This window comes from Nyctibius grandis, chromosome 8 (assembly GCF_013368605.1).
Source record: "Nyctibius grandis isolate bNycGra1 chromosome 8, bNycGra1.pri, whole genome shotgun sequence".
Classification (NCBI taxonomy): domain Eukaryota; kingdom Metazoa; phylum Chordata; class Aves; order Nyctibiiformes; family Nyctibiidae; genus Nyctibius; species Nyctibius grandis.
In genome coordinates, this window is record NC_090665.1 from 19,290,876 (window position 1) to 19,434,459 (window position 143,584).

Sequence of the window (143,584 nt, forward strand, 5' to 3'; positions counted from 1 at the left end):
AAAGTAACCAGCATCATCTCAACATTACAAGAAAGTTCATTCAGTGTTGATGAACACCTGATGGCAACTTTATTTCAACAGGAATATGGTGTAGAAAAAATTGGATAAAGCCAAAAGGCAGGAGGTTCTACATTCCCCAGGTGAACAACTCCACCACCTATTTAGCTACTTTAATAAATAATCAGAATCAATGTGATAATAAAATTGGATATCAGGAAAAGTTCTTCACCGAAAGGGTTATCAAGCATTGGAACAGGCTGCCCGGGGAAGTGGTGGAATCACCATTCCTGGAGGTATTTAAAAGATGAGTAGATGCGGTGCTTAGGGACATGGTGGACTTGGTAGTGTTAGGTTAATGGTTGGACTCGATGATCTTAAAGGTCCTTTCCAACCAAAATGATTCTGTGATTCTAAAATTTCTGCTGCCCTTCGTATGACTAAGGTAAGTGCTAAATCAGATTATAAAGACAGTGTTTTTACATAATTAAAGATTTGTTGCCACCTTCAAGATACACTTCAATGAAAAGGGCCAGACTTCTTGTGCTGACAGGCAGCAACATGACATTTAGTTGAAAATATTCTGTATGGATTAGCAGGCACCTGAGCAAATTCCACTATTATTTAGTAACATCATCAATATCTAAAATCAGAGGACTGTTAGGACCTCAGAAAAAAAAAAACAAAACAGTAAAGGGTTGCTTTGGATAATGCTGAGCTCTTCTCTGCACAGGGTAAGTTATTTTAAGGGCCTTCATACCTCCTCGTGTTGTTGTGGTTGGTGTAACATGCATTTAAGGCTGCTGCAATGCACAGACGTGAACTTTCAACAAGGGCAACCATTCTTCTGCACAAGTACCATTACTTCAGTGCTGGACTAACAGAGGATACGTAAGATACGTATGTGCGATAGCTGAGATGACCCAGTTAAGCAATAGGGCGGCTAACTCTTCCTATATTAATCTGTCCTTCTCCACTCGCCTGTCTTCCTTCTGGCTTTGACCCACCTAGACTTAACATTATAAGCACTTAATGAACCTCTAAATTAGTTCCTTGTGTAAGCTCAAAGGCTAATTTTTAGTGAAACTTCATGTTATACATTATGTATGGAAATAGAAAATTTGCACTGAAAAAATAGTAATTGTCGCCACCTTGGACAGTCACAGAACAGACCTCAGACCTGAGGGGAGGAGCTACGGGTGAATTTCTATATAGCAGATATCCCCACTGGGTCATAAATCCGCACAAAAAGAAGGCACAGACTGGAAATTCAGCTTTTAGTGATAAAGTTAGAACTAGCAATGTACTTACACTAGTGTGTTGTAGCTCTAAGCTCACAGTGTAAAATAAAGCTACTTGACGTGAGAATTGAGATCACTTGGTAGGAGAGTAATTTTATTTTTTGTTGAGCATAATGTGCTGGATTGAACAGCTATGAAGGGCGAGTCAGCGCTTTTCAGACTTTGAGATAAAAAATGTGCATTAGTAGCAACTTGGATGAAGAGAAGGCAAGAGGCTGGTGGTCCAGGGCTGCCCTAAGCACAAGGCCAGTATCAGAGGAAGAACAAAAGCAGTAATTAGAGAAGTTAATCTACAATCTGCAGTAATGGATATAGTAAAAGTTGTTCTTTTTCTTCTTTCTGGAAAGAAGAAACGCAAGTTCCTCAAAAATAGTTTGTAGGGAAAGTTTTGATTTTTGAAAACAGCACTAAATTTGTTGAAAAGTACTCTTGTAACATTTTCAAAATGAAAACTCTGTGTTTCCGTACAAATTTACTTTTTACTTTAGTTTTGCAAACTGTTTTTATAAGAGTCAAAACTAAACATTTTCAAATGACTTCATCTTAACTGCCACAGAATGGAAAAGAAAAACATATTAACACAAGAGGTTGTCCTCATTTGGCAAAGGAAGTACTTAGGAGGAGAAATAAGATTGAAATCATATTGAAACAATGTGGATGCCATATTCTTCATATTAACAAATGGCAATCTTTCCCTTCTCATCTCATCTTTGTTTCATCTGCATTTTAGCTATACTGTAATTTTGAAAAGGACTGGTTTGTATTGCATAGTCATGTTGCAATCATTGTTTATTGTGTTGCTGTTATATAATATCTTCTCTAGGTGTATATACTTAATTCTGATCAGGAGATTAAAAAACATGTTGTGGATGAACATGCACAGTCCCAATGGGAAGCGGTTGTAACAAACTCAAAGAGGCAGAAACGGTGAAATTACTTTTACAGAAGGTAAACTAGTTCAGAGAAGGTATGTTGCTCCTGTGCCCTGAGGGCACGTGCTGCACAGAGGCACCTGTAGGAAAACACTAATGATAGAGGTAAGTGGAGCTGGATGCAAAATGTACATCACAAGATGCTCTGGTATTCAGAGCCCAGTTTAAGAGTCACCTAAAAGAAATGCTCTTCCTGGCTATGCCACGTACTTCCTCCGCGGGATCTTGAGCAAGGCATGTTTTGACCCAGATATCAATTTCATCCACTAACTTTTCAGTTAGTCCCCTGGTGACTGGGACCTACATTTTTTTCTGACTGACCAGCCTAACTTTCGGAGTTACTGTGCAGCTACCAACTTACAGAACCTGACACTTTCAAAACATTCTTCCCTTTTACAGCAACTGCCTTTTCCTGAATGACCTACATTTAACTCTGCGCTCCTGTAAGCATTGCCTCAGGTGGCACCCTCATTTCTCAGGCATGCACAGCGATGAAAACACAGCACATAAATAAATAAAAATGCCTTGCATCACGCCATCCTGCGAGCCTCCACGGAGGGGCACGCCTGCCGCTGACGTGACTCAGAAGGCAGAACTGGCAGCCGGGAGACTTCAAAGGGTGAGGAATAGGAAAAGGCACAAACCGCCTTTCCTATTTTAGCTGTGCGTGGCGAGGTCCATGCCAGCAGTCAGCACACGGGGCAGGTGCTGTCCCGCCGGGGACAGGCCTAGGGCCATGCCCTGCTCTCCACAGGCCGGCGGCGCTGCAGCAGCGCTCAGGCCACGCTCACACCTCCCTGTGTGGGTGCCAAAACCTGCACTTTAACCCTAATGAAACACCTGTCACAAGCACAGGAGGTGGGATATCCACGGGTGGGGAATTGCTAAAGAAACCCCACAAACACCCCGGTACTCCCACCCCCGCCGCCCGCCCCCCCCGGCCCCCGGACGTGCCGCCCGCTCGGCTTCGCCCCGCCCCGCCTCCCAGCAGCGTCGCTCTCCGCCAATCAGCGCTGCCCTTTCCTCCCGCGCGCCTTCCCTGCCCACCGGCCATCTCGCGAGAGCTGCGTAAGTCTCGCGAGCGCGTCGGGGCCCCCCCTCACCCCCCGCAGGCGGTGCTTCGCCCCCGCCCGCCGCCGCGGCTGGATCTGTCTCTCCCTGGCTGGGCGGTGGGAAGGGAAGGGAAGGGAGAGGAGAAGGGGGGGCGCTCGGCCCTGCGCACTGAGCGATGTTTGTCCGCCATCGCGGCGGAGGAGGAGGGTGAAGGAAGCGCCGCCGCTGGAGCGAGGGGCCTGCACCGCCCCCTCGTCGCCGCCTCCCCCGCCGCTCCCCTCCTCGGCCCGGCCCGGCCCGGCTCAGCCCGGCCCTCCCACCCTCCGCGCAGCCCCGGGGGCCGCAGCCCGGAGTGAAGGTCGCCAGCGGCCTCCCCTGCCCGGCCCCCGGCCCCGCTCCCGGGGTCTGCTACCCCGCCGCGCGTCCCCCGGCCCCTCCGGACGGGAGGCGCCGCCGCCGCCGGGCCCGAAGATGTCGAACCTGAGCAAGGGGACGGGCAGCCGGAAGGACACCAAGATGCGGATCCGAGCCTTCCCTGTGAGTACCGGGCCTAGGCCGGGCTGAGCGGCCGCGCCAGGCCCCGGCCTCCGCTTGCCCGCAGGCCCCGCGGCCTCGCCGCCCTGTCAGCCGTGCCGTGTGCCCGGGGCCGCGGGCCGGCGAGCCGGGCCGGCCCCGGTCTGCGGCGGCCTCGGAGGGGGCCGCGAGCGGTGCAGGGTAAGCTGTCAGGCGGCGTCGGGCACCCCCCGTGCGAGTTGCGGGTGGGGGGAAGGTGCGGGAGCTGCGTCTCGGGGGAGCAGAGCTACCTGCCGCGCGGCTGGGGGGAGGCGGAGGAGCTGGTCCCCGCGATTATCCTCTCCCTCATCAGTCAAGCAAATCAATTATGAAAATACGCGTACGGCATGGGGGGGGGGGGCTGGTTTCTTTGTTTTCAAGGAAAAGGCCTCAGAGAAGGAGCCGAAGGTTGTACGCCTGCATCAACAAAATTAGTTAACCCCGGAAGGGGGGGAGTATTTACTTCTGGAGAGTTTCCTCTTGGTGAATTTGTTTCACTCTCCTCGCTGTAAAAGAGACTATAAGTCGTATGATTATAAGATTTAGGTGGCAAAATGCCAGCTGGTCAGATGTTACTATAACACAGGTAACTTTCATGCATGTTCGGTAGAGGCATGAGCATGCCATCCCTTTGAGTTACAGAGGGGAATGAGCCAGTTTATTAATTTATACTGCCATAAAGCTTGCTGTGTTTTGACGGTTGATTCAATTAAAGCTTACAACAGAATAACAACTACAGTACTATTAATGGTGTTGAGGAACGGGAGAAGTAGAAAAGCTTCAGTCTGCTAGAGGATTGCCAGGAAGTGCGTGTGTGTTCACTGGTGTATACGTTAAAAAGAAGGTACTTAGTTGAGTCACTGGCTTTTAAGGTTTAGCGTAACTTTTTGATGCTGTCTGATCCCAGTAGGCAGTAGAATAGAACTAATGCGCCTTGCCTTTATAGAGAAACTGGACGTACCTGTTTATCTTATTTCACTGGCAAGGAATATATCAATATATTTGCTTCGTCAAAACTCTTGCTGATGAAATTAGAGAATTCTTTACATTCTCAGCAGCGGGCTTAATCATAGCAGTCCGATTTATACTGTTTTCCCTTTACGCTTTCCTCTACTTTTGATCATTGACAGTTGCATTTAGTGGTAGAAGTCAAAAGAAAGTAACGGGCTGTGAAATTATGAATTTTAGCTGATGAAAGGTTTTTTATCTCCCAATTGCACTTATTTCTTTAAACAGCCCTTTTCAAGAACGTAATTTTTGTTAGGAGATGTTGGATGATAGGAATAAAGAAAAAGACTTACTGCAACGTGGCCAGGGCTTTACTATCAAGTAGTGGGAAAACCTGTACAAAAATAAACCGTGACAAAAACAATATGTCTGTTTTATATAGCAGTCTTTTAATTTGATAAACAGGTTTACGTGTTTCAACTGTGAATATGTAGATAAGGGTCAGCCAACAAAGGTAGACTTAACAATGGGATAAACTTAAGGTTGTGTTTTACTTTTTTCACCACTTTTGTAAATGAGCATATGAAATTAGGTTGGGGGGTGAAGAATGCTTGTACAGAGCCCTGCTCTTACATGAAGTTAAACATTGTCATCACATTTTTTCTTCTGAAATTGTTTTTGCTAGCATTATCTTTCTTTTCAGTTGCTTAAAGAACGTCTAGGTTAAAAGTTTAAAAAAAAAAAATCTTCTCCCTCAAATAATCAAATAAGTAAATATTCATCAAGGCCTACAGATCTTAAATGTTTGGTGACAGCTGTTCACAGTAATTTTTCAGGTGTTCCCTTCAATAGTTTTTCTTTTCTAAGACACTGTTGACAATTCTGTTGATAAAGCATTTATAGAAAAGAAGCAGGTACTTGGTTGAGAGATTTGGAGGAGTTTCTCTTTCGTAATTGCAGAAGGGAATAGCCGTAGTTCATGTAAAAATGTTAACGCCGATTTTGTGGAGGCCTAAGTGGTTGTATAGCTTTGGTCCTGCGAATAGTGCCAGTGATTGCAGTGGGATTATTCATGTCAATGAGGTTGCATTTGTGTGTGGGATAGAATCTATATTTAGAAAGTGTACGATTTGTACTTCAGCTACTGATCTTCACTCTTTTATCTCAATCTGGTGGTTCTGCTCTTCAGTTCTGAATTAAGAGTGTTTCCAGAGATGACTTTGTAGGCTGCTTCGATTTGTCGTCTTATTGATCATCTTTCCTCAGCAGGTCTACCTGTTTTAGATTAGTTTGCTTCTTGCATGGAGGTAACTATTTGCAATTTTATTAAACTAGAAGTAGCCAAATTGGAGAGGTGAGGTTCCTGGAACATAGCAATATTATGGTAACTCCCTCCATGTAGGTTCTGTCTCTTTAATATTTTCTATTTTTCATAATATTATTGATATTTCTGTTATTGTTATATTTTACAGTAGCTAAAGGAAAGGAGAAATAGTAATTTGCAAAATATTACTACTGCAAAGTTTTCTTTTTCTACCTTACTAGCAATTAAGTAGAAATTGACCAAAACATTTGAAAACCACCAGTGTTGTACTTAGACATCTTGATGTTTTGGAATTAGTTTTATTCGAGATTCCTTCTTTATTATTTCTTGTAATTGATGGCAGATTATCTGTCATCCCAAGTGTTCGTTAATATTTGCTAGCTCCTGGTCTGTGTTCTGATGTGCTTTTTCTTACCTCAGGGGCAATGGCTTTGAGTACGTGGTGTACTGTTTTGCTGAAGTGGGTTGTGGAGTAATCAAAAGTAGTTGAGGAAAATAATTTTCTATACATTTAACGAATTTTTCTGTTCACAATAGAAGAAATGCATTTCTCTTCCTAATTTAAAAACTAACTTACTAAAAAGAAGTTTATGGTGTTCTCTTGTTGCGCTTGTGTTAAAGACAGTGATTATTTTTGCGTCAGAAGTAGTCTGGATGAGGATGCATTCTTTTTTGAGACTTCAGACTTGGGCATTTTTTTTAAATCTAGAAAGAATAATAGAAATTTTCAATGAAAGATTAGTGTATATTCAGTAGAGCAAACAGATGAGGTTAAGCTTGTGCAGTTAAGTAACCTTATGTACCACCATAGAAGACTTCCATTGTGCTATTTTCAATAACAGGTTATGGTACTTCTAACACCTTCATAACGTATGGCTGTTCTATATTTGTGTAAGGTCTATCCAGATAGCGTTCCGAGTAGCGTTAAGAGTTAAAGCGAGAGATGGAATAGGGTAAGAGGGCTTTTGAGTGAGTGTAGGTTCTTTTTTCTTCAGCAGTCTTTAAGCTTTATTGTTTCAAATCCATACACACTGCAACAAATAGGATTATGTTGTGATTGGACACGAAAAATAACAAAGTAATTTCTGAAATATAGAGTAATTGTCAGTGATATAAGTTGGATATAATTTGTAAATATTTTTTTTAATTTGAAGGAGTGCAGTAGTATTTTTGCTGAATACACAGTATGTGCATTATGTGAAAATGCAGGCTTGATACTTCTACAAAACATGAATTGATTGCACCTGTTTTGGAGATGTGTTTGGGGTTGTTTTCTTCCCTTCCCTGGTTTAGTTCAAAGTACTCTCAGGGTCTCAAACTGTCTCTCATTGCTTAACTCTCAGTGAGACCGTTACTGCTGGCTAAAGGAATACTTTAAAAGCTCTCAAACAAGCTTGCAGCAAATCTAATTTTAAGATTATTTAGTTGATCTCTGAAAAGTGGTGCCAAAGAATGCTAGATTTGCACTTTAAACTTTTGGAGAGATGTGGTGTCTATAACAGATGTAGCATATATAAATTATGTTTCCTGCAAGTGTATTTCAGTTGTTTTGCTCTGACTGTTTAGCTAGTGGAAAATAGTAGCCTTAAATGTGTTTTGATGGAAAAGTTGTACAAAATAAAAAATGGACATTTCCTACAGAAATAAACAGCGTGTGAGAATTCAGAAAGCATTTTGGGAATTCGTTTTCAAAATATATAGAAGTAGCATTAAGTTGCGTTGAATGAACTTTGTTGCAAGAACTCATCCTTCTCTCAATGCACTATGTCAGTTGTCACCATAAAATCAGTTGGACAGATCTTTCTGAAAACCAGCATGACCTGATGTAGATTACTGGGTTTGATTGTTACAGTTGGGTGGGTTTTTTGAGTGCTTTTGATCGTTTTCATTTCCTGCAGAGCTATCTTTCCTCTCTAGAGCAAGGCTACAAAATAGTGTTTTGCCAGTTCTCAGAACTATTCCGTTAGATCAGTATTATATGGTTACATTATGAATTCTGGAAAGCATTTAGAGAGATGCTACACATGCACTTGTGATAGAATGAGTCTTTCAAGTGTATACGTCTGTGTATGTGTGTGTATATATATATAAAAATAAAAATAGTTTCACTTTGTGAAACTTGTGCCCAAGAAAATTCTCATTTCGTCCAGCCTTGTGCAAAAAGGCAGACAGCCTCTTTCAAACCTGTTTATCGGTTTATGTTACTTCTTCCTCAGAGAAAGTTCTGTAAAGTTAGAAATAAATGGCTTCAACTGTTCCATGAGAAAGCGTTAAGACTCATATTTTCATTGCCACTGCTCCTTTCTCCTCAGATCTAACAGCCACTTGTTTCAGGCTTTGTGTAGGCAGAAGGCTTATTTTTTTTTTCCTCAGGGAATCCTGGGGAATTGATGATGCAAGTTGAGATGAGGTTTGTTAAACTTATGTTTCAACCTATAATGTGTAGATCTATCATTTCAAGAAGTTAATGTAAATGTTGGGTCTTACTCGAGCATCTTACAGCAGATAGACCATAGAAAACATGTTGATCTGTGGTTAAATTTTTAAGTGTTCAGATTACGTAAGCAATTCATGTATTTCTGCTTTGGTTTATAACCCTTAGAGCATGCGTGCTGTACTGGTGAGTGAATGGAGATGTATGGAGGATGGGATGAGGGTAGAATTGGAGGATGGTGTACTGCAGGGTTTTTCAGCTCATTAAAATAACGTAAACCCACTGCGTGCTGCAGGACCACCTAGTTAACCTAATGTTTTACATGGTTGGCTTTGTGAATCTTGATTGCTTTATATTCTCAAACATATTCATAAGAGCATCTTAGCTATTAACCCATATAGCATATACAGTGGTAATAAGGTCATGTTCACAACTAAAATTTTAGTAGGTTTGAAACCTAGAAATAAAACAGACCAGAAAACTAAAACACTGTTTATCTTATTTAAAGAAAAAAAGATGATGTTTTAGTGTAAATTACAGAAAAATACAAAAATACTTGCTGTTTACTGGACAGTTAATCTTATGAAGGCCTTTCAGTTTTCACAGATGTTTTTTTGTTTTTTAATGAAATACTATGAGCAGACTGAATGCCCTAACACTACATTTAGAATTTTTAAGAGATGATAACACTAATTCCAGGGTAGACTTTGAGTAGTTGTAGGTGGTTTTTTGTTTGGTTGGTTTTTTTAACACACTGTACATATTATCTTTTAGTTGTGGTCTAGCCTAATTTCATTAGAATTCCCGAGTTCTGTATATGTTCAGGCTTCAGTTGCAAGTTTTCTTTTTTTTTTTCTTGTTAGTTGGGTCTTAAGTTCTGAGCAATCATCATTCCAGTTGGTTTGAGTAAGTGCCTCTGCATGGTGTTGGAAAGATCATTGCTGTTTATGAATCTTGCCTGTATTTTAAATTTGCTTAATTTTCGTGTAAGAGTATAAAGTAACACCACTAGCATTCTGTTAAGATTTTTATACTGGCTAATTCAATCTGAGTTTTTTCAAGTGGCTTGGTAGGTTTCTCCACCCCTTCATTCTTGTGTTGTACAGTAGAGCATTATTAAACAGGATTTACTATTTTTCCCTGGTAGTGGTAGGTACAAGGGCTTTATGAGAGTTGCTGTAAAACTGATAAAGAGTTTTTTTGTATTCTACATGAAGAGTTATAATAATAGTAAGTAACATAAAAACATAAGTTTTTTCCAGAAAAAAAATATTACAATTTTTCAAAATGTTTCTTTTTTTAACCTCTTCTGGGGAGGTGTACATGACATAAGTGGCAGCATTTCTCGGAATTTCAAATATGTATTCTGTAGTCTTTGGCTTTGATCTGTAGGGCAGGTAGTTTTAGTGCAGGTGCTTTTAAATTTTCATCACCACAACTGATTTGCAGTGTCTGATAATCTCTCTGTAAGTGGTGAAAGCATTTTGTGATAGACCAGGACAGATTTGCTTAAGATAGTTTGATTGAGTCCATTCATAAAATGTACAGTGATTCTGTTAGAGTCTAAGATAGGTTCTTGACCTTGTGCATGTGATTACTGGATGTCATCTTTGGTTTCTACTAGCTATACATGTGGAAACACAAGTCTTGAGAAGAAGTGAGCTCGTATTTCTCATTCTGAGTCAGTTTTTGTGGAAACAAGAAGTAGGAAAGTACTGTAGTAGAAAACTACAGTATGGCCAGGCATACTTTTAATCATATGATTATTTCATTTTTCTGAAGTTCAGTTAAAGCCAGTACAATTTTTAAATCACTGATGGTTTTTTTTGTGGAGGTGCAAGTACTGGCATATTAGCAGAAGCAGATACTGTTAGATGACTTAACAAAAGAACTTCCATATCGACATTTTTAAGGTACACATTTTAGGGAAGGAAAAAAGTCCGTTTAATACCAGAGTACAGCAAAGAGAACAAACGGTAATAAACATCTACATTTGGATGGTGCTTGCTATGGAGTTGCCTAGATTCTTTAATTAGTTGTGCATAAAATTAGTGTTTGAGGGCTGAAACTTGTATTGCTTGTAGTTTAAATAAGGTATAATAGTATACAAAATGTATGCAGATAACTTGTTTTATTTGTTTATGGTTATGGATGAGGTGCATTTGTGGAAATGACGATTTTTGATTTAATACTAATGAGAATAAACATAAATGAAGGCAGTAATAATTTAAATTATACATGTGAACGATATAAAATTAAACTAGCTTATTTCGTCAAAAATTCGTAACAATCATTTCTTACACTACATGCAGTCTGAGTACAGGCTGTGCATGTCTGCTTCTTACATTTTATAAGTAAAGAATCTTTATTGAAATACTTTTTTTACTTTCACACTACTTTTGTTTTTAAAGTGTTGGTAGCATCTGAGTGGGCCTATTTTTTGATATTATATACATGGATATAATTTCCATGGGTAGCTCTGGATTTGTTTTTCTGTTGTACCCATGTCAGCATTAGTCTCGCTATTCCAGACACTGCTGATTTGTGCATCCAATCATGGTGTATGCACTATATGGTGCAAAAATCCCCCAGAGAAAGGTTATTGTCAACATGCAGCAGTATTGATTATCCGTAAATGTAAAGTGATTTATTAAGTGTATCTTCCTTCCCTTACCTGAAGTAAGCTGAGGAAAAAAAAACTATCCTCTGTTGGCCTCTATGATAAAATTTTATCTTATATTTACTATAAAAGTTCTCGAATTGGTACGCTGTTATCATTATGAAGGAGGAGCTGTCATCAAGCCCCGAAAGCCTCTAAAGGCCCTTCTGCTCTCCCCTCCCCTTTCTTCCTTTATCCCTCTCAAATTGTTCATTGTGTACCTTGTTTTGAAATGGCTGCAGGAAATGTGTCTACAATGTGTATAAATTGGTGTGTATTTCACAGATTTCCTCTTTAAATTTTTGAACAATTGTAAAATATTGAACTACTTGTAGGTTAATTGGGAAAAAACCAAGAAATAATTCTTGTGGGATTTGCATTAAAGTTGAGTGGGCAAGGAATGGGCCATTTGTGGTTCAGGGAAGCTTTCTGAATCCAGGTCATCGAGGCTGAGAAGTTAATGAACTAATAATGGATTTTTTCACTTGGAGAGATGATACCCCTGAGGAGACTCGGTGCCTTCCACAGAAGGTACGGATGTGCAGAACAGCATTGCTCTTTCCCCTGGCAGTTCTTAACTGGGATTGAGGCACGCAGCATCTCCATTGTGCTTTAAAGTAATTAAAAAGTTAATATTATACAAGTCATCAAAACGAAAATTTGCCAAAAAAAACCCCATGAATTTGCCTTTATTAATGCTGGTTATTTCTACTTTGTAGTGTTGTGATGATGGTCTTAAAACTAATAGAAGTACAATCACATACTGAATCAAAGTTTTAAACCATTTTGACTTAGGTTAAAAAAAAAAAGAAATATTTCTGTTGGTTTAGAGTTAAGAGTGATACGAGTAGCAGGCTGGGGTGTCATAGTGCTGCTTCTGCAGACAGGGACACTTGTCCGTTATGGCAGTTTCAAGACAACCTGCTGCACGTTACATGGAATTTTGCAGCCCTGCACCTGGCTTTTAAAAGGAGATTAGGAGAGTCAGGGACCTAAATCCCATTGGAATTTGAGAGTTCCAGCAATTTTTAATCTTTGCTAGTAAATCTTGTTAGGTTGTAGGTAAACAACTTTCTGCTCTTAAGTCTTTAGTAAATTGGAAGTAATTCCAGTGGAAGAGGAATGAGCCACCTTCCTTCTACTGCAGCCTAAGAGCCTGCACATGGCCGACTGTCATCCCAAGTAAGCTGCTTTGAGGAAATTTGCAGTCAAACTTAACTTTGTGGTAGTTTGCTCATAGTCACATAGTCCTCAGATTTTGAAAAGCGTGTCCTTGGCTGTTCTAAGATTTGATTGCAGTGGAATGCGAAATGAATGAAATATTTATCATCTGGCCCTTGTTTGTAAATGGGGAAAGGCATGCCCAGTAGTTTATAAAATTTTGTGCTGCTGTTTCCACTGTCTGTCGTTTCACCTTTGACAAGAGCCTGTTTGACAGCTACAGACACACAGCTGAGCTCCTGAAGTGCAGAAATACCTGTCTCTCCCCACTCCTTCTAGACCTCCAGGATCCTGCTGACAGATGAGAGGAATGATCCACTCCCAGAAATTTGGCTCTTCTTCTTTCCATTTCTGCTGTTCTAATTAGGTTCAAATATTTTTGTTTAACACCAACTTTGTTTAAGATAGAAACCTTAAAGCTATTGTATTTCTTTCAGGAACATATCTCCTGCTGTTACACAAGCCTTTCAGAATTTTTTTTTTGCATAACTTTAATTTGAGGAAACTTGTTTTAGGATTGCTACTTTTGAAGCAAGTCAAGAAGACCCTGAACTTCTCCTTAGTCTTCAAAATATTGATATTAATTTTTATTTTTTTGGGCAGGAGAGAGGAAGTAGGCAGATTTTTGGTGTCAAAGCTTTGTATTCATTCCTCTGTTTCACTCAGAATGGATTTTTTGAGTTAAGCAGTCCTGACCTGATATATTCTTTTTCCCCACAGGTGTCATTTGCACCTTAAGTAAACAATACAACTACTGACATAAACCAAAAACTTATTTCGTATCTGAAAATACTTCTGTTACCTTGCAAAGTTAGACATGAAAGATCAGACTTCTTGAAGTGTAAACTTAGATCTACACTTCAGCTCTAACAGTTTCCAAATTAGTAAGAGAAATTTCAGAAGTATAGACAATTCTTCCTTACTATTGTTAGGTTGAAGCGTTCTGAGGAAAAAAGTAGTTTCATTATAGGTGTTTTGTAATCCTCCTCCATTTTCAGGCACTATAGTAATGAGCGCTGTAGAAATGTCATTGAATGTTTTTAAAAGAACCTTGGTTAATAATACAGGCAATGACGCTGTTTTGGCTGTATAAGCACTTCCATTCTATAGCAGTGACAACTGTCTTTTGAACTAGAACTTCCTATATTTAGCCTCTTACCAATTCAGTTCTTCTCGAAGCTTGAACAAAACCGGTTAATTGTTATCTTTTAAATACAACTTTATTTTTAAAACAAGTTTCATAACTTGATGGCAGGTGGGCAGAAGCTTGCACCGTGGCAAGGGGAGATTTACTCATTTACAGGTAATGCCTTTTGGCATTTGAAAAGGCACTTATTTGTCTGCACATCCTGGGGGGGGCAAGGGGAAGAAGGTTACTTAAAAACTTAAATTTCTGAATTTTTAATTAAATACTGTTCTGCTATTCTCTTTGGGCAAAGCATGTAATTCTAGGATAAAGTCCATAGTATAATTAGTAGCATCTTTGAAAGTTTATGTTGAAAATATGTTAATTTTGGTCTGTTTTCTTTGTTTTTCTCCAGTATTCAACCCTGCTGGAGGACGACATCGCTCAGTCCTTGCTGACTAAAGCATATGTGTATTTCAAGGGCTTTGGGTCTTGTGGAAAATAAATAGTAAGACAGATGAGTGTATAAGAGGCAGAGTTAAGCTATGTATGAGTGATCTTAGATACGGTATTCACTAACTTTGATTATTCTATGTTGTTACTTAACTTACTGACGTAGTTTTTATAGAACCTTAAAGACTGGTCTGTGTGAATCCATATATACCAATAAGTGAATGAAAAATAAGGCTGGTGAGCTATCATTCATTTTTTATTACCCCACTCAGACAAGTAATATTCTGCTTTTATCTGTATTAATGAGGGTGACTGTTTGAAGGTGCATTTTGTAAGTTGAGCATCATAGATTGCAAATTGAACCCATAAGCTGATTTTTAGACAGTATGTAACATAGTTTGTGGACTGCCCTTAACGGACCTGCAGGAGAGGGAAAAGATAGGTAAGTCTTGTCCATGGACTTAAATGTGTTGTACACGAGTCCGCATCTCTGAAAGAAAAATTGAAAGAATTGGCAAATTGGAGAGTCTCAGCGGTATTAGAGAGTAGTGAATACACATGGACCTTGTTTTGAATGGAATAGGTACTGTTACATACTATGCTTCTGCTATTTCCTGCTGACTAAATATGTTGTCTTTTACAGTTGGGATATGCTTTTATGAAAGACTGTTGACCTTAGTCTTTGTGTATATGATGCATTCTTATAGTTGCTCAGTAGTAGTTACAGGCACTTAGTATGACTTAGTGTTGGGAAAGTGTGCAAGGTCTGTAAATGGAAAGATGTCCATATTCACAGGATCAGCACTGTGTAATTTTGTGTTTCAGTTTATATTTAGTTACCTGCCTCTCCAGATTGTCTCCATTGTTCTTGCATTTTTCTTAAAGAAATGAAACAAAAAGTTTCCAATTGTCTTTTGCCTTGTGTTTGTTCAGTAACTGATGGCTGCTCAAATTTATATAGTTCATAGTCACAGTTCAGATGAAAAAGGTTTTTGGGAGGAGTTGTATTTCTCATTTTTTGCCCTTTCCTCCAGGATATTATGTTCCACAGATTTGCAAGGCTGAAGCTGAGGAGGGGCATTTGGGATAAATGAAGAAATTGTATTAAAAGTTGAAATATAGAATAACTGAGGTATGTTGGCAGTTCAGGATTAGTCTCATTCTTCTGAATCTGTTCCTAAAATATGAAATAGAAATGAATCTCTCATCTTTCTTTAAATTTGTTCAGTCTCCTAAACATGTCAAAACTGTTGCTGCAGTATGACATTTTCTGTTAAAGACTTGTTTTAAACTTTTCATATAGAGTATAAAATTGCTATTGTGTGGTGAAGCTCCTGTCAGGTCTACCTATAATGCAGACAAATGCACCTTTTGAGAGGAGGAGCAGATCTTTTTTCCTGGGCTTTAGGTTTACTAGAAAAAGAAGGTCTTGGAGGATATTACAGTTTGCTGTAAAGCTTATCAAAACCAACCAACCAAACCCCTTCCTCTTCGAGCCCCCATCCCAAAGCAGCGCTTATTTTGTGATGAGACCGGCAGTGCTCTGAGACAAAGCCTTGGAGGTAGACCGAATCTGTCAGTCATTATGTAGGAGGTACGACTTCATCTTTTAAGGAACAATCACTTTTTAATCTACTTACCTGTTCTGCTCCATGCTGGCAGAATAGCTTTTCATTGCTGCAGAACCCATTTAAGCCACGTGGAGAAGGGATTTTGCCTAAAATCCTGCAGCTCTTGGGTGTTTCAGTTGACAGAGGATGCCCCTTTTTGACTTAATTGTGCATTCTGCTTGCTTCTGCTGAGTAAAGCCTGGCAGAGTGGGGAGGAGAGGTGGATATTGCAATTCTTGCATTTCTGCTACTGACTATTGTCGTGGAGCCCTGCCTATTCTACAGAGGCTCGAGCCTTTTTGGATGTCAGACTAGAGTTGATTTTTCTTTTGGACTTTATGGGATTACTCTTAGCACTGGTTACTCAGCTCATTTTCTGAGCCTGGAATGGAGCACGGTGCAAGCCATGAATATTCCTTGTAGGAGGAATCTGGAGAAGTTTAGTGTAGAGATTGCCCACCCAAACAAGGGTAAGGCTTGAATGTCAAGGGATGAGTGAAGAACAAAACACAGATATTAAGAATTGTCACTATTTAATGTTGTACATGATAACTGGCAGATGCCATAAGCAAACTATAGGCATAGATTTCCCACCACCACACACACCCTTTGAGGGAGTATAATAGCATAGTAGGCATTTCCTGACACTCCTAGATGTGGATAATACTGGATCGTCATCTCCAGTTGTTGTTATAGGTCACCTAGGAGCAAAAGCCTAGTTATTAGGACCAGTTTTGGTAGCACATTGCTATGACTTCCCTGTGACACTTCCAGCAGATGGCCAAAGTGGAGTAGTAGCCCAGATGCAGGAGAACAGAAGTAGGTCAGGGTGCCCCTTACTTTCTTCATGCTCCTTCTCTTAGCTTCCAGTCATGTTTTTTGGTGTGTAACAGTCAACCTGTTCAGGTAACACTATTGAGGAATTTTGTGCTTGGTGTTTTTAGTTGTTCAAAGATCAGTTGTTTTTATTTGTGAGCATGTGTTACGGTGTTGTTAGGTTCTTAATATACTCATGTTTCTTAGGCAATGAGGTGTAGCCAATGTATCCTCTTCCAGATATGCTCATCACTACACAGTGACGAAAACTTCAAAATTGAGAGAAGTGTGAATATTGAGTTCTCCATTTGGCATTAGTAGGATTACATTTCATCTGCTCTGTAGTTGAAGCATGTGTAGTTCAGTATCTTAATATGCCGTTTTTCAGAGATATTCTTGGAGCAAACACTAGACAATATATCTCTGTCACTGTAAATTCTTGCCTTTTAAATTAACAATATTGGAAGGGTTTATAAAAATTCAGGTAGTGATTAGGTTCTGAGGAAGGAAATGTGCTGCTCTTGCCCTTTTCTGGATAACCTCAGCCAAGCTTCATGCGGAATGAAGGATCCAGGCTAAGGATGCTGAGTTATTGTGTAACAGACTGTTTAATACCACCTTGATGAATTCCCTCTCTTGAAATGGAAGTGAAGACTACTAATTTTGACAGCCTCCCTTGCCTCTTGGACTGTGGGTCAGGATCCCTATGGCGGCAGTTTTAGATGGCGGCAGTTTTAGATGGCGGCAGTTTTAGATGGCGGCAGTTTTAGATGGCGGCAGTTTTAGATGGCGGCAGTTTTAGATGGCGGCAGTCAGCCTCTGCTCATTTTGTCTGCTGAGGGATAGGAAACAGGGGAGTGTGAACAGGCTGCAATTACTAGGTGCAAATGTTTACTCCCAGAGCTGCTAACTAACTTTAATTGTTGGTATCTACTCACTTCCTTCAAGGTAGAGAGTGTAAACACTTGCATTCTGTAATTTCAATCGGTTCTCACTCCAGTGCTCTGTGGTGTTAGACCTAAAGGATGTCATGGAAAGGAATGAGGCAGGTGATGGTTGTGGTTTTTTGAGAAACATTACTCTGCAGTCATCATTTCCAAATTGATCTGTTTCACCTGGTAGTGTGTAGAATCCTGATAAAAAGAAAAGTTGAGTAGTAATGTTTGAGACTTTTTTTAAAGTAAAAATGTCCTGCAAGTGTGTTTGCAGTCTGTTAAAACTTCAGAGAATTAACAATGGCCTGTTTGGTCTGAGAGATTTGTGAGAACTTTATAGAACTTGACTAGAAACAACTTCTGCAGGAAAAATGAGAAGCTGTGTCTAGTCACTAGTCTTGTGAGTACTAGTACATGTGCCTCCTGTTGCTGCTGGTTGGTAAACCTCTGTGGATATTCCTACTGAGATTCTGTAGGACATCTATTACCTCTTCTTCACTTCTTTCTTAACCACCTCTGTTTAAGAAGACTAAGTAGCTACTTAGAGTAAAAGTAAGCTGGTATAAACTGTCGAGAATTCAGCAGGTTCTTAACAGTTTAGTCCTGTAACTGCCTTTCCTTACAATTCACAGCACTTCAAGCATGGTTGTATAAGAGGAACAAGTTCTGTAGTGTTAAGGGCAAAATGACCAGCTGAGAACAATATGAAATGAAGTTGCATTCAAAAGAAAGAGTGTTGTAAAAGCTAAATTGTATAGAATAAAAATTACACCCCAAAGCATTTATTTCTATGCAAAGTAATCTGGATTTCCAGCAGTACATCTGCTTGATGTTCTGCGTGAATCTGGGAGTTTTAGTGTTGCTCGGACTGTAGTTGGTATAAACTAGGGAACAAATGGCTGGTTCTCCTGGTGACCACAAGCGTGTTGTTGCTCACCCTTGTTATCCTGCAGTGCACTTCAGCTGGAAGACTGGTACTGGCAGTTTTCATAGGTTGCACTTACTCAGAGCGCCCTGTTTTTATGGCCGCCTCGGTGTACAGCTGTAATGTGTATCACCAAACCACAGAATGGTGAGGTTGGAAGGCACATTTGGAGGTCATCTTGTCCAACTGCCCTGCTCAAGCAGGGTCACCTAGAGCTGGTTGCTCAGGACCATATCCGGATGGCTTTTTGAATATCTCCAAGGATGGAGACTCTACAACCTCTCTGGGCAGCCTGTGCCAGTGCTTGGTCACCCTCAGTAAAAAAAGTTTTCCTGATGTTCAGATGGAATCTCCTGTGTTTTAGTTTGTGCCCATTGCCATTGGTGCTCTCACTGGGCACCACTGAAAAGAGCCTGGCTACCTCTTCTGTACACCGTCCCTTTAGGTATTTATATATATTGTTTTGATCCCCCTGAGGCTTCTCTAAGCTAAACAGACCTCACTCTCTCAGCATTTCCTCATATGAGAGGTGCCCCAGTCAGTTATCTTAGTGGCCCTTGTATCTCTTATACTGGGAATCCCAGAGCTGGATACAGTATTTCATACATGTCTCACCAGTGCTGTGTAGAGCCCTCGACCTGCTGGCAACATTCCTCCAAATGCAGCCCAGGATACCATTAACCTTCTTTGCCTCAAGGGCCCATTGGCTCATCATCAACTTGATGTCCACCAAGAGCCCCAGGTTCTTTTCTGCCAAGCTGCTTTCCAGCCAGTTGGCCCCAGCATGTATTAATGCATGGGGCTGTTCCTCTCCAGAGACAGGATGTTGCACTTCCCTTTGAACTACATAACTAAAAGGGAGATGATAATACTTTGTATGAATTTATGTTAATACCAAAAGTACTGCAGTTTAGCTGTTTGCCCCTTTTGATTTGAGGAATGCTGATGAAGTTATCCAAAGAGGTGATGTCTGTAGTGTTAGCTTTTAGGAGGGAGACACTGAGAAGTATATCCAGGGCTGTTACTAGCTTTATCTGCTGGTGTCATGCTCTTCAGGTGACAATGGCAATAGATTGCTGACGGTGATTGTTTATTCGGTCTTTGAGATTTCAATAGGATAGACAAACATTATTGAAGAAAGGGCTTGCATGTATCTGATCCTACACTGTGGCCCTACTGTGGAATAAAGGACCTTGTGAGTCCTTAGCAGACTTTTTTTTTGTGGAACAATTGCACTTTCATGTACACTGATATTTTAGTCTGATTTCCTCAAGATGTACTTCTGCTACACTTTGAGTTCAGATGTTTGTGTTCAAGTTGCATCTTTGAATCATTAGCATTTGGGCAGCGGTTTGTGGAAGTTTTCCAACTAGCGGCTTCTTATAAACAGCTCTCTCCTGCCAGTTACAGACTTGATCTCTCTCCCATTCCCCAAGAAAGGTAATGTTCAGATAAACTGGAGTACATTAACAGGTTTCCTCTCTTTGGACACTGGCTTCTTACTATCTTGGTGAATCAGGGTGTAAACACTACTGAAATGACTGGCATTTTGCTTCCAAAAGCTTTTATGAACCTGTGTGGTTTTTTTTTCAAAACACCAGCAGAAGCAGTAATCTAGCTTCTGCTTAAATCTGCAAGAATAGAGGGCACAAGCAAGGAAACTATTACAACTTTGGAGTTCACTTTTAAAATATAACCATTAGAAGAAATCTGGGAATGAGCACAGAAAAACATTTGGGCTCTGATCCTGTATTTGTATTTGTGGAAGTGGATCACTTACAGGCTTTGTTGTTGATAGGGATCTAGAGAGTTGCATAAGTCTTTGCTGTTGAGTCAGATGAGGGGATTAGGATCACAATTCTTTAATAGTGTTTTAGAGATGCTTTTGTACAGAATTCTGAAGGGTGCCAAAATGTTCTGGTAGTATCACAAACTTATTTATTGCTTAGTTGATTTTTTTTTTTAAAATCTGCGTACAAGCCTGACTTAAGGAAGGGGGATAAAAAGAGATGAACCTGTGAGTTAAATAATCCAAGGGTAGATTTAATCACTGCAATTCTTACATAACTTTGAGGATAATGATACAGGAAGACCTCTTCTGTTCAAAAGCTCAACAGCTTTTCAACAGTAGAGAGGAAATAACAAATTTTTGCTGAAGCTTTACTACAGTGACTTACTCTGCAATAGAGTGGAGTTATTTAAAGTATTAAGAGTCTTAGCTTTGTTAGAAAATACTGCTGCAAACAAGCTAGCTACGCTAGATCTTTTTTCGAAGACAGTGCTCTTCTAACTTGGTATCCTAGAATTTTAGCAAACCTGTTCCCACAAAACTTCACAGATCTTAATCTAAAGTAAGTCAGTAGCAGAATAGGAAGCTGCACTGAGAAGCAGAGTCCTTCATGCTTATTCTTAAAACATAATAAGTTTGTAATGCTATTTCAGACATTTCTATATATTTATCCTGTGGAGATGTGTACTCCTTATAATTACCTTTTATGGATCTTTCTCGTGCTTCCAGAGCAGCTCGTGATGTGTCAGTTGTTCAGTGGCAGAAGGCTTTGTGTTCATGTTTGTATTCAGTAAGTTTGGAGCAAATAGTGTTACAATCATTCCTTCATTTTTTTTTTAGAGCATTTGAATTAAAAATAGAAGAATTAAACAGTTCACTTTTAGCTTTTTCTGAACAGATCTGAGTTATTAGATGTACTACTTACCTGTGACATGCAGAAATGTTTACTGGCTGACAACTCAGAAACAGCAATGCTGTAATACCTCTTCAAACTAGCTGCTGGTGATTTGCCTGTTTTATACAGATCATACTTTTTTTTTTAAATACGGTGAGCAATTAAATTGCAGTTGAGATAAAAAGGTTGTCATGTTGGCTGGGAGATTTTTGATTAGCAAGGGGAGAAAATGACATTGGGAAGTGTTGATTTGAGTGCTTTGAAAACAAAACCTTTTTTTTTTTTTAAAAAGGAAAACTGAAAAGCTTTTACTTGGATTGCCGTCTGCAATTCTAAATGGTTGCCTTCATTATCAGTACTTGTAAAATTGCTTGTTCAGGAAGGCTTTAGAAAATAATTTCCCTGAAGAGGCACCAATGTAGCAAATGCAAATTAAAAAGAAAATAACTGACCTTTCAATATTATACATAGCAGAATAAGCAAAAAGTGGTGGTGGTGGGGACACAACATTCCACCATTTCTCTTGTTACTTTGAGGTTTTGGTTTTGGGAGATAGGGAGCTTAGATTTTTTGAATGTGTTTGACTGTTTTGTTTTAGATATACAATGACATCTCTCAAGTTTGGGGTACATACAGATTAGTAGGCTAGTGGATCTGGTATCAGGAGAGTGGAGAAAGTTACCTTTGCATTGGTAAAGCACAACTGTAAACTGGTTCACACTAAGCACTAGATAGTAGAGGACAAAAGTTGGTTTGCTATTATATTGAGACTATTTCTTATGAGAGTTTCTCTCTTCCTCTGAATTTTTCTTTATTGCTGTAGTTTTTATTTGGTGTATTTACTGAAGTATATAGCATCTGAATAACAGACGAAGTGGATGCATATTCTGCTCAGTGCTTGATGCGTATCCTGTAGCAAGTTATTTAACCATATTTGTGCAATGGAAATATGTTCAATACAGGTGTTTAATTTTGGACATTTGTGAGGTTTTTCAGCAACACTTGTAAATATTTAAATTGTAGGCATAATATTGTAGGCACGTAATTCTTTGATGATTAGTACGTTGCTGTAAATAAAGAATACCTGGTCAGCTCAAGCAGATGACTAAGTAAGTTTGCTAGCTCTGTGTCAGACATTATTGTCATTTATTGTACAAGTTGATTTGGGGTCTGGTCAAGCAGATCAGTGTTGCAGTACGATTTATGAGGTGCCAAGTAGCATGTTAGTATGGGAGGAAAGTTAACTGACTATCATTGTTAACACTGTGGAGGAAGAGTAGGGAAGAGACTCATGTCCACGATTACCTGCCTTCCCACCTGCACAGGCTCTGGAGTTGGGTTCTGTGGATTTGCAGCTCTGAAGGAGAAAAGCATTAAACTTCTACAAATTGTAATTTTCGTAACTATTTCTTAAAATCCCTGCTAGTTTCATAAATACTGTTTTTCTTTTGATAAAGTTTGAGAAACCTTATGATAATGGAATCAACAAAATGTGGTAGAAGCAATTACTGCTCCTGGAGTTACAACTTCTAAAGATAACTTTTTGTAGTGATCTTTCTTGATTCTGAACAATAATGTATTGTTTTATTTTTGCAGATGACTATGGATGAGAAATATGTGAACAGCATTTGGGATCTCCTAAAAAATGCAATCCAAGAGATCCAGCGTAAGAACAATAGTGGTCTCAGTTTTGAGGAGCTGTATAGGAATGCATATACAATGGTGTTGCATAAACATGGTGAAAAGCTCTACACTGGACTAAGAGAAGTGGTCACTGAGCATCTAATAAACAAGGTATGTCATTTTATGGATTAAAATTGAAGTGTCTTTTATGAAAGAATTCTGAATAGTTATTTAAATGACCAAAAAATCTAACTTTATTATGTTACCTTGTGTTGAAATCATATTGCTACCCTCAAAAATGGTAGCTTAGAGCTAGCATCAAGCTTAAATGCCTTCATATTCCAGTTACTGTTTGTTGTAAGTTACTGATGGAGGGCAGACCGTAGGAAGCATTCGAGAGTGTGTAACAGGAAACAACTTCAGCTGAAGCGTAACTATTGAGAGCTGGGAATTTTAAAAAAAAAGGTTTGTGGCCTTTTGGTGGTATTTTGTGACTTTCTCAGAATAAATCTTGGTTTGTTTTCCATTCAGTTTTTCATCTGTGGAACAAAATAAATACCAGTCTAACAACCTGTTTGTTATGGGCTAATGAACTAATTCACAAGTTAATGAAAGAATTGTTCTAGGATTACACTATTTAAAGAGGCGGTAGGCAATATACGAAACATCAGCTAAGCAACAACAAAAGTCCTGAGTAGTCTGCATTCTATCATTTCAGCCTTTTCACAACCATGTAATTCGATTAAAATGACATGCAGAAACTTCTTGTTTCTGAAGATGTATCATCTGAGAAAAGGGCTCTTCATATTTCGTGTTAAACCATAGCACCACCTCTTCAGTCTTTGTGAGGAAAGTTTAGGGTTGATTAATAAGTACGTAATTGAAAAAAAGTTAAAACTCACTTTTTATGAGTCCAGATAATATTTAGTGGTAATAGGATCCTAAGTCTAGGGAAGATGCCTTACTCCTTGCGGTAACGTCCATAGCTGCCTATCTTTGAAAAGACACGCGTGTCCAGTTTGATCCCATATGCTGGTTGTGGGTACAGATGGAGTATCAGATTTTTGTCCAGTTATTACAACATTTGAAAAGGAAAGTCGTACACCATCATGCGTCTTGGATGATTACTTCTGGCTGAATTACACAGAGTGGATGGGAAGTTTATATCTAAATAATGCATAATGCTTGGGGAGCTTTTTGTGCATTCTAACTGGAGTTACTGCTGTGGCAGAGAAGTGTGTTGTTTCTTTTATAAAATCTTAAATTTCAAAGCCGTGCTCCAGACAAGTGTAGTCTAAAACCGCTTTGAATATGGGGCTTTTTTACTGTTTTACTTCATATAGGAAACATCCTATATGAAGTGGCTAAATGATTTATGGCTCTATTCTATAATTGTAGCATATTTGTGGCTCTCAAACATTTCTATTTTCATAATCTGTGCATTCATGATCTGTACTAGTCTTACAAAATGTGGCAAATGGCTGAGGCTTTTTGTGCCTTGTTCTTGTATAATTGCCTATGGTTACAGTCTATACTTAATAGTAATCATGACACTAAACTTTTCTTCTTCCTAGATTTTAGTTTCTCCTGGTTTAATTTGAGGAAGTCTTGTCTTTGTTCCTAGCTATTGTGCATATTAAAAATTATACATATGCAAAATCAATTATTCTGAAGTGCTGATTGTGGCAAATTGACAAAAGAGCAGAAGACCCTCTGAGTTTTTACTGTCACTGCAGTGGCTGAGAGGGTTGCACAGATACCAGTGTAGAGAAATGCCTTTCTGACACTTAATGCTATTGTATCTGATGCTTAAAAAGAATATCTTCTCCAATGATCTAGTGTTCTCATCTTTACTGTGATTGATCAAATTATATCTATGTTTATGGGTAACATAAAAATAGATGACCCAGAGTTTTTTAAATAAAAGGCTAACTACTGAGTTTTAGTAATTAAATGCTGTGAAGTTAAAAAGGCTAAATTGTTCAGATCTCTGGTGATGCCGTCCTATAAATTCAATAATCCCAGGAAAAGATTAAAAAAAGAAAATGTGACTTCTGTCAAAAAGTTCTGAACAATAAAGACAACTTTCTGTAGGTTCAAAGCAATTCCTTATACTTTTTGGTGGTTTGCTTAAGGATGTCATGTTGAGGCAGTTATAGATGGAAGTATAGAAAAAATAGTGCATTGTTTATTAAGAATAGGATCAGTTCTGTAACGGCATCTTGTGATTGTGCCATTAGTACTTGTTGTAAGATAGATAAAAAGAAGTTTTTGTTTAACCTCATACTTTATGTAACAGAAATTTTAGAGGAATGTTGTATTTTCACTGTCTCTGTTGAAGAGCAGTTCTCTGTTAAATGTTAAGTCACTAATTAATGATAAATGCTCTCATCACAAGTCTTTGTAAACTTCTATTCAGAGAATCAATGGTGGATGCTAGAGTTCAGAAGAGGGAGATTTTGCCGACTGAAATGCTGTTCATGAAATCTGTTAACTATTATGAAAATGAAAATGTGCAGGAATGAATAGATTTTAGTGAAGGACTACACTCAGATCAGGGAGTGCTTCTGAACAGCCAAACCCCAATTTTGAATTGCTGGAATCCTTGAAAAAGAGTTGCCATTTGCTGTCCACATCTGCTGGTTATCTTTCTACAAAACAGTTGTGTTCCTGTAGTATTCCAGTCATGCTGGATAATAAAGAATAGATGAAGAGACTAAGTAGAGGCAGTGTATTTGTTCGGATGATTTTACAATTAGTTTTCAAGCTTGGAAAGCATAAGTTTTTATTTTTGCTGTGGGCTATTAAGGGCTGTATTTACGCTTTGTGCTTATTTAGTTGCTAAATGAAAGTTGTGCTTACTGAGCATTTTTATTAGAAGGACCAAACCTTTAAAGAAGAAAATTATTTAACTTCTCAACAAGAAAACATAATATTGTGTACTCTCTTTACAGCCTGTTTAATTGTAAACAAAATTATACGTGCAAACATGGACAGTACAAGACATGAGCATGCAAGCAAGTTACTATAAAGTGTGCTTGGTTTTGAACTTGCAGACCCTAACGGCTTGTAGTTACAGTCACCAGGTTCTGGCTGCTTGATGGAGGCAGTGGTAAGCCAGGTAGCTTACTCTGCATCATTGGCAGGAGTCAGCTATCTTGAACTACCTTGTTTTTACTACAGGGTAAGGACATGCTAAAGCTTGTCTTTGCCTCTATACTGACATGATTATTAAAGTATAGTACACGTAGAATTGAATTTAAAAATACTGTTGTATAAAAAGTACTGAAACCTTTCATCTGTATTCAAGCATTTAATTCTTGTGCATCTGGTACTTCATTGATTTTTCCCTTTCTTCTTGTTCAGAAGTCTTGTAGCTTGATGTGGATGTGCTTCCTTCACACTTCTGAGCCTAGTCTGTTACTTCTTCACACAAATGTAAAATTGTTTTTAAAAAACAAACACACAAAGCTCTTTAAACTATTTGATAAGCAACATCACTTGTGGTAGAATAAAAAAATCTTGAAGTTCAAAAGTTTGCAGGATAATATTTTTAAAGTTTCTTCCATTTTTATGAACACTTCATAGTCTAGTGAAATCTAAACCCATGACATGCAACATGTCATATATATTCTGTAAATTGTGTGTGTGTGACAAAGGAATTGATTGATTTGTTGGCCAAGCCCAATACAGTTTTGTTGGTTTTTCTGTGCAGTGTACGTCAGAGATTCAGAGATGTAAAGGACTGTCCTAAACTTAAGTGGGCTGAAACATACTGGTTTGGGGAGATACTAGAGCGTTACTGAAAAGGAAGAGGTGCTTGGGATATTCTCATGTCCTATAAGATTTCTTGACCTTACAAACATTTCTGTTACTGTCTGTTGCTGGCATACCAGAATGCCTTACGACATGGTGGTCTTTGCTGATATAACTGGTGGAGTTCGGTAGCGCCAGTGCATACTATTTCAGAATAATAATAAAGGCAGGCATGCAAGACAGCCGTTGGTAAGGGGGGTACAGAGCCAGTCATTGTGGCAGTGTTGTTAAGTGCAGCAGGAATTGTAGGGGGTGCTGGTGCAGAAGGTATGGGGTGAAGGAAGCTTGTCTACTCTGGGGCTTATAAAGGTATGTCTAGGATCCTTGGCAAGCTTTAAAATTTGCTGTTGTGGTGTTGCAGAGAGAAGGGGAGAGAGAAGATAGGAATCTCCTACAGGGAGTTAGAAATTCTTTCCATGACATCTGTGAAATAGGAAGGAATGACATGGGGAGTCGTTTAGGAGACAAATAAATTAGTGAGCATTAGGGTGTACTGTAAGCCTGACTGACAATGTATGAAGTGTTATCTGCCTTTACCTTTCTTTAATGATGTTTTAAGATGATTTTGTGCAAGTGTGCAATTATATGGAGGGCAAAAGGATGTGAGGGAATTGCCAGAAAGTAAATGCAATTCAGAATCATCAGTATTCTTCAGTGTTTTTTTTCCTTTCAGCAAAAGGGATAGCAGCTGCAGGGATGAACAGACACATTTCTGGTAAAGTCATAGTTAATCTGTTAACTTAGTTGGTCCTCTTAGGATTTTAGAGTACTATCTTTTGGACTACTTGGACTTTTGTAGAAGATGAAGAAACTCCATAATAAAATTTCTGAGACCTTGAGGTCTTAGTTGAGAAAGTGCTGTTCTGTACTGCTGCTCCCCACGGAAGGTTCTGGCTGTCCTTACAGTAGTGGAAATTACATAATTGAACTATTGGTGCTGCTGCGTCAGGCCAGGCACTGTAAGAGAGAAAATACTAGGCCATAAGTCTGCTTTGTGTAGGAGAGTTATTTAAAGATATTGAAAGCTTATGCCAACAAACTATTCCTAAGAGATTGGCGGGGGAGGGTGCTATATTTCTTTAAGAGCTATATCCAGTGTAAAATACAGTTGAGCCTGAAGTTATATACAAGATTTCATTCTTGCAAATATAAGAAGACCTTACGTAGATGATGAAGCTGCTGATTTATTTTTGAGACTGTATATGGACAGTCCAATTTAAGCTGGATATGCCTGCCAATTTACTGCATAACTGCAAAGAGTGTCATAGAAATCACTACAAGCTCAGCTAATTGAAAGTAACATTCTGCTGATAAAAATCTTTGAGATTGAAATTTTCTGAAGGCTTTGGAAGAGCAGCAGCTGTCTCTGAAGGGCTTCCTTCTCTACAGAAGAGTGTGGATATCTGGGTTTCTTTACTACAAGTCATTTCTTCCACCAAAGTGATTTGACTCTGTACCTTTGCATGGCTAAGATGTTCGGTGCATTATTGTAGTTTTCCTGTAATATTGTATTCATGGCCCGTACAAGGAATGTGTTCAACACTTAACTAACTAGATGGCTGTTGTAAGCGATAATTTCATTGGCTTTTGTAGCAACTAAAAGAACGGCTTCCCAAACCTGTCTGCAGCTTAAAATAAACCTAGGAGAGTGTCATTGAGAAGCCTCACAGAGAGACTCTTAGAGTAGTTTTGTTGTACAGCACCCATTCCTGGATTTAAAACACATTTCCAGAAAGCCACATGGCATGCTGCATGGAGCAGAAGTGGCACAGATCCGAGCGCTCCCATGTCTGCTTGGAAGCAAGCCGTCATTGCTACCTGGTGGCAAGCACTCCCTTTGGCTACCAGCTGGTGTGTGATTTGGCACTGGCTGGTCTAGTAGGATTATTGCAATAGATGTGTGTAATTACAAAGCCACACTGCCTCTGTGTTGTTATAAAAAATAAAAACCTTTGATCCTTGAAGAGTTCTCTGATGGCCTTGTACACTTGGGTAAAATTGATCTATCCCTACCCTGGTTATCTGTGCTTGTAAACTAATCATGCTTTTAGTTTTGCTTTGGTAAATTTTACTAGTGTGGGTGATCTACCAAATAATGTTTCCAGTGTTTTTCCATATTGACTAAAGAAGTGAAAGCAACCATGTCATGTTTGTTTCTTTTGTTCTGGGAGATTCTGTGTACTCTTTACAAGTAGGGCTGGTGAAGTCTTAATGCATATTTGCATTTTAGCTGAAAACTACATAGATTGGATGACAACAGGACACACATTAGGGAGACCAGAGGGTAAATGATGATCACTATCAGAAAGAATGAGGCAGCTAAGCAGTGCTGGTTTGTGACTTAAAACTGCATATTGTGTTTTCCAAAAGCAAGGAGGAAAGGCCTTGCCCAGGTTTAGGGAGTAGGTGTTTGAAGATTTCTGAAAGCTTTGAACAACCTGCAAGCATTCCTATATTACCTAGATTCAATAACAAGGTGAATATTATGGGGTAAGTTTCCACAGCTTCTCAAGAAGAGAACGCTGTGTTCGTATGATATGTCATGCTGTGTTTCTGGTTTGCTCATCTAAGTTTATGGAGTGTATGTAGTAGTGTGGCAGACTGAAGTTTTTGTTATGCTGGTTTTGCCTAATAACTTCATAAAGCTTAAATGGCAGAATGAAGTCTGTCAGGTGGTTGCATCTGATGTTGGTGCAGCTTGTGGCTGCTTGTCATGTGTGTTTTGTTTTCCTGTTTGAATTCTTTATACTGAGATTTACACTATCACACAAGTACAAATGCAAATCTATAAATGTAAAAATGCGCTCTGGTTACAACAGAGGGCAGAATGTATTCTGCATGTTATGGCAAAAGTCTATTCACATGTTTTGTTAACTCTGGAATAATTTTTTTACATTCTGTCAGGTTTCTCTTTTACATGAGTTTAAAGCTTAGCACTGTAGTGTATGCCTACTTCATGAAAATCAAAATACAAAACTGGTTGTTCTTTTTTATTAGTGGGGAGTTAGTAGTGTCAAAAAGAAATAAAGCCTGAAGTCGATGGGACAAATGAATCAATGAGCAAATATGTTTGTGAAAACTATGATGACTTTCTTTTGTTTCCTGGAGTCTTGTTGTTGGCGATTATGAACTATTAGTATAAGAGTCTGGTCTTTACAAGTGATTGTTTCCTTTCAGAACTGTTGTTTGCTGTAACTTTATGCTATCTCAGCATGTCTTTCTAAATGTCATCATGGGCTATTTTGCACCTGTACTTGTTCCTGTTTGTAACATTTACCAGTACTACCCAATATTCTGAAATTACTTGTGATAGTAACGTTAACGTTAATTGAAACACTATAGCATAGGAAATTAAACCTTTAAGGAGTTATAAAAAATATTTTTAGCATTTGAGATTTCAGGTATTCCTTTGGAATTTTAATATCTATGTTTATTTTGTTGCTCTTGTTTTTAGCCTGATTTTTCTTACTTGTGTGAAGTCTTTATTTTTACACAGAAGTGAAATACAAGGTAGGGATGGTCAATACCCAGGAAAAGCGAGAACTCGTTCATAATATTCAAGTTCATAGAACAGCAAGAATTTTTTTTTTTGAAGCAGAGCTTGTTAAGATTTAAATGATGCAGGAGAAACTGACTTGGGTTTATGACAATATATTATTTCTCTACTTCAGGTGCGAGAAGATGTGTTAAACTCCTTGAATAACAACTTTCTACAAACACTAAACCAAGCATGGAACGATCATCAAACAGCGATGGTGATGATTAGAGACATTCTGATGTATATGGTGGGTATTCTGCTTTTTTACACATTTAACTTAATGCAGTAAATTGTCTTTTGACAAATGTAAACAAATGAGCTGGAGGGGTAAAAAGGCATGGTGTGCTTACCAGTCTTCTTCCTAAGACTACTGTCTGTCCCTTGTTTTGCATTCCCTGTGTGCATGCAAGACTATTATGGGTGTGTGACAAATTATAATTGGATTCTTCTTTCAGGTTATCTCATTATCACTTGAAAAATGCATCTGAAAAGTGGTTGAATTTTGCAAAATTCTTAAAAAGTAAGCTCATCAGACCCATGCTGGCAGGTTATAGATGTTACTTGCATGTTTTAGTTCATGTGGTAGTGGTTTCTTGCTGTGGAAGGCATGATGGTATAAAGCCTCCTCAGACTTCCAGTGTAGTTGTTTTTTAAGCTGAAGGGTTTGAAGAGGATATCTTTGCTTAGGTACAGTCTGTATGCTTGAACGTTAAATTCTAATTGAATCGTTTGCTGTTCATATAGAGCTTGGGTACAAGATTAAGCAGTGAACATAGATGAGAATGTGATCTTTGGTTGCATGGTTGTCATTTTAAAAGAAAAAAGAAAAGCATGCATTCCTTACCTGATAGCTAACAGAAAAGGCCTTTTTTGAAGAGAGCTGGCCTTACATTTTTGTCTGGATTGTGCTATGCTTTAGGTAGTTAGTGTATGTTTAAATTCCCAGAATGGTGGGCGTGCTCTGAGGATGCGGGAGAGTGTGATTTGCGTAGCTTCTAGCCAAATGCTTTAACTTCAGAAGGAAAAGAAATGTTGAAACACTGTGGGGTTTTTTACGTAAAATATTTTTTTTTTTTCCAAAATATCGTACCGAAGATAGTACTTTATGCAGTATTCGACAGTGAAGAACAGATAATGGTAATGCTTTTGGTTTTTTGTTAAAAAAAGATGATGAACTGAGATTGTACTCTTATCTGCTGAACAGCGGGAGTTAAGATCTTATCTTGTACCTGTTAAAGATCTCATGCTATGAAATTGAACCTGTTTGTATTAGCTGTGAAGAAACCGTACTTGGTTAATAAGCTACTAAAAGTTAAAGAATTTGGAGTAATTACTGTAGCCACAAAGCTGAATTTTTTATTATTTTTTAAAAAGTAATTTAGTGACTTTCATGTTGTGGGATTTATGAGGGGGGTGGGGTGGTTTTGGGTTTTGTTTGTTTGTTTAAGATGGGAAAAGACCACATATTTAAAGATAGAAGTCTGGATAAAATGCCTTCAGTAACACTTAATGATCTGTGTGTTATCTTGCCAAAAGGAAGACTGAGAGGTTATTTTGAAGATGTACTGTCTTTGCCATGAGAAATCCTGGAATCTCTAATCTGTTTGTGAAGGACAAATACAAATCAATTGCTGCTAGTTGCATCTGGGCAAATTCAAGAATAGTTAACAAATAGAACATTCTACCAAAGCTGGTGATGAATTTTCAGAAACAGTAGAAGGTACAATCCAGAGCTTTCTAGGGGAGCAGCTGTTGTGTTTTAGCCAAATACTGTGTATTATTTCAGTACAGGAGGTGCTGGATGCTCCAAGGTCCATAGGTGGTCAGAGTGGATAATGCAATGTTAATCTGCTTCTCTTAAATTCGTTAAATCTTTGATCCCTCAAACAGTGTCAGAGAAAGCTGGCTTATCAGCTATTCCTGTTTTAGTGTATTGACCGGTATATTGAGGACCAAGAAGTCCACTCTTTGAGGAAGGGTTGCATGCTTCAGTTACAACTTTTGGGGGGAGATGAGAGCTGTTTCCTCAGTGTTTTTTGTGCTCAGGAGAGCAGTGCCTTGACTTCTGTTTGAAGCTTGCGCGTGCTGTTAGAACAGCCAGCCAGCCTTCTCTTTTCTACCAAAATTTCAGACAATGGAGACCTGCAGCATTCCTACAAGTGCAAATTGGACTTCATTGGGTTATATTTTAGATTCAGAAAAGAATAATAAACAAATAAACTCGAATACCTCTGGAATGTAAAGTCTTTCATGTGCTGTTTGACAGTTCCTAATTATTTCAAATGAGTGTTCAGTTGAGGTCTCCACCTGACTAATTATTTGCCTCCCATAGGCTTTTTTCCTTGTACCAAAATGAGACACAAAGAAACAGAAAAGACACATCTAGAATAAAATATATTTGTAGATAATAGTAAAAATATAATAAATTTCTCTTTCAAAATCCTTATTTATACTTGTCAAACTTGAGGACCACTGATGTCTGTTAATCATAAAAACCATGTTACATTATAGATGTTTGTAAATTTAAACTTTATTAGATAGAACTATCTAATGCAAGGAGCTGATACAATGGGCAGAGTCCCTCCTTTTCTTTGACTTGGAGGGGCATAAGACAAATTGTCATTAGAAAATACATGCTTTGATTACAAATTAAAGTATAAGCTATGGTTTAAAATGGGACTAGTCTCAAAGATTTGCAGTTTCACCTTTGTCCCTGGGATGTCCTGTTGAGTGAAACATAATTCTGCTCATTGGAAAGAGTCTAAGAGCAGGAAGCTTCTAGTCTTGAGTATGTTTCAAGAAATTCATAAAATAAGAAATGATTTGTTCTTTTATGATGTTGAGTCTGAGTGAAATGTAGTTTTGTAGTGATATGCTTGTGTCAGAAGTAGTTTATACCTTTTTATTCAAGCACAGCTAATATAATTTACATTAAAAATATTTTTAATCTTAAAAAAAAACACCACTGTATAAACTCAGTCACTAGGCATTGTTAATTGATATGCTTGTGTTCCACCGGGAGAGGTATATGCAATTATAATATGTTTATAAATAAAGGATAACCCGATCCTTCTCTTATTTTGTAGGCTATCCCAATTACTTACCTATCAGTTTCAGGAAATGTACCTATTGGTACCCAACAAGCCACAGTCTGACATCAGTGGAAGTAAAACATCTAACATCATCTTGAATTCTAATCTTACTGTCTTAAATTCTTGCTTTAGCCTGGTGATTGTACATCTTAAACTAAACTATATCTGTTTTAATGCCATGTTTGTTTTCCAGACTACTTTCACCTATTAGCTCCCATATGATCTGAGTCAAAACAAACACCTCTCCAACCCACCTTAATCTCTTTCCTCTGTTTAATTTTGCCACTTCTAAAATAAAACTTAATTCACATAGATCTTTTTTAGAAAAGTGTGTATTTTGGACAATGGGATTTGTGCATTGTTATGATACTTAATGGCTAGAATACTTGCTGTTTGAGGTTTATGGCAGGATTTCGTTTTACGTGCAGAACCTCTTCCACAAGACACTCATAAAGTTTGCCTTATAGTTGCTTTTTAAAAAAGTGTATTACCTTGTCTCTTGTGTCGTGGTTGCTATCTGGAAAAGTCTGCTTGATTTCAGGTCTGTTGTATAATGTAGTTTTAGTGTGAGGTTTTGCAACCTGAAATTGCACAAAACAGGCAAATCTAACTTCCTGGGATATTCCAGTTTCCACAATTGAATTTCAAGTTTACATAGTTCCACTGTATTTTGTAGTGTATGTGCACTAGCTCTCCTCCTTTTGTTTTCCGTGTTTAGGCTACAGTAATCAGTGCCAGAATAATGTAATGCTCTCTGTAAATTCATGGCACTGTCTGCAGCAAGCAGTGAAGTACCAAAGCAGTGAAGTCATGTCCTAAGTAGCGTCTTCACTAAGTCAAGTCATGTACTAAGACATGTTGAAGTAGTGAAGTAATGTACTGCATTTGGGCATATCTGAAATTCAGTCTCACGTCTGCAGCGTAGGTATGCGTACCTACAATAGTTTTTATTTAGCTACTGTACATGAGAGCAGCAGTGCAGGTGCAGTTATTCAGTCTTCTCTTCAGGCACATGAGCGTGAGTATTCTTGGAACATCTTACGGAAACGGGCCTGATCTGGATTCTGAGGTGTCCCTTCTTCACTACTTGTGCTTGCTAAATTTAAAGCAATTTCAGGTACGCAAGCGCAGCGGTCACACCCCTGGCTGCGTTATAGGCATATGGGTAGTGCCAGTTAAACACTGTCAGAAGTGAACAATTACTCTTGCGAATACAGCTCTGTATTTTGCAGAGGGCAGAGCATTCCCTTCTCATCTGTGTGGTGCACAAAGACAGTGTCTTGATTTTGGTCAGCTCTGACAGTTCGGCTGTGTGAGTTTTGACCTCGGGGCATATGACTGTCATTGTTCATGGCTTATGCACAAGGTAGTAAGGAGAAGTGTTGTTTTTATTTTCAGAACTAGGATCAAAGACACTTGCTATATATATACACAACGGTGTCTGAAGGCTACATCATTCAGGTAGTGCGTCCATGCAGAGATGGGCAAAATGTGCCTGGTGATGTTTTACAGTAGGTAACTTGCTTTAGTTGAGATCAGAATTATTCTGCAGTGTAAGCAGCGTTGTAGTTTATGAATAATTGCTGTTTGAAACTCCACCCTTGTCTCCTGAGAGTTACTCTTACCTTTAAGCACCTGCTGGTTCTCCCTGTGGGAAGTGATTGCTGTTCAGTAGCATGTAGCCTTGTCAGTCAAATCTGTTCCCAAATGGGGCTTCCTGTCTCTCAGAATTTTTTTTAGGTTGGGAGAGCTTCCAGTAAACAGCAAAAGTGATCTGTTACCGAGGGTAAGCACATCAGCAGTATCAGGAGCGTTGATGCTGCTGCTCTAATTTGGGTATTGGAGAGTGATCTGGCTTGCTAAAGAGGCATTGCTGTTACACTGAGAAGAGTTTCTAGTGCAGTTGCAATTTCATTTCCTAATAGCAGTGTTTAGCACTGCCACAGCAGGAGCTATGCAGATGAGTCATGATCATGGCTTTAATCCATTTTGATACCCTGCTGCCTGTGCTTCAGAGGCCTGAATATTCTTTGGAAATAATATATATATTCTTTTCTCCTCAAGTTATATAGTATCTTAGACACTGCTTTTTAGTTTTCTCTTTCATCTCTTTGAAAGTGTATTTTAAACTTGTCTTACTTTAGAATCACATTTATTTCTGTTCTTGATGCAAGTATGTAAATAAGGGAGCGAAATAAATAGCCCTGTTTCTAAATAGCAGAAAAAAAGAGTAACATATTCCAAAGATCCAGACCACCATGTGTCACTAAACTGACTTGATGAGACCAATTAGTAAACTTTTTGCTTTGAGTCATAGCTGAACTTGCTTCACGAGCCACCGAGTAGGGATATGGTCTAGGCAATCCTGCTCCGGCAGGGGGATTGGACTAGATGATCTTTCGAGGTCCCTTCCAATCCCTAACATTCTGTGATTCAGTGATATCTGACCCATTACCATCTTGTTTTTTCATTTAAATTAAGTGCTGCCTGTCTGAAGGGGGTGAGTGGGAAATCATTCATGAATTGTGGAATCTGGTGTTCGCTTTCCTCTGGTCATCAAGTGGCACTCTGGCATATAATTAGCATAGGAATAATTTTGCCATGTAAATTCAGCTGTTAAAATACTACAGGGTGTGCTGTCTGTTCCTTCTAATTTTTTCTAATTGAGGAATTTATATTAACTTATAATTTTGTAATCTTTTTTCCATAGTCTGAAGGATGATTTTTTTTTTTTTAAATAGTTTAGTTTTCTAGGTGTTTGAGTAACTTTACACTTGAGTTCTGAGTGTGGTAAAGCACTTCAAGTAATTGATGGAACCAGTGGAGAAGCTAATCTTTATACTCAATTTCAAACATTGACCTTCATCCTTTATAGAATTTGATTTTTTTTTTTTTTTTTTAATTTTGTTACAGCTATGTAAATTCTCAGGAAACCTTATTACAATCAAATTTGTGAGTGGGTACAAAACACTTAACTTTTTCTTATATCATCATCCTGAGGCTTAAATGGTAGTAAAGCAGTATTTTTAGTAGTTACCCAAACTATTGCATTAGAGGAATGGATTATGCCCAGACAGAAATGAAAAAAAAAAATCATTGCTTATCTCAGAAATAGTTTGTAAAAACTCACAAGTTTTGTATTCGTAATGTTGTTTTAAGTGGTCTTGCCTGGTACAGCACTACTGGATATTAAGTGAATACACTCATTTTCTGTCTGCTAGTAACTTGATTAATAGTCTTCCTTTTCTAGAGAGTTGGTAAGTTGGGAGAGAGGAATAGAAAAGGGGAGACATTTTTGGAGCATTTCTGCGGGTAGCAGTAAGAAACTCTGGGTGTCTGCTTAGCAATGTCTCAGTCAACTCTGTATGATGGTGTTTGGGCTACACGGACTTGGAACGCTGTTCTGAGGATCGACCTCGATTTGTAAATGTAGGTAGTATAGGGCTAGTGGATAGTTGAGGAGCTTGATCCTTCCTATAGACTGAGATTATGTATGGAGGTAGAATTTAAACCCATATTGAAACATAAAAATTATTCTTTCTTCTCTCCCCCTTCTTTTCTCTTTTTGCGAGGTGTGTGTATGTGTGTGATTTTAATGAAACATAACAAGGCTTCAAGATACTTGATCAAGTTGAATGAAAGTGAATTTTTTTGGGGGGGGAGTCAACAGAAATCTTCTGTACAATTTTGCAGTAACAATCTATACACTTTTTGATTGGAACTATTCTCATTTTAGCTTTACTTTTTCTTCTGTTCATCTAATGATGCTATTTCAGGAAATTTCACTGAATATTGAGGAGGAACTGTCTGCCTAAAAGGAGTGGTAGGAAGATGTGTGGGAGAAGGGGAAAAATTATTTTTTCTTAAAAGAACAAAAAGGGGTGAATGGAAAGGGTTTGAGTAGATAAGTAAAACCTCTTTCAGATTGTGCCATGAATTTTGTCAGCATTTGGAGATTCCTCTGCCCCCAAACTAAAAAGTAGCAAGGCTGTAGATTTGTTCTGGCATGCTTTAGTCATAAATGCTGTGCTTACAGTCTTAAGCAAAGGAGACTTTCTATGTAAATGGAATTTTGGGAAATGGGACTGATTTTGAATTTTGAGGGTATTCTTAATTTCTTTTTATGAAGAAAGAAGATTAATTTGATTATTTCTGTACAGTGGCAATACGACCAATTTCTTGCAGTTTTGAATAGCATGAGTGTACTGAATTTAAAAATTTATTGCTGTGTATGCCTTCGTTGTAGGACCGTGTATATGTGCAACAAAATAATGTGGAGAATGTCTACAATTTGGGCTTGATTATTTTTCGAGATCAAGTTGTGCGCTATGGCTGTATTAGAGATCACCTGCGGCAAACTCTGCTGGATATGATTGCAAGAGAAAGGAAAGGAGAAGTTGTAGACAGGTAAGATGTTTGTAAGTGACTGTCTTTTGTTGTAAATAATACCTGTCAATTTTTAAGAGTGAATGAAGAACGTACACAAATAAATCATTACTTAAGGCCACAATTCTGATCACAAGTAAAATTTCTAAATAATCTGGAATAACATATTTCTTTGTACATTAAGGTTTAGCATAATGGTAAATGGGGAAGCTCATTAATATATTTTTAATATTGTGGTTTTTATTAAAACTTGTTGAATCCCTCCATTACTGGCTTGTGCAAGAGCATTTGGTTGTTTCGACAATTTTCTGCCTCTTGCCAGCCTGTATCTCCTCTGTACTGAGAAGTTGTTTAATTTTCTTGTACCTTTTTTTAATTTTTATTTTTGAAGTTTTCCTTTTTAATTCTATTTCGCTTCCTCATGTTTTGATCCATCTGTTTCTTGGTAGTTCAGTTGCATCTCTGAGCTTCTAAATCTGTTCCTCGTGTTCTCCGGCCAGTTTAGTGGATGTGGAGTGGAGTTTTGTGCCACACAGTGCGGATACTGCAGCTGAAGTAACTTCAAATTTGCAAGTTTTCTTGTGCTTCTCCAGTTTCAGAGCAGCTGTTGGGTGTGGAGATATGTAAACTCCATGCTACTTTGGCTGCAGTTCTGTGACTGAGATTGCCCAACACACAATTTATGAAGAGAAAAATGCTCCCTGGCAACAGCTGTGTATTGTCCCCTACTGCCAGAAAGTGGAATTTTTTCCTGGATGCAGTTCTGTTGTTTTCACATTTTATTGATGTGATTCTATGCCTAACCAAATGCTTAACTAGCTGATACATTTTTGGTTTGTGTATGTTTTGTTGTTGTTGTTGTTGTTTTTTAAAACAACAAAAAACAACCAACCAAAACCCCCAAACTTTTCACAGCAACTTCCATCTGTGCAGTTGGTTTGAACTGCTGAATTCTAACCTACATGTGCAGTTTTCATTTTTCTTTGAAGTAGTATTTTCAGTTATTTTCTTTTGTGTTGAAATATATTCTTAATAGTTTTCTGAGTTAGTAGAACTTAAGACCTGCTTCCCTATCATTGTATTTAAAATATTTAATAAACATTGTCAGCTCCTTAGTTTAGAACAAAACCAATCAGTCTTGCTCTTGTTATCTTCTTGAAAACATGTCATGTACCAAACAGATTTAGGATGGATTTTCTATTACTATATTTTTTAATTTTATATTTTATTTTTATTCACTATATTTTATTTTATTTAAGTTAATATTATGTTCTGAGTTGTTATTCTGCTATGTACTCTGTCTTACAAGCATGCAGATTTCTCAAGTTGTTAACAACTTACTTTTTGGCAGAGGCGCAATAAGAAATGCTTGCCAGATGTTAATGATTCTAGGTCTTGAAGGAAGATCAGTCTATGAAGAAGACTTTGAGGCTCCGTTTTTGGAGATGTCTGCAGAATTTTTTCAGGTACAGCAATGTTGTAATATCATATTTGGAATGTTGTTATAACTGCCTGGAATTGTGAGAATTGATGGTATTTTGAGTAATTGCTGCTTATTTGATGAGTATGTTCATCTCTATTAAATGAAATCAGAAAAGAAATTACTTTGTGGAAAAAGTAACACAAATATTACAGAATTACCATAATATGAGTGCAGCTTTGAGCTGTGGGTGCCAATAACATGTAAAGTAATCATCATGCTAATCTTGTATCTGCTTTGGGCTATTTCATGCAACTTAGTCTGTCCCTGCATTGCAGCCACAGTCTTTTTGAAATACGAGTAGCATGAAAGGTTCAAACTGTTTCAGGCTGGGAATGGAGAGGGGAGACTACCTGACAAACTGCCTTTGAGGAAGCTTTGTTTCCTTCATAGTTTCTACATTTGTGAGTTATTTTTTGTAATAAAATGAACTGAGTCAAGGAATTAAGTGTATCCAAGTGGCTATCCAGTTGTTGACCAGCCACTGAATAACACATCTTAAATATTTCCTGAGGTTTTTTGTGAGATAGTTTCAGGGAAAAAAACAGTTGAATGGTTGTTGAGTGTGATCATACTCATCTATTGTTGGAAATTGATAGAAATTGTAAAAGCATGTTAAAAGATATCTAGATTAGATAATTTGTCAATCTCCCAATTCCTACGCAGGGTTGACTGTCTGTCATATCCTCTGATCTCCAAACTTCTTTGAAAATCAGAAGCATATGTTGCACAACCGTTTAAAAGTCATTGTATTCTGTTTTTCATTGGTGCTACATAAAATTAAGAAAAAGAATTCCTTTCCTTGACATTTTATTTCTTAGCTCTGCCTTAAAAAAAAAAAAAAAAAAGTCTTTCCTCCAAAAGACTGTGCTAACCAGTATGGATAAAAACAGTTTGACGAGAAATAATATGCTCAGCATTGTCACAGATGAGAACCGTTTATCCTCACAACTCATAAATATGCCATAAACTGGTATTTGAAAGGAATTTTTGCCTCTTCCCTCTCCCCATCCTTCTGTTTTCTTTGATCTGTGACTAAAACTCTAGTTGGTAACTGGAAACTAGGTTGGCTTAGGTTGTTTTAGTATGAAAAATACCATGTTCATATTGCGTGTACCCCCTTATGTATGCAACACAATTAGCATAATGGCACCTTTATTTTGTGTTAAGCATGTATGTAAGTCTTGGGGTATAATCTCATTTGTTGGACATGCTGGGTTTGATTTGAAATTGCTTATAAATGCTGATGTGAAATAACTAGTACATTTCCTTTTTCCCCTTTAAAAAGAAGTTTAAAGTATTAATTTGTGTTAATCACAGATGGAAAGTCAGAAATTTTTAGCTGAAAACAGTGCTTCTGTATATATAAAGAAAGTAGAAGCTAGAATTAATGAAGAAATAGAACGGGTGATGCATTGTCTGGATAAATCAACAGAAGAACCAATTGTGAAAGTTGTTGAAAGGGAGCTTATTTCCAAGCATATGAAAACTATAGTGGAAATGGAGAACTCTGGGCTAGTTCATATGCTGAAAAACGGGAAGACAGAAGGTAAGACTGCGTCATATGTGAGACAGAAATGCTTACGATACTGCTTATTGTTTTTAAACATAGGATAAGTCAAGCTTAACGTTTGTGTTCCTGTGTAATTGCAAAAACACTTCGGTGGCTCTGTTTTGCAAACATCTGAGAATATTACTTCAGACACTTTTAGAGGGCTCTTAAAACAGAGCCCATATCTGTAACTTCTTTCTGTTTAGTACTAGATACAGGCACTTGCTTGGTAAGCCAAGTATCTCTTAAGAAAAGTACAAACCTACTGTAGTCGTCTTTATTACCTGTTTTCTATGACCCATCTTATTACTTTCATTCCTCTAGTATGTAGCCGTCAAAATGCATCGAAGTTTTTTTGGCCCACAGGCAGTTATTTTAAAAGCGCTAGTGTAAATGACATATTAAATAGAAGTATCGCAGGACCAATTCTTGGGAGGAGGGCTTTGTTGCAGAAAAAAAATTGGCTGTTCTTAAAGAATAAGCAGCAGGTTATCAAAGTGGTTGTAAAAGAAGAGCTTGGCTTGATTTGGTTTTCCCTAATAGAGGTTAATGTGGGACAGAACGACTGAATGAAAGTTACTATGGAAAGAAATGGAACATAAGTTTCTAAAGCAGCATAATGAAGAGAGTGATTATAGTATCCATATTTAGAAATCGGTGCTCATGCTAAAGCCGTGAGAATGGGGAACAGACTTGCTGCTTGATGACCTTTGTTCGTAAAGCAGCTTCACAATTACTAGGTGATAGTCAGAGTGACAAAGTGAGCAAATTTCTTAGCTGGAAGAAAAGAGAATTACTGTATTGAAAAGGGAAGTGATGATACTATACTTAACATTTCTTCTTTAATATCCAGTTAAGATAGCCTTCAGGCTGAGGGTACAAGGATATTGAAGGGTATTTGTAGATACAGGAATTATTTTAACTTTTATAGGCTTGGTTTGATTTAGTTAAATACTAGAGAGGAAATAACTTGCTGCATTGTGAAGATAGGATTTCACATAAATGTACAAGGATGGATTGCTCTTTTGGAAAGCCATATTTAACCTAAGCCACTTCTCATGATTTTGGATGGATGAAACAAAGTAGTCTGAAATTGTATGGCTTACTTTAAGACAAATATGAATTAAACTCCAATTTTTACCAGTTTTTGCTTTTAATATAGAAACAAGCATCTCAGTGTTGTCCTATTTGCTTTAACTTAGGTTTTTCATTTAACAGTATTTGATTTTTGGGATGATAATCTTGGAAGCTACATTCTTAAATACCACTGGAAAACATAATCTTACTGAAGCTTGAAGTGCACTACTGTTAGTGCAAGCATCAACTTTTACTGGCCTGGGGATCAGCAGTAGCATTCCATGCTATAGACAACCTAGAATAATTGAATACAATCTTTGTTACTAATTTTGTGCCCGCTGCACTCCGCATGTTGTCAGAGGTAAAGGAAAGGCGACATCAGAAGATTCTAGTGCCTGAACAGTTCCAGGATGCTTTTTGTGGCTCAAGTGGCTTAACTTTTACGGTTGCCTTTTGATGTGAGATGAATGAGTTACAGTAGTATAACAGACAGAGGGTATCCTGTATAATATCTCATTCTTGCTTCCAGACCTCGCTTGCATGTACAAGTTGTTTAGCCGTGTGCCAAATGGTCTGAAGACAATGTGCGAGTGCATGAGCTCATACCTGAGAGAGCAAGGCAAAGCACTAGTCTCTGAAGAGGGAGAAGGAAAGAATCCAGTTGACTACATTCAGGTAGTTAAATATTTTAACTTGCTTTTATTCCATCTTTCCCACGTTCCCCAGAGTAGCAGTTAACTACATGATTGATAAGGTATACCTTAATATTGATTCAAAAGGGATTATTATTAATAAGCTATATTTATAATCTTGTTTAAAATATACATTGTCTAAAAATTCAGACCTGTTTAGAACTCTTCTTTTCCCTAAGTTGCTTGAAAAGTGCATGCTTGGTTTTTGTTCTTTGGTAGCTGCTTTTATTAAACAACATATTCAGGCTTATTATCTAACTGCTGGGAACTTTTTTGATTATTGTAAATGATATTTGCCTCCAGATTGAGTTGTACATCTGCTGGCAAATAGCTTTATAGTGTCTATTTTGTTTAGTTTTAAGTAATGTTAGCTATCAATGTTTGAGACAAAAAATCACATGACAGTATTTCATGGCAAGATAACTATGAGGGGTGAACGTGTTATAAATCATAACAAATTACTTGCTTCATTCTTGGTCTGCCTGAGAAACAGAACACTTCTGCATTAAGACGTAAGTGTTCTTTCTTGTTCTCAATCTCTTACTAGGAAGTAATGAGTACCGTTCATTTATCAAGATCACAAAATATGCTTCAGGAGTGTTTGTCATCTTTTCTCTCCCATTGTCTCTGAGAAGATGGCTTTAAATTTACACATAAAATCTTTAGAGTTCATTGAACTTTAAGGAAATGTTTTTATAGATGGAAGATGTTTTATACTTAATGTGAAAGTGTGTATTCACTAAACATTAAGGTGTTTTTTAATGTGTAGTTGAAGTCCTCATGTCTGGTCTTTATGAGAAACATTTAATGGTGTCTGTCTGTTATAATCTCTGCTGTTTTGTTTGAAATCAATAACTTTGCTAGAACTGGTTACTATTAGAAGAAGCCATTTGAGTATAAAAACATTTTTGATTGGATTATCAATTTTCTGGCAATGCTGAAGCAAACTTCTTACCAAGCTTGGACAAGAATCACCTCTCCAAGGATAGTTAAAAAAAAAGGAGAATGCTCTTTGAAATTTATTAGGTTTAGTGATTAAGGGCTGTTATGTTTTTTGTGGTGGTATGATTTAAAAAAAAGGGGGGGGGCGGGAAATGATGTGGAAAAAAAGTGTCTGGATTACTTTGAAGTAATTTTCACTCCTTTTAAATCCTGATGGACCTAAAGGGGTATCATAAAAAAATTAACTCAGAAAGAGTTAACAAATTAATTATAAAGATGCTATCGCTGTTTCTTGCTGCAAAGGTGAATAACATAATGAAGCTGAGGAAGACTTAACAGCCATACTGCATGTGCTTTGGCAGTCCTCATCCTCGCAGCCCGTTAGTATGTACCCCAACCATCTCATGAAGGTATCCTAGGGAAGGGATTGGTACTTGATTACCACTAAACCCCAAAACAGGTTTATCCTCCACTTCCATTGGCACGATGGAAGAAGAGAAAAATACCTGTGAATTGAGAAACTACCTCACTCTTCTCGTCTCAGCTATGTTCATCTGAATCTTCCAAGGACTTCAATAGCAGTTAGACAACAGACAAGGGAGATGCATTATACCATCAAGAAAAAAACTTCAGCATAGTCCAGCACTGCTTCTGCAACATGACATCACCAAACCCTGAGCATAATTGGCGAGATGATTGCAAAAGCATTGCCAGGGGATTGGATTTAAAACTTCTTAGAATAATTTGAAGGGATGTTGAAATGCTTTTGTGATTTAAGGTACTAACAGTTTCTCCTGTTTAACACCAGGTTGTTCAGATGGTGTACTCCTGGAGAGGAGGCATAAGCTAACCTTGGTAAACAGAGAGATAGTGGGATTTACTTTGAATTTAAAATGTCTAATACGCATTAATTAGACTGTCTAAAGACCATTCCTTTAAGTGAGATGGTGAGTCCCTAAGAAACATTACTACTTCTTTGAGTAATTCTTGAATGGCTTCTTTAAGTAACCACATAAAATAATTTCTTTAGAAACCAAGGACTTAAAGATCATTTAACACTGAACAGTTTTTGTGGGCAGTTGTTATCCATGATAAATTTAACTCTCAGTTGAAATTTTCTCACTCCCCCCCTCGCCCCAGTGCTGTCTTAGTTATGTCTAAACCCTGTGCGTATCATATATACTTAGAAAGGTGATCAGATGATTTTAAGATGCTTCCCCCTTCTGCACTCAGTTGTTTTAACTCTGCGTGAAGATGATGCAAACCCTAAAAATGGTGTTAAGAATCTGATGATTTAGCTCAGAGGAAGTGGTTCAGTTCAGGCCTGTGAACTTCACACTGTGTAACTGGAGAGCTACTGGTTATATCTAACTTTCGTATGTTCACAGTGACTCTTAAAGATCAGTAAGAAACATGCGGCTAAATAATGTAGAACATGTTTCTGGATTGAAATCCAAGGGGGAAAAAACCTAACAAGATTAGGCCTGTTGTTGCAGTGAGCTTTCTCCTCAAACTTGTTTAGTAACTCTAGGGATGCAGTTAATGGGTGCTTAGCCTCATCTTTCCCATAACCTGTACTTATGATAGTGTTATTTGAAATAGAAAAGGCTTAACAAGTACAACAAATACCTCTTTTAAGTTGTCGATTTAAAATACAGTGATTAGAAACTTTCTTAGTCTTTGACTAGCCTATTACAGCAAAGTGCACCAGTATTTGACAACAATATTTTAGCCAGTTTATCTGAAAATTGCTTCTAGAAGAGATTTATGGCAGCTATAGGTATTTAAAAGTGGAAATAAAATTTCAGATACTTTCTAACAATGCCAGACATCGAGAGCTTTGCAGACTCTCCGACTGTAGATGTGGTCTTTTCTACGACTTCATCTGTTATCACTGTTTTACAGCTTACAACTTCAAATTGGTGAAAATGTTTTTGCCTTTTTTTAAAGGGTTTACTGGATTTGAAGAGTAGATTTGACCGCTTTCTTCAAGAATCTTTCAATAATGATCGACTCTTCAAACAGACTATTGCGGGTGACTTTGAGTACTTCCTCAACCTCAACTCTAGGTCTCCAGAGTACCTCTCATTATTTATTGATGATAAGCTGAAAAAGGGAGTCAAGGGAGTAAGTATAAATTAAATTAAAAGGTCATGCTCTCTACTGTGTAAACTTGGATGAAATTAAACTAGGCTGCTTTTCTAAGGATTATTTTCATATTAAGATAAATGGCAATACTGCTGTAAAAAATGTATATGTAACACATCTGAGCTCATGACACTTTAGATATAAACTTACAGAAATATAAGGCACAAGGAGATCTAGATGTTGTGTGGCTTCTCCCCCATCTCTGAAGAAGTATACCTAGATTACTCTGGCAGATAACCTAATTTTTTTTTGAGGGGGTGTAGTAGATTCTGCAGCTCCCTTCCTTCAAAACCTTAAATATAATTTCCTTAAATATATTTTAGTTTGGCAGTTATTCTCAATATCTAGTAATTTCTTTTGAAAATTAACTCACTTGGGTAGGGGAAACAGTTTGTCTTTGCTTCTTTTCACTGCTTTTACATATCAGAGGACGATTACCATATCTGTCTCTTCTAGCTTAAGTACAACTGTTTCCTTTAGTCTTACCTCATAGCTTCTTTCATGACATTTTTTGAGGTGTAGCACCTGGAAGTGGACAGGATGGTTAGCTGAGGTTTCAGTGGCTCTGAATAAAGCTGAATATTATTGCATGCATCTTATGGTTTGGGAATCAAGTAGTAAATTCTATTTATTTATAAACTAAGTAATCATTTTATTTGTTGTGGCACCATACAGGCTTTGCAAAATAAGTCTTAATGTTTAAAAGCTTTCATTCCAAGCTAATTTGTCACACTCCTAATACTGGTTTCCATCTGTATTTTTTTTTTTTAAACACCTTAAAAACTTATCCAGGAACTTTTACTATATTTATACAGGTATTCTACCTATCCATCATCTCCCTTCTCCCTAACAATTTCTTTTCCCTCTGTTTTCGATCTATTTATTTCTCCGCTCTGTTCGGTTTGTGCACTGTTCTTTTGGTTCTATCTTTAAGATGTTGGACCAGTTTTGTTGGCTTCTTTGTAGGCTACTGTTAGACCATCTGCTTGCTGTGAATTACTTAAAGTATTTAGGTTGTATAAGACACTTATGCTGCAAGGTTAAAACCAGCAAATTATTTCTTTTACAGCTAACAGAGCAAGAAGTAGAAACTATATTGGATAAGGCAATGGTTTTATTTAGGTTTATGCAAGAGAAAGATGTTTTTGAACGCTATTACAAGCAGCACTTGGCAAGAAGACTTCTCACAAACAAGAGTGTTTCAGATGACTCTGAGAAAAATATGATATCTAAATTAAAGGTAAGACAGTATCTACATACTTTTTACTTGATTTTTTCATAAATATGGTTTCTTCTGTTTTTACATAAGGGGTATATAGATAACATACATCTTGATTGCTGTTAAATACAGATTTGATTTTAAAGCCCCAACAAAATATGAAGGGCTTTTCTGAATAATTTTGTGGAAATAAAAGAAAGGAAATACTGGCAAGCACCTGTGATGAGAGAGCAGTCTTGAAAACAAAACTTTTTTTTTTTTTTTTTTTTCTCAAAATTTGTTAAGACTTTCCAAATAAGAGGACAACTCCTGTTATCTAGTGACTGGATTTGAAGACAAGACTCTGTTTTATCATAGACTTTATTCACAGCAGAACTTTTAATTGCATGTGTTATTTTTTAGTTGCCTCCATCTGCAGACTGGTGATAATGTTCAATTTCTTTTTGATTAAGTAGTTGGAGATAGATTGAAATAGAAGATCTTCATATCAGTGTCCCGAAACACGTTTTCCTTAGTCGGTTCAGTTTACTGATTAAATAGGCCGAGAGATGGAGAAGAAAGTAAAGGCTAAAGGTGAATAGTCCTTGAAGGAAGTTCTAATGCAGCTTCTTCCTAAGTGACATGATAAATGGCTAGGGAACTTCCCAACCAGAGTGATTTGATCCTAATATCAAACTTTACTGATCCTCGTTTTTGACCTTCATACTCTGTCAGTGGGCGAATCCTGTTTGCCTCAGACTTCTCCAGATTATCAGTATTAATTCCAATTTATCAGTATTAATTTCTTCCCAGTTACCTCTCCACCTCTTCTAGCCTGATCAATTTAGAAGGCACAGGGCATACGTTTGCAAGATGAGTCAGTGGACCAGAACTGCCCTCTTTTGTCACAGATTTGCAGAGTATTAGGATGCTGAAGCTAGCACGCTTGCCTTTACCGTGTATGTCAAAGTATGTGTTAGAAATAGGCACAAAGTCCTGTACGTGCAACTGAAATGCGTGTGTTTGTGCACAAGTATCTATATATGCACGTCGCTAATTCCCAAAAGGTCTAGCAATCTCACTTGGTAATCTGCAGTAAGCCTTTAAAATTACACACTCTTAGGACAATGGGTTCTTTTTCTGATACAAATAAAGTTTCTTTCCCTTTACAGTATCATGCTAAAAAGCAGGTGAAAGTGTATGCCTTGCTCTGATAAGCTTTCACAGATTTTTTTTTTTTTTTTTTTTTTTTAAGATGAGATAGGAAGCTAAAAAGAAATCAAAAAGACAATAATGGAGAAAAGAGAAGGAAAGCAAGTTTTGATATGTGTAGGGTTAGATCCTTGTATGGAATATAAAACTTTTCTAAGTTCTGCAGGTATTGCAAATGGGAATCCTAGTAACAAAATGTACGGAAATACCGTTTTTATGAGATTTATAAACTAACTCTTAGTCTTGCAGTTCACATACCAGAAGCTCTGTTTTCATAGTGCTGGCACAACAAGTTATTTTGTGTATTTTTAGACTGAATGTGGATGTCAGTTCACGTCTAAACTGGAAGGAATGTTCAGGGACATGAGCATCTCAAACACAACGATGGATGAGTTCAGGCAACATCTTCAGGCAACCGGGGTAAGAGCATGGGGGTCTGAGTACATGTCCTTTTACTTCAGCGCAAACCATAGACCTCTGTCAAGGCTTGTGGGTTTTAACTGGTTAGTTATACCTGTGTGGACAGAAGGATTTTGTTAGCACGCTAAAATGATGTTACTGTGTTTCTTATCTTACAAACTTAGTGTTTCCGGAAATACGGAAGTCAGTTTGAAGCTCGATCCACAGCTCGAGTAGCGCCAATTTTATTCCGTACAATTCTGTTTTAACTCTTGTATCCGCATCCCTCTGAAAGGGCCCTGCAGCAGGCGCCCGGGTGCTGCCCAGCGCTGCTCCGCACCTCTTCCCGCTGGCGGCCGGCAGGGGGCGGCCGGCGGCCACCTTCCCTGCCCGCCTTCCCTGCCCGCCTTCCCTGCCCGCCTTCCCTGCCCGCCTTCCCTGCCCGCCTTCCCTGCCCAGCTGTGCCTGCCCAGCTGTGCCTGCCCAGCTGTACCTGCCTTCCCCCGCCAGCTGTGCCTGCCTAGCTGTGCCCCCCCAGCTGTGCCCACCGCCCCTGCCCACCTGTGCCCGCACTCCGAGGGCCTGCCACACGCTCTCATGTGCGTTTCCAAAACGCCGTGTCACCAGCAGAGTCTTCCCTTTCTCATTTTTTAAAGATCATCTTTGTTGCAACCCATAGTTTATTCTAACAGCAAGAAAAATATTGTATGCTGCAGGTATTTGGAAAACGTACCAGCTCATCTTTAACTTTCCTGACGCAGTTGATGCCTTTACTAAAAGCAGAACTGCCATTTTATTCAAATTGCTAAATATGGACTTAATTGTTCAATCAGGAAGTGTTACACCTTGTTGTAAAAGTGGACTTCTGGATTATTGCATAATGGAGAGATCACTTCTGTTTTGAGATACCAGTTTGCTTGCTCTAAACGCTTTTTTTTCTATACTGATACTTAGTAGCGCTTAATAATAAATAATAAGCAGCCAAGTAGTTTCCTGTCTGCAGACAAGTAAGTCTGTATATCAAGCATGTTTGAATCAGTTTCAGAAATCTGAATGCCAGGAATATGTTCATGGATGTACTCTGGTGTCCCTGTTGTGCAAGGAGATCTGAAATCTTTGCTGTCTTGAAGCAGCGAGCTGAAATCTTCCTCATCAGCATACTGTGAATCATCATGAGTGAAAGAACAGGATGTTCTCAAAGTGGTTTCACAAAAGGTTGTAGAGGATATGGATAGATATAAAGGTGTTTGTGGACAGGCAGCTTTACTACTGCTTTTTTTCTTTAGAGACTGATCAAGTTTTCCTTCTAGAATGCTTGAAATACTAATTTCAAGAAAAACTTGTTAGAGTATTCCCATTTTCTAGGTAGCATGCAGGACTTCTACATGGCATTTTTTTTGTGTTAAAGATTCATGTACTTTACGTGACAGTTTTACATTAAGTGAGTTAAATGATGTCTAGCTTGTTTTTAGATATGTACAGCTAATAAGATGAATTTAAAATGTTAACAGATACTCTGCTTTGCCTTATTTGAAAATTCATCTTTTTCTTGGCAAGAGACCAGCAAGTGCACCTGATGGTTGCCTTTTGCTCAGCCTAATCATGGCCTTTTAATGAAATTTCTGGAGTACTTATTTATGATGGAAGTGTATGTATTTCTATTAGTGTCAATAATATATGAGAAGAAATACAAACGGGAAGATTTTGGGGTTTTTATGTTACTGTTAACTTCCTGGTGATGCTGTGTTTTAGATTAAATAGTCCATTCTACTCCTTTTTAAACACTTTGTGTGCCTTGAATATGTATGGTGCCTCCTAGACGAGTGAGGCATCTGCTCTTTAAATAATCCTACCTGCAAAGTCTCCTGGTGGATCCTATATCCTGAGATACAGGTGGTGCCAAGGACTGTATAAATGATTGGTTTGCTATCAGTAAGTGGAAGGCTCAGCACTAGGCAATGTCCAAGCTAATAGCTTGTGAGTAATTTCTACAGCTGCAATCCTGAAACTTCTGTTTGTTGGAGTTCTGTAAAGGTTAGATCACTTCAAGGCACCTTCCATTAGTTCATACCATTTTTATGCTGAAAAGACATCTTGTGGAATAAAGTGCTTCCAAAACTTGTTTCAAGTCGCAGACTGCTTAGTGCTCTGTATAATGTATCATGTGAGGCATTCTAAATTAATGCTGTGTTCTGGTCTGGCTAAGACCAAAAAAATTTGGGAAACGGTCGCCATCTCAACTAAGATGTTTCAGTTCCAGATAAAGATATTTTCTGTATCTTTCTGTCTGCATTGATGGCCTTTCCCTACACTTTGGCTGGAGGGAGAAAACTGTTGAAGTTTTTTTTTTTTTTTTTAGGTGATTCACAGGTTAACTAGTGTCTAAATGGCTGTTTGAATTTTTCTTGTGGGCCTCATGACATTGGTGATATGAAATCAGAAGCATGGCAGTAATGTTGGCTACAGAACAACCTTTATATGGGTCTTTACATACTTTTGCAAATTGTTCCTCTTAAACCTTAATGAAATTCCATCAAAGGGATTTTGTATGAGTAGCCTGTCACCGGTCTGTCTAGTTTTCAGAAGTTTCCTAGGCACAAGTTTGTTGATGCACACAGGCATTCCACACGCACAATACAAAATGAATGGAAATGCTACTCTGCTATTTAATAATGGAAGTTTCTGAGTTCATATGACAGTTTTTGACCTTCTAAAATATAATGTGCTCTATTTCTACGTAGTAGGTTTATAACAAGTTGGATATAGAATGCTTTGTTTTTTCTTGTCTGTAATGTGTGTTCTTTGAAAGTATTAGTTACACCTCCTAGAGCTGAAAGTAGTCAGTTTTAAGTTTAATACTATTCAGTTTAGCTGAGATACCTAGTGAGGATTATGCCTCGCTGGTAGCCAGATGTTTACCACCTACTAACAGAACTACTTTATAGATCAGCACTTCAGTTGTAGAATGTTTCCGAACCAGTGCTGAATACTTATGGTAATGGCTGTCTTTAGGGAAAGTGGCTAGGTTGTGTGTGTAAAAGTGAGTGAGTGTTTACATTGCAGTCCAGCGGTAAATCGCAGGGAAAGCTCACTATGGTTTAACATTAGATATTCAGTATTTACTCTCTGCTTCCAGAGAATAAATTTATAAACAGTTATTTTGAAACTGATACATTTAGCAACCTGGCTTTACTGTATGTCATCAAAAACCTGTTTAGAAAGAATCGTTGCGTGTGTTGAGTTCACAGCCATTTAATGCTTGGTTAAGAATTTATTTTGTTAAATTCTGTACACTCTTAAATGCCAGAGGGGAATAATGTGGAGCGTTTTTGCTGTACTATATACTCTGATAGTGATGAATTCATTTGTCTGGCCTTGTAAAAATGTTTATAGGTATATGTCTGTTTTTTTCTTAGTCTGTGAAAATTCTATACATTCTACACTGATATAGAAAAATGGTGAAATGTGATCCTGTTTTAAAATAGTGGATCTTTTCTTCCAATTGTCCTTAGGTCTCATTAGGTGGTGTTGATCTTACAGTGCGGGTCCTCACAACAGGTTACTGGCCTACTCAGTCAGCCACACCAAAGTGCAACATCCCTCCAGCTCCCAGACATGCTTTTGAAATATTTAGAAGGTATGTATTAAAGCAGATTTTTAGGTAGAGGTTTTAAGAAGAAACTTTCTAAACTTAACTTACAGATATGTTTTACCAGTAGAGTTAAAGACATGCTAGCATACTGCTGCTCTTCAGCTCATGCAAAAATTAGAGGATGCAATAGTCACATTATGTGGCTTGAGTTTTTGGGACCTTTTAATTAGAATTCTAATGATGTTTTGAAAAAGCAAAAGTTAGAAATTTCTTAGTGTCCTTAATGGCTGTGAAAAGTCTATGTAGCTGTTTAAAACAATTTCCTCTTAGATACAAAATGTGAACTATGTATTAAGTTTTTGATTCAACTATATTACAGATTTTATTTAGCCAAACACAGTGGGCGACAGCTGACACTCCAGCATCATATGGGTTCTGCAGATCTCAATGCCACTTTCTATGGGCCTGTTAAAAAGGTAAAGTATCAAGATTATGAAAATATTGTATCATTTTTTAAAAGTAAGCAAATGCACATTTGTAATAACTTCAGAATTTTGTAAAATAAAAGCTTACCCATTGATAATGTAAGAATAAGGAAAATATGCCTTCCATCAGCTTTATGGTCTGATTCTTACTTTGTAGCGGTTTTATTTTGACTTTTTTCCCCTCCCTAAATCTAATTTGAATGCATAGAAAAGTAGTAATGTTGATCTTGAAGGGACCTCAGTGTTTGAGTGTTTTGGGTTTTTTTTGACTGTGAATCAGTCAAAAGTGAAATGAAACTTGTTTCTCTTTAGAGTAACTTTTGTTAATGTGAAAAAGTGTTGTTAAGCCAAGTTTAGCCTGCTTTTCATATGCAGAGTGCTAGCAATGTAGACAACATTTTTTCAAACATGAGAATCTTAGTAGAGTTTCTAGCAGTACAATGCTTAATGGTTATGTATACAAGAAAATAATTTGCTAGTGATTTAGACCAGTTCTAAAATGCTAAGCTAGAGGTAATAATGGCATGATGCTTGGGAACATAGAAGGCAATGCAAAATGAAAATGGAATTTTTCTAACACAAGATATTAATAATGTGCATTTGTACGGATGTTAAAATTGTATTACTATGGGATAAATACTTTGATAATTTTAAAGAGAAGAGTGAGAAAACTGGAGGATGGGCAAGTAATGGAACAGGGGCCAGAGTGGTGGTAGAGCCTCCGTCCTTGGAGATGCTTGGTATTTGTCTGGACGCAGCCCTGAGCATCCTGCTCTAGATGGCCTGGCTTTGAGTGGTGGCTGGACTGTGGGACCTACAGAGGTGCCTCCAACCTCAGTCACCCTGTGATTCTAAGACAGCTAAGACAGAAAGCATATGCTATTCTATCACTTGTGTAGACTGATCTCCTAGGTAATTATTTCATCATATAACTTTCATTTTACCAAGGTAAAATGTTTTGCAGTGGAGAATAATCTAATAGTAGTTTTGTAATTTTAAAATAGGAAGATGGCTCAGAGGTTGGCGTAGGAGGTGCCCAAGTAACTGGCTCAAATACACGGAAGCACATATTGCAAGTCTCCACTTTCCAGATGACGATATTGATGCTTTTTAACAACAGAGAAAAATATACATTTGAGGTAAGCATTGTGGTTTTCCCACCTTATTTAAATAACTGTTTTAGGCACTTTCTTGTCCTCTTGAATAGACCTTTAAACATCAGATGCCTCATTCTATTTGAGTGTGGATCAGGCCAATAAATAACAGGAAGCAGGTCATTAGCAGTGCACCTGGGGAGCAGTCCTAGGGAAGGAAATGATTTGGGAACAGAAGTTTTCAGAAATGTTGAAGAGTTGTGAGTGTGGCTATTCCTAGTCCATAGAGCTGTAGAAAAGCTGAAGTTGGAATGCAGCAGGTGGCTCCATTTGCTCGTTTTATCTTTGAGAAACTGGATTTACAGGCCAAAGGGTGGAGAAGGGTTTGTATCCTGGCTTCTTAAAAACTGAAGTTCTTAAATTGGCAGTCTGGAGTGAGCTGTAGGATGAATCGGAGAACTTTCATCCCTTCTCTAATCTGGTGAGCCAGAAAGGACAATGAAGGTCCGGATAGATCCTTAACAAGGAGAGTAGAGGGGCATTGCTGGGAAAGGTTTAAGTGGTCAGCTGATAGACGATGATGAAGAAGCCTTTGGGAGTGGAGGGGGATCCTGTGCTGTGAGGTTTGAGCATTGCATTGTTAATGTCAATTAAAAGTTTTGTTTTGGACATTATCTTCTGTTTGAGAGAGAATTGGCAGCCCTGAAAAGTAATATGGGTGCAGTTTGAAACGGAGCAGTTTTCCAGGTTTTCTCATCTACTTTTGACTGTGCTATGCATAGTAATCATTTGCCTTTTTATTTGGACTTTGTTTTCAGCTTATTTGGCATACTTCTAGCCTGTTAGTAAAGAATGTTTCTTTGAAACGGTCTCAGTTGGGATTAAGGAAGGCAGGGTTTGATAAGAGGCTCTTAATAAACTACTCATAGTTCAAAAAAAAAGATTATTTTAGAACACAGCAAGTCCTGCGTGTTGTGAAATCCATTGCAGGAGCATTACAGCTTTGAGTACTTCTCTGCAGAATACTTGAACGGGAAAGAAAAGAAAGAGGAGGACTTAACAGCTCAATTTTTTCTTGAAGTTGGTATTGAAACTGGGCTGGTGGCTACCTTATTCCACAAACTTGTAGGCTTTATTAGTAGTAGAGCCTCACCCATATGTGAATAAATAATACTTGGTAGAGCAGTGAAAAATATAATCTTTAATATGTGCTCTAAATTAGTTTATTTTACTAAGACCTGACAATAAATATGTCCATGTGCTTTTAGTTGTGTATGTTTTGTTTATTTCTGGTTTGGGAGTTCTTAAACTCTTACTTTGTGTCCCACTGTAACTAAAACATTAAGAGGGCATATTTGTTTTGTTTGGTTTCTTTGGTGAAGTGTGTGGGAGTTGTCTTAAGTCCAGCCAGGAGAGCTTATGAAAACTTAAGAGTAGAATGAATTTTATCTTTGTTCATTGATTATTGAATACTATGATTAATTGCTGAGTGCTGGGCAACTGTTACTTTTCTGTCATACTAAATTAGTGCTTTTAATGCAACATAGCATGAGAGATGACTTGTGGTGTATGCTTGTGTAAGCATCAAACTGTCTGACATACAAGTGTTTCTGCAGATTCACAGCTGAACAGATTAATTTGAAGTTGCCTTCACAGTTGAACAGACTTTGCTGGTTTGTTTTGGCTTCAGTGTGATTAATTGCAAACTTGACAAGATCTTCACAATAACCCTAATAGCCATTAAGCCATATGATTGAGAGAAAAATGGGATAATGATGATGCAAAAATTATGCATAAGATGCTACAGAAACTTAAAGGATTATTGCATAGCAAAATTCCTTCTCAAAAATATATGAATATTGTATATATACAGCAACATCTTATTTATGTATGCAAAAGAACTGGTGGCCATATAGGTCTAGGTTAATGCTACTTGAATCTAAGAGGAAGGATCTTCATGCAAGCCTTCAAAGAATGCTAATTTTTTCAAAGAATTCAATTTCTTCTAATCAAGTCTCATCTCTTTTAGTTTACGGTACATCTCAGTGTTTTAAAAGGTGAAATGCACAATTTTTTAATGATGACTTCAAAAATAAGAGGAAAGTTTTTGGTTCTTTCTTTAGATTTAACGAACAAGAAATACAACTGCGACTGTAGTAGAAGTAAAGTTGTTGAGTAATTCCACAAAAATGAAAGATTAGAACTTAAAACTGGCTTACCTGCTTTCTCTTTTGCTGATTTCTGCTTTGGAAGATATATAAGTTGAAGTCTGTAAATAAAAATAAAAACCTTTCTTTTTTATTTTTTTTGTCTTTTCCACAAAATGACATAATATTTTTCCTCCAAATTTCCTTCTGCACATTTTCCTTCTAAAAAACTTTTTTCTTGTGTAGAACTGGGCAGAGGCAGTTCCATGCCTAGAATCATCCCTTTTGTAGCCTCCAGACAGAGCTCTTCTGCTAGTATTTTTAGAACTAAGACTGTGTAATCAGTACCGCTCTTGTGCACGACTCTAGTGTGGTCTTTAAAATAAGGCATTTTTGGAGATGGGGAAACACGTACACATTTTTCACTGTTACATCAAATGTCTCTATAAAAATATATTTAGAAAAATTTTGTGCTACAGGCTGAAGGAAAAAGAGAGCACAGGAACATCTGTTATCTCCATTTACATTCATAGCTACACTTTTTTATCCAGCTTGAAGTTTTTGCCTTCTTCTGAGGCAGCATATTGCTGTGCAGTTCTTTCTGTGGTTCTTATTTTAATGCTAGCTTATAAATTCTGAAACCCAAATGGTTCACATACGTTAGTGGCTGAATTGGAATGCTACATAGTGAGATAAAATCAACACAGAAATACATAGTAGTGAGTGTAAGGATGTTTAGCATCAAAAAACCTCAAATTCTACTTTAAATTCTTGTTTCACTTCCATCAAAAGCAGAGTATATGTATTTGCTTGTAGAAGTGATTTAGTTTTGAAAGGATTAATTTTAGATGTTGATCACAAATCAAAGTTTGGGAACCTGCATGTCACAGGTGTTACATCATTAATAAGCTGGATTTGGTTTGTAGCCTCGAGGCTTTACATTTACCTAAGTCCTAAAATCTAAATGTCACCTTCCTTTAGTTTGTTAAATTTATGCTGATCAGTCAGACTTTTTGGGACCATGTAAAGGATTATAGTGTTTTGGGGGTTTTTTTAGTACTACTTTGTGCTGGATCTGGAAAAAAATGCATGAAGGTGACAATTGTGTTTTAAATAAAGCAACAAATGAAGAAATAGTAACTTTCTGTGAGATGCTTGGGAAGAGGCATTTTGATACTAGCAAATAGTTAAAATATGTGGATACATGTCACTTCTTTCAAATACTGTTAATATTTCTGAATGCGTTATGCTAAGAATACTCTTAAGAAAGCTTTATTATTTCCCAATCATCCATAAGCAGTAGGTATCAAAAATTCTGAAATTTTTAAATTTTAGACTTACTGACTTTTTTTATATTTACTTCATTCAAATGAATTTGAACTCGTGTCAAAAACACAATTTCACATTATTTCCCATCAAGTAAACACTGTGCATGTAATGTTGGGTCTATAGTTGAAAAGTAAGGCATGATCTGTCTGTGCCTTGGCATCACAGAGACCTGGTAGTGAGATGTGTATGAGATGCACTGTAATTAATGACAGAGTCCGAGTAGAGGCCAGTACCTCAAAATTATCTTTATTGCATGTTGTCAGTGGCAAACGATCGCAGAAGAGTGGCATTTTTTTCTGGTTTGATTTTAAAAAACTTGAGTACAGTGAAGAAATAACATCATTTAATAGAACTTAGTTGTATGCTGAAGTTTGATTTTTCTGGTCACTGTTAAAAGAACTTTTAACAAGTTCTTTGTAGTTCTTTAAAGATCTCAGCATTTGATCACTGGGAGTTGTTACTGCTGCTTTTAGACTGAAGGTCATCAGTCTGCGTGCCATGAGCATTAGGAATTTATGGGGACAGTGGAAGAGCCTGATAGTGCTCTTGGAAGCAAAGGTGGGAAAGCTGGGAAAGTGACAGCTTTTGTGGACAGTTACATGTCTGTGAGGTTTGTTTTTTCTATTTAGTAGTTTAATCTTTAGCTGCTAGAGGTCCCTCAAGAGTCTGAATGGGAATGTGAAATCAGGGATGTCTGCAGTTTCCTCAAACTAGAAAAAGGAAGAAAATAGTGATAAGGCTAAAATGAACTTCTAATGAATGGGAGCTCAGTAAACAAGTTAGGTTTGAGGAAGCAGTAGTAGTTAGCCTACTCCTAGAGCATGTTAAGACATCATTCTGCATCCCTTATAATTTGTTTACTAACTCGTCATTGCTGGTGACTTATCTAACATACGGCTCTCCGCTGAACTCTTAAGAATACTGACAGAGGTGCAACAGGTTATGTACACGTTTTTACAAACATTCATCTTCAGAGTTCATACATTTGCTACACTGTGAGGGGTTTTTTTGTATTTCACCTGGAGAAGTCCTAGCCAAGGGCATCTGGGCCGTAAATAGATTGTTTCAGGTTATTCAGAAAGGAGGTGTAATTAATCTAGAGTATTTCTGTGTTATGGTGAAAGTAGACCTTGTTTGCTTGCATTTGTAAAGATGTTATTTTCAACAGTGCTGCTGAATGCAAAAGCATTTACACAGTTCTTCGTCAGGAATGCTCAGGAACATCGTGGTTGTTTCCCATCACTGAGTGAGTTAGGTTTGATTTCACTCTGTTCAGCGAATGTTGGAGACAGTGAACAAATCCTTTCAGCCTTCTCAAAAATTACAGTGAAATGAAACAACTGGTTATTCTTCCTTCTGTTTTCAGCTCATGGTGACTATTTACATGACAGAATTCACTGTGTGTGCATTGACTCGGGTGGATCGTTTTGTATAGTATATATTGAGACATTGCTACTGAATGAATTCTAACCTTTCAAGCCTCACAACGGTCACAGTAGTAGTATTTTGCATTCCCGAAGGTGGACATTTTAAGCAATCAGTGCTGCTGTTTGCAAAACATGATATTTACTTCTGTTATAGCCATGAACTAATTAAGATATTTTTCTTTAGGAAATTCAACAAGAAACCGATATCCCCGAAAGAGAACTGGTTAGAGCCCTACAGTCCCTTGCATGTGGCAAACCAACGCAACGTGTTCTCACAAAAGAGCCTAAATCAAAAGAAATAGAAAATGGTCATATATTTACAGTGAATGATCAGTTCACATCTAAACTACACAGAGTCAAGATTCAGACGGGTAAGTGAGCTTTTTATTCTACTGTCTTGCAGTCCATAAACTGCCTTAAAATGTCAAATTATCTTTTGCAGGATTGATGTCCATACATGTAAAAGGAAGAGAGGAGTAAATTTGTTTTGTTGATGATTGGTTGTATCAAAATGAATATTTACATACTGAGGAAAGAGTGGAAGTCATAGTTAAGCTTTTTACTGTACAAAATTTGTAATTATCTCTTAAAAGGAAATGTTGGAAAAGAAATAAAATACAAATTAGATAATAAAATTAAAAATATGCTACTGATTGATTCAGAAATAGGAAAATTGCCTCGTAAGTTGCTGTACTGCTGTGAATTGAGTGATGTTTTTAGCCCATGATACAACAGCCATTTTCAAGTGCCAAGTAGCTATAATATTTCTGAGCAGTGATTTGGGTTTAACGAATAAGAGAAGCTGATCGGTACAATACCAGTTCATTAGCTCATTAAAGCACTGGTTTGTGTTATGCATAAGTAATGTTAGTACCTTTTGTCTAGAAAACTCTCCAGAAATAATTTTTGAGATGTAGCATTGCTGTGGATACACTTCATAGAGTGTTTTGGAAGATTAGTTCTTAGTTTTAGTACATCTAAAAATACTTTCTGACTTTGCAGATCTCAGTACATAAAATATACAGCACCATTGGCAGCGTTTTAAGTGTAACACTGGTAATTCACGTTGTTTGTTGCATGTAATATAACTTGTTGGGCTTCTGTGCAGCACGCTGTGTCCAGGGATGTAAGCGTGTAAAACCCAGTAGTACCTACACACATTACATTGTATGTATCCCTCTGCATAAGCGATAGCTACGCTGACTTCATGCACACGCGGAGTGCTGTGGTGTCGACACATTTGCCATGTCTGGAGAATTTTTACGGTGAGCAGGAGCACAGCAGCCAAATGAGGATGTTGAGAACCTTCTAATCAGGGCCCAAGTCACTTCTGTGGCATAATTAAAGTAAATTCCGTGACAACTGTTCAAGCTTTAGTCGAATTCTGCTTTTTCATTTCCACTCCACAAATGTCTGTGAATGGGGAATATGATTTGGGGTTCAGGATGGTGTTAGAGCAAATTTGATACTTGTGGTTTTATGTTTGTGTCTTACACAGAAGACTTGTGTGTATCTCTCTAAAACTGAAAAATACTTGAGGCTTTTGAGTGAAGAAGGGCAAGGGGGAAAGTGGTATAGCAGTGTGGGAGGAGGGCTTGGTTATAATGATGCTTGGGTGAAAGGGTAAGAAGAGCTGGACATAAGGGCAGAAATAAAGCGTAAATAGAAGAGGAGAACAGAATACAAATAACATAATTGAGTTGGAGAGAATAAAGTTGGACTATTTCTTCTGACTGATGAACTTCTAAAGTATTTAACTAGTTTGTGAAGTAAATTTTCAATCCTTTTTCTATTTTAGCTAATGGATTATTTGCTATATTAGAGAGAAAAATATTTAATGGGAGCGTGGAGGTTGGTGGTGCCTGTAAGCAGATTTGAGTACTGTTCAAATTTTAACATAGCAGTAATTAACAGATTGTTACCTTGTCAGTTGCTGTCAAAATATGCCAGAAAGTGTTAATATATTCTTGTGGCTGCTTTTCTTGAAAAAAAATCAAGTTTGAGAATGTCAAAACCCAGGAAAATATAACTTGATGTCTCGATGAAATAAATAGTGACGCTAACACTTAGACAATGAAATTAATTCTAATTTTGCTAACATACTTTACATTCTCTTTTTTTTTTTTTTTTCTTTAAGTTGCTGCCAAACAAGGAGAATCTGATCCAGAAAGGAAAGAAACAAGGCAGAAAGTAGATGATGACAGAAAACATGAGATAGAAGCTGCTATAGTTCGGATAATGAAATCTAGGAAGAAGATGCAACACAGTGTGCTAGTAGCAGAGGTATACTTGTACACAGTTTTGATATGGGCTTGGGATTTTTTTTTCTTTTCCTATTAATTTCTGAAAGTTACATAGCGCTCACTACCATGATTCTGAAAGGCTTTTGAGGGATGCTGTATTTAATCCATCCTTTTTTTTCTCCCTATGTATCTGAAGACATCTAAATACTTACCCTTCAGTTTAGGATGTACTCATGGGTCTAACTAATTTTTCTTCCTCGTTTTAGTGCTATTTTGATGTTATCAAGTTCCTTGAAATAACAGTTGGCAACAAAAACCACTATACTTAACATTATTTTCTGCTTTGATCTTGATAGTGACTGTTGGGTCCAGATTTGAGCTCTTAGCAGAGAGAGAGTCCTGCAGCTCTTAACTTCTAAGTTCTGACACCTTCAGGAATAGTACGCATTTGCCACTCTTGAACTCCCTTAGGGCTGTGAAATTGAGAGGATTGTCAGGCTGTGACCATGCCTCTCTAGAGGGCCAGTACTTGCAATAGTACCCAAAAATGAGCAAGCAACTGATGGTGGGGGGGGAAACTGTCAGAAGTTTGCAGACTGCTGTTTGTGCTTCATGGTGGTAGCCAGCCCTGTCTAAATATATTTTTCTGGTTATTTTAGTCAGGATACTTAATGATCTTACTTGCCCTGTCATCTTATATGATTGGTTTTGGTCTTACATTTTAGGTAACCCAGCAGCTGAAGGCCCGATTCTTACCAAGTCCAGTTGTTATTAAAAAACGTATTGAAGGACTTATTGAGAGAGAATATTTGGCACGAACACCTGAGGATCGCAAAGTATACACTTACGTAGCATAAAATGCGTTCAGAAAATTTGATTTATTCTTGGACTGTACTCTTCGCATGAACTGGGAAGTTCTTTTAAATCGTTAATATTAAGACGACCATCTCTTCTATTAAATTACAATACATGTTCTAGACCATTCAGATCAAGCCTTTTACTCCTTTTGAGAGTTTTCAACATCAGTTGATTGAGCTTCAGGCTTTTCAACGTTATCCCTGTAGAGATCATCCTTACAATTCTTCGGGAAAATGTGAATGTGCCGCGTTTGTTTTCAATACTGTATGAAAACAGAAAAATAAAAACAAATTTAGAAAATACAGCTCATTTAAAAAAAAATAAAATTGTTGGAATTTCATTTCCCCAGATCTTCAGTGTTGATGTAAATGTGTTTCTGTAGTGTTGCTTAGCACTTCGCGCATTGTATAAGTTGGGTTTAAAAGAAACCACAACTGGTAAGGCAAAATTCCCAGTGATATTGCTCTGCTTCAGATGTTTCTTTAATTAGCCATGTTTAATTTAAATATTTGGTAATTTTTTGAAGACCCAAGAAGACAACTTGAGCATGTTTTACTCTTTCAGCTGCACTCACTGTTCCAACAACACAAATCAGGAACTTCTCGGGGCTCAGAAAAGACCGTAATAATTTTGGCTTTCCCTTCTGTAATCTGAGTTCTTCTAAATTAAACTCTATATTGATTAGGTTTGTTCTGGATTCTTTATAGGAAAAAGGAAAATATTTTAGTGTGTATAAACTGTATAATAATTTTTGCTGTTGTACTCACTGCTGATGGTGGATTGTACAGGGCAATGTTTTTATTTCACTAAATGTAGACAAAATAAATTTAAAATAAATGGATTTAGTGTACACAACTAATACAAGTGTGTTAGAGTACAGGGTTGACAATCTTTTGGAACTAAATTCTGTCCCCTGGGGAAACGTACTGGCATTATATTTTGTTAATAAACATCGTAGATGGGTCTGTAGCCCCAGGGCTTCCCATCATAAGTGCATATTTCAGGAGATTAAAGTGAAGCCAGCGTGCACTATTTGTTTCTAAAAATGCATTTTAAACATGCAATAAAAATTGTTACTGTGATGAAATTTTTAGTTCTTACACTGGAACTTTTTTCTTCTTATCAGTATGCTGCAAAAATAGATGAAAAATTGCAGTTTAGTGGCATCATTATTCTCATAGTTAGAAGTTGTTTGAAGTGTGCATTGTACTGCAGAGTTTTTATTAAACAGTATTTCTGACATTCCAGTGCGCACATTACATGGTTTCTCTGCCATAGCTATTTTCCTGTTTTAATGCAAACCAGTATTTTTTTCCTTGGTTCACATTGCTTTCATCCATAGATATTGAAAAATACAGTTGGGATGGGCTTCCCAATGTGTTGAGCTGGAGCTGAAACAAAGAGGAAAAACTTGGTTGTAGAGTGTTAAGATACTGCCAGAGCATTTCTTGGTTAGCTGTATTAAACAAATACGTGGTGGTGCTGTAACGTAGCAATGTGATTGGAGAGTAGTTTTCATAATGTGTCCTCAGTTTCACCCCTCTCCAGCCTGTTAAGATACAAATCCTGGCTATATTTCCTCTAAAGAGAAGGACTGGAATTGGGGTGATATTTTAGCTTGACTATTCTGAAGCTTTTTTTAAGCAGCTTTACTTAAGTTTACTGCACATCCCCAACCCACACACATATGAGATTAGCTTTTAAGTCATCAGAGAGAAGGTGGCTGAGGGAATTGCCTGCTGTTGTTCATCAATAATTTAGCTCCAAAAGAAAACAGCTAGGCCATCGGCTGTTCTGAAAATGTGTTTGCTGACGGTTATTAAAACACCTGTGTGTCTCTGTACAGTATATGCAAAACTTCAATAGAAATGTAATCATCGTTTAGCCACAGAACAATACCAAATACAGGCTGGATGAGAGTCTGGGTTTGGATTGTGTCTTAAGTCATCAGAAACATCTTCCTCAAAATGTAACTCACTCTTCCATGTATGAAGGTATTCTGTTATGTGTATCTTATTCTTTTAATAGCATGAACGTTGTGATAATGGCTTGTTAATGTTTTCCCATGTGCTTTTCAGGGAGAAATGCGTTCACGTCTCTCTTCCCTGTGAAGATTATAGTGTTGCTTTCCGTGACCGGAGGACTTTGTCCTTAGCGTTGCGATTGTACTTTTGCTGCTGCCTACCTCTGGTGGCTTTTGGAAGTGCTGAGCCTGAATGTTACATGAGTGACTGTATAATGATGTGCTTAAGGGTGGTTTTTTACAAGCTGTGGGGGCAAGAGTGTTTGCTGAAAGAATAACAGGTGGTGATGTCTATCTTCAGTAACAAATACTAAGAGTACAGTTTCAATTTTACATGTAATAGAATTTTGAACACACTAATTATTCAGGAAGGGATGTCTGGAAATGTGCCCTTTACAATTGAACGACGAGTTCATGATACTGAGGATTTAAAGATGGAGAACATGAAAACTCCGGTCAGAGAGAACAAGACATCACTGTGACTCTGCTTAAGGTGAGTTTGATGCTCATGCCTTTATGCTGTTTTATGCCGTTTGTGTACATTAGTGAGGTTTCTTTTCCAGTCCATAGTAGAATTCTGCTGTGCCTTATCTAATTTCATTTTTGCTTCCTTTCTTAATTTCCACTTAAAATTCCTTTGTAATTTTGTTAAAATCTCATCAGTAGGACTGTAGTTACATGTATGAGTGTAATTATTAGTAAGTTTGGTTTCTTTGCATTAATGTGCAGTTCAATGCAGTAACAAGACATAATAAACATGGAGTTCAATTCTTTAGAAGTTTTAATTTTAAAAGTCGGTTTTGAGCTTTATTTGAAGATACATAGACATGTGCTTTCCTTGTAGACAAGTTTGTTTTAAAGGGTCAAGAGTACACTGCATTTACCATCATAACAAATAGGATTATCCTATAGATCCCTGATTTAGTTCTTGCTCTTTTCAATGTTGCTACCTTTGCAGCTTTGATTTGCTCTTTTTTTCTCCTAGAATTAATCGGTACAATTTCCCGATTTGCTACAGAGCAAATGAACGTTAAGCATGTCTGCAAAGCAGACCGAGTCTTGGATGCCAAGTTACTCCTGAATGAAATGTCTCTCCTCACCCCCTTTCCTAAAGACAAACTTTGCCCTGTTGACCCTAAAGCCTTCAATGTAATACTGGCTGTTCTTGTTATCTTTGCTCATGGAGAATTGGCAGCTGCCATAAGATTTACTTTTCTGGACCTGTAAAAACAGAATCATTGTGCTAAATATTGTGGATGACTGAAGTATTTTTATTCATGTGTATTGTAATCAAATTGTATACTACCTGATACGTGCTGCGTGTATATATATATATGGTATTAGAGCCTGTCATGATGCATGGTTTGGGGGATAAGCTTGCACAGAAATGAGATTCCCATTTTGTCAAAGGTAGCAAAAACTGGAACTGCTTGTGGACTCCAGTTGTGTGTTCAAAATTGGCCAGAACCTTTATAGCTCAATCTAAAACTCTTTAACTCTTGCTTTGTTCAGCATGGTGGTTAGAGGCGAGGGTGGGCTCTGGTCATGAGCTCCCAGTTCCTCGGAGCCCCTGTGGATTAGAGCGAGGATTTGACAGACTAGAACTAGGCTCACAGTAGTGTGTAGAGCTGGTAAGAGGTGTCGTGTTGTGTTTAATTTCTGTTAATATTCATTTTAATATCTTGGATAGCAAATGAAATGACTGATGTGCTCAGTTTGAAGAATGTGTTTAATGGCTCCTTTGTCTCCTGGAATGCCATGTGTGAAGTTTGTAAAATGCAGAGCTTTATATATATCCAACTGTGAAAGCTGGATAAAAGAATGAGAGAATAATTTACCTAACTCTCTGTCCTTCAGTACGTAGGGAAATGTTCATAGAGTGTGCCTACAAACTGGATTGAATATTCTGAGTCTTTCAGCTGCCTTTATCCATGTTTTCACTCTGTATCTGGCATGGCAGAAGTGAATGTTAACATAAAAATGTAAAGATGCTGTTTTAAATGAAAATAGTGGCACACCTTGAACGAACGGCTGTGATAAGCAGGCAGCGCACAGCAGCACCCGCATCAGCGCAGCCTGGCTTACATTTTGTGGGCATGGAGGGCTCCCCAGATGTGCCATGGCTCATACATTTGGTGTAACCTTACTGACAGGACCAGACCACTCACTGAAGGAGGGTGCTGCTGTGTCAGCATTAGTACGTGCCAAGTTTGTAAAACAGCTTCACTTCCGTCAGGGCCTTGCTCTTTTTGTCATTTCTCCTCCAAAACTGGAACTGCCAGCCGTCCACCTGCACAGGGCGTCTCAGGCAGCTCTCCTTTTTTATCCCCTTTTTTCGCCTCTCTCTTTTCCTTGCCGTGCCTGAAACTCTGTCAAACATCCAGGAACATCTTCGACAAGCTGCTCCTGCACTTTCTGACTTGAAACTGTTAAGAATGTGCTTTGGAATAGCATGGCTGGGGGCAGGAAAAGCAACTGTGCTTCCTGTTTAGCGTGGCAGGTGTAAGGATGAGGCAAACGAGGACTGAGTTACATACACAATGTGAGGTGATTAAGCAGTGTTAGGTCTGTAAATTGAATCTGAAGGTCATGAGTTTTCAATCTAGTCCTGGGACATCTTTTTAAGTTTACAATGCCAGATTTTATTTCCTGAATATGTTTCTTACAAGCTGAAAAAATTTCAGCACTTTCAAAGGCCACAGAAAGTGTGTGGATTAGTTGGCAGTGATAAATATATTTGTTATGCTTATTTGTTATCTACTTATTTATTTTCCCTTCTATCTAGTGTAACCACCTCTTGGATAAGTGCTACAGATTTGGGGTAACGGATGAGATGTAGCATGTACTGCGAGTCTTGTGCATTGTGAACTTGGAGTGGCTTTTAAGGAAATGAATAGGAAAACACTAGCAAACCCTGCCTAGACTGAAATCCTGGTGTCTTGAGCTCTGTTGCTGCAGCAATTGGTCTGCACTTATGTGATATGACAGCGCTTGGGCTCACTGGTAATAGCCTTCGTAAGGAAACAGGTATTATGGAAATCAGGGAGGGATTTAGCCTTCCCAAAAGGAATACTTCCTGAGCTCTTGGAAGCACACAATGTCTCCTGTGCACGTTTCATGTTCTTTGAGTGATGTGTTTTAATCGTGAACTACAGTTTTGCAGTTTATAGAGGCTCTTAACGTCAAGCACTGCGCTGGGCAGAATCACACTGGTGCGGTTGTCTTGAAGCGCTCGTGCCTTTGTGGCATTCCCTGGGTGGTGTGTGAAAGGCAGGGGCAGCATTAACAAGCTAAACAAAGGAGCTGAGGACAAAGGTGTGCGCTGGTTTCCTTAACTGAGCTTTTGCAAGAGCCCCGTTACATGCGTATTCACTCTGGGGGCTTTTCTCCTGCTGACGCTGTACAGCCCTGAAGTTTCATGTGAACAGTGCTGTAATAACAGTGTGTTGACCAACACCCTTGCTGTGGTGCCATTTGTGTCTCAGCCTTTACTGGAAAAAATGCCTGTTGAAATCTACAGGAATTCATCCCAAGTCGCAGGCTACAAGATTTAGTGCTGGGTGCTCGGCGAAGAGAGAGATCCCAGTTGCTTGTTCCATTGAAGGAATTGCTACTCATTGCCCTCTTGAGTGAAGCTGGGAATTGCATTCCTCCAGGGAAGCAAATTTCTCAAAGAAGTGAGTATAAGCTCTAGTTCTAGGAAGTCTTAATTCAAATTAAGCCTACAGTTAGTCGTTTCTGAGCTGGAACCCAGGTAAGGGAGCAGTGTCTGAAACTGCACTGGTCTGCACTTGTCTGTTGGTTTGGTCCGTGTGTTGTGATATAGAATAATACCAACACGGAATGATATTTTGCTCAGGTAATAATGGCATCGGAAAATGAAGAGCAACAGAAAAATGAGGTTTTAGCTAGAAATTGGTGAATAATAGAAAAGAGTGAAAATACTACTCCAATGGGTAGGAGATAATGCTTCAGGTTCTCAAATCACTGGGCTTCTGCATTTCAAGCGTCTTTGGCTTTGGCATCTTCTGCACTTTAGCTGCAATAACAGTCGTGCTCTGAAAATCCAGTGTCTGTGGTCTTATTACCCAGGGACAATTATGCTTTCTCTCTAGGTGGGCTGTTAGGATCTTCTTTAGTCTGGTGGGCTTTTTACCCTCTTGTTTTTAATCTTACTTATTATTCTCATTAGGATAGTACCTGGAGCTGCAGTTGTGATCACATTGTGTTTATCCTGTGTGTGGAGAGCCACAGCATTGGTCCTTGCTTTAAGGAGCTTATAATTGTATTTACATCTAACGTGAATTTCCTGATTTTTACAACCTTTGAAATTAAGCCAGGCTTTTCAAGGACAGCCTGGCTGTTTTAGGGAAGTACACTCAAATGGTGGTTCTGCAGCGTAGTATTTCTGCCTTGTTCCACACTACGGCTGGCAGGTTCAGGCAGGTACTTGTGGTCCTTCAGCCTTCTCATACCAAACACAATCTGACCTTTGTTTTCACAGTTTTGGCCTGCAAAGAAAATCTTGCAAATGTGGGGTGACTGTGACGAACACAGCAGTATCTGCCTGGGTCTCCGGACAGCCTGACATAGTCCGCCTGCTCTCAGCAGCTGTTTCTCCTAAAGCAGGGAGGCATATTGCTGTTTAGGGGAGACAGGCCTGTTTCACCTCCGAGTCCTGGAACTGCTGACCTGGGTTAGCTGTGGACAAGACAAGGAAATTGGAGACGTGACGGTCTGTGAGCCATGTGCTCCTCCTTGTCCAAGGAGAAGCTGGGAGGGAAGTGGGGTCCTCCAGTAGGTGTAACTGCCATTCACTGGTACCAACAGCCCTTAGCAGTCCTGTTCTTGGGAGGGAACATCACAGTGGGAAGGGAAGTCCTGAAGTCCTCAAAGCAAAGCCACATTAGAGCCTGATAGTGCCTTATTATGGCCTTTGATTTCATGTGCAGCTTTTTGTTTGCAAAGTTGGCTAGAGCATGCCCCCGATCCCAGTGATGCCTGAGTTTCTTAGACCTTGGGAGCCACTTCTGCTAATACTTGTTTGATGTTTGGATATTGCTTCTTTTGAAATTCTGTTAAAGATGAGGCTAATAATCTCCTGCAGCTTGTCTGTCACAGTATTTGTTATCAACTTAATTATGCAAATCTGCAGTTCCAACATAATGTGGGATCTAGGCCAAGACTGTTTTTTTTTAATTAGAATTTGGGGTGTATTATTGTGTATCTCAAGAGGGTTGTCCTCAGGAAAGGGTGTAACTAGAGGCCTCCACAGGCGTAGGCCTGACTTGTTCCTTAAGCTGGAGCTCGGCTGTGTTGGTGGGCTCGCCATCTCCTGGTGCCTTGCCCTTATTAACACTTGGTAGGGCGCAGTTTCTCTCGGTGTCTGCTGCTGGCCTTCCAAGAATGTTGCCTTGAGTTGTCTTCAACAATGCCAAATGTAAGCTGATGAAATAAACACTTCACTGGGCCCTGCAAGTCTCGGTTTTCGTTAGATGTGCCTGTTTTCTTTTTCTGGAAGGCTTTTAATTGAAGTGTAATTGATATAAAAATTGCTGGGTTAAATCTTTCAGAAACGAGTCCCTGAAGCTAGGCACTTAGATTCACGCATAACCAAGCTGACTCCCACCTCGTCCCACGCTGACCTGGGTGGGAGTGGGGTTGATGTTGGGGATGTGGGCAGAGAACTCCCCCAAAGATACCATCTCGGGTCAGTGCTAGACTTTGGCTCTGTGTAGTCAAATCAAACTTGACTTTGTTTTCTAATACTGATTTTGGATGTAACCTGTTATTGACTCATGTTTAGTGGATCGTGGTTTGTATGTACAGAGTGCCTTGGGGGTTTTTTTAAATATTTTAACCAAACTGAAAACTGAGGAAGAATCCTATCTGTCTGCAGGTGCCCCATAACTTGCTGAGGACACATAGCCCAGATTTGGTTAGAGCTGAATACAAAAGCTGCCTTGTCTTGCCGCTGGATCTCGTGCACCCCACGGAGCACAGAAGAGGGGCTGGAGGGAGGCGGCGTTGCTGCACGCTGGCTCTGGCCTGACGCTGTTACAGACTGCAGCAGCATCCTCTCCCTCCCCATTGCCTTTCCCTTTGCTTAAGCAGAATGGGAACTCGTTTGGGGTTGGCAGCTGTGATATCAGCCCAGTTCGCATCGCTGCAATAACTCCTGTTTAACGTGAGGTTTCCAAGATCCTTTTGAAGTCGGTATGTATTTGGAAACTCAGTCCTCAGTCTAGGCTCTCTTTTTGCTGAGACATCATTCAGATACCAACGGTAAAAGCTTGATTGCCCCGAAGACTTACGGCAGTTTTGACATGGGCTTTGGCAGGGTCATGGTTTGGTCCGTTGCCAGTGATCTCCCTCGTCTCTGTGTCTGTGCTGCTCTCCCAGCTTTGGACTTGCACCAAAGTCTGTGTTGCTTGAGGATAACTTATTTGCTTTACTTTTGTAAATATAATCGTTAAGTGTACAGGGAAAATGTGGTTTGATCCCAGTTGTCCCTCTGACGGTGTGTGCTGTAGTGCTGCGAGGATGCCTGTTCCCCCAGCTGCTGTGGCTGAGTGTCCAGAGGAACTGCTCTCCTTTTAGTTTGCATTTTATCTCCCGTGAGTCTTGAAACTCTGTCTTGTCCGTGCATCTCCTAGCGTAGTGTTTCTCACGGCAGGAGTCTCAAGTCGCTGGGTCCTGTCAATGGGAGGAGTTGCAGCCTGCACGGGTGCTGCTGCCAGGCCGGAGCTGTGGCTCCCAGCAGCAGCTGAGGGTCAGCCCTCCTGGTACTGCTGCGAGGTAAGGCAGCCTGCAGCAAGCTTCCCCATCCCTCTCCTCTTTATAACTGTATTTTTTTGTATTTTTTTTATTTTTTTTGCTTTTCTTTTGTGTGTGCATAGTGCTTGGATCCTGATTCGCAGTGTGCAGTGGAGCTCTCTCTATATTCTGTATCTCTGCTGACAGACCCTTGCTGGATTCCTGCTCTTTAACTGGTTAAAAAGAAGAAACAAGAACCATTTGGGAGAGAAATCTACTGAAATAAATGCAGTAGGTTAGATGGTTTTTTGTTCTTTTGGTCATTGGGGTTTTACTTTCCTCCAAAGTGATGATGAACTGGAGTCACAGGCTTTGGAGCAGGAGACAAACCCTTTGAAAAGGATATGGTATTCAAGTAATTCTTTATGTGAGTGAGCAGCTAGAATGTATTGAGTTCTGTCCAGAGGCGGATCAGGAGCGAGTTGAGAGTTTGTGGGTGCGAATTAAGGGGCAGGCTGGCAGGGGTGATACTGTTGTGGGTGTCTATTACAGGCCACCGGATCAGGATGAGGAGGGTGATGAGGCCTTCTACAGGCAGCTGAGAGCAGTCTCGCAATTACAGGGCCTGGTTGTTGTGGGGGATTTCAACTACCCTGATATTTGCTGGGAGGCCTACTCAGCCAGCCATCCCCAGTCCAGGAGGTTCCTCCAGTGCATTGATGATAACTTTCTGATGCAAATGGTGGATGAGCCAACTAGGAGAGGAGCGCTGCTGGATCTGATCCTCACTAACAAGGAGGGTCTGGTTGAAGAGGTGAAGGTCAAGGGCAGCCTTGGTTGTAGTGACCATGAGATGGTAGAGTTCAGGATCTCATGTGGCAGGAACAGAATAGCTAGCAGAATCGCAACCCTGAACTTCAGGAGGGCCAACTTTGGCCTTTTCAAGCAATTGCTAGGGGAAATCCCATGGGACAGGGTACTAGAAGGTAAGGGGGCCCAAGATAGTTGGCTAGCATTCGAGGACTGCTTCTTCCGAGCTCAAGATCAGAGCATCCCAACAGGTAGGAAGTCAAGGAAGGGTACCAGGAGACCTGCATGGTTGAACAGGGAACTGCTGGGCAAACTCAAGTGGAAGAAGAGGGTGTACAGATCGTGGAAGGAGGGGCTGGCCACTTGGGAGGAATATAAGTCTGTTGTCACGAGGATGTAGGGAGGCAACTAGGAAAGCTAAGGCCTCCTTGGAATTAAACCTTGCAAGAGAGGTCAAGGACAACAGAAAGGGCTTCTTCAAATACATTGCAGGTAAAGCCAACACTAGAGGCAATGTAGGCCCACTGATGAATGAGGTGGGGGTCCTGGAGACAGAGGATAAAAAGAAGGCGGAGTTACTGAATGCCTTCTTTGCCTCTGTCTATACTGTTGGAGGCTGTCCTGAGGAGCCCCGGACCCCTGTGGCCCCAGAAGAAGTCAGGATAGAGGAGGAATCTGTCTTGGTAGATGAGGGCTGGGTCAGGGACCAATTAAGCAACCTGGACGTCCATAAATCCATGGGCCCTGATGGGATGCACCCGCGGGTGCTGAGGGAGCTGGCGGAAGTCATTGCTAGGCCACTCTCCATCATCTTTGCTAAGTCGTGGGCAACGGGAGAGGTGCCGGAGGACTGGAGGAAAGCGAATGTCACTCCAGTCTTCAAAAAGGGCAAGAAGGAGGACCCGGGTAACTATAGACCGGTCAGCCTCACCTCCATCCCCGGAAAGGTGATGGAGCAACTTGTTCTTGGTGCTGTCACTAGGCACATCAAGGACAGGGGGATCATTAGGGGCACTCAGCATGGCTTCACCAACGGGAAGTCTTGCTCAACCAACTTGATGGCCTTTTATGAGGATGTTACCCGGTGGATAGATGATGGTAAAGCTGTGGATGTGGTCTATCTCGATTTCAGTAAAGCGTTTGACACGGTCTCCCACAGCATCCTCGCAGCTAAACTGAGGAAGTGTGGTCTGGATGATCGGGTAGTGAGGTGGATTGTGAACTGGCTGAAGGAAAGAAGCCAGAGAGTAGTGGTCAGTGGGACAGAGTCCAGTTGGAGGTCTGTGTCTAGCGGAGTTCCGCAAGGATCGGTTCTGGGACCAGTTCTATTCAATATATTCATTAATGACTTGGATGAGGGATTAGAGTGCGCTGTCAGCAAGTTCGCTGATGACACAAAACTGGGAGGAGTGGCTGACGCGCCGGAAGGCTGCGCAGCCATTCAGAGAGACCTGGACAGGCTGGAGAGTTGGGCGGGGAGAAATTTAATGAAATATAACAAGGGCAAGTGTAGAGTCCTGCATCTGGGCAAGAACAACCCCATGTACCAGTACAAGTTGGGGGCAGAGCTGTTGGAGACCAGCGTAGGGGAAAGGGACCTGGGGGTCCTAGTGGACAACAGGATGACCATGAGCCAGCAGTGTGCCCTTGTGGCCAAGAAGGCCAATGGCATCCTGGGGTGTATTAGAAGGGGTGTGGTCAGCAGGTCGAGAGAGGTTCTCCTCCCCCTCTACTCTGCCCTGGTGAGGCCGCATCTGGAGTATTGTGTCCAGTTCTGGGCCCCTCAGTTCAAGAAGGACAGGGAACTGCTAGAGAGAGTCCAGCGCAGAGCCACGAAGATGATTAAGGGAGTGGAACATCTCCCTTATGAGGAGAGGCTGAGGGAGCTGGGTCTCTTTAGCTTGGAGAAGAGGAGACTGAGGGGTGACCTCATTAATGTTTATAAATATGTAAAGGGCAAGTGTCAAGAGGATGGAGCCAGGCTCTTCTGAGTGACATCCCTTGACAGGACAAGGGGCAATGGGTGCAAGCTGGAACACAGGAGGTTCCACTTAAATTTGAGGAAAAACTTCTTTACGGTGAGGGTGACCGAACACTGGAACAGGCTGCCCAGAGAGGTTGTGGAGTCTCCTTCTCTGGAGACATTCAAAACCCGTCTGGACGCGTTCCTGTGTGATATGGTCTAGGCAATCCTGCCCCGGCAGGGGGATTGGACTAGATGATCTTTCGAGGTCCCTTCCAATCCCTAACATTCTGTGATTCTGTGATTCTGTGAAGACTTCAGTCCTGATCTTAGTCTGTGTACCGTCTATGCTGTAGATAATTGTTTTCTAGCAGGTTAATTTAGTATTTTTGTCCTTGGTATAGGCAGAGCTTGAGATTGGCATAAAACAAAAAAGTCTTTTAAAAGTTAGCAAGCCCAAGACATTGCACGTATTTAATGAGGCCTGCTCCCGAGATGCTTAGGTAATTCACACCCAGTCTCTCTGAAGTTAATTATGTGCCAGTATACAAAGCCTAAATCCTTATAAAGTAACTCCCTTACAGATGTTACTATGAACTTATTAAATCCTGTGATGCATCATCAGTCTTGGTGTCAGCTAGAGTGAAGGCCTCAGAGCACCGCAGAGGACTAGGCACATCTTAAGAATTCATTATGAAAAGGAATTTTTAATTATTTTGCTGTGCCTTTCCAACCGTAAGATTTTAAACATACAGCAGGCAGGATCCTCTGAGGCTTCACACAATAAAGTGTTTGTTAGTTGTTGGCATTTGGACTTTATTTTATGCAGGACTTACTAGTGTGTATATTGGTGGTAGATACAAATACTCATATGTGACCAGCTCTTACATACCGCTGGCCCACCCCAGCAGGCTACTGTACGTTCTGCTGTGGTGCCAGTCACTACCATGTGCGGACAGGGCTCCAATATATTTTTTCAGTACCATATCAGAATTACTTTTTTTTTTTTCCCCCCCTCCCCTCAGCAGAGTGACTTTTCACATCAAGTTGAACTGCTATTTTTCTAATCTCTTAAAGCAATCTTTCTTGGCGTGTTCAGTAGGTCACTATGAATAATGTGCTTTTCAGTTTGGCAGCCAGACTTGAAAGCTGGGGGAAGGGGAAGCAGAGAGGAAGGCGAGGACTTGTTAGTTCAGGGATCGGAGTGAAATCAGCACTTTCCTTTTCTTACAAGATCCAGCAGAAGCCAGCACGTTGTTCTGATGGCAGTCACCCCTTTCCAACTCGAACGTCTTGGTGCCTCCAAGAAAAGCAGTGGATGAGGAAGTTTAAACTCCCCAGGCTGCAGTGGTGGGGGTCATGGCATCCTGCCTTTACCCCAGGGGGTAGGGGCGCAATAGACTGGAGAAAAGTGAGGGCATGAGAATACCCTTGTCCGAGGCTGGGGAGCCTGGGTTCGAGCCCTTCCCCGTGGGCATTCAGATGTCAAAGTGGCAGAGGAGCAGTTCGGGCAAAGGGGTTCAGTTCATCTCATGCTCCTTGTGGTAGGAGTGGTGGGTACCCCTGACCTGGAGCTGCTGCAGAGCTTATGGGTCTGAGAACCAGGCCTAAAACTGTTCTCCAGGCAGCTCCATCAGATGGAACTCACAGGTGAGACTGCTCCCCTGTCCCACCCCAGCAAGTGAGCTGCTCCCAGAGGAGACACGGCATGGTGGCAGGGGTCAGGATTTGGCCCTTTGTGTGCGTAGGCTCAGTTTCTTGGCTGTTGTAAAACCTGGTGACACTTGAAATGGATGGCAGCTGCGTCAGATCCCAGCTCTGCACAGGAGAGGTGCTGGTCACCCTCAGCAGTCTCTGTGGGAGGCACCTGCTCATCTGGAAACCAGTTTGGCTCCCACCGACGGCAGTGGGAGCTGGAGGGAGACCTGGTGTCTGCATCATGTCCTAACCCCCTCTCCTCCTGGCTCACCAGCCCTTACTCTCTACAGCTGCTTTGCAAGAGTTCACGTTACCAGTACTTCATCTTCACTACGATGCTGCTGCCCCCACGGGATTTTAAACAGCCAGGCTGATGCGATTCAGGGGGATGGGGCCGAGGCTGCGCAAGCCTGTAGTGATGGATGGGACTGCGTGAGGAAAGCAGCGCGAGCCAGCGCTTGCTCCCTCTTTGCGCCCATGAGAATGAACGGTTTCCTGGCAGAGGAGTGATGAGATCCTTTGCTCTGCGGGAGAAGGGGAGATGGAGGGCAGGCACCGGTGCTGCGGTGCAGTAGCAGCCCAAGGGGGTCATCACTGGGGGAGGGAGCGAGCGTGCAGGTGGGGTGAGCCAGCTCGTGGGAGAGGAGGGCACGGTGGAGCGAGTGCTCTGCGGTTGAGCAGGCACACATGCTCTGTGCTTTCAGAGGCATTGCAGCGTGTCCCTGAACCCCTCACCCAGCCCCTAGCAATCTGGTAAATCCTACGGTAGCACGTGTGCTCGGTCACTTTCTGAATCCCCAAAAAAATCCTGGTATCACACTGCCTTGTGGCAGGCTTAACGGCACGTATGGAGGAATGCTTCCTTGCTTGCTTGGAAATGGGTGTAGCTACCTACAGTTGATCCCCTTGCTGCTGTTTGGGAGGGAACCTCAACCTATGGCTGCCCTTTTACCCTCCTGGTGCCATTCATAACCTTATAGATCTACAGCATATCCTGCCATGGTTCCTTCTCCAGGCTGAAGGTCCTCATCTGCTCACTCCTCTCACCCAAGTGGCTTCTTCCATTGCTCTTGCCTTCCTCCTCCCACTTTCTCCCTAGATCTCATCCATCTTATTAAAGGGCAGCCGGAACAGCACACACTGCTCAAGATACAGATGCATTGAGGATTTGTATGTTGCCATATGATGTTTTCTGTTTCCCTCTCTATTCCTTCCCTAGTAATACCACTGTTTCAGGCTGCTGCTGGCCGCAAAGCTGCCGCTCTCACCCAACTGCCTGCTCAGCCCCTGGTAGCCTTGCTGGGCTGTATGCCAGCCCACGGTCCCACCACTGTGCACGCAGGGTGAGGATTGCTTTTGCCCCACCCACAGTATTTATGTTCACTCATATTTACCCGCTCTGACTCTTACCAGTCTCTGCTCAATTGCCTGACCCTAAGGGGGTACCGCAGGGGAGGTGCCTTGCTTCGGCACCGTGCCAGGCATCCATGCCGTGCCCAGCACCATTGCCTCCTACCAGAGCAGGGACCCTGAAACACAGCTCGTGCTTCCAGCTGCAAACCCGAGCCCCCTTGAACTTCCTCAGTTTCCGTGTTTTCTTGTACAGGCCAAATTCCCCTTTTCCTCCCATGCAGGAAGACAGATGCCTGCTTGCCCCTGCCCTGTAGCAAAGAGTTGATGAATCATTTCCTTTTCCATGTTTCAGTATCATTCTGCTGTTCAGCGCTCATCTAGGGTGTTTTAATGTTTGAGCACTTGCACTCTTCTCTCCGCTCCCTTCCTGCAATTGTCCGGAGGCTGGATTTTTTTGTCTCCCTCCCAACAGCTATTGTTACTTGCTCGGAAGCGTGGCGGGTGGGGTTGTCTCTATTGGTGCAAATTAATTTTTTTTCCTCATTTTCTAGTCAGCCTTTTTATTTTTATTGTACGTTGGTGTCAGTGCAGTTTGAAAGCATGAATGTGTATTAGTGCCAGTGAGAGTGATCTTCTACATAAAGGAAACCAAGGCACCGCTACTTGTACCTTTAGACCTTGGAGATTTTGCTCAGTTGAATATAAAGGTAGGGTTGTATTAAAAAAAAAAAAAAATAGTTCAGAGTTTTGAAGAACAGACTCTTATTAATGCTGGGATTTCTGCACGGTGAACCACTGCTTTGTGTGCTTGGCTGTTTGAGAGTGGAATTGGTGTGTCAGCAGAGAGATGTGTTGCTCTTAATTAGATGGAGCTGGACACTTTGTCGGAGGCCTCAGGTTTGATTTAAATGCTGGCTGCAGTGGGGACAGTTCTGTACAGACAGAGGGGGTTGGCTTGTGTGTATTGCTTCTGGGTTGGCGAAATAAAGAGATGAACGGACAGTGATTTATTGTCTAGGTGCTAGAAGAGGCCTGGAAAGAGGTATATTTTCAGCATTCCTATTCTAGTCTACACAATAAGCTAAATTAAGTACCAGTATGTAAACCCAAGGAGCAAGGAAAAAAAAAACCTGGGGTTTGCTTAAGGGTGTTGATGACATGGGTATCTCAGCAAAAAAAAAAAAAAAGGAGGAGGAAAAAGAGACAAACTGGCAAAAGAGGCAAACAGGGCACTGAAAGGGGGAAGCCAGGTACCCAGCTTTTATGGGCTGTGTATGATAACGCAGGACCTGGTTTCCAGGGAGCTACCTGTGTTGTGAAGTGCATAACTAGGAGTCGAGGCTTTTTCCCAAAGCTCCTCTTCCCTGAGGCTGATTCGTATCTGCCCTTATTGTTATCTGTTGTGTTCACACGGGTTTTTTTCTTTTGTTAGTCTGTTTTCCTTCCTTGTTTTCAAATAATAGCTTATCTGTGTGCTGCAGAAGGGTGTGACTCGCACAGATCACAAGCGTTTTACAGCGAGCTGAAGCCAGCCCGCTGACTCCGAGAAGGTCTGCTGGGGCTCTCAACCACAAGTGCCACATTGCGTTTGCCGAAGGAGGCAATCGCGCCGAGATGCGCGCTGCTGGGACTCGGCCGGATCCAGGGCGTCCATTTCCACTGCTGACAGGCAAGTCATCATCTCTTCGTCCTACACCATCATCTCATCTTGGAGAACTACAGCTTTGGGGTTTCAGTGCTCTTCGCCTCTGCTGCCCTGTGCTGGGAAGGACAGGAGCAGTAGGACACAGAGGTGTTTCTGGACACGGTGGTCACGTGTACACAGTGACCAGAGCTCAAGTGTTGTAGTTGGGAAATGAGCCTTCAGCTGAGTCCTGCTGTGGTGTGAGTGACCTGGGACCGGTCACAGAACGCCTTGTCGCTCTTCGCCTGCCTCCTCATGTATGTTAACTGTGCGTACCTGCGTATTTCATTGGGTTATTGCAAAGCCTGCAGGAGATTGAGTTCATTCTGTCCAAGTCTTAGAGCACACCCTTCGTGTTGCTGAGGCTCCAACAGTAAGAGGAGGAGAGGGAAGGCACCAATTTGTCTATTTCTATTTTTTGTCAGGAACCTTTGCAATGGGTGACGGAGCAGACGCTCTGATGACTGTGCATCTTCTCGCCAATTTGGGTCACTCATTGCTTCTGCAGCGAACTCTAGATCGGCTTTTGGAGTGGGTCTGCCCAGACGTTCGCCTTTTCCTAGTGTCTGAGCGAGTTACTCCATTGAAATACTATGAAAGGTATCGTAAGAGAAGCTGCGGCTTTCCTGGAATATCTGTTCTCCTTTTTCTACATGAGGACTTGGGAGAAGAACGGATTTTCCAGGTCCATGAGCAATTCCAGCGTCCACCCTGGCGCTACCAATGTGCCCAGATTGCTAATGGGCAAAGCCACCCCTACGCCCCAGCTCACCAGGACTTCTACAGCCTGGACGACCAGATGCCTGCGTGGGGCATCAGGCGGGTGCACTGTGGCCCTGAAATCCTCCGTGTCACCCTCTACTGCAGTTTCGATAACTATGAGGATGCTGTGAGACTCTACGAGATGATCCTACAGAAAGAAGCAACTATGCAGAAAAGTAACTTCTGTGTCTTTGTGTTGTACACAACCCAAAACATTGCCGTGCAGCTCTGCTTGAAGCAGCTGCCTATCGGGGTGGCTGCTGAGCCAAAGGAGTCATCAGCCTTGCAGTTCAAGGTGCAAGAAATGGGGCAGCTGGTGCCTCTCCTGCCTAACCCGTGTATTCCTATCAGTAGCACCAGGTGGCAAACGCAAGACTACGAAGGAAATACAATTCTGCTTCAGGTATGTGTCTGTCGTGCTCTGAGAGCAAGTTTTTTATCTTTTTTTTTTTTTTTTCCCCCCAAGGAAAGCAGGACTGGTTCAAAATGGAAACTAAGATTTGGCTTGTTTGTGTTTTTCTTTTGAATTTGTGAATGCAGTAATCTGTATCTGCCAGTGCTTGATGCTGTTGATAAATATAAGCACAGATCCTTGGAATGTTTTTCTATTGTTAAATTCACATCGTTACTGCTTGCCTGAAACTGAAAGTATTAATGCTTTTTTGAGCAGGCTAGTTTAACATCTTCCCTTCCCTGCCTGAATCAAATGATTGTCGCAGCCCGTACTTCTTCCGATAAGTCGTTACATTATACATGTTTTTGAAAGCAGATTTTTTAGCATCCAAGTATAGCGTTGATACATCACCTGCGATAGTTTTTGTGAGCTCTTGAGTGAGTTGCAGCTGGGCAAAAGTGCTGAAGAAATGTCTCGTAGGAAATCTCTGCCTTTTCTGTTCAAGTGTGTGGCCCAGAGGTTGTATGAATACAAATAAATAAAAAAATAACAACAAAGACGGTGCTGAGATGATATGTAGTGGGAATGTGAGCAGGAGGGCGGTTTAGCTCCGTGTGCTTTCTTTCTGTTGTAATAACCCCTCCCACCTCTGATTATCTTTTCTTGTAATTTGGATATTTAAAAAATTTGCCCATCCTGTGTTTTTTCTTTTTCCTTCCACAGCTCATTCGTTACAAATCAAGTTAATTATTCTGTACAGCATATTTTTATGCTACTCAACACTAATCCTCAGGGCAGCCTTTGCATACTTCTCATCCAGTATCACTTTATAAACTGGTTTTCCACCCACTTGGACTGGACAAGCCCCTGAGCATCTGCACGTAGCTTTGAAGTTGGTCCTGCCTGGAGCAGGGGCTGGGCCAGGTGACCTCCAGAGGGCCCTTCCTAAATTACCCTTCCTGCTGTAGATACAAAGTCTTTAAGCTGACAGATGTACATGAATTCACTGGCAGGAAATCTGGAAGCTTTTTTGGGGGTGTAGCTGTGCTGCACTGTGCTCCTGGCAAAGGAAGCTGGAGTGCACTTGAACTTGAGGATATGTATCTGGTGCCCATGCTCCACGCAGCAAGCTGACAGCCTAGCATGCAGCACTTCATTCTGCAACTCTTTGGTTCATATTGTAAATCTTCATTCTAAGTATCTGCAAACTCTTTATTCACACACACACACCCCCCCCCCCCAGCCCCGACTTTCTGCCTTATTGCAAACCAAATCCGTGGTCTGCTCATGGACTGCCACCTGCACGGAGTTGTCATTTTCCCCTGAGCCTGCAAGAACTCTTCTCTTGGTTTTATTGGGGAAGAACGAACCCAAGCCACTTAGTTTGATAAAGAAGTAAATAAACCACGTCCTCTTCTTCTGTTGCTGAAGTTGCTCACTAATTACTGTTCTATTCTCTGTTTACAGGAGATCCCTGTTGCTCACATTTTACAATTTTAGCCTTAAGACTCAAGTAGGAGTCTTAGGTAGGAGAGCAGGACCACCTCCATGTGCTGTGTTGTAAATAAAGACATGAAAATTGTCTCTAGTCTTGCAGAGGATTGTTGAGGTGTGGGTGTCTTGCTCTGGGCTGGTGTCCCCAGGGGTGGCATGCTCCACAGGAACAAGCGGGACGTGCTTAGCAGGTCTTGGTTCCATTGGTCTTTCTGGTCTGATGGGTACCTCTTCCCCAGATTAGTGTTTGTCCATGTCTTGCCCAGCCATCAAAGGAATGCCTTTTGATCCAGAGCTTCCTGAACAAGTTTCTTTCCAAAAAACAGCCAGTCAGGTTTTGCAGGCATGAAGGAGCTCCAGTAGATCTGATGCCTCCAAGAAGGTTTTGAGACGGGCACAGCTATTCGTGTGTGTTGTGTTTAGGTCACCTGCAGCACGTTGTGTGTGTGTGCACTAGTCTTGAGAGCCCTCTGAAAGCTGCCCACAAGCACCACAGCGTGCATGTACTGCCATCAGGAAAATCCCAAACAGGGATGTAAGAGCTTGATAGCTACTATGTGGTGATTCAGGTTTTTTTCTGGACTGCGTTTCAGCCACAGCTGTCAGTCCACAGCTGGCTATAGGTGGTTGCCTTGGCAGGAACAGAACGAGGACAAGTGCATGTGTTACACCCCACCAGTACACTCCCGACCTGCCTGTTTTAAAGCCACCTGTGGTAACTCGCAGTGACTCCCCTTTCCAAGTGTTCATCTAGTCTCCCCTTGAATCCATGGGAACTTTCTGTATCCACAACATACTTTGGCAGGGACTTCCCAGGTCTACTGCTGCCTTCCTTTAATTGACACAGGCTCCAGCTGGCTTCATTTGATGGCCTCTGCTTCTTGTATTGCAAATGGCAGGGAACGGACAACACCCATCTGTTTCTCCTGGTGGCTCGTGGTGGTTTAGCCATTTATCCTCTCCCTTCCAAACTGTTTTTTTTCCAGGCTTAGAATTCCCAGCATACATGATTGTTCCTTTACTGCACTTGCAATTATCCTTGTTGTTCATTTCTGAACATTTCCAGCTCCATGGTACTCTGTTGTGTGCTGCAGGTGAGGGACAGGCACCATGGTCCAGCTTTGGGACCAGAGTTGCGCCATGCATAACAATGTTCTCCCTTTTGTTTGGAATAATTCTTAAGGTTTCATTTGCTTTCTAGGCTGCTGTCAAGCACTGAACTGATGCTAACATGGTGCTGTCTGTCACAGAAATGAGACCCTGGGTTATGGTCAACTCACAACCTAGCATTGTGTATGTGAAACTGGGATTGTTTTTCTCCATGTCCATCACATTATCTAAATTAAGTTTCATCTGCCATCACTCAGGCTTGTAAGACTCCTATGCTGTTCTCTAGTGGAGCTCTCACTGACTTGTGCTGCAGGTGGTTTCAGCACAGTGAGGCTGGGTGAGAGCATCATCACTTGGCCAAGCTAGAATGACATGTTAATGGGGTTCTCTCCAAATTTTCTTCAACAGGTTCGGGAGAACGCCAAGCCCCGTGAAACACACGTTGGGCTTTCCCATCAGCATAATAATGCAGGCAATGAAAAAATCCTGCAGGACTCTGTCCCAGACCCTCTCCCTGTAAAGCGGGGTAATCCTGGGCAGAGAAGCCAGGAGGTCAGAGCCAGGAAGGGTAAAACAAAATCTGACCAAAGCGAAGCCCATTCTCCTGAGCAAGCCGGCGGTGACCTCCACAGGCAGGTCAGCTGTGGAGGTGGTCCAGCCCAGTCGTGGTGGGATGCCCCCTCCCTCCGCAGGCAGGCGAGCAGCAAGCTGCAGACTTCTCTCCAGGAGAGCCGCATTCGTTGGCAGGCAGCCGAGACCAACGTCGACACCGGGCTCACCGTGGTGAATCCTGCAAGCGGTCGCTGCCCACTGAACCACTTCTCCAGGGACCTGCGGAGCAGCCTTCTCCAGCCACGAGCAACCACAGATGGGGCCGGCAGTGCTGTGCCCTCCCAGGACGGGACCCAGCCGCCATCTGCTGCAGCCAGAAGGACTAAAGAAGCAGGGCAAAGAGCTTTGGGCTTCCACTCACGAACACTGCGGGCCAGCCCTGCAAACCGAGCAGAGGAAGAGGAGGAGGAGTTCTTTATATGACTGAAAACAAACGTGCCAGTTGAACTCATGAGTTCCAAACGACAGCGGAGTGCTTTTGTGTGTATTGTGCCTCCTCGTGCTGTGGCCACCGACGCTTACTTCACATGGAGTGGTGCTAAGGAGGCTGAGGGCAGAGCAGGAAAAATAACACTGTATTTACAGGAAGGTTTATGTTTTTTAATGCAGAATAGATTGGAGGATTATTGTGCAATAAATAGGAATAAGCTATATGACTCCTAGAGGTGTTCTAAGGTGTTAAAAATAACAGCCAGTGAGCTGTTCAGATGGGGTTAGAAGGTGCAACTTGCCTGAGCTGCCCGAGCGGTGGGATGTCCCCAGCCACGGGGGCTCAGCCGTCTCTCGCCGTGATGTATTGGCACAAGGCAGGGGCATGGTCACAGTGGTAACGTCGCTTTTCCTCTGTGTTCCTTCTAGCTTCCCCTGTTGTTGGTATTTAAAAGCTATCAATGTTGTCAATTTTATGGAAGAGCTGAAATATAAAAATGTTCTTTTAAAATACTTCTGAAGAAAAAAATTTCTAGAGAGACGTTTTCCCCAAATTAGCAAAGTACATGCAAAAAGCAAACACTTGTGGAGAATAGTTTGAGCTGTTTATGCTCCCGTAAGACCTGCTGTTGCTTATTTGTGTGACACTTACTTAAAATAAACCCAGCAACGGGCCAGGCTTTATTAGACCAGTGTGCAGTTATCAGCAGGTAATCCTAATTGGGCTTTAGTTAACAGAAGACAAGAGAAGTTAGTCTTGGAGGGCAATGCTGAATGCTGAAGAGTAACAAGGACAGGAGAAATGAAGTAATGTTTCAGGAGCAGATGCTGAAATAACTCCCATCTTGATCAGCAGCTTGCTTCTCTCAAGTAGGATTAAGTAAATCTCAAAGGGAAAGAGATGGGAAGAGCATGACAGAGGAACATTATTAAAAGAAAAGCCAAATCTGATCATACTTACCTTCAAAGCATCAGAAACAAAGAGGTATTTTCTCCTTAAATGTATCTGAACTCTGCTTTACACAGAAGTGTGCGTTTATTTGCAGAGTGCCTTCTCGTCGCCTCTTCTGAGCTCCTAACTTGGGTTTGACAGGCGATGGCGTCGTGTGGCCCAAGGAGAGGCAGAGGGTGACGAGCAGCAGCAGAGCTGGGGGGATCTGCCCAATTTTACGGGTGTTCAGCCCTTGTATGTGTGCCAGCTGAACGCAGCCCAGGCTGCGCTGCCACAGCTTCGTCACCTGGGGAAGTCCCAACCGCCCCTTCTCTGCTGGTGGACTGTGCAGCCCAGGGGGACTGGAGAGCGGTGCCATGGCGGGGGTTAGCTCGGGCTTCGGGAAGGTTCCGCGTTCCAGGAACGTTTGAAGGTGCAACCAAGTTGGTCTGAAGAGCTGCGGGTGGGAATCGGGCAGTCCCTGCTCTGTGCCCTCACAGCTGGTGGTGCCCTGGAAGTGATGCTCACATACCCTCTGATTCAGGGACCTCAACCTGCAGAAAGCTGAACAGGACATGTATTTCACCAGACACTTAAACCCCCCTCCATGTTTTCATAAGCTCCGTAAAATTTTGGACTTTGTAATAAATCATACTGTGATATTTTACATCTATGAGGGTGATTATTTAATCTTACCCAGCATGCAAGAAACTTGGCCAGTGCTTTTCAGAGCTGGAGAAAATATTTTGTCAACTAGGAAAGCTGCAAAGGGGAGAGCTTGCAGGTGGGTTAGCTCTCTGGGTTTGCTGCAGTGTGTGCAAGGGCAGGCTGGGAGGGATAAGGAGCCTGGGGTTACAGCCCTGGCAGGGGGCATGGATGGTATAGTCATGAACCCAGAACTAAGACAAAAGTGGGCTTCCTGGGACAAACAGCTTTGAAGAGAGATTTCACGGCCTTCTCTCTGCTCTCATGCCAAAGTTACTTGAGTGTGACTCTATTCAGCGTACTCCCATTTTACCTAAGAGAGAGAAGGTAGAAGGTCAGTATCTAGCGTGGGGAAAATGCTGCATCACTTAAGAGAAGAAAATGATACGTGAGGTTCACCTGCCTGCAACAGATCACAGAAGACAAGGAATTCAAGTCAAAGGAAAATTGCCCTGAAAATACGCTTGTAACAGCAAGTATATAAAATCCATGTACTTTAAGTGCAGGATACACCTAGCATAAATGCTGTATTACACAGGCAGCCATAGGGTCAGAGGGCACCATTTGTCCCTGGATGGATTCGGTAGTGGCAAGCAAAGTTTTACATTTTCTGTAGACTGTTCATATCTCTGCAACTTTTATTTTACATTTCTTCCTTACATCCTGTGCCATTTCTTTCAGGTTTGGGGTTTTTTTAAAGACTAGTAAGAGAGACCACAGGTTGACAGGGCTCTGCTGAAGCTCTGCGCCCCAAACATCACGTGAGCAGCTTGCAGGTAAGCAGCTAGACCTGGCAGCCTCGTGGGAATGGGCGGGCGGGCAAGGTGTGCGGGGTTGGCAAGGTGGTGGTCTGAGCCGGGGACTTCCCCCTCGCCCAGCTCCTGTCCCACATGCAGGTCCCAGCAAAGCATGTGGGGGAGAATGGTGTTGATGGAAAACTGCAGAGGGAGTTCTGAAATGTTACACTCGGTGGTATGATGGCATTGCAATCCTGAATGAAGGGAAATGAGGGGGGTTTACTATCTATTTGTATCATGCTTGATACAAATGCTTTAGTCCAGTGGAAATGTTTCTGACTCGTCTGTGAGCATCAGAGTGATGGTGCTATGGGTGTTGAGCTGCTGATTCCTCTGATGGACACCTCAATGGACAGCAGCCAGGGTGGTCATTATGGGTGGGCACCTGAGAAACAAGTTCTTAATTTTCCAAGACGTGTGCGTTTGTGCGGGTGGCGGGCTCCCTCACGTCTGTCGGGTGGTGTGGCACCCGGGAGCATGAGCACAACCCTGGGAGTCATGCTGTGGGTGACCCCATTCCCAGGAGGGAGCAGGGATGCTGCGTGGCTGTGCTCAGGAGGGGACGAAGGTGGACAATACCAGCCCGAAGGGAAAAGCTTTTCTCCTGGTTTGGTCGCACAGTCTGGGTGACTGAGGAGGGAAACATGTTCTTGCGGTGACAAAGCGGGAGCAGGGTGCGTGGGAAGAGCAGGAGCCACTGGCAGTGGCAGCCGGGCAGTGCAGGAGAGCTCGCTCCGGGGTGGCCTGAACCCAGCCTGCACAAGCGGTGGCTGTTGCTTTTGTTGTTTCGGCCCCTGGCCACAGAAATGGCGTCTCTTGTCTCCTCTGAAGCCAACAGAGCGGTATTTCTGAGGGATGAGTTGCTGGGGAGGAGCAGGATTGCTCCCCCCGGCCTGGACACGGGCACAAAGGCAGCAGGCGCTCGCAGACGGGCACCCAGGCAACCCCGGCCTTGGCAGGCGGCCGCCGGGGCCGGCAGCAATGCCGCGGGCTTGGCCTCTCCTGTAGAGAGGAGTTGGCAAGCTTGGCTCTTTCGGGGAAGCAAATGCTGACTGCACTCTTCTTTCCTGAGTTTTGGGCCAAATTCAGCTTTCGTGAACGCCTTGGTAAATCCTGAGGCAGTCCCGCAAGCACAGCCGAGCTTTCCACGTTTACCCCGCTGGTCTGGGGCGGGAGTTTGTCTTTCAGCTCAGGCAGGATATTCTGTATCGGTGCTGATGCCATGCTGTGTGCTGAGGCTCAGGAGAGACAAAGCTTCACAGCCGCTTGGTGGAGGAAAAAATTGTTGCCATGTATCAAAAATCCTGTGTTTGTAATGGGGAGACAAGCCAGAAATTGTCTCTTTAGCCAAAGAAGAGCGTGGCAGCTCTGGCTCCTCCGCGGGCTGCACCGTGGGGTGCTCCTGGCACCTACGCACAGTGTGCCCGCAGCCCAGGCGTAGGGTCTGTGTTGCCATAAACTGAGTGGAAGGGTGCAGAGTCACTGACTGACGGGTCCCTCCATTAATCTGCATGTAGCTGTAGCAGTGATGTAAATTTTCCTCTGTTGCTCCTCTGCTGCGTTACTTCAGTCCCGTCGGGTGCCCTGTCCCCTCACCTCTTGGGCTTTTCGGAGTTTGCCAGATCCCCTCCTTTTTAAAATTTTTTTTAAAATAATTATTCTTTTGTTTCTTTTTTCTCTCCTCTCCTTTTCCCCTTTCTTTCTTTCTCCTCTTCCCCTTTCTTTCTCCTCTTTCCCTTTCTTGTAGCCTGGCTGTTGCAGCTGAGCAGCCGGGCCGGGGCGTGCGTGGGGTCAGGTCCCGGGGTGCGGGTGCCCAGCGGGGGGTGGGTGAGCCCCGCACCGCCCGTCCCTGCGGCACTAGCTCTGCCTGGCTGTCCCCCCCTCCGACGGGGTGTCCCCCTGCCCCGGGAACAGCAGCAGCAGGGAGCATGTCCCCCCACCAGGCCTGGCCTCTCTGCAGCATCAGGTGTCCAGGCCCAGCTGTGGTCCAAGTGCATCTGAGCTCCTTATGGATCTTCTTGTAAGCCTCTGCAGTCCCTCCCGCCTCTTCCAGTAACTGAGGCTTTTAATCCTCACTTTCATTAACATTAAGTTAACCTGATATATAAGAAAACAATAGAGATATTAATAACAAAGCCAATTTATCTCTCATTCATTTTCTCTGCCAGCAAACTTGTTAATTAAGGAGATCTGTCACGTAAGTGGCAGGGAATAATAGAGTCCTTCCTTAGCGTGTTTTATTGTTTTGGTGGCAGCCCCAGACACTGATGCTCTGCAATTTCACATGCAGTTGTCACTGTGTGTCTGCTGAGTGTACAGAAAAACTAAGATACAGTACTGACATGCTTGTTACAAAGACATTTTGCTAAAAAGTGCTACGGCAGATCAACTTCTTAGCTGTAATAACAGAAAAAAAGTAAATAATCAGTTTTAACTGGGGGTAACTTCATTTCAAAGGTTAAAAAAATAGGCTTCTCCATTTTCATCAATAGTTAGCACCAAAGGATCGCTCTTGTGTTGTCATGAATCGATCCTGTTCCCCTCTATGGAGGCGATGGTCCATTGTGTGATGGAGCGGGGCAGAAAGCGGGACCTTTGCTGTGGCGGGGCAGAGCGGGAGGAGATGCAGAGCGCTCCAGGGTCGTGGCTGTGGTCGCTCTGTGCCTTGCAAAGTGAATTACAAAGCTCAAAGGCCCTTAGGCTTTGCACTTTAATAATGAGGAGCAGGAAACTTCTGCTGAAACTGAAGTGAAGCCAAGGAGAGGTCTGGGCTGCGAGGGGGAGGCAGAGGGCTCGAGGGTCCCCATGGCACACTCTGTAGAATAACAGAATACAACAACTGCCACAATAAGCGATTGCTTTCCTGTTCCCATGTAGTGGGTTTCATTAAGCACAGAGAATGCACCTGATCAACCCAGGATTAAATATCAGTTATACTTTTACAGGAGAAACAGGGGTCACGCCCAGGTTTGGGAGGATGTCTGGAGGGGAAAATGGATGTGTTGGGCAGCGGTCAGTAAGGACCTGTGTCCTGGGCACTACCAGGAGGCAGTGATACTTCCACTAATTTCTCAACCTCCTCCTTCAGCAGACTCCTCCTGACACCAAAACTGCATTGCAGTTTGCTGTGCTGCTCTTCTAATGTTTAATTCTCATAATTTGAGAGAGGTTTTGAGAGGTTTCCATCTCCCACAGAGCACTTGCATTAATATTCCAGTTCAGGATCTCGGTTCTGCTGCTGATTACAGACAAGGACAGATCAGATTTCTATTAGTGTGAATTAATATTCTCTAAGAGTCCCAAAAGCTTTCTTCTCCCCTATCACCCTCCTTCAGGCACTGGCAGCCTGGCTATGCTGGGAGGTGATTAGGTTTGTAAATTTGTTCCTGCAGACACTCGGTGACACCATTAGTTTTCTCATCTCACTTGTGCAGCAGGGATTGTGACAGCCTCGCTTCTTTAATTGGGATCATCTCAAGCTGCATCTCAGCATCAGAAGGAGCCTTGTAGGGCGCAGGCCTGGGTAGTCAAGGAGCAGGCAGGAGCCGCTGGGGCTTTTAGCTGTCAGAGCTGGTAAAAGATTGATCCTTGCTTTCCAAAACTGGAAGGAGGATGAGAGATGCCCTGACAACTGACTGGAGGTGGAAGCTGTCCCTTGCTCTGATGTAACCCCCCTCCTGTTGGCAAAGCTGGGATTCAGCGCCTTAGCATGGAGGAAGAGAAGAAAGTCCCTCCTCCTCCTCCTCTTGCCTTAAGTTTGGCTCACTCCTGCTAGAGATGGAGGGAAAAGGAGGCATCCGAGGCATCCCAGCCCTTGTGCCACTGTGTCACTTGTGCCCTTGTGTCACTGGCTGTGACGTGCTGGTAGCTGGGACCGTCCCTGGTGGGTGTGGTGATGCAGGACCTGCACTTGTCCCTATCATCTCTCTGCACTCGGGCATCTGGGGTGGGAAGGGGCGTAGCTGGAGCTGTGACTCTTTGGTGGTGGCTTGCCCTGTGCCTCGGCCACCTTTGTCTCTTTCTTCACATGGTGGCAGTGTGTGCTTCTGCTGGGCTGGGGGGATCAAAGGTCTCTGCAGAGCTCCACGCAGCCCTGAGACACCCTTGGTCCCTGCATGTCAGGGAAACTCCCAGGGAATGGGGTGACCTGCTTGGGGGGGAGCTCAGCCTTAAATCCCAGTGTTTGTTTGAGCACCAGTAAGGAGAAACCTTGGGGTAAGCAGCAGGCTCTACAGGTGCCCCTTGTGATCTACATGGAAGAATTTTTCTAGGGCCTGAGAATTGCCAGCTGGTGGGGTGGGTGACTGCAGCTTAGAGCGATACTATATTTATATGAAACAAAATATTAAACTGCAGCCTAATCTTCCCTTGGATCTCATAGTTTATCTGTTCCTGTCTGCTGGTGTTGTGCTGCTTGGTCAGAGGCTGCAGACACAGGAGGGCTGTCATCAGCCTACAGCTGGAGTCCACCACGCTCATGGCCTTCACAGGAGTGACAGAATCGCGTGCCCGGGCCGTAAATGCTCATCTGTGATCCTTTCTCCAGGCTGGCTGGGAACCCCATCCCACTGCTGGCCTCCCCAAGGGCTGCCTCGACTGTCCCCTGCTCTGAGCTGCCCTACCACAGCTGGAGCCTCCCCGGGCTGTCTGCCCCTGAGTCCATCGGCTGCGGGGGGAGTCAAGGCTGCTTTGGGGGAAAGAGGGGCAGTTTTGAGGGCTGGGGGCAGGGAGGCCACAGAGGACAGCCCCACAGTGTGGGGAGCAGGGCTGCTGGAGCTGGGCTCCTCTGGGGAGGATGGCTGCTGGCGAGCTGGGGCGAGCACACCAGGTCCCGTGGGCACAGCATGTGCCCGCCGGCTCGTTGATCCTGTCAGCAGCGTGCGTCAGGCCTGGGCCTGGGCGCGCGGCTGCTGTCATTAAACACCTGCCTGTCCCCGTGGACCGGTCTGTCACTGCGCCGCGGAGGGAAGGCTTTCCTCCTCTGCGCTTATTGTTGCCGAAAACTGGAGGTGGGAGAGCATGTATCAGGGTTAGGCTGTGACGGTTATTGCCTGCCCTAGATTTTGGCAATGAGCCTGCCCAGCTCTTTGGACTTCCCTCTTCAGCTGGGTACAGCGGCTGAGCAAAGGGACTGCTGTCTCCAGCGGTGCTCCTAGCCAGGGGCACGAACGCCGGGAGCATGGCCGTGCTCTGCCCTCGTGGGCAGCTGCTCTCCTGCCTGCCAAAGCAGCAGCGCAGCATGTGAGCTGTTCACTCGCTGGTGATGGAGAGAGAGACCTGTGTCGTGGTGTTTCCATGTGGCTTTTTGAATCTGAAGCTTCGCTGGCGTATGGTTGGAGTGGAAGCGTAGTTTGTGTTTTTGCTTTACCAGAATTGGCTTAAAACGCCCCAGGGATTCTCAGTTAAAACAAACAAAGGAGATTATATTCAAGGAAACTCCCAGGACAATACGAGAGATGTAATTCTGAGTGTGTAGTGAGTACAAAGGGAACATGTTTTGGCCATCCCAGCGGCTGGAAGTTTTGTTTACATCCTGGCAGTGGATCTAAGCAAGCGAATCTTGGTTGTGTTCCTCTCCCTCCCTTATTTGTTGGTCATGTTAGATGGAAGCATCCTCGCAGGGTGACCACGTGTGTTAGGAACAGCACCAAGAGCAGCTTCCTTCGAACACAACTGTGAGGAAACTGGGATGGGTGTAAGTAACTGGGATGAAATAAATGAGAGTTGTGAAACCTTGTGCTGTAGATCAAAGGCAGCAGTCCATGGCATTGATATCCCACTTCCTGGGGGCTTCCTTACCCGTTGGGTATGGTAGTTGTTGTGATGGCCTACATGGCCTCCTGCCAGTCCAGCCAGTGCTTAAAAATGCAAATGCATTTTCCAGAAGCCAGCTGAGCTGTTGGAAGAGGACTAATCAAATTGGTTCTGGCACCGCCAGAAGTGTCTCGGTGGATCGGACGCCAAACGCCAATGACTGGGCTCTGCGGAGGGTCCTGCTGGGTTCCCACTGGCCTCAGTGGGGGCAGTTTGGCTACCAGCTGGTTTCGCCTGTACGATCAGTGGCTTCACACTGAGGAGGACACTGGGCTTCCAGCCGCACGGCCCAGCTCCCCAAAACCTACGACCCTGACCTAAGCCAGGCTGTGAGGGTTTCCAGCCTGTCTGTGTGAGCTGGGAGACCAGGGGAAGGGGTAAGATGGGAGTAGAGGTTCCCTGACAGTTTCACTGTGGTTTTTCATCTTGATTTAATTCAGAGCTACTGGGCTTTGTGGAGGGAAGAGCTGATTGCAGAAATGCCTCATGCTGATGTTTACCAGATACTCTTTTTAGATAGGAAAATCATTCTGTGTCACAAGAAATTTTGCAAATGTTAGTTTTTGTGGCAAATCAGAGCGAAACCAGATTTCAAGAGGCTTAGGCTTTTCACAGACTTGGAGTTTTGGCCACCCTCAGCTGCAGTGCTCTGACAGCCTGCTCGAGCAGCTGAGCCACCTTGTTCCGTAGCTCGTGGCACAAGGTGTTAAAACAGTTGAGACAAGGTATGTGCTGTGGGAAGCCAAGCACTTTCTACTAAGGAAGAGCAAAACTTTTACTTCTTGTAGCTGTTTTGATTTAGCAATTATCTTAGTGGAGACTTTTTTTCTTTTAGTTTCGTTGTTCAACTCTGGTAATAACTGCTGTTGTGTTTGCAAGATTTATGTCATGACAGGCCAAATGCCTCCCCAGCATTTCATTTCTTCGTGTGTCAGTGTGCTGGCCTTGCCTGCCTTCATCAGCACCAAGGGCTTTCTCTCCCTTGCTCTGCTTGACATGTAACTGAGCTGTGGACAAGCCCCATCTTGCACCATGCTGGCATGGGATACGCGGTCCCTGTGCCTCCCTAAACGATCAGTGTCTTGAGGCACCTCTCATTCAGAGAGATTGCATTCGGTCTGCAATTTGCTGGCATCAGTAAGGCAGGTACTTGACGTGGGGGTCCTTAATGGCCTTCATGCTCCTTCTGTGCCTTGTGTTGTATTTAGTTCCTGGGTTTAGTTTGAATAAAAAGCGCTGCCAGGGCATGGGTGGGAGCAAGAGGTGTGTGGGTGTCAGAGGTGCAGTGGACTTGGCAGGTGGGCTCATATGGAGGGGTCGCCAGGAGCAGGGATGGTGGTGGGAGGACGTGCCAGTGGCCGAAATTGGCCCCTCTCCATGCACCAGAGCAGGCTGGCCAAAGGCCAGGAACGGCTCCTTCTCCTCCTTGTTGTCCCCACGTGCTGCCGGCACAGACCGTCCGTGCCGAATCCAGCCGGAGGACCGCAGCACAAACAAACGCAGCAGCCGGCGCGACCCAAGAGCCAGCACACATGGTAGCTGGGAGCAGAGAGCTCCCGGGACTCAGGTTTCAGGGTGGGAGCTACCAGTCCCAGGCTGACGTCAGTCCCATGGCCCCCCGCAATACCAACAGCCCTGTCCCGGCCAGGCACACAGCCGCTTGCACAAGCTGGGTTACTTAAGCTCATGAGTGATGTGGAAATCCATGTCCCAAAGAAAACCTCGTGCATTTAGCCAAAAAAAAAAAAAAAAAAAAAGGAAGGAAGGAGGACCCATAAAACACCTTCCTCCAATGTCTTGCAGATACACAGCCCTTGCCCCACTTCTCTGGCTACTGGGTTTTATTTTCAGCTGTTTGATTCTGTGTCTTGGAGCATTTGGAAGCGTGCAGACTACCTCCGTCCCCCCCCGGTGACTCACGCTATCCGCGGTGAGCCAGCCAGGTAGTGCCTCCACAGCCTTGCTCCCCGGGGAGGAGAGGAAGGTGTGGTGGGATCATGGGGCTGCCCGTGCCCCAGAGCCGCTGCAGCAATGCCTGGCAAGGCGCCCGTGCAGTTTGCTGGAGCTGGATAGCACGTAGCTTAGCAAAAACAGAGCGGGATGGGATTTTTCCAGGTTTAATTTGAGCTTTTCTTGATCCCAGTGTAACTGTGAGATTTGATGGACTCCTGTGTTTTCCATGTTCTGCTGTGATTTTATGGCAAGAGCAGTGGCAAGCCTCAGACCATCATCAAAATCTGGTTTTGAGTTGTTTGTGAAGGAAAATGCATTGACAATGAAAATACTTGGGAAGTATTGCAAGGCCAAGCTTGAATGGAGATCTTCCTCCACACCCACCACAGAGATCTTGGACCTCCGAAAGGCAGGTGAAGACAGCAGCAGTGGCTGCCCATGAGCAGCTGACCCACGGTGCATGGAGCTGTTGGCCTCCTGGATACTTGTCTGGATTTCTCAGTTGCTATTCTAGGTAGGATTTGTCTGCAAGAGAATCTGTCATGGTTTTGATTCAACACGCAGTTACTGCTTGGAGGGTGACTATTTGAGAGCGTTAGTTCTATATGTTTCTCCTTTGTGTTCCGTCTTGCTTGACCTACACACAGAAATGCACGTTGGCAGCCTCAGCCTATCCATCTATTATCATCAACGCTCCAGCATGTGTTTTTACTTTACGGAGGATTGCACAGTGTTGCTGATGGTAATGGGAAAGGAGATGTTGTGGGCATGCAGCAGCCCCTTTTAACATCTACAAAATCTTGGCCAATTTTTAAAAGCCAAAGCAGTCACCCGTAGTATGTTCTAAAAGCTATTTGTCTTTAATCTGAAATTGTAATAATAATAACCTTGCTGATGCAGAGGATGTGTGGGAGAAACAGGCCTCCTTGAAAATGTCCTATGAGGCTTTGCCAAGCTTGAAGTGATTTTTTTTTTCTTTTTTTTTTTCTTTCTTTTTTTTTTTTTCTTTTTTCTACGACTGAAAGTCATTTCTCACAGCAGCGGGTAGCAGTTCCAGCTGCAACATGTCAGAGCCGAGCACAGGACCAGGCTCTGGAGGCAGTGCGGCTCTGTGCTATGTCCTTTTGCAAAGCGCGTAGGAAACGGCACAGTAATTTCCCCAGAAATGCGGGAAACGAAGCCCTGGATGCGATTGCCCTTTGGTCCAGCAAGGCATCAGCAGAGCGGTCCCGTCCCCTCCCAGCCCAGCTGTGCCCAGCTCCTGCACATCTGCAGCACGCAGAGCTCAGACTTGGGCTCAGCCTTTCCTCAGAAACCCCTAGTTCATCCAGCATGGAGACTGAAAAGCTGCTCGTCTTGCTGGAGAGGATGCAACGCACCAGCTTGCTCCAAAGAGGCGGCAGGTTAAAACGTGGTTACCTCTGCAGGGCCGTGGAGGTCTCGGCTGCGTAAATGCAATTTAATGCCTTGAAATGCAGCATGCGCGTGGGTGTGTGGGGCAGGAGCGCGCGAGCTGGCGGGGGTGCAGAGCTCGCCCCAGGCTCCACCGCCCTGGGGATGCTGTGCCACTACACAAAATTGATGGGATTGTCACAGGCGCAGCCGTGCAGTCACGGCTGAGGAGATGCGCTCATCCCCAGGCCCTCGCCCGTGGCTTCCAGCCTCTCCAGAAAATTACCCTGTAGTGTGCCATTTCTCATGCTTATTCTGAGCCTAATGGTGTGTAGTTGGTTTGGGTTTTGGAAGTTGGATGAAAGTAAATTCATTTGAGTTTAAAAATTCAGTCAATTGGATGAGTGGTTGGTTGAGTTTTTTCTTTCACCTCGTGCTTCATGGCCATTTTGGTGGTGGGCATTGTGAGCATTAGGGACGAAGTGATCTAAACCTCTCCACTGGGTAGGAAAATAGTATTATTCCCATTTTATTCAGAGAGAAATGAAAATAAAGGGGGTTTATATGGCTTGCCCAACATCACAGAAAGAGTCCCTTTAATAAAAAACAGATCTATCATCTCTTAATCTTACACATTAACTGCAACAACATCCTCTTCCTCAATCTTCCTTTCATACGCTTCAAAACTTTGCGCTGTTTGTTTTTATTGGGCATGGCCCTGATAAGTGATTTCTTTGAACAATAGCCAATTCACTGGCTATTGTTCAGTGGTAGTGAGCTGGCTTAACATAAATTCAACAGTATGCCAAGATTTTACACCTGAATAGGCATCCGGGGGTCTGAACCCTCTGTCCGATATTTGACAAAAATCCCCATTATTGTTTGGAAAGAAGGATGGGAACAATGAGGAAGAGGACAAATGCAGATGTACGGCATAAATGCAAACCACAGTGATCTTAAGTACGCGGGCTGGTTTCTCTGTTTTCTTATGCTACACCATCGCTCCATGTTTCAGTCTTTATAATTCCTCTTTGTCAGAGGGATGGTGAGGTGATGATGTTGCCTTTAATCAGGGATGCAGGGGGTATTGGTAAGGGCTCTGTGAAGGCTGGTCAGTGGTGGGCGGAAGGGAAGGAAGTTTTGGCATCTGTAGGAGGAGAAGGAGCTTTTGGATGACAGTGAAGAAGTCCTCCTTACTTGGAGGAATGATGAGCTATTCAGTGCATCTTTCTTCTATCGAAAGCAGGAGCTGGGAGGCCAGCTAGACTACAGTTAAGGCACTTCTTGGTGAATCTGGGCATTCCTAGACAACAGGATATCTCAGAGGGGTGTGAATGGTGGGATCAGAAATCACTCATGAATGTTTTCATCTCCATGCTCCTTATGTGTTTATGTGTGTTAATGGAACTGTTTCTGTTTTTTTCGTGCCTTTGGAGGTGCTTATTTCTACAGGCTGCTGGAAGATTCTGGGGAGTGGATGGTCCTACTTTGACAGGAGCATTGACTGTGCTTGGAAATTAAGTTCTAGCAGCAAGAAGAGTTTTCACCCTTCCCCTAGTCAAGAAGCGCTTGTTGCAGTTGTGTCCTGCACAGTGATTTGGATCCTAGGGAGGTGGATCCTAAGATATCTTTGCTGTGCTCATCTCTTGTAGGTTTAAGCCAGTCAGCTAATGTATTGTTGATGTTGCCTTTTAGAGGTTATACAGCTGCAGTAGGCTTGCCTCCTCCTTCAGGTGCTGTGGTGCTGAGGAAGCCCCACGTCCACCCATGGGTGCTCTCCTCGGTGTGCAGGTGGGGAGTGCTCATTCCCAGGTTCCTACCTGCCAGTGGCAGAAAACAGATGCTGATCCAGCAGCTCTGGGTATTGGCAATATTGGGGCTGCGCCTGCTCACGTGTTACCCTGCAGAGTTGTGTTGTGCTGCTGGTTCTGCAAAGCATTATTGTAACTGATTTTGTTTGTTGTTCACAATAATTTTTCTCCTGGGGTCACAGGTTAGGCAGTTTTGGTTTGCTCTTATTTCGATTTGGTTTTTGTTACTATTTGACCTCCTCGCTGCTGGTTCTCTTCTGCACTTGCTGTATGGTAGTCATTTTGCTCTGGGCTGTATTCTGAGAAAAACTAGGACATAGTCAGTGCCTTTGGTAGATGTTATGCCTGGAAGGTAGCCCAGTGCTGTAAGAAGTGCTCCTGACTGAGTAATAGGAGCCAAGAAATAAAAAGTTATGATAGCGTTCCAGTTAAAACATGGGAGTACCTCATACAATTTCCAAGTGACTTAGCCTGTGTCATCACAGCACCAAAAGAAAGGTGGGTCCAGAGTACTGCTGTTCCCAGGCTGGTTGTATAAATAATCACTCGAATTAGGAGTTCTCAGTGATAGCCTAAAACCACACCTTCTGTCTTGCCTATGTCCTTTGCTAGTTTAGCTGGCAGATAGGCCATCCCTCCTCCATAGGGCTTACGTGCAAAGGACATCACTGCAGGCTCAGGATTTATCGAGAGATGAGGCACTGCTGGACTTTTTCTAACGGATGTAGTTTTAGATCTAATGTTCTGCTCTGCTTTCTGTGTCTGTATTTATTTAAATCTCTTCCATGTGTGTTTCCCAGAGTGATAAGATCTCAGCAGTACAACCTCAGCAACAGCAATTGAATTTAGCCCATCATCTTTCAAAAGCCTCTGCTGTCAGCAGCAGCCAGCGGTTCCTCCTTGCCGGGTGGAGGAGCTCCCTGGGAGAGCTGCCGGCAGCAATGTGCTCTGCAGGGACTGTGCTCAAGCAGCAAAGCTGGAACGGGCCATCCGTGAAGGCAAACAGCTGAGAGCGAGTGATGGAAATGTTAAATCGATGTGGTTGCACCTTTTAAACCCTCATCTGGGTTACATGGAAGGTCAAATATTTGTACAAGGTAAACAAATACCATGTTTCTTAGCCCACGTTCAGAGGGCGTGATGGTCATTACCTCCAAATCAGAGTTATGGGGTATGCAGCAACTTACTCCAAAGCTCTTCGTTTGACCCAAGAGCTGGAAACATCCACCTGGAGTAACAGGGATCTCCATGGGTAAAGGCAATGGCGAGAGAACCTTTGGTGGAGATGCCTTGTTTAAGTGGGATTTACTATCGGTGACTTAATTGCCTACATCAGCCATGCTCCAGTGTGCTTTTGTCAGTGTGACTTCTTGTGACAAGAACTGGGTCTTCTGCTATATGTTTGTCAAGTTCCTCATTTAACAGGGCTCTGACTTGCTGGTGATACTGCTATGTGATGGGTGAATATCGAAATTTTATTGTATAGTGCTGAACAGGCATAAACTTGCTATTTTATCATCCCTACTGAATTATTCTTAGAATGTTGTTGAATAAAATACTAGCTTGTCAGCATGACTTCATTTTCATTGAATCTAACCTACAGACAGTGGTGAACTTCGCACTGTGCTGTGGAAATGCTCCTGTTCTTTTTCTTGTGCTCTTTTAAACAAAGCAATCTGCTAAGTGTTTATCTATAGGCATAAAAGCCCCCCCTATAAATTGATGCATACCCCAACTTTATAAGACTTGGGTATTAATTTCCTTATTTTCCATCTGAACAAAGGATCTCGGGAACCCACAAACATGGTCAGAATCATCTTGATTCAATTTGCTACGGAGTTTTGCTTGACTACGCAGATGTTTTCTGTGTGTTTGGCAAAAGAGGGGTCAAACCCTGTATCTGCGCCTATGATTTCTGGCAAAAACCCTGCTGTTTTTAATCCTTTTTGAACACAAATCTTCTGAGAGCTTATTTTGATATATTAACCTGATCTTTTGAACACAGAGAAACAATCTGGAACTGGGACCTTCGTTCAGGAAAGCGCATGCTCAAGTATTTCTGCTCTGAATCCCTCCAAGCTCAGTGCAAAGTGTGTGAAGGACCCTGAAGTGCACAACAAGGCTCTTCAGAGACACAGGTAAGCCTATGCACCTCCCTCTGCAAGGTCTGGATTGGCTCTTGTGGTCTGCATGGGGTAGTGGGACCTGCACCATGCAGTTACCCAAATGAGGTCTGCTGGAGGGCTCCGGTTGTATCGACAGACCTTTCCATGGATGAGGAACCCCAGCCCGGCCAGCATCGCATGGGGCTTTCTGCTCTGGAGCAACGTTGACACGGGCTGAGCTTGCCCGGAGACTGCGACAGGGCACTGCACTGCACGGGTGCACTGGCCATGTTTCGGGGTTCTGGGGGTGTCACCCCATGCAGTTTAATTAAATAAACCTCTCTATCTCTCCAAAGAAGACCTGGACATCACCCCTTCCTACGTGCTTTGGGAATGAGTGGTGACATAGCATCAGTATAGCTCCCATTCCCCATTTGTCCCGTGGCGGTATTTGAGGGGTCCCCAGTGTGGATGCTATACAGACACAGCACAGAGACGGATGCCATCCCCCAGAGCCTTGCAGTGAAAGCATATTTCCCCAGTCAGTGGCAGGATGAATAATGCTCTTAACATTTTCTGCGGAGCTCCGCAGCCCGTGTGACAAGGCAGCAGTCGTCTGGGTCATTATACCTCCCTTCCTGTTACTCACAGAGTTACTGACTAATTCACACCTTTCTGGCCAGCGTTTTTCCAACTTGGCTGCCTTAAAGAAGGCACGTCTGATGAGAGCGGCTGGGTTTCAGAAGGTGCTAGGGAGTCCCTGCTGCCAAGCAGAGTCAAATTTGCAATTGCTGGCCTTCGTTTTCTTTATAATTGCAAACTTTGTGAGCATTATCATTGCAATTGGAACTGGGTATTTTTTTTATTCCCATGGAGTTAATCTGAGTGTGCTGCAAACAGCCCGGATGGACCCAGGAGCAGTGAGGATGTGCAGTGGGACGGTTCCCAGCCCATGGCAGAGCTGTCTCTGTGGTGCAGACCGCAGTGCAACTGCTGCTGACAGAGTAAAGTCCGGAGTGGATGGCTGGGGAGGTATCTGATGGGTGCGATTAGTGCTGCTTCTGCAAGCTGAGTGTTGGAAAAGGAAACCAACGGACACAATAACGGGACCCAATAAACAGCCTTGTATACAGCAAACTTCTAAATTCTCCGTTTCGTAAGAAATAGCAATTGTTTAGGGCCAATATAATAAACGCCGATCTTGGAGTGCTGCTCTCCACGCTGACGATGACCAGATGTTTAGTCAAATCTGACTAACCTCTGTTTCACAAGTTCAGTCTTTTCCTGTGCTCGGGGCCAAACCCAAAGCTCACGGGTGTGATGGAGGGGCTCCGTGGGACGCAGGGGCTTTGAGAAGTTTTCAAAGCTCTGAGGTTGTTCATATAAATACTGGAAAGTGGCTCTCAAGTGGCTCTCTGTGTTTTGAGTGCTGTTCATTTCTGAGCTTTGAAAATGCATCAGACGTAGACATCAGTAAAAACCCAGTGTTGTGAGTGACACTGGAGTGAAACCTGGGGATGGGGAAAGAGAGCAAAAAGCTGAACTCATGCTACTTGTGTTACGTCTTGAATACATTTCTCTCCCTCTCTTCTCCAGAGAAATCTCAGTGGGCATCATGGAGGCAGCTGTGTTTCAGACACTAGCCAATGATTTTATGGGCTGACTTAAGGAAAATTAAATTTTGGCCCTTTGTGCTCTTTTCCAAAGCATATTTTTCATTTAGGGATGATTTGCTGTGGCTTTTAATTATCAGTCTTGACTGATCCTGGTGTGGCTTTGTTACCTCAAGAAAGCCCTTGTTGTCATGAAAGCTGTCTCCAAGGCGAACTCCATGGGCCTGCGGGTGAAGTCCAGAGAGGCAGCAGGTCTTGTGCTCTTTCCTTTTTGTTTCTAACCAAGAAGAGTGGCACTGGCCGGCTGGTGGTACGGGGATGATCGCTGCCTTTGGCTCCCAGTTACAATGAGTTATCATGCAGGTAAGTGTTTCCGAAAATCCCAGCAGTGCTCTGGCTGGTGGAAGTGGCTCTGAAGGAGGGTCCGTACCCAGACTTGCATTCATCTCTGTTACAGACTGATCTGTCTAATGACCAGGACTGAGAGATCCTCAGCTGGCTCGAGACTGAAAAGATGTGGGACAGACGTTGCATTTCATGCCTCGGTTGCCTCCTAGTCAGCATACAGTAGCACAGCACGATTGGCTTGGGCTCAGAGCTTGTCAGGGAAATTTCTCTTTTAATCCATAAATGTAGGGCATCTGTCAGTTTTATTCTGTTTTCACTTATCCCGTGGTGCCTACTGTGGCCTCTTTGAAGTGATAGTATGGCTTGGTGTCCCTTTGTCAATTGTCCAACGTGTAGGTGCCTCCTGGACATACACAGTGAAAACCCAGGATATTTTAGTGCAAAACTTCAGTGCCTGAGTTTCTCCTATAACTCACATAATTCACATACTCATCTATAAAATCCTCAAATACTTCCACTTTATTCTACCCCCTCTCCTGCCCACCACGTTCTCACCTTTTGCCCCCTATCATAACAAGGCTCAGCAGAGTCAGTGGAAGGCTGGTCTGTAGCCTCTGCAAGGTCTGGGTCTGTAAGCATACCTGAATTATTCTTCAGCCATCTAAGGAGTCCTTAAACTCTTAGATATTGCATATGCACACCAAACAGCACCTTAAATTACCTCTACTTTTCTATTAAGCTCTGATAGAGACAATTTTGGGGGTGGGATGTATGTGCTTTTTTGAACCACTGTGTTTTCCAGAATTGCAACCTTCATGGCTACAGCTCATTTCCAATGCAGGAGAGCCACATCCAGGAGCTCAAACTGTGAAGTGAGGAGCAGAACCCTCAGCTGCCCCATGTGTTTCTCCCTGTAGATGAAGATCAGCACAGTGAAGCTGGCTGGTGTCTCCAGGTAAGCTAAGAAAAGGTTTAGCAAGTCAATAAATAGCCGTCTGTTAGAGAAACTTGGGGTGGAGATCTTCATGGTGGAGAATGAATCACAAACTTGTGGACTACCCGGTGTTCTCGTCTAAGAAAACAAACAATTTGTTGCCAATCTGGACAGTGATTTTTTTGAGCAGGACTTGTTCTAAGCCAATGATGACAGCATGTCTCATCCCAGGTTGTTATAAGAAATCCTACATTCAATTCAACTCTCTTAATAGACTGCCTACTCATCTGCAAGGACAGAAACGATAGTAAATGCTTTGTACCATTTCCCCCCCCCCAGTATTTCACATAACAGTACCAGCACTGATGGCTTGCACCGGTGCATCCTAATTCCAAACTGTAAAAGCAATGTGCTGCTGCTGCCAGTGATGCTAGCAGGATTTAAAAGTCTGGTTGTTGCTCTCCTGGCAAGCTCTTTCAGGTCCCTTGGTCTCTCTGTACAACCCCATCCCCGAAAGGCCAGGTGATGCCTCTTGGACACACAGGGCTGTACTGGGCAGCGGGGACCAGAGGGGACCAGAGCTGTGGCCCCCACCACCTTCCTCGGCAGCAGCCGCAGCACAGAGGAAAGCCAACCTCGGTGGCATCAGGGGCCGCTCTTGTTTTCGGGCAGTGGTCCAGTGTGGACCAAAACACCCGCACTGTGCAGTACCAAAGCTTGCAGACAGCACGAATGAAAAGTAATCTCCATATACTCGACCTGTTGATTGATCATTGTTCCTCTGGGACAGATAAAGCTTTCTTGTAGGTCTGGCCTGGCCTCTCAGCTGCTCCTAGCAGGTGGGAATGGAGCCATCAGTATCTGTTTGGTTTCCTCTGACTTCTGAATTTACCTGTATCCTATGCAGAAGGAGCCCTTTGTGCACCCTTGATGTTAACCATGATAGGAGAGGCATCAGTTTTGCTCCTCTCTACTTCCAGGCAAAGTTTCTGTGTATGGGCAGAAGGAAAGCAGGTTTGGGGAGTGCTCATCCCTCCTCAGGCCCAGGTGCTGGGACGCACACTGCTCCCTCACCCCTGTTATAGGACTGTGTACGAGCTGGTGTCACACGTAGCTCTCCATTTCTGTCTGTGTACCTTCCCTAAGAAGAAGGATCTCTGTCTTGGCACTGACTGTAAAAATTAGGAAACATTGGTGTTTTATAGCTTGGCAGGCCTGGAGGCTGGGGCTTGACTGCTGTGCAGTGATGGGACAGCATGTCCTCCCTTTCACTGTTTAAAATAGTTTGATTTGAACACCATAACAGATTAAGGCACTGTGGGTGTTTAAACTTTCAGGATGATTGATCACCTCTCAGAGAGAGGCAGATGGTACCGTGATGAGTTCCAGATCTTTTCAATTGAGCATCTCCAGGGAAATCTTTACGGACCAGGCTCAGGGGAGGGTGCTCTTAATGTAATTACTTTTTAAAAAACAATGTAGGATTTCAAATTAAATCCTCTTGGCTCATAAACAGTAACTCTAAAAATAGACGTAGTTTAAAATAAACTGCCTGAGCCACCCTAGGATGTGGGCCAGATGAAGGGGCCTCAGTTCACAGCCCCCTGAAGGCTTGGAGTGGGTCAGACTTTGTGCCGTGGTCTCACCCAAGTGCTGCGGTGTGGCCCCTGAAGGAAGCCGAGGTCTCCTTCCAGCCACATGGCCATGGACAGTGACCACTGCCAGATCCAGGGCTCTGCCAAAAGCATCTGCATTAATGCCCCTGTTTGGATTACCCTACTTACAGATTTTGATCCCTGGAGTAGGAACTTCAGACCCACTTGAAGTATTCCAGTGGTTGTACTGGAGCTGTGAGACCAGTAACCCCATAATGGGGCTGATGCTCAATGAGCTATCATTGATCTTCATCAGTGAAAAGCAATGAGCAACTAATAAGCAAAGCTCAGCAGCTTCCCAAACATGTCCCACCTCTCTGCCAGCCTCCATTGTCTGAGGCGGGGGGAGAATTGATTAGAAAGAGTCATTTCCCTTCTTGCTTTCTGGCACAGCTTTTAACACTTCTCAGCAAGCGTCCTATGCTGCAGTCACCCTTCCCTTCACCTGCAGCAGGTTCCCCCCAAGCATCCCCTGGGGCTCGGAGCAGAAGCGTGCATCTCTGTTCCGGGGGCTGTGTCCCCGCGTTCCTCTTGGTCCCCGCCGTTTCCCGGGGAGGCTGGGAAATCACACGTTGGCTTCAATTCACAAACCGTTACTGTATGGGCGTTCAAGGAGCCAGTTAGATTTTTGAAGGCCGTTTCTGGGCTTTACCAGTGATGTGAAGTTTCTCCGTAAGCCAGCTGGCAGCGGCGCCTGGGTAAAAGCCCGTGCTGTGTCACTCTTCCTTGATGTGCACTCCCAGCCTGCCCAAGTCCCAGCTCAGTGCCTGTTTGGGCTGGCTGGCTTGACTTCTGCAATTAGTTAAAGGTTATTGTAGGTTTAAAATGTTGCCTGCTTTGGCAGTATCTGCAGTCCCTTAAGGCAAAGATGCCTGTTTATTGTTATATCACCATCTAAGCACAACACAGAAAAGTCCTTGTAGAAAAGAGTATTTCACTGAAGTGGATTTTTTTAAAAAAGAAGCCTTGTCTGGCCTCTGAAATTCAAATGCCATTGGAAACTGATAGTAAGTTTATTTTTTTTCTCCAGAAATCACGTCTCAGAGCTTTTGTTATTCTGCTCTCATCCTATTGTATCTTCCCAGCGCTGATAAAGAGCACTTAGCTGCTGTCCTGGATACCCAAGGGGTGAGCAGAGCTCCCGGGACTGCTGGCAGGGGTCCCAGGAGCCGAGCAAGCCCGTGCTCTGGCCACTGGCATTGCACGAGATCGGCGGTGCCGCCCAATGAGACTAGGGTCAGCCCGCGCCACGGCAGCAGCCCGGTGTGCGGTGGTGGTGGTTGACTGGTGCTGATGGCTCCACCGCCGCGAGCATGTTTGTTCAGTCGCGGCGCTTCTGCCGCACAAGCTTGCCTGCAAACCAACTTTGCCAGCATCATGTTGGGCCAGGAAAAATGCTGGCCAGCAGCAAAATGACTTTCCACTAGCTGCCGGTCAGTCTTTGCTGTGGTCTGTCAACTGTGTTTTGTGCTTTATCTGAGCATAAGTGGTGTTAGGACAGTCTGTCTGTGCAGTCTTGTTTCTCTATGCTGGAAAATGGAGGAAAAAAACCCCTAATAACCTCTCTCTCCTGCTGGCCCTGGTTCTCTTTAGCACAGCTGCCAGGCAGCCAGGGCTGCACGTGTGCGGGGCTGGGTGGTAGCACGGCTCTTCTCCCGCAAGGCCACAAGCTGGGCTGCCTGTGGCTACTTGGCATGTACAGGAGGTGGAGGAGACAGCATCATTCCCCGTGCGCTGGGGGCTGGCCTGTCACCCAGCCCGCACGGGGCACCCAGGGGTGCCTGCCTCTGCTGGGGGGTCTGCTGGGAACAGCTCCTCTGGGGCACAGTCCTGTTAACTCTAAATACCCAGCCACCAGATAAGCCATCTCCAAAAGGAGGAAATCCCATTGTGGGATGGGCTTGCATATGAATTAAAACAAGCAAACGCCCTGAAATGTGTTTTGGGCTTATCTTCAGCGGAACTGGAATACCCAGTTAGTATGAAAATCCCTGCATCCCTCAGTGTGAAGCGAGGGATGGCTGGGAAGCGAGAGCCTGTCTGTCGGGCTGTTTCAAGGGTTTGAATGCTTGTGCATTTTTATATGTCAGAGCAAAACCACATATATATTATATTTGGATTGTCTGCATCCATTTTTGAAGCTTTCCTCGCACTCCACTGGGGCCATGCAGAGGAGGACCCAGCCCAGCATTACCATGTGCCTTCGTTTCACACACATGGATGTGAAGATGCTAAATGACAGGAGAATTCAGTCCTCCTCCTGCTTGCGCTGGGTGGGTGCAGGTGGCAATCCTGCTGCTCGGAGGGAGGAGTCACGCTTTGCCAGGCCCCGAAGTGTTTGCTTGTTTCTGATCACTCTAAGCCAGGTAATTCTGGGTCATTGCAATAGTGTGGAATAAATACTGAGGTCTTTCTAATTCTCCAGCTCGCTGTAGAAGACACTGATGCATCATTCTGATCCTTTCCTGCTTTTCACCATCAGGGTGATCACAAGTGCAATGGAAATACAGATAACGCCTGCCTGTACAGCCTGTGCGCTACCCGCCTGCCTGCGGTATCTATTGAAGATTTTCCATGATGAACTGGAATGATTTCTGATTTTACTCCTGACCCCCCTCATCATGCATGCATATAATTTAGCAAGAATAATGAGCCAGATCATCACGTCTGCTCTGATACACCAGCTGATGAAGTGGCCTATCATCTCTGCAGCTAAAAGCGCATCCTGGTGCGAGCAATGGTTTGAATGTCTTGGCTTTTACTGAGAGCACTGAGACTTCTGAGTGGATTTATTTCGCTTTTCTCCTTGCATTTGATGTGAATTTTATGCTAATGCATTTCAACTCTCTTGATGTTCCTGTCAATATTCCAACTTTCACATCTTTGCCAGTGAGGAGCAAATCAATTAGGTTCCTAAAACTTCACAGGAGTGATACTTTCAAAGCAGTTGCTCGTAAACACATTACTCAAGGAAGAGTATTAGCAGAATATTCATGGTATAGGTTTATTTTCCAGAAGGAAAAAATTCAGGCTTAAATATCTCTGTGTGTATTATCTGCCATACTTTCCCTTTTGGGGCTCTGTAACTACTATATGAGAGTCTAATATTATATAAAATTCATCTTTTTGAAGAAAGAGATACAGGTGAAATAGCTGCCTAAATTCTGAACTGTACTGGGTTTTTTTTCCTGCTTTGTTAAATGGCAACTGTGGTAACGATCTTTTTTGAGGATGAGGTTTTAATAGCAGTGTATATTATACCAATGTTTTCCTAAAAGCATGAAGTGGAATTTACACTTAAATTATCGTTTGATTAAAAGTGGGATTATGTGAACTCATAGTAAAGATCTTTCAGTGAAGATAATTTCTCTCTCATCTCTCTGAGGGAAAGCTGGAAGGGAACCCTCCTGGAATAAGCAGGGTCACGGTGTTATTGTAAACCTCCCATGGTTTCAAGAAGAACTTGGAATGATATTTATTGGAAATATGGTGCTGATACATGCCTGTAAAGTTACAGCGCATCCATTGCCCTTCCTTATGATGAGCTGCAAAAATACATTTAGACTTCTTTTCGGAAAAGGTGAGTCTGAATATGTTAATTTTTAAAGACTTTTCATAGAGGTTTAAAGATTTTTAAACCCCTCCACCAGTGCTCAGGTGGGCAGAAGAGGGGGGGTTCCCCTGCAGCCATCTGCTAAGCAAAGTCCCGCTGCTCCACTGCTTTCTCTGTGCCATTTTAGGGACCACGTGTATGTTTCGCCCCCTTGGGCATGTGGTTTACCAGCGCTGCGCTGCAGCCCAGAGCCCCAGACGTGATGCCGCAGAGCCTGTCGAGCCACTTGAACAAGAAACAGCTGTTTTGCCTCCTTTGGTCTCTCTGGGTTTAGAGGTAAGTTGTTTTTCTCCCAGCTCTGTTCGGATGCCATCTTCAGAGCTTCTTCCCTGCCCGAGAAGACCCTGTAGATAAACGCCTCTCTGGCACTTCCCCACTCAGTTATACACTGGTGCCTTGCGTGCCCCAAGTTACAGAAGCAGAGCTTCACTGTGTGCTGGGGGATTATGGGATCCTTTGCCATCGTGCACGCTGTGCCTGAAACTCCATCGGCTGTCTCTGTCCCACACACTGTTAATCGACCACGGGACAAGTCGGCGTTTTCGAGGCAGCCGGAGGGTGAGTACCCTTGCAGCTTGTCATTCACAGCTCGCTGGCTTGTGCTAGGGACGTAGCTTGTTGCAAACATAGAAATTTCTCTGGAACGAGTTTGGCAGGTTATGTCCTTTGAGAATTATGGTTGTGCCATGGGCTTTGTAATAAATTAACTTTGATACAAACATTATTTTATTAAGTTTGATGGGAGAACTAAACAAAATGGTTTTGGGGTAGTTATGTCAGCATTAAGCTGCTTTCCCATGTTAATAACCCATAAATATAAAACCAAAAACATATTCTTTGTTCAGAACCATACACAGACTGTTGCACAATATCCCTGCTTACTGGAGATGAGCTTTATTTTCTATGATTTTTGACTCGCCATGGTTGGGGCACGAGCAGCCAGGAGCTGGGTGTGAGCAGAAAACAGCCCCCCGGGAGGGGGTGAGCCTGGTGGATGCAGTGGGGCTGGGGATGGCAGCAGGGGTGGCCATGGTGGCCGGGGAGGGCTGTGCTGGCTCTGCTGGTGGTCGCCGCTCTGGGTACATGGTGGGACCCGTGCCCTGCAAGAAGAAGAGCAGGTCTTGGTGAAGGTGTGAAGGGGCTCCCACACATCCACAACAGTTGATGGTGTGCAGTGGAAACGACTGGCAAGTGCGGTGTTTCCTACGGCAAAATTGCAGCTGGTGGCGTAGGCTGGGGATCAGTGAGAGCCCAGCAGGGAGGGGACATCTCTGTGCCCTTGCCAGCTGACCGCCAGCCCTTTGCCGTACTACAGTGCTGGTCCGTTGGTGTGTCTCATGGTCCCCGGGTTAGCTGGCAGGAGCTGCGTTCATCTCCTTGCTGCAGTGGTTGCTGACGTGGGCTTGGCTGTGCCATGCTGTCCCCTCGCCTCACCCTGTGTGACACAGTCCAGCACCGCAGCTGTGAGCCCAGCAGTGGCTCTGCTGCCTCACAGGGCTGGTCCTGTAACGCCGGTGATCAAAAGGAAGAACTTGACTGCTGCCAGCGTTTAGATGCACAAGAGACCTCTCGTTTTCACGAGTCCTGAGCAGCAGCAGTCGTGAAGGGCTGCAATGTGGGACGCTGGAAAGCAGCTCTCCAGTGGGGCTGTAACGCTGACGTGAACCTCCTTGCCCTGACGCTTCAGGGCCAGCGATTTCCAGATTTACACTGGGGTATCCCCAGAATTAAATCATGTGCATGGAGCTGCTTCTGCAGGCAGGCAGCAGGCTCTGCTCCGAGCAAGTCTGTCTGCGTAGAGCTCCTCAAGTCTGTTATTGAAATTATTTCCATACTCAGCATAAAAGCACTGAAGTGATGTAAGCACACTCGGGCATTCGAGGCAGCCCTAGGACCTTGTGCAGGCTGTGACCTCAGATGCCACTGATGTTTTTTAGCTCATTTCTTGTGTAAATGCCAGAAGAGTTGTGGGACATGGACAAAGCGCAGGAGGATAGCAAAATGAGCTGCCATCACCTGCGTGGTGAAGCCTTATCCAGGCAGCAGGGCCCTGCTGTACTTGCAGGACAGAATAGCCCTTACGAAGGGCCAGGTGCCTCTCTTTGCTCGCTGCCGAGATGCTTGCCTGCAGATTTTGAACATCCTTCATGTAAAAGTTGAACAAAGCTGCCCTCCCTGCTCAAAAGCTCCCAGTTTGTCTCTGCCGGCAGCACGCTGCTGCTAACGGGAGCTGGTGGTGCAGAGCACTGGCAGATCTCACGGCAGTCCAGACGGAAAGTCCGATGGGGGAGTGAGCACATGCTTGGTGCCTCACCTTCCAGCTCCAAGCCGGTGTGGGTCAGCTGCCAGGGCCGGGCAGGAGCCAGAGAGAGCCTGTGGCTCAGGAGAGGCTGAGCTGAGTTTCCACAGAGGGGTCCAGCAGGCTCTCCACCAGTTCCTGGCACCATAGAGGGTCCCCAGAGCTCGGTTCCCTTCCCGGGCTGTTGCTCATGCACTATCTCAGCCCCACAGTCTGAAATGCACTTTATATGCTACATATATTTTGCTTTGTCCCACCGTCCTTCAGTGAGGTCCTGGAGTAAGCTCTAGCAGAAGGCTCCCAGTGTTTCTTCCGTGGGCAGCAGGCGGGTGGGACGGTGTGCGTGCTTCTCCCTTCGATGTCAGGGGCGGCTGTGAGACAGCCAGGTTCAGAAACTGGCTCTGTCTTTGGGGAGATCGACAGTGATGATGGCTCCTTCCAACACCACTCGTCCCAGCTGATATCCCTGTGCTGTGCCGCTTTCCTTCTTACCTCTGTATCCCTAATTTCTCCTCCTAACTCCCCGTTTCGCCCCCCGTCCCGCAGTCAGGGGCCAGCTGCGGCGGTGTGACCGGGCATCTTTCTGCAGAGGTGCAGGACGTGCTCTGATTGCAGCAGGTACTCGCAGAAACACTGCAGGCTGCTGAGACCACCCCTCCACAATGTCAAAGCGCTCCTCTGCATCCGGATAAACCACTGTAAGGTTTTAACTCAGTCAAAATGAGGAATTTTCTTTTCCTTCCTATTCCTGATGCAAACAGTTCCACTAAAATCTTCTTGAAAAACAGCCTCAGGGAAATGCTTGGCCTGGAAAAAAAAACTCAACGTGATTGATTTCAGTTGTGCAGCTTTACAAGCACCTGAAAAGGAGAGGTTTGGAGGCAGAAAGCACTGGGCGGTTGGTGGGGAGGCCTCGGGGCGGTGAGGGAGCAGCTGGCCGGGGCGCAGGGCTGCTGGCTGGAGGGTGCTGGTTGCATGGCACCGATGGTCGAGGCTGACGGCGCAGCTTGGCTCCGACCTCATCAGGTGTTAGATTAAAGTAAAATGCTATCAAGTTCCCTTTCTAATTCTTGCTTTTCAGGGGGCACACATGAGTAAGCATTTAGCATATAGCGCACGGAGCTTTTGGTGCCTTTTGAAAGATTTCTTTAATACCAAGCCTGGCTGGAAGTGGGTCAAATGAAAAATGGGTAAATTACACTTGCAAAAATGCATTAGGGGCTGCAGTGGGCATAAATCTAACTGCCAGTTAGCAGAGGTCCTAACAAATTAGAAATTAAAGTTTTAGATAGAAAAGTTTTCCAGGGTGGGGTGAGTGAAGCAGCCTCTGCCTCTGGGCTCTTTGCCCGCTCTGATGCTGCTCTTACACCTCGCTCAGAGAGCTGCGGGGCAGCTCACGACATGGCTTCGAGTGTCAGATCTCGTGTCTTTTTTTCTTTTAAGGCTAGATTATTCCATACAAACTTGTTTCTTGGTGCACTCTTTAGAAAAAGGATTAATCCTGCTGCCACTAGCAAAGCCCTGTTCAGGGACATCGAGTGTTAGGCGCTCTTCTGAAAACCAAAACCTGCGGCTTATGTTGATATGGTATTTGGGCATCACCGGGGTTTTGAATTTGGAAGCCTTCGAAATCCTTCCAGCCTTGGTCACTGAAAAGCCAAACTCTCAAACTTGCAACTCTTGTTCTTTTTCTTATTAATTGGGGAGGTGGGAAGGGGCTCAGGGGAAATACAGTTTCAGCAATGAAAATGTAAGCCTTTTTTAATTTTCTTTTTAGAGAAAAAAAAAGCAAAACACCCTGAAAAACCAGCCTTTCAAAACAATAGTCTGAGTATGCCCAGCTAGAAACACTAGCAAATCTGTTTCTCAAAGGATGTTCTTTAGTCTCTAACAAACGTTTTTAAATACCAAGTCTTCAAGAAAAAGCAAAGCAGTTTAACGTAAATATGTTGGGTGAATTGTGATGACAAATACTTTGAAATAAGCATTTAAAAAAATAAGTAGTGTTTTATTGTTCTCAGAATTGTAGTTTCTGGGCCAAGCACCTTCAAACTGCAGAAAATCAAGATTTTTCCCCCTCTCTCTCCCCTCCCAGCTAATGTGAATGTTGTTCTCTTTTCCCCAGTGTGGTCCTTGTTCTGCTGTCTGCCAGGCATGCCTCTTCCTCCAAACACACACAAAACTTGCAGTGTATTTAAAAAAAATAAACGTTTTTATGCCCTCACACCCATGCTCATCCAGCTCTCATATTCATTTGAAGGGTGAGAAGTACTTGATTTTCTTTAAAAGGGAGCAGAAGACCAGTATAGTCAAGAAAATAGCTTTAAAAAGTGCCTCCCTTTAAACACCTTCCAGGTGCTTATTTTACTGACCGCATGTGCTCTCAGATACCCAGGCAGGGAAGGTCCTTCAGCATGTGCTGCTGAAATCGGTTCGATAAGGAAGTTTAAAGCACAGTGTGTGAGTGCTCGGCTGTACAGCAGTTATACCGCTGAGCACCGTCACTCGGCAGTCCCAAGTATGGCCGAGGGCAGCTGGGAAGGAAGATTTTTAATTGCTACTCATGTTCATGTTATGTTACTTTCACCAGTGGTAATGGTATGTAAGCCTGGAAAACTTCTGTTTAACTCCTCGTTGCTGCTAGAGTTTCTTCATGCTTGCATGGTGAGGAAATTCACCCTGGTTCCACAGAAGGCAATGTGAAAACCCCACACTGCTGCATTGTCTTCCTGCAAAGCAGAACTACGCTTTGAAACGCTAAGAGGCTTCTTCCTTGTGTGTCTTTACCTCCTCCTCCCTTTCCCCAGCTGTTCTGCAGTTAGTTTCTCATCCTCCTTTTCACTGCATCAATCTCTACCACAGGGTTGCTGGGTGATGCCACCACTAAATTCTTCTTTCTGATCAAGGGGGAAATATTTAGCTGAGTTTTGCTCATCATATCCTAAAAGAGGAGCAAATATGAAAACTGTAAATGTGTTCAAAAATGCAACTGGGCTTCCGGACATAACATCCCGGTGATCCTCAAGAGCATGAGCCGCTTGCTTGCTTTGCCAGAGTAACAGTTTGTGTGCCCTAAAGCTCTGGAGTCCCAAGTGCTAAATGTACGATAGTCAGCACTGGAGTGAGGAAACTCAATTACAGTTGCAGAGGTTAATGTCCTGTCAGCTCATGGTACTGCTGTCCTCTGTAACTGTGATCCACACGATGCAACGAAGCCTTGTACTAAAGTTCAGGTGCTTAGCAATGCCCCGATGTGTCACCTGTTTTCTTATGCCAGCTGCATTTTTCAGCAGTGGCTTCTACTTTCCCTGTTTTGGGACCTTGGTCTGAACTTCCAAAACACCTTCTTGTGCCTGAACTTAGGGTTTATGTTTGTTTATTTCACAGCTTTTAGGGAAAACACCCTGGTTTTGTGAGGGAGAGGGAGTATCCTGCACAGTTGCGTTGCACTGAGCATCAAGCCTATATCGGTAATTCTCCACAAAACCATTAAAAAGAAAGCTATAGTAATTTTACTCCAGGTTAAGTACTGTCTTAAATGCAAGGAGGGAATACAGTTGTAGACAGCTAGCAGTTTCATTGTATTTTAAATACATTTTCTCTGATTTTTAAATCTTTTATTAAATAGTATGCAGATATTTCTACATCTGTTCTTGTTTTCATGCCAAAACATATTTTGGGGCATTATTGGGTATACATCTGAGACAAAGAAGGAAGAAGTAAGACTGTGTCATGATGCAGAAGTACTTCTCTATCCTCAACAACACAAGCAGAAGCCGAGGCCTGACAGAAGCTTCATTTCTGAGCAAACTCAGCAGATTTCTCCTGGGACTGGAACAGAGAGGCACGTGGTGATGGGGATGAGACTAGGGCTGCATACTAAATCACACACATGCCACCAGTGGCTTTTCATCCTTTCTGGCACTGGGGTTTTGAATCTTGTTAAAAGAAAGAGCACTGAGCTTTATGACTCTATGGGCTCCTAGGAAGAAATAAACCCTCTGCCCGGGAGCTTTGCTGAGCCCTGAGCTTCAGGAGGTGGCTTTTGCTGATTTACAGAGAGAGGTAAATGAAGGGGAATATTCTCTGCCTTGCAGAGGCTTTGCCACAGGAATCCCTCGTGGGTCTGGAGCTCTTTGGCATCGTACAGAGTCTTCAATCCGTACACATATACACAGCAGATGGCTGTGCCTGTGCACTCAACGCATCTTTCAAAATCACTGCTGTGACATGATTTCAAACCGATGCTTTCCATACCCCCATGTCCTGAGCAGTGGGTCCTGCCTGCATAATGGAACAGGATTGTCCTGGACGAGGTTAAGGTAATGGTAAAGGAAAGGGCAGATTTGCCTGAATACAACAGAATATCTCTCTGGAAAGATAAGAGATTCTGCTGCAATCAGTAGAGTTAGGGCTGTGTACCAGTAATGTGCCAAGAGTGGGACAATGGTTTTCTGTTGTGATTCTGTTTTAAGCTTTTAAAACCGTGACACTCCGCCTCGGCAGCTGTGGAGTAGCACAGCCCCACTGAGCCATGGGCCTCCGCTGACCCGATGCGTTTGCTCGTTGTTCTGCTGAGGAAGGTGAGGGTGAGTGCGGCGGGGACACCAGGAGCACGGTGATGCTCAGCGAGGACGGCAGCCCTGGCAAGCAGCCCTGTCCTCTGCCTCGCTGCCTGGCCCTGCTCTGAACAGCCTCCTTGGAAAGATTCGTTAGCTTTCCTCTAAACAGGGATCAAGGCATGGTGGTGCAGTGCTGATCATGGTTTGGATGAGGACCGGTCTCTGTTTCCCTGTCACAACTTACAGTCACAACTCAGAACCCATTCACTGTTTCAAAGGAGCAGAGACAGGCGTGAAACCCACGACAGCGCCTTTTTGTCTGGGTGCAAGTTGCTTATTATTATTATACATTTTGTCACTTGGATTATACATAATCAGAAATCAGAGCCAAGCAAAATCAGGATGATAAATACATTACCACAAGCAAAATACACGGAATATTTGTCTTTGTGTTCTCTTTCTTAGCAGACATTTTGCATAAGGTATTTCAACAGAGCAATTTATCCTCTTCAGTTACCTGGTATAACTGTATTAGCAGAGGATGAAGTAATGGTTGTTAAAGGTGGGTAAATTATAGTCCCAGCTGGTGAATCCCACATGTTTTTGTTACCTATTAAAATTTATCTGTTGAATATTCCTCCGCAGGGGACTAAGAGAGAACTGGCCCTTCAGACCAGGTAACCAACCATCTTGTGTCTATTATTAGCAGAGGTTGTGCTCTACTTAAAATCTAATTTATTCCGAATGTCACTTCCAGGTGATGCAAAGATAATTACTTACAGATGCCTGGGTTGAGGAGAACAGCAAGGGAAAGGAGAAAGGGCATTATATGTGTCCATCTCATCAGGAAGTTTTGTCACATTGCCAAAACCCCAGAACATTTGAGTTACCAAACCCAGTTTCTCTCACCCTCTAAATCGGTTCGGTATGCTGTGCAGAAAAGCAGTCTGAACGGCAGTGTCCTTGAAGGAGCTGGTACGGCTCGCTCATTTTTAATTGAAAATAACGAACCAGATGTTCAGCACATACTGGGAAACTCCAAACGCATCTGTACTGCTGCGGGGCCAGACCTGCGACTGATGGAGTGGGACCACGTGCTGCTCGGGGCACTTCTCTGCCCTGGAGCTGCCTGGAGCCTCCCTCCCCTCCCTGCGTGTCGTCCTCGGGCCGCGGTAGGGCTGGGTGTTTGTGCTCCAAACCTTGCCCTACCCCATCCCACGCCGCGTCACCACTGACCCTAATCCCAGCACCGCGGTGACTCAGCCCTTCTGCGGGGCAGCTCCTCCTGCCTCCCTCCCTCCCCGTGCCTGACCTCGCATACACTCAGTTGCATTTTGGTTTATATGCTTATTTGGAGACAGAAAAAGCATAAGCGGAAAAATAGCTGCTGTAACCAGTTACCTGACTTGTCCTTTTCTGCGTGGCTTGGCTGCCGCCCCAGCTCGCCGGAGCAGTGCTCAGCGATCCCCAAGCCTCCCAAGCTCTGGCATCTGGTTGGCTTTAAACCGGAGCAGAAGCCAGCTATTCACAGGGAGGGACGGGGGCTTGGGGAGCTGCTTGCGTGTGGTAATGTGCTCAATGGCTCTCAGTCTCAGTACTGAAAAATGTAAAACACCGTGGAAAAACTGCCGGCCTTTGGTACTTAACTCTTTGGTGATCATGTAACAAGCAGGTAATAACTGTAATAACTTGGTTAAAAGTCCATTTGTTTCCTCTTTTTTTCCTTACTTAAGAGAGGAGTTAAATCTGACTTCCCAGCATTGTTTAGAAAATCTTTGTAGACTTCTTTATCTGCATACGAGATATTGCTATTTACTTCACTCTTCTTACTCTATTTCGGATTTAATATCCTAGAATTTATTGATTTACTATTTGAGTCATTAGAGAGTTACCAATTTTCAGGTCCTACCAAGGATTAATCTATCAAGACACCATTTCACAGACATACTTTCAGTGAGACTTGCTGCGTTAACTTGCTGAATCACCTGTTGTGTATGAGCATCATTTGCGGTGAGATTTATCTCAGGTGGCAGAATCTCCTGTTTGCAATATGAACGTGGTCCACAGACTTGTGTCACCAAGGAAGGGTGACAGAAAAGCTCAAAAGTGGCCCTAACATCTCTGCTGCTAAGGTCTGACAACAAGTTAGGTGATGGCTGGGGCACTGACGGTGTGGCTGGGGGGAGTGGACTGCCCAGGCTTGAGGCAGCGTTCCCATCACGTGCATCCCTAGGTGATGGCAGTGGGGGGACCTGGAGCATGGAGGTTGTGTCAGAACTAAAACACTTGTGAGAATTTCAAGGCCCAAATAGGAAGATGAATTTTGGTACATAATTTTTATGCACAAACACATGTATAATATACACACATATATATTATAAAAATACATTATAAATTCCAATGTACATACAGGGTGTATATACCATTAACACCTTTGCCCTAGTCTTCTGTGTGAAAATGCACAAGCTCCTCTGTGAACTTCACTTGATCTTTGGTCCTTACTCTAGCAATCAAGTATATTGTTTAATTTTTTTGGACAATACCCACATCACTGACAGGCACTTCATAAATATAGATAAAGCCATCCTGTCAGGCTTCATCTCTAATTTTACAATGTGATTCTCTGTCAGACAACTAGAATTTTTTCCTAACTGTTTTAACAAAAGCATCCAGCATGATTCAGGTTTATTCTGTTAGCAATCGTACATGTTATGCATTCAGAATAACCAACTCTGTCGTCTGGAGGGCTGTACAGTGCTCCTGAAGCAGCAGGTGAGACGCTTTAACCTGAGATTCACATTACAAAGCTGGTGCAATCAGTGCACCTGACTTCTTAAGACCAGTATGTGGGTTTTTTCCCCTCCGGGACTAGGGGGGACTCATCGACTGCAGCTGCCCTGCATTGCTCTGCAGAAGCAGTCTGCTTACCTGTGATACTTGCCCCACTTCTGTTCCACGGTGTGACTGACGGGCGGGTACCTGGCCATCTTCACCTAAGCCTGGCTCTGAGGGCAGGCGGAGGTGTGGAGCTGCCATGCCCTCCCACGGGATTGCCCTGTGCCCACCTCGGCACTCAAGAGCTCTTGGAAGCAACTTGTTGAAGATGTGCTGCAGCTTTGGTCACTCTCTTGGTGCTCATAGAGCCAAAGGCTTTACTGGTTTTGGTATCTTTTTAACTGTGTTTTACTTCCCTCCCTGTGCATGCTCTCCTTTTGCAAGCTTGGAAAGCAGAAACATTCAGAAAGAGCTGGAGCTGCTAGGTGAGAAGAAAACCATATCAGCGATTGATTTGCATGGGAATAACAGCGGGTTGTTGAATGGAGGTCAAAGCTACGGCACGTCATGTCTAACTAGCCTGTTTGCCTTCTACAGCTCTCTCCGAATGTTTCTTCACTCTTTTTTCTTTTTCTTTTTTTTTTTTTTTAAATGGAAAATCTGGGGGTGGTTCTTTCCTTTCTGCTAGTAATCTCTGGGTTTAGTTAAACCCACAAAAATGCTGAGAGAAATTGCTTAATCCTGCTGAAGTCTGTCATCATCTTTCAGCTCGGTATAAATTTTTCTTTGATTTTTGAGGAAATTGTTGTTTAAAGTGTTTTTTAGGCCATGGCAGAAGATGGTATCTGTATGCATTATGGAAAGTTTTTTAATAAGTACAACTAACATATTGCAAAACCAATGTTCTGCACGTTCAGTTTTTAGGGATAGATCGAGGAAATGTCCCAGAGAGTTGGGCTGAGAAGGCTCTGTGTGCTACACTCGAGCTAGCACAGGTTTCCCCCCACATGACTACTAGGAGGACACATCTGTGAGGGTTTTGCTTTCTGCTGTGTTGTGTTTTTATATGTCAAACATCTTGCCCTTAGTGCAAAGCTCAACTTCCAGGCTTTATGGCATTACTGCAGCCTGCTCCAAAGGACATACTTACTATGTTCTCCCTTTTTACTTCTTCTAAAATCACCTTTCTTTGAAAATGCATGTTGTGTTCTGGGTGGTTACAGGTTTGGCAATTACCTGCCCATGAACTTTGCAGGATAAGAGCTGTAACAGAATGAAATAGATTTACAGATGTGTGTAGGCCCTGGCTTCCCAGAGGAGTTATCGGTCAGAACGCTTTTTTTGGCCAAAATGGCCATGACTCAGCATCCATCACAGATCTCTGGAAGTCAGCATCGTACCTGTCAAACATTCAAGTTTTTTCCAGCTTACAAGTTTCCTAAACTGCTGTTGTATAAACAGTTTTTTAATTAGATCTTTCTTACAAGACTGTTAATTTATTAAAAGAGCCATCTGTACTATCTGAATAATCACTGTATTTCCTTCCCTTTGCCTTCCATCCTTCCAAAAGATCTGCTCGTAACTGTGGCCAGGTATTTGTGTTCAGGTCATCACCTCATCTAGAAAAATGAGATCTTCTTGTACATAGCACTTAGTCTGAAATACAGCCGTAAGGACATAATAGCTGACACTGAACTGAACTTGCTGTTGAACTCTCTATCTAGCAGCCTGAAAACAGCTGGTCTCTAGTGACTGAACTGAATAAGCAGTAAAAATCAGTTGTGGTTTTTTTTGTTAACAAGTTTTAGCACAAATCCTGAGAAATTTCTGTACCTTCCATGTTCTGGATGTGGTCACAAACCTTCCTTGGCTATAGTGAAATATCCATGTGCTTGTACAACAGTTTTACCGTGCTTTTTCTCAGTTCAAGCTCTAATGATAATAAGACAACGTGGTGTAGTGTACCAGGCTGGGAAGACACCTCTTGAATGGAAAGCCTGTGTCTCTTGGTGGCAGATGCTGTACAGAAGATTGCTTAAGTTGAACTGGTTGGGAGGTTACCCTCACTATTTCCTGAGAGAAATATGTGGTTTCAGTAAAAGGTAGAGTTTCCTTTTTTACAAAAGCAAAATCCAACACTTGGTTTGGGGGAGCAGGGGAATTCAATTCTCCATCAAGGAAACCAGGAGGAGATGTTTCCCCTGGGAAATGTTGATGAAATGTTGATACTTGTCTGCTTTTACAGCAGTGGCTCTGTGCCAGCGTTCTGGCTAAACCACAGCAGCTTAACACTGTCCTGTGGCTACAGCTCACTGTGGGGTAGGTGCTCTGTCAGGAGTTCGTCACACGTGTGCAGCAAGGGGCATGGGGCCTGTGAACCCGGCTTCACAGCCGCTTGTCTGAGCAGGTTCATGTGGTTGATTCCCCACGAGCAGTATTTGAGCCAAGAATGCTCTGAACTCCCCACACGTCACAGGAGGTTGCAAAAACATGACCTTTTGTGTTCCAGTTCAGGACAAAGCCAAATGGAGTTTCAAATGGGAGAAAACAGCGATTCTTGAACTGTCACCTGTGGCCCACCTCAAGGTCTGGTGAGTCAGGCTTGATAGTAGAGATACACAGTGGCCCTAGAGACAGTCGAAGGCTGAGCCAAAATATTCTGGAAGGACTGCAATAGAAATGGCAAGGGCAGATTGTTCTTTTTCTGTCATCAGCTCTGCCTTAAAGCAAGCACTGTTATTTTAAATGAAGAGTGAATAAACGCATTTGAAAGTACAGGAGTCCCATATATTGGCTGAGGACAACAGCAATAGCTCTGACTTCACCTTGTGCAGAGTGTTTCCCCCTTGCAGAGCACAACAGCAACAAGCTGTATGTAGTCAGCATCTGTGTGCGTGCCCCCATGACACTGGTCTTGCCTGGGACTCTCAGCTGGCTGCAGTCCCATGTCGAGGCTGAAAGCATCCCCCCTGCATCGAGGGGCTGCATGGGTAGGGAAAAGGGGCATGGGGGAAGTGAGAAGCAGGTAATAAACTTTAGGTTGGAGAAGTGTGGGAAACAGAACATCACTGGCTTGCTTGGAAAGGTGTGGGATCAAGTACTGGAATCCCACCTTCTTCTCTATGTCACAGGGCTGCTGCCAGGCAGTAGGTAATGGCTGAGCTTTTCTGCCCAGTCCTAAAGGTATGACACAACTCTTCATCATTTTCCTTTAGTTCTTCTTGGCTATTTTTCTGTTGTCTGTGGGTGTGGCGAGGATTCACTGGGGGCTTTGCAGCGCTAAGATAGTCCAAAATGACTGCGGAAGATGTTCCCTACAGCTCGGAGGAGCTGAGTAATAGCATAAAGTTGGATTATTTTGCCTTAGTAGGAATCATACTCCTGGGTCATAACAGATACACCAGACTTGATCCAGTGGGCAGACAGAAGGCTCTCAGCATCACCCCACTCATGCTGCACTTGGAGGTTTGAATAGAAATGAAGTGCTGAGTTCAAATATCCTTTTGCATGGCAAATAAAATAAGTTTCAGTACAGAGCACTAACCCAAAGCTGAAGCCCTACCTATTTCTCTTGAAAATTCCTTGGGAAGACCAGTTGCAGCCAGCTCTTATAACTAACTGCACTGAGGCATCTTACCAAGTTACACACTAGATGAGGAACACGTGTCCCTTTTGTCTGTTTTATTTTGCCCTACTTTAGCTCCTTTCTTTCGCAAAGCCTGTCTTTTGCAGTATGCCTTAGCTTGATGTAAGGGCTCCTTCTCAAATCTGCATTGTTTCCACCCTAGTTAAGTGTGGAGAAAATATTGCTCAACACAGTCTAAAAAAATGAGCACATGAAAAGATTCATCTGGATAATTTTTGATTGTTTTTTTCTCCTTTCCTTTTTTTTTTTTCTAATTAAAACTGAGTTAAAGTAGTCCCAACTTGTACAAACTGTTGTGAAAAAACGCAGCCAGCATTAAATGTGATAGTTGGGAAACTCCCACTACAGGGCTGATGGTGGCAATGGTAAAAGCCTGGCAGAAGCCACCATCAACTTACTGTTTCTATTTATAGCTCAGCTGGGATGGGATCTGCGATGGAAGGTATCACACGAATATGGGGCAGCTCCTTGCTCCTGAGAGCAGCTCACAGTCCCAGCAGGGAGATAGGAACGAGGGAAGGGACATCCACAGCAGGGTAGAATATGTGGCATGGGACAGCAGAAATGCCAGGGTGGTGGGGGGGAGCATTAACTCAATCTGCCACCTGGGGCAAAACTGCTAATTGCATTTCCTTATGGTGAGACAGCGATGGCTTCTTGGCTTCTCGCCCCACCAGGCCCGAAGGGTTCGCTCTCCTGCTCCTTCCTGGCAGCGTCTGTCTCATGGCAGCTGTGAAGCTGGGATGCTGTGTGGCAAAAGCTCTAAGGCAAAAGGTACTTTTGGGGGCTCTGGTGTCTGAGGCTGAGAACAAAACACCACAACAAGATGAATCCACTGAGTCATCTGCCCTGGGAACAGTGTGTGCTGTCATCAGCTTCAGGAAATGGTTGTAGCTGTTAATTTCCCAGGACAATCCCTCAGAGCAGTGAGTTTGCCCTAATGGGGAGCGTTTGCTGTAAATTTAGGCAGGAGATGAATTGCTTATATTTCTAGTCAGCAGGGCCAGAGGGATGACTTAGACAACCAGCCCATGGCCCCCCGTGGTCTGGGTGCACGGGCAGCGTAGCAGGGAAAGAGATCATCTTGCTGTTAGGACAGATGCTGCAGCTTGGCAGGGCCATGGGTATGTTAGTCCCCGTGGCACCTTCCTGGCTTCCTGGCAGGCTGTGCTTACCTGGTGTTGAGAAATGAGCGGTCCTACTCCATGCACCGCTTCTAATAACCAGCTGAAACACGAAGCTGCTGGCATCAGTTTTTGGTGGGCTCCAGCTGCACCTCTGAAGGCCAGTGTCTGTCTTCGAAGCCTGAGCGGCTGATTTCAAACTGGGCTCACCCAAAGCTGGGCTCCTGCTAAGAGAGCACAGATAAACTTCAAGGCTTTGTGCACCAAGGAGGTCTTTAGCAGGAAGGAAATGCAGGGAAAAATAAACCTCAGGCTTTCAGAGCTGATGAAAAATCCCACTGTGATCCAAGAGCCAGGGCTGGCTGTACCCACGCACTGAATCATTTCCTCAGGCCTCCTTTTGTGCCTGTTAGATAATTAACGCCTCTCTGGATCTATATGATTAGTTTAGGCTTGAGCACCTGGAAAGCTCTAGGTTGCATGTAGGCCAAAGAAAACATGTTTTTGCTATTAAAAGCACTCTCATTTTATCTCATCAGCCTGTGCATTTCTTGCAGACTGTGCTAATGTTTGCAAAAGTGAATTTGAGCTCTTTTCTCTCTTCTCCTCCCATGCAACTATTTAGTTGGTCAAAGGTTATGGGAATTATCTGGAGAACACCTGACCTCACAGGAGAGAAATGTCCTGTGATGGGGATGGAAGGTAACAAATCTCATTTAGCTTATTGCAGCTTCCATACCCCAGCTAACCTGCTAGCATTTCTTGCAAGGTGAATCATTATCTTTGCTTTTGTGGATTGGTTTGGGGTTTTTTGGTTGATTGGTTGGCTGTCTTCTTTTCCCCAGTGTGTTAATATGCTATTTAATGAACTGGTGAATTATCAGTAGAATAAGGAAATAATAACTTGGTAAATTAACCCTTTCAAACTCAGGTGTCTGAAATTAGATATACATTGTGGCAACTTGATTTCCAAATGCTTTGGAATGAATGTCAGCCCCTTTATTCATTAACCCTTCTGTGTGTGATTGGCCTTGACATCCAAATCCAAAAGATGTAGCTTGAGACCACCAGGAGCTGGTGGGGTGAGGCAGGCGGAGGCGGCTGAGCCAGCCCAGCAGCCAGGCTGGGGACGGGGAGGAAGAGCCTGCTGGGCACACCACGATCCCTGCTGAAGCCTCTCCACGGTAAGCACCATCCTGGGCAGCCTGCACGCAGGGGTGATGCCATCTCCCCACAGCGACCTTGGGAGCTGGATGTAGTGGCGAGGGAGGTGAGAGGTTGGAGCAGTAACTGCTAATGCATTGCGAAGGGGCTCGGGCTGTGGAAACAAACTGTTATGATTAGATTTTACTCGGTTTGAAGAAAATATTCCCATTCCATCTACGTTTCTAGTAACAGCTGGGCCATCCGCAGGCTCTGCGGCAGGTTGTGTTTACCAGCATCCTCCCCTTGCCTGTCTACTCTCTCCTGGGTTTCTGGCAGAGGAAGAGAGAGATGTTAAGGAGATCCAGCCTTTAAAGGACATGCATCTCCAGGTCTCTTACTCTTATGCCTTTGATGGGAATATTTTCTAGGTTTTTCAGGAGGAACAGCTGTTGTAGGTAGCCCTTGCTACCCTAGCTGTTAATTTAGCGAGCTCAGTAGAGCTTCTTGCTTCCCTCAGCCCCTGAAGAGCTGGCATGGAGGGCTCGTGGTGCGGCGCTGGGGCTGGGAAGAAGCTATCCTTCTTCTGATTGTTGTTTTCTCCTGCAATATTTCAGCTGGGAACAGACTTGACCTGCTATCCCAAACCAAGAGGATCTCTGGTTTTCCTGCATGGGTGATGAAAAGCAAAATCTGCACAGCGTCCCTGGGGGGACCGGGAGGGAGCTGTGGCAGAGGTCAGAAGAGGGAAACACAGATTTCCCCACCTACTCCAACAACTGAGCTAATTACAGGGAAGGGCACGGTGCGGGTGGGAAGCGTGCTGTGCTGCTGCACCCCGGTGACCCCCAACACCCCGGGGTGGGCAAGGCTCCCCAGGCAGGAGCCCAGCGTCACCCTCAGGTCTGCTCCCCAAGGAGCACCCGCAGCTCCTTGGTGACCAGCCGGGAGAGGCTCAGGGCACTGGGCTGCCCTCCGGCACTGCTGCCCTGGCACCCGGGCAGAACCTGCCTCTTGGAAAGGGCTGTAGCATGCAGTTATGGCAGGGCTTAGGAGTGCTTGCCACGCTCGTGCGCCCTGCTCTGCCTGCTGCTGCCCAAGAGGAATAGAGAGGGATGGTTCCTGCCCCCAAAACAGCGAACTTTTTTGATTTTGGGGGTTTTTGTGTGATTATGGAGCTGTTCCTACATTTATTCCTACAAGGTCAAACCATTTGTTTTCTTGGGGTATGCTAATATAACCTATTTTTTGTTCTTTCTCAGCCATCTCTTTAAAAAAATATTCTTAGAGGTTTGTTTGCGAAAGTGTTGCAGATGTACTTCTATGTGACATATTTATGCATACTGTCACTGATCTGAATTCAGCCCTGCGCTACAGTAATAACTGATAGGTTGTAATGTTTATAAACGTTGCTTTGAGATTTAAATTTAAGAGACAAGCCTAGGAAATAGATCTTATCACAACACACTGTAACCACATAGGGTCCCAATAAAGAGATATAAAGAAAACAAATTTTATATCTGGGCATTAACATTCTCCCAGATGTTGGGTGCCATCTGCCAGGATTTTTTAGCTCCAAAGTAAGCTGCATTTATAACACCTATAAACCTGGTGATTTCTTCCTCTCTTTCTCCCTGCCCATGCTTTTGCGAGGGAAGGATACACACTACAGTAACTTGGGGTGAAAATTTTCTGATGGTATACGTGGAGAACAGCGTGGCACGTCCAGGGAGGCTTGGCTCCATAACTAGGACCAAGATGAGCGCTGAGGACTAAGAAGTTGGGTCTCTCTAGCAGTGAGCGGGAGAGCCGCAGGTCCAGCTTCCCATTCAGGTGCCATGGGAAGGCGAAGCTGCAGCCAGGGAGGAAGGAGCGTCTCCATCGGCATTCCTGCCTCTGGGCTACGCTGCCCATCAGTGCTCCTGGGAAGGACTTCTGTAGGTCAGGAGGTTTTTATCTAATGGAGCATTAGTATTTGGTCTGCTCACAGTTTTTCCTGACACCAGGGTTGCTAGCTTTTATTATTGTTTTGAAGATATCCATACAGGTGTTACATCTATTTATGTGCGGTTCACATGTGCTAATCACAGATGCTCGAGGTGTCAATTCCGACATTGCCATACGCTGGTTATATCAACAGTATATTTAGATTCCCTAGAACTCAAGTTTTTACTGGGGAAAAAAGTCAGTATTTACTGAAATATTGAAAAGTCTTATCTAGTTTGGTTTTCACTCCGGATCCCAATGATTCCACACAAAGATGAGATTTATTAGAGGCTGGAATGCTCAGTTGTGCGTGTTATTTCCATTGGATTGGGAGCAGATTGAAAACTGAAGAACTGGACATTCACAAGGTCCAAGACACTGGGTTATTTTTTTTTCCCCTTTCAGTTATGCTGACAGCAGCCATAACATTAAGGCTGAAAAGTTTATTTACTATATAAAGGCCATATTTTCCCTTCTTATCCCAGCTTTTCTTGGCTTACATTGCTTGGCAGTATCCCCTTAACCACTAACACCCAGAGGCATGGTATTAAACTGGGGTGAAAAATGAACATGCAGAAGAATATTGGAGATTTAAGTGAGTAGGGTTCTAAGAAAACCAGTGGAAAAAATGTTTACTCCAAGCATCTGTAGCACCTAATTGAAGTAGTGATATTTTCTGTAAGAACACAGGGAATGCTTTCCTGCTTTCTCTTTGGCTTTGAATTTCACTTTGAATCGATGTCACATAATCCATGGAATTATTTTCTCACAGCTGCAATGCAAACTTTCTGCCAATAGACAAGGATGTGCTAAGCAGGCTGAAAAAGCTTACATTCAGCCCAGCTTTGTTGCTTTCTGGAGTCTTTGTTAGGAACTGTTGCTTCCTCCTAATTTATTGAAATCTAGTACACAATAAACACTATTATTTTTGAACTATTAATGTTCCTATAAATTTGAACGGCTAGAAAAGGGTGGCAGATTGTGATCAAAAGGGAGGTGATCTACAGCTGTGTGTGAAATCATTGCTGATATTAAATGTGACAGAGAATGAAACACGTATTTATGCACCCATAAAGGATGATCTAGTGCTCCTGGGCCCGCGGTATTGGCATCACCAAATGGATTTCTGTGAATCTAATTTAGAAGAACATAAAGGATCCTGTATCACCTTTAGGGCATCTGCAAATGCTGCCAGTTGGTAGTTTGATGTTTATTCACATTACTTTTCCCAGGCATCTCTAATGTGAAGGTTGAGCTCCCCTCCAGTGGACTTGCCAGGACCGGCGAGGGCACCCAGCCCTGCAGGGACGGGGGACTGGCCACTGCCCGCTGGCAGCGGCTCCCAGACGAGGGAAGGCTCCAGCGCGGGGGTCTCCCCAGGAAGAGGTGGCGGGGTGCGAGAAAGCCCTTGGTGGGGAGGCTGTCAGGGTGCTGCGCGACACTTCCCGGGCATGCCCTGCTAACGCTGTGCGTGTACCGGAGTTTTAATTAAATACAGCTAAGCCCTGGTCAGCAGTTTTACCTCATTATGGCCAGTTATTGGGCTCGTGGCTCTCCAGTGCTGTTCAGAAATAAGCAAATAAAAGGCACTGTGTGTGTTTGATGGGAACACGTGGGCAGGGAATGGCCTTTTCTTTCCTGCATCCCCGTCCCCCCCTTTTTTAAGGCAGTGGGGTCCTGCAGCAACCATTTGTTCTAAAAGCTACTGATTTAAGCGTCCAAATCTGTTTGGTTGTATTAATCTGTATTTATACAGGTCAATTATCTTCCCAGGGACACATCACAAAATGCAGGCAATCCTCAGGCATCCCCCAACATTTCATCTTGTCATCCTCTCGCTCCTCTCTCTAACCGCCCGAGGAAATGCCACTCCTGGCAGAGCTGTCCAGACCCGCTGCCAACAGCCTGCTGCTTCCCTTGGACCGTGCCCCTTGCCACCGGGTAGGGCCAAGCCTGGAGAGCTGCCCGCTGCCCCACCGGGGACTGCCCCAGCCACCAGCCACTCACCAAAGGAGAGAAAATGGGTTCTTACACCTCGCTGGTCAGTCTGGCCCTCTGTTTCCTTGCCTTTTGTCACATGTGCTTAAACAGGGGCTGTTTCAAAAATGTACTTTTTTTTTTTTTTTCCCAAAAATACACATTTACATTTTTCAGAGACCTTTGAAGGTGTAAATCAAACAAGATAAATTTTAAAGCTCTTCTAATCAGCATCACAGCCCTGGTTTGTGCCATATGGAGGAGCAGAGGAACAGACTGGAGCTGAGGGAGTGAGACGGGGTGGGTGACGCACCAAACAGCCTCACCAGCAAGTCACACCAGTGGAGGTAAGCCCAAATGGGGGGATTTAATTGGCACTGTAACATACACTGTCATGGTCATCACAACAGAACATGATAGAGTCATCAGGGTGGTTGGAAAAAATCTAGATTTTTCTCTTTTAACCAACCATATGTCCTGGTTTGGCCTAAACCAGGCCGATTTTCCTTTCAGTGATTTTTACTTTCAGCTAAGTCTCCTCTAAATAACTGCACTTTCTGAAACTAACTGCATGTTTTTGCAGACAGTGTCTGCTTCCAGGACTGATAACGCTCGAAGTTTGTAGTTATCGCTGAGGCACCGGTAGGGATGTTGTGCAGTAAGGCTCTTGCTGTACTTTTTTCTTAGAGAAACCAAGGTCACCGCTGAATTCCTCACTGCTTACAAGTGAAAAGCCGAAGGGGGGTCGCAGCTGCAGCGGGGAGCAGACAGGGCAGGTGACCCAAAATTGACCAACGAGGGTATTCCATCCCATACACGTCATTCTCGGTATAAAGCGGGGGGATCACGAGGGTCTCGCTCCTCTTGCTCGCTCTTGCTTTTTCTGCTATGGCCGGTGTCCAAGGAGGACTCCGACTGTTTTCCTGCTGCCCCCGATCCTGATCTGTGCATCCCTGAATCCAGCTCTCGACCGTCGCTAGGCCCAGCCTGGGCCTTCCCGGAGCCTGCCCTGCAGTGCCGGTGGTGACGTTGCCGACATCGGGGGAGCTCGATCTTGGTTTTATATATATATTTGTATATATTTGATTATTCCAATATTATTATTATACTCTTTTTCATTATTATAGGTTTATTAAAACTGTTTTAACTTTCCAACCCGTAAGTCTCTCTCCCTTTTCCCTTTCCCTTTCCCTTCGGGTGGGGGGGGGAGGGTTAACAGAGAGCGTCTGCTGCAGGTTTAATTGCCAGCCCAGCTTTAAACCGTGACAGATTTAATTGGCGCCCAACGTGGGGCTCGAGAAAAGCTCCAACAGGTTCCTCTGATAAGTCGAATCCCAGCTCCGGCGGGAGGAGACCCGGAGAGCTCAGCTGAGAGAGTATCAGATTTCTTCCTTTGAGATTTACGAGGGGTTGGAAATTAAAACAGATAGCGAAGATGCTGATGTCATTTTTGAATGCTGTGTTATCTCATCTCTTTATAAAGCCTTTTACAGAGTTAAGTGTAATGATACCTTACTTGCCGTATGCGCTGTTTGTTACTGTTTATGTGCAGTTTATCACTGCTGGGCACTGGTCAATGTGCATTGTTTTGTTATGGCGTTTCATACTGATTTATGTCGTGATAAACTGGGCTGTTACTATTCTGACCGCGGTAGCAGCGATTTTATCTGCGGGCTCCGGGCGTCCTTTAGCTGATTGTGTTAATGATTACACTTCCAATTTTACTTCGGGAAATAGTACCTTCTCCTTTTCTGCCAAGCTGATTCCTCTAGATTTTGTGAAATTCGGATGGTGCTGTCTAGGTGGCATGTTTTTATTTTCGGTTGTCCTGAATGTGTTTCTGATGTGGGATAAGATTAAGTATCGGTGCAGGGACAGGTGTAGGTGTTATGCAGCCACCTCAGATCCTACAGCGTGTGCTGCCGCTACAGCTCGCACCGCAGCTGCTACACCCCCCAAGATGGCCACTGCAGCTACTCAGACTAACGAGTCTCAGCACTCCCACGACAGCCACTGCATCTACTCAGACCCCAGCATCTAACGAATCTGTACCAATTGCTCCTGTAACCAGGAAGAAATACCAAAAGAAATCAGCTCGTGAAGAGGAGGATGATGACTCAGAGCCTTCTAAGGCAGAGCCAGCACATGACCCAGGTGAGGGCCCTTCTCAGGCAGAGTCAGGGCCCGACACAGATGGGGGTTCCCTTGATCGTCATTTTAAAGCAGACCCATCACAGAAGAAAGGTCGTTCTAAAGCAGAACTATCACAGGAGGAGGACTCGGATGTAGAGATAACCTACCACTCCTTATCCCTGAAGGACCTGAGAAATATAAGGAAAGATTTCAGCCGTTATGATGGTGAGCCAATTATTACCTGGCTGCTCCGATGCTGGGATAATGGGGCAGATAGCATGCAATTAGACGGTAGAGAAGCCAGACAGTTGGGATCCCTGTCCAGAGATGGTGGTATTGATAAGGCGCTTGCAAGAAAGTCAAACACTATCAGTCTCTGGAGGCGACTCTTGTCAGCTGTAAAGAGCAGGTATCCCTATAAAGATGATGTTTTGAGCCACCTGAGCAAATGGACCACTATAGAAAAAGGTATTAACTACCTTAGACAACTAGCTGTGCAAGAGATCATTTATAGACACCCACGGGAAATTGTAGATCCTGTAGATCCTGATGAAGTGGAATGCAACCGATCCATGTTCCGGAAGGTTGTGAAGAATGCTCCACCGACATACACCCACACATTGTCAATATTAGTCTGGGGAGAAGATGCTATGGCACGACCTAGTGTGGATGAAATGGCTAACTGTATGCGACAGTATGAAGATAGTATTTCTTCCCCACTGCAGGCACGCATCTCAGCTGTGGAAAAACTGACTAAGGAAAACAAGGATTCATTTAAACAACTGTCAGACAAACTGTCCAGGATAGAGAATAAACTTGACTCTCTACCTACACAGGCGCGCGTTGCAGCTGTTAAGAGAAAACGGCCTCCTACAGGACCAGCTCAAAGGAAACGGAACACATCACGAGGTATCCTGTGGTTTGCCCTGCGTGGTTATGGGGAGGACATGAACAGATGGCATGGTCAACCTACCAGTACCCTACAGGCACGAGTACGTGAGTTGCAAGCTAAAAGAAATACCAGAGAGAATTTTTCTAGGAGGATGGCTGCTCCAGTTACCAGTGAGCAGGACCCCAGTCAGGGTAGATGGACCTCAAATTCCTTTTTCCAAAGTGTGAATAGGAGAAATGAAGGTCCAGTCCCTGTGAGCAGCACAAATCCATTTCTTGATTAGGGGGGCCCTGCCTCCAGCCAGGTGGAGGAGAAGGACAACCGAGTTTATTGGACTGTGTGGATTCGATGGCCTGGCACATCAAAACCACAAAGGTATCGAGCCTTGGTAGACACTGGTGCACAGTGCACCCTAATGCCATCGGATCATAAAGGGGCAGAATCTATCAGTATTTCAGGAGTAACAGGAGGATCTCAAGTGTTATCTGTATTGGAGGCCGAAGTGAGCCTAACTAAAAATGAATGGAAAAAGCACCCCATTATGACTGGTCCAGATGCTCCGTGCATCCTTGGCATAGACTACCTCAAGAGAGGGTATTTTAAGGACCCAAAAGGGTACAGATGGGCCTTTGGTGTAGCAGCTGTAGAGACTGAGGACATTAAACAGCTGTCTACCTTGCCTGGCCTCTCAGAGGATCCTTCTGTTGTGGGGTTGCTGACGGTCGAAGAACAACAGGTGCCAATTGCTACTACCACGGTGCACCGACGACAATATCGCACCAATCGAGACTCCCTGATCCCCATTCATAAACTGATTAGACAATTAGAAAATCAAGGAGTGATTAGTAAGACTCGCTCACCCTTTAATAGTCCTATATGGCCAGTGCGAAAGTCTGATGGAGAATGGAGATTAACTGTGGACTATCGTGGCCTAAATGAAGTTACGCCACCGCTGAGTGCTGCTGTGCCAGACATGCTAGAACTTCAATACGAACTGGAGTCAAAGGCAGCCAAGTGGTATGCCACCATAGACATTGCTAATGCATTTTTCTCTATTCCTTTGGCACCAAAGTGCAGGCCACAGTTTGCTTTTACCTGGAGAGGTATCCAGTATACCTGGAATCGACTGCCCCAGGGGTGGAAACACAGTCCTACTATTTGCCATGGACTGATCCAGACTGCACTAGAAAAGGGTGGAGCTCCAGAACATTTGCAATACATTGATGACATCATTGTGTGGGGTGATACAGCAGCAGAAGTTTTTGACAAAGGGGAGAAAATCATCCAAATTCTTCTGAAAGCTGGTTTTGCCATAAAAAGAGGCAAGGTCAAGGGACCTGCCCGGGAGATCCAATTTTTAGGGATTAAATGGCAAGATGGGCGTCGCCAGATCCCGATAGAGGTGATCAACAAAATAACAGCTATGTCCCCACCTACTAACAAAAAGGAAACACAAGCCTTCTTAGGCGTTGTGGGTTTCTGGAGAATGCATATTCCAGATTACAGCCAGATTGTACGCCCTCTTTATCAAGTGACCAGAAAGAAGAATGATTTTCAGTGGGGTCCTGAACAACGACAGGCCTTTGAACAGATTAAACAAGAGATTGTGCATGCAGTAGCCCTTGGACCAGTCCGTACGGGACAAGATGTTAAAAATGTGCTCTACACCTCAGCTGGGGACAATGGTCCTACCTGGAGCCTCTGGCAGAAAGTACCAGGGGAGACTCGAGGTCGACCCCTAGGATTTTGGAGTCGAGGATACAAGGGTTCCGAGGCCAATTACACCCCAACTGAAAAAGAGATACTGGCAGCATATGAAGGAGTTAGAGCTGCTTCAGAGGTAATTGGTACTGAGGCACAACTTCTCCTGGCACCTCGATTACCAGTACTAGGCTGGATGTTCAAGGGTAAGGTTCCCACTACCCATCATGCAACTGATGCTACATGGAGTAAATGGATTGCATTAATTACACAGAGGGCTCGAATAGGAAACCCTAATCGCCCAGGAATCTTAGAAGTGATCATGGACTGGCCAGAAGGCAAAGACTTCGGAATGCCACCAGAAAAGGAGGTGACACGTGCTGAAGAAGCCCCACCATATAATGAACTACCAGAGGATGAGAAGCAGTATGCCCTGTTCACCGATGGATCCTGCCGTCTTGTAGGAAAGCATCGGAAGTGGAAAGCTGCTGTATGGAGTCCTATACGACGAGTCACAGAAGCCACAGAAGGACAAGGTGAATCAAGTCAATTTGCAGAGGTAAAAGCCATCCAGCTGGCTTTAGACATTGCTGAATGAGAAAAGTGGCCAAGGCTGTATCTTTATACTGACTCATGGATGGTGGCAAATGCCTTGTGGGGGTGGTTAAAGCAGTGGAAGCGAAGCAACTGGCAGCATAAAGGTAAACCTATTTGGGCTGCTGAACTGTGGCAAGATATTGCTACTCGGCTAGAGAAACTAGTCGTGAAGGTACATCATGTAGATGCTCACGTACCTAAAAGTCGGGCAACTGAGGAACATTGAAACAACCAACAAGCAGATCAGGCTGCTAAAGTGTTCCAAATAGACTTGGACTGGGAACATAAAGGTGAACTACTTGTAGCTCGGTGGGCTCATGACACTTCAGATCATCAAGGGAGAGATGCAACATACAGATGGGCTCGTGACCGAGGGGTGGATTTAACCATGGACTCTATTGCACAGGTTATCCATGATTGTGAAACATGCGCCGCAATTAAGCAAGCCAAAAGGTTAAAACCTTTGTGGTATGGGGGGAGGTGGTTGAAATATAAATATGGGGAGGCCTGGCAAATTGACTACATCACACTCCCTCAAACCCGCCAGGGTAAACGCTATGTGCTTACCATGGTGGAGGCGACCACCGGATGGCTGGAAACATACTCTGTGCCCCATGCCACTGCCCGGAACACTATTCTGGGCCTTGAAAAGCAAATCTTGTGGCAACATGGCACACCAGAGAGAACTGAGTCGGACAATGGTACTCATTTCAAAAACAGTCTCATAGATAACTGGGCCAAAGAGCATGGCATCGAATGGGTATATCATATCCCCTATCATGCACCAGCATCTGGGAAAGTTGAACGGTATAATGGGGTGTTAAAAACTACCCTAAAAGCAATGGGGGGTGGAACCTTTAAAAACTGGGATAAGCATTTGGCACAAGCTACCTGGCTAGTTAACACCAGAGGATCTATCAACCGAGCTGGCCCTGCTCAGTCAGATCTTTTACATACAGTAGAAGGGGATAAAGTCCCTGTGGTGCATGAAAGGAATCTGTTGGGAAAAACTGTCTGGGTTCTTCCTGCTACGGGCAAAGGTAAACCCATTCATGGGATTGCTTTTGCTCAAGGACCTGGATGTACTTGGTGGGTGATGCTGCAGGATGGTGGAGTCCGATGTGTCCCTGAAGGTGATCTGATCTTGGGTGAGAATACTTAATTCTGAACTGTATGATGTTAATTGCTGCATAATACTAACAGTGTTCATAAGTGTCTTTCAGGTTGAAGCAGTGGTGATGGGAATAGAGCTAGCTGCAAGTGGTGTCCAGTAACCTCCTCGAGACTGACATCTTTAACCTGCAACCCGTGGGCATGAACCGTGACAAAACTCATACCATGTCTCCTGCCCTGAGAGACTCCTAGCCAGATGGAAACCCACAATCCTGAACTAAATGAACTTGATGAACTTTTTTTTTTTCTGTATAGAGATGAATCATAAACTAATGTTATCTGTATATATTTTAAAATGAAAAGTTAGTGGTGATCTGAGTATGACGTGAATGGTATCGAATAAGGGGTGGAATGTCCTGGTTTGGCCTAAACCAGGCCGATTTTCCTTTCAGTGATTTTTACTTTCAGCTAAGTCTCCTCTAAATAACTGCACTTTCTGAAACTAACTGCATGTTTTTGCAGACAGTGTCTGCTTCCAGGACTGATAACGCTCGAAGTTTGTAGTTATCGCTGAGGCACCGGTAGGGATGTTGTGCAGTAAGGCTCTTGCTGTACTTTTTTCTTAGAGAAACCAAGGTCACCGCTGAATTCCTCACTGCTTACAAGTGAAAAGCCGAAGGGGGGTCGCAGCTGCAGCGGGGAGCAGACAGGGCAGGTGACCCAAAATTGACCAACGAGGGTATTCCATCCCATACACGTCATTCTCGGTATAAAGCGGGGGGATCACGAGGGTCTCGCTCCTCTTGCTCGCTCTTGCTTTTTCTGCTATGGCCGGTGTCCAAGGAGGACTCCGACTGTTTTCCTGCTGCCCCCGATCCTGATCTGTGCATCCCTGAATCCAGCTCTCGACCGTCGCTAGGCCCAGCCTGGGCCTTCCCGGAGCCTGCCCTGCAGTGCCGGTGGTGACGTTGCCGACATCGGGGGAGCTCGATCTTGGTTTTATATATATATTTGTATATATTTGATTATTCCAATATTATTATTATACTCTTTTTCATTATTATAGGTTTATTAAAACTGTTTTAACTTTCCAACCCGTAAGTCTCTCTCCCTTTTCCCTTTCCCTTTCCCTTCGGGTGGGGGGGGGAGGGTTAACAGAGAGCGTCTGCTGCAGGTTTAATTGCCAGCCCAGCTTTAAACCGTGACACCATATCATTTTGGAGATTAACAATGAGCAGAAGAGGCTACTGATGGAAGTGCTTGGGAGACAGGGACTTCATCCTGCAAAAAGGTTATCAAAAGCCCCAAATGAAAACAGCAGGGCAGTGTTCAGGCTGTGTGAGCAGGGCCAGCAATGGACTTTGAGTAGGGGTAGTTTCGTGAATGTGTCTCTGGGGAAAATGGTCAGAGTAGAAATGGCCCCAATCGCCTGCTGGAACTGCTGCTGCTGGCAATGCCGTGCCAGGCCATGCCTGGCTTGTACAAGCCTCTGCAGAACAACAGAAGTGTAGTGCCCACCTCATGATGGGAAGCAGTTTCCAAACTTTTCTCAGTGAACACTTGAAAGAAAAGCTAATGTCCCTTCCAGGACAAAGCTTTGCTACTCTTCTTTTTGCCAGCTATTGGCCTGAGTGGTGGATGTGGTCTTGGGTAAGGGGTACCATGCCCACGAGGAGGTGGCTTCACAGCAGGCTTCCAGGGTCTCATGCAATGGGGAGTGCTTTAGGGATTTGCTTGGTCTGGCAAAGCTGGGCTGGCTCCCCTCACTCCCCATCCCTGCCAGCATCACTCTGAAGCATGTTGTGGTGGGGCAGCTTTCGGCCAGATGGGAGAGGGGTCTGATCTGCTGAGCGGCCGTGTGGTTGCCAGACCCCCAGCACAGGGCTGCTCGGGAGGGCGCAGCCCACAGCGGGGATGGGAGCGGGACCTGCTGCTCACCTGAACGTTGATTCTCTCACTTCCCATCACGCTGAGTAGGGCTTTATTCCAGGGCTTTGTTCAAGGATTAGTCCCCGGCACAGGCATGGCTCCTTAAGGCACTGGGAGCAGGATGGGGCAGAATTTAGCTCCGTGGTGTCTCCGTTGGTGTGCACAAAGAGTAGGCAAGGGGGAAGGGCTGTGGTACCTGACACAAAGCAAAAGCAGAGGTGACAAGGAAGTTATTGATTTAAAGGCAGCTGTTCAGGCTTTATCTCCAGCTTCCCATGAGTTCAAAGCTGAGCTGCGTTCCCTTCTCAGCCTTAAAATCTGTTCAAGCCCTGCCCGACTCCGAGCGCAGAAAGAGCCCTGATTCTGCCACTCTTTTCCACCTCTCAGCCCTGTTGATTTTTTTTTTCCTCAGCAAGATTAATCAGAGTGCAAACTGATGGGCTGAGAAGGGCAGAGCTCTTTCCTGGCTCCCACCTATGCCAGCAGTGGAGACCTGTGCCTCCAACCTGTGTAACTGCATGGCTGGCTGCTGGGAAGCTCCCGTTGCAGGGGCAGCTGGACCTTCACAGCTCTGTAGATATCCAAACGCTGACAGGTATTTCTAAAAATGGTTTTGAACATGTATTTTTACCATTGCAGGTACCGTCAACCTTTGCTGGGGCCTCTGGGCTGGGTTGCAAAGGAAGTCCCCAATGTTAGGCACTAAAATAGAAAATATTTGTGTAAAGAAGTAAAACGTTGTAATTCCTTCTCTTTTCCGGTAAGCCTAAATGAATGGCAGTTCAGTGCTGTGCTGAAATAAATGGGGTGAGGTTGTGGGAGAGCTATTTTTAGGCAAAAATATGCAACACTTTAATTGTCACCCACTCATTTGCTTTTTAATATGAACAAGACTTCAGCAGGCTCCAAAGAGCACATGCCTGCTGCCCGCACCCACCCTGCTCTGGAGTGGCCCCAGCCAGGGACCTCCAGCGTGTCCACAGGTGGGTGTTTAAATAAATACAAGATCACTGCTCAAGGAGCTGAATGCCACCTCCTGCGTCTATGGCTGTAGCCCAGAAAAAGGGCTCCACGCTTTCCAACAGTGGTAAGCTTGCAAAGGGAATTTGGGAACCCCCTGCTCTGCTCATTTCCCATGAGGCGTTAATGGGTGTTAATCACCTCAGCAGCTTCTGTGGTGAGGATGTGTGTGCAGAGAAAGAGCAGTCGTGCTGTAATGGAGGGTGGTCAGGCTTTGGGATTTTTCTTCCCCGAATCCATGACTTTTTTTTGGAAGGGGAAGGAGGGCTGCTCTGTGTTTGATGGTTTTTCAGAAATCCTCTGCAGTGGCCTAATGCTGCTGCCACTGATCTCGTCTGGGGAAGGGTCTGACTGCTGCTGAGGATTCCTGGAAGTCCCACCAGCAGCATTGCTGGGGTGTCCAGCCCCTCTCCCATGCAGGGGTATCACTTGGGTGTTTGGACCTAACTTGGCCAGGCCAAATAGCTCCTGAGAGCCACCTCCGGTTCTCTAAGTTACTTTGTACCAATGTGCAGATTTACCTTGGTTTGTTTTCAATTTACTGTCAGAGAAACAGAATAACACTCCTCTCCTTCACCTTTGTATCTGAGCTTAAGCACTGTCCTTAACCACGTGCAGAGACCTGCATCCTGGAGCTGCAATTGCACCTGGGACCTTCCACACCATAATGCAGAATAATAACCCAGCAGTGACGAGCTCTGTGCGTTCAGTCAGGATCAGACCTGCTGTCCTTCTTCCCAGTGAAATTACTGCTGGTCTGCTAGAGCTGGTTTTCCAAGCATACGCTAAGGCTTGATATCAATTTGAGCAAGTCTGAATTTTGATTCAAGTTTTCTTCTGAAATATCCAACAAAGCCAAAGAAAGAAAAAGCCAGGACAGCGAAGCAGAGATGAATGCACTTAAACTGAAAAAAAAGACCCAGGGTTCTCTTTAATTTGCAGTTTATCTGCAATTTAAAAGAGTAAACACAGCCATGCTGAAGATGCATAAACACAGCTTGGAGAGCCATTGAAATGTAGGTCAGGGTTTCAGCTCTGCCTGGGGATCTCATTATGTGAGTCAGGGGGACTCTGTGCTGCTCCAGGGGCCAGGTGGAAATTACTTCTGAACCTGTATAATGAAACCAGGTAGGCTTCTGCACAAACAGCAGCAGCTTTGCTGCAGCCTGATAAACAGGTCACATAAGCCATTGCTGAGCTGAAATTGCTGAATTATTACCAAATCACACCTTGCAGTAACGCAGAAGGAAGCCTTCCTTTGATTGCCCAGTGGCTTCTGTCTACCATCGTGTCCCAAGCAGGGCCTGGAGCATTTGCCAGCAGTAACTAACTCGCCTTCCAGGTGCCTGGGGGGAAGTATTGAGCTGTCAATCTGATAGTTGTTAACAAAATACACAAGGGAAGAGGGAAAAAAAAAAAATGGCTTGCATTGGTCCACGTTAATTTGATTTGCAATCTGAGTATATGACTTTTGCAGAGCAAGAATCTATTCTGTATTTGAGACCCAGTCTGTGTTTGCATTTTAAGCTAGTCTTCCAAGCAAAACATGTGAAAAGAGAACATTTAAACAGGAAGGGTTCGATATTTTTTTTTCCCCTCATAAATTTCTGTACGTTTTGTTGCTGCTAATTACTGGAGATCTCAGCACAAGAGCTTTTCTTTCTAGCAAACCAGCTTGTCATGTTTCCTGCTCGCAGTTTAATCAGTTATAATCTCCTGCTCTGTTTATTTAACTTTTAAAAAGCTAATTGAGTGTTTGCGATAAGAGTCGGCCTGAGACTGCGAAAACAAAGCTCGTTTGCGTGTACCCGCAGAGCAGGCGGAGGGTGGACGCTGGCAATTCCCGCAGCTTGCAGCCGCGTCCTCCAGACGTTCCTCCCCCGATGCCCGGTGCCTGCGGTGGGTGGGAGGCTGGGCTCAGCCCTTTCCCAGTGCCCGCGGTGGGTGGGAGGATGGGCTCAGCCCTTTCCCAGTGCCCGCGGTGGGTGGGAGGATGGGCTCAGCCCTTTCCCAGTGCCCGCGGTGGGTGGGAGGATGGGCTCAGCCCAGGCTGCGGGCTCTGTCCCGCTGTGCCTGCCCATCTGCCTGCCCCAGGAGGGGGCTGGCCGGCGGGGCTGGCCCGGGCAGGTAGGGCACGGGCAGCTGCCAGGGGCTGATGGCTTGCAGCCTTGCCCAGCTGAGGCAGAGCCCCAGCTGGTGAGGGTGGGTCAGGATCAAGGAAGGCAGTGGGAGCCACTGCAGGCCTGATCCTCTGATTCTTCCGGAGGGGCTGGAAAAGCGGATTAGACAATAAAAAATTGCGGTGCTTTATTGCAATCTCATTTGTGTCCCTTCTCTGTTAATTGAAGGGACACGTTTGTGGTGAGAGTGGTGGGCTTGTGTCTGCTCCTGCTCCACCGCCCCCGCATCCCCTCTCTAGCACAGACATGCTCTGTGGAAAGGCCAGGCACCTGTTTCTCGCAGTGAACGCGCAGTGTAGGACAGCAGCTGTACCCACAGCTCCTGACTCCCCTGTGCCCTGGAGTCAGTCATCATGAGATGCAAACCAGCACATATGGGTGTGAGGGCTTCTCTGCAGTTAATATTGTTTTCTTTACTTACACAGTACCCATGTCTTCAACCTGAGTACCAAAGAGGTATCTCCCCGGTGTATGGTCCCCGACAGTTGCTGGCTCCACACACAGCATCTCTGGTGAGGCAGCCCGGCGTTCGCGAGGCTGGGGCTCATACAAGCCAGGTGGGTTCGGGTGTTACTCACGGTCTGTTGGATCCTCTGAGCAAGATTAGGAAACGGCTTTTCTCAACACCTGTATTTATTTGATTGCAAGTGAGGGTTTTTTGACCATGTCTTTTTTGCCTTGACCGCGAAAGAAAAACTAAGCCACGCTGATTTTTTTTCTTTTCTCCCTTTAAAATGGGTCCCTAGACCACATCAGACTTTGTCCCCTTTATATCTTTCTGTGGCATCACATGGCTACAGGCTCAAAGGATGCAGCCAAGGAGAAATCCTCCTGCCAAAGGGAAGCTTCTGAAAGATGGGTCTGCTATAAGATACTTTAGTCATGCTCGTGCATGCATATTATTGCTACAAAAGAGATTTTTTTTTTTTTTTTGGCAACTGTGCGCTCCCAAGATTGTATTTCAGCATCAGAGGAACAGGCTGTAATGCAAAGACTCTTCAGAAGGTCCCACTTGAGTTCCTGTTGTGACAAAACTACCATCTAACCTCAGGCTATCAAGTATGAGGCACTCTCTGTTTCTAAAGTGATTTGAGACATTATGCACGGATCTATAGCAATGGAAACCGAGGCTGCTCTATTACCTCCCGTAGTTCAGGAGGTTTGGAGGAATTGGTTCGTCATTTATTACCGAAAACGCACTTCGTCAAAGCTGTGGCTGCCACATCTTCCTTTGCAGCAGACTTTTTTTTTTGTGCTTGTAACATTGCAATATATTTCCGTGGCAACAACTATACTGTGATAATTCGCATCCATAATCGCTTCATTGTTATTAGAAAAGGTAAACCTGTGATGATCATTTTGAAAAAATGATCTGGGTCCAGCTGAAATAGCAAACTGTTAAAAAAAAAATTAAGTGGATTTCTCGGGTATTAAATCCCAAGATATTGAGCTGAGCATATGATTTTTCTTCTCTCACAGCAGAAAAGTTGCCTGCCATACTGAGGGGCAAGCCTGCATAAGCAGGCTGGAGAGCCGAGACTGTGGATGAGGGAACACACAAGCACTCTCATTTGTGTTTTACTTAAGCTTTACCAGTGTTGTTCTCTGTTTTCCCTTCCTTGAGGACTCCAATTACTCATGTGCTGTTTTCCTTCATTCTACTAAGTGGTGCACAAATTGTTTCTACATTCCACGTTAGGTTCTGACGTCCGTCTCTTCTGTTTATGTGTGGGTAAGGATGATGCTGCCGATGATGCTGCCCTGCTCGTCAGGAAATGAGTAGGCTGGCTGGCTCCAGCCTGAGCCGAAGGAGAGAAGCCGCATCCAGGTCAGTGGAATCGCTATGGCTTACCGCTAGCCCTGAATCGGGATTTGCCCCAGCATAGCCAGATATTCAGTATTTTCGAACATGTTCTTTCACCTGTGTCCAAACTCCCAATGCCGTCCTTCCCTGACATGTTTAGGACATAATGTGGGCTCCACTGGGATGCCCACTGAGTGCAGTCATTGAGTGGTGACGAAGGGGAAAATGTACTTCCCTTGGTTCAAATTCCAAACCAGCCATGGGATGTCTTTCCTAGTTCTGCCTGCTGTGGGTTTTGCTTGCTTTAAATTATTTTTTAAAACACAGTAAAAGTTTTTTTTACTTTCTTTTGCATACACACACACTCTCGTGTTTAATTAAATAAATGAGAATCCTGATTGCATGATGAGACTAGCCGACAAAGGGTGTGTAGGACCACACACTTGCCTGGTCTTCAACACCATGCCTTGGTTTGAATGAAACTGTTTTGATGAGTTGATGAAATCCATTTTAACTGAATGCTTAGCAGAAGTCAGGCTACTGCTAATATAAAATGAGCTAAGAAATATACCATGCATAGCCTTTCCTGAAAATCTTATATTTCCTCCATAAATAGAAGTAAGAAAGTCAGCAAGTGGAGAACACAGCAGGCTATCAGAGATGTTGGTTTGGCTAGTGTAGAAATTGTTCTTCAGATGATGTGATTTTCCATTAATTACTGACTGCATAACCAGGTTGAGAAGTTAGACTCCTTTGAGAAATGTAAGCCTTACGTGAGCCAAGTGATCACGAGCCACAAGTGGTCATGAGCACTTCATCCTAGCTTGAAGCAGCTGGGTGAGCGAACATCACTTTTCTTCGTTGTGTGTGATGTGGGTTGAGAGTTAGAATTACGAAACAAACCTCCTTGCCTGCTCTTTTGTCTCATTACATTTCCATAGGCCAAATTCCAGAACAAAAAGCCCCATATCCAATAATGCAAGCGTGGGCTTGATCAGCCCTGTGTTCCCTTGCCAAAGGATGGTGAGAAGTCTCTTCCCAGCCCCTGGATGTTCCTAGGACATGACCTACAGCTCAGCTGGCCTAGGTCTGCCTGCTCTTCACATGCACTTTTCTTGCACATGGGGTTCACCTACACTGGTAAGTGGATTTGGCAAGTAAAGCTTGTGGCTGTATATTGACATTCTGCAATCTGCTAATTAATGCATGGTCTTAATTAGAATATAGTTATGAAGAATTGGCTCTGATGTTGTTTTTGCCAAAGTTGGCTAGGTAGAATTTGATTTTTACTTTCTTAAAAATTTCCAGCTTTTTCTCTTTCATGATGCTGCAGTCTTTTACCAGCTATGAGAGTCACCATGTGACATGTGCTCCTTGTTGCTGTGTGTTTGTTTTTTGCTTCGCCTTCAGAGTGTTATCAATATTGATTCTCAAGATGGTTCTCGTGCCATTTCTAGAGAGACATGCAAATCAAACCACTTTCCATTTAATTATTAACTGAAGCTCCCTGGTACATTATCATCTTCATGGCAACCAGCAGCCCATCTGCGACTAACATCAATATTGCAAAGTGAAGGAGCCTGCTTTTTACATGATAAATACACATTGTGAAAATCCTTATCAGTTCTAAACGTGGGCTTGGTGGGAAAAGCCATCCTCTCCCTAACACTAACAGCAGGTCACATTATGTTTCATCTGTGAATAATGGACAGCAGTGATTCACTCTGCAGCTAGCCTCATAAAAGTCTACTCCTTATTCTCTGAGATGAATAGGAGTGATATTTTTATAGACAAATGTTGTTGTTGGTAAGTACTTTCTAGGTCAGTTTAAACCAACACATGTAACCCCTCCTGGCTCACTCCCAGCTTCATGCAAAGTGGCAGATCCACTAGTCAGTTCAAACACAGGTGCTGGAGTGGTGTTTTGGAGGGGACATGCTGGACAACCCACATCGTCAGAGTTGGGAATTAGGTACAAAAGTGCAGCTAAGCCAAATATCAAATGAGGGCTGAGCTCTATTCTTTAAGGGAAAAAGAAGAGTGCTGAGTGCTTGCCAGGGAGGAAGAAGCCTGTTCATCTGAGTGCTAGCCACAAAGAGGATCTTCACATATTCTGATGGTCTTCTGCCTAGGGGTGGCATCAGTGCAGGCTCCCTGTTTGGGGCTGTGCTTTCCCTCAAGTTAATAGTGCTTGTCTGCTTACAAGAAATCAGCACAGTATTAATTTTGCTGTGTCTTATTTACTTCTTTTCTGGTTTTCTACATATGTGGCTGCTTTTATGCTTTAACGCAATATTTTCCATTAAGCAGTCCTATGCAGTACAACAAAAATAAACACTTTTATAACAACATGCGTAAGATTAAACTATTCCTCTCTCTCAAAGTAGACAGTTCATAAATTAAAAGTGCTTATGCTCATACTTTAGTATTGATTGCTGAGTTTATAAAAATAGAAGAACTTGCCCTTAGGAAACAAAAATCATGGTTCCTTAAGCTTTCCTTTGTCAGGAAGCCAAAAAGACAACATTACATGGAAATGTCACCATTTGTTCTTGTCAAATGTAGTTTATTCAACTAGATATTTCATAACTTTATTGAGTTATATGAAGGAGGTTAATATTTTTTATTGTTTTTCTTCATGCTGTGCCTCTAATACACACAAAGATGACTTAGCCTAGTAAAATATACAGTGTAATTTGGTAATGTGTTTATTGGATTCTAGTAAAAGACTATGAGAAATTATTCAAGATTTTTGCTTATTCAACTAAAATTATCTTTTTTCTTTTTTCTTTTTTTTTTTTTTTCCATAATCTTGCAAGCTTTTTGTTTTCTAGAAATGCTTTAAAGAAGAAATTGCTAGAAACAGAGTTGCATTTTCTTTCCCCAAGGGTCAGGAAAGAAAGACTTTCTGGAGAACAAGGTCTTTAGTCACTCATGTTTTCTGAAAGGTAATTGTGTACAGCTCTGAAATATGTCCAACATCTTGCAGAATGATAAATGCAAGAGGAGCAGAAGTGCTGGAGATGATGGTGTGCTGCGGCGCACAGTTTGTGGAGTGGCCTTTGGGAGGGACGCTGCAACCTGTGATGACTAAGAGTGGCCTGGAAGGTAAATCCAGTGTAACTAAGGGTGTAGGTTCATGAAATGCTTAAACCAATTTAAAAGCAAGCTGCTTCCAACAGAGGTGGCCTCTCCGCATCCCGCATCCCACACACACATTCCTGCTCTCTCCCTTCTGTCGCCTTTGGGTATCCTTGAGCTGCAGGCTGACTTGGATCATGTTGTTCATCCAATACAAAGTTGCCGACGTTCTGTGCGTTGTAGGTTTGGTTTGTGTCAGGCCATAACTATGTATACGACAATCTGACCTAGGAGGCCCCATCTGACAGGACAGAGGGAGAAATACTATTCTGTTTGGTAGCCTTTAGTTAGACTGGATCCAGTGAAAGGAAACTGGACTACAGGGAAACCCATTTGAATAATGCTTGAGGCTGAACTGGTTTCAGCATCTCAGGAGACTGAAAACCAGAAAACCATTGGAAACTCCTCTTAGCTACCTCATGTAGCAACCATACAAAGCCTGGAGCCTTGCACTAGTCTCCAGTGAGCAGGGCTGCAGACAGAGGAGCCTTCCTTTGGAAACGTCCCTTGGAAGAAATCAGCCCGCCAAAAGTGATTTGATGGGGTTTGCTGATACATTTATACATGTCAACAATCTGAAGGCCAGGAAGGAGCTCTGGTTTCTAGATAAATGCCCTCTCTCCCATTCACTTTACTACTGGTCACAGCTGCTGGTTGCTCCTGTTTCCGGACAGGGATGTGGCAGGGTTTGAACAGGGCTGGTGGTTGCACAGCACTCACAGCGCTGCAAGGGACCACAACCATGGCACCCTCCTCCTGCTCCACTGGCATCCAAAATAAACACCCTTTCATCACTGCACTTCTTATGCTTGGATTTTAAACACAGCTTTTCCATTCCAGATGTAAACACTTCCCAGGGTTATCACCTCTGGTTTCTGCAGACAGACGTTTGTTTCAGGAAACAAGCGGACGAGCAGCATACTGCCAGGGTAAGTTCCCAGCTTCTGGTGATCGGTCGCATGGGGGCTTGCTTCCTGAGCACGAGATTGTGTCTCTGTGTTGAGAAGCCTGTGGTGATTTCTTCGTCCAGTCTTGTCAGAGGAGTGTAGTTGCAGAGCACTAACAAAAGGTGTTATAGGAGCAGTGGCTCAGGGAGGTGGTTTGGGAGGCGCAGGTGGGAGCTGAAAGTGAGGGATCAGGAGGAAGTGGAAGGGACACAGTTCCTGGAGTGAAAAATATTTGGCAGCTGTGGGAAGGACGGAGAAGGCTTCTAGGTTTTATCTGTAATGCAAAAAAAAAAAAAAAATCTCAGAGAAACCAGGACATAAAAGTGGGGATAAAGGCAGGAAAAAATATGGGAGCTCTCCTTCCAGCTTCTGCTTCTCTGTCCTGCTCCTTCTGTTCTCTCTGTGCTCGGTGTTGACGTGTTGCTGCTCTACGCTCTCGCCTGCAGTATTGCTGTGAATCTCACCCGTCCTCCTGCCTGCGTGGCTCACAGAGTGGGTGCTGCTGGGGGTGTTTTCTGACACGCACAAGTAAAGGCTTTGCCTGGGTGGGTGCTCA

At 43.4% G+C, this 143,584-nt stretch overlaps 2 protein-coding genes and 1 long non-coding RNA gene across 3 annotated transcripts; all 3 read left to right on the forward strand.

The window, feature by feature from the left end:
* The first annotated feature begins 3,323 nt into the window (after window positions 1-3,323).
* CUL3 (cullin 3) lies at window positions 3,324-61,650 on the forward strand. The gene is made up of 16 exons (XM_068406668.1): window positions 3,324-3,820; window positions 22,567-22,764; window positions 30,081-30,194; window positions 37,286-37,446; window positions 38,777-38,891; window positions 40,226-40,454; window positions 42,064-42,209; window positions 45,119-45,295; window positions 46,386-46,556; window positions 48,039-48,146; window positions 51,638-51,762; window positions 52,097-52,193; window positions 53,207-53,341; window positions 58,384-58,570; window positions 60,337-60,482; window positions 61,168-61,650. Exons 1-16 carry the CDS (start codon window positions 3,755-3,757, stop codon window positions 61,297-61,299), a joined length of 2,307 nt encoding a protein of 768 aa, XP_068262769.1. The 5' UTR covers window positions 3,324-3,754; the 3' UTR covers window positions 61,300-61,650.
* A 15,763-nt stretch (window positions 61,651-77,413) lies between these two features.
* FAM124B (family with sequence similarity 124 member B) lies at window positions 77,414-83,986 on the forward strand. Its single transcript, XM_068406443.1, has 2 exons — window positions 77,414-78,752; window positions 81,756-83,986. The coding sequence occupies exons 1-2, from the start codon at window positions 78,024-78,026 to the stop codon at window positions 82,380-82,382; spliced, it is 1,356 nt and encodes a 451-aa protein (XP_068262544.1). The 5' UTR covers window positions 77,414-78,023; the 3' UTR covers window positions 82,383-83,986.
* A 40,744-nt stretch (window positions 83,987-124,730) lies between these two features.
* On the forward strand, window positions 124,731-126,520 carry LOC137666586 (uncharacterized). Its single transcript, XR_011048669.1, has 3 exons — window positions 124,731-125,635; window positions 125,749-125,918; window positions 126,259-126,520. It is a non-coding gene; the product is annotated as an uncharacterized lncRNA (long non-coding RNA).
* The last annotated feature ends 17,064 nt before the right edge of the window (window positions 126,521-143,584 follow it).

Excerpts from the sequence above, each read along its gene's own strand:
- CUL3 (XM_068406668.1), top strand. The coding sequence starts at position 3,755 with ATGTCGAACCTGAGCAAGGGGACGGGCAGCCGGAAGGACACCAAGATG. Across the intron at positions 40,455-42,063 it reads GAAAAACGGGAAGACAGAAG|ACCTCGCTTGCATGTACAAG; the intron begins GTAAGACTGCGT and ends TCTTGCTTCCAG. Across the intron at positions 53,342-58,383 it reads GAGAAAAATATACATTTGAG|GAAATTCAACAAGAAACCGA; the intron begins GTAAGCATTGTG and ends ATTTTTCTTTAG.
- FAM124B (XM_068406443.1), top strand. The coding sequence starts at position 78,024 with ATGGGTGACGGAGCAGACGCTCTGATGACTGTGCATCTTCTCGCCAAT. Across the intron at positions 78,753-81,755 it reads GAAATACAATTCTGCTTCAG|GTTCGGGAGAACGCCAAGCC; the intron begins GTATGTGTCTGT and ends TTTCTTCAACAG.